General features: G+C 38.0%; 5 protein-coding genes across 6 annotated transcripts in view; 3 read left to right on the top strand and 2 right to left on the bottom strand.

Moving 5' to 3' along the window:
• The window catches only part of LOC306861804 (ras-related protein Rab-21), a 14,096-nt gene extending 1,530 nt beyond the window's left edge, over positions 1-12,566 (bottom strand). The window contains exons 1-6 of the mRNA XM_079404287.1: positions 12,180-12,566; positions 10,222-10,281; positions 9,260-9,367; positions 8,632-8,695; positions 8,003-8,057; positions 1,023-1,111 (exon numbers count right to left, since the gene is read on the bottom strand). Of these exons, the coding sequence (XP_079260413.1) occupies positions 1,023-1,111; positions 8,003-8,057; positions 8,632-8,695; positions 9,260-9,367; positions 10,222-10,281; positions 12,180-12,311 (508 nt within the window). The 5' untranslated portion in view covers positions 12,312-12,566. The remainder of the gene's footprint in view (positions 1-1,022; positions 1,112-8,002; positions 8,058-8,631; positions 8,696-9,259; positions 9,368-10,221; positions 10,282-12,179) is intronic.
• Positions 12,567-32,421: 19,855 nt separating this feature from the next.
• Positions 32,422-58,714, top strand: LOC306861311 (receptor-type tyrosine-protein phosphatase R-like). Its single transcript, XM_079403509.1, has 10 exons — positions 32,422-32,677; positions 35,914-36,263; positions 50,081-50,270; positions 50,456-50,540; positions 52,567-52,646; positions 52,942-53,079; positions 53,160-53,270; positions 53,477-53,634; positions 53,810-53,923; positions 56,817-58,714. The coding sequence occupies exons 1-10, from the start codon at positions 32,675-32,677 to the stop codon at positions 56,908-56,910; spliced, it is 1,323 nt and encodes a 440-aa protein (XP_079259635.1). The 5' UTR covers positions 32,422-32,674; the 3' UTR covers positions 56,911-58,714.
• Positions 58,715-59,467: 753 nt separating this feature from the next.
• LOC306861817 (dual specificity phosphatase 29) lies at positions 59,468-65,408 on the top strand (the record flags this gene model as incomplete). The annotated part of the gene is made up of 5 exons (XM_079404305.1): positions 59,468-59,502; positions 63,272-63,507; positions 63,605-63,832; positions 64,651-64,824; positions 65,185-65,408. 5 exons carry the CDS (start codon positions 59,468-59,470, stop codon positions 65,406-65,408), a joined length of 897 nt encoding a protein of 298 aa, XP_079260431.1.
• A 323-nt stretch (positions 65,409-65,731) lies between these two features.
• Positions 65,732-95,240, bottom strand: LOC306861390 (receptor-type tyrosine-protein phosphatase beta-like). Of its 2 annotated transcripts, none has more exons than XR_013783469.1 (30): positions 94,733-95,240; positions 94,301-94,589; positions 91,980-92,243; positions 90,738-91,001; positions 88,185-88,454; positions 84,903-85,175; positions 84,324-84,590; positions 82,837-83,097; positions 82,177-82,440; positions 79,248-79,511; positions 77,982-78,245; positions 75,381-75,650; positions 74,871-75,134; positions 73,826-74,074; positions 73,322-73,591; positions 72,587-72,865; positions 71,711-71,860; positions 71,337-71,598; positions 70,973-71,079; positions 70,694-70,799; positions 70,540-70,620; positions 69,755-69,836; positions 69,428-69,540; positions 69,161-69,237; positions 68,644-68,778; positions 68,439-68,561; positions 66,804-66,967; positions 66,575-66,710; positions 66,096-66,205; positions 65,732-65,962 (listed from the first exon to the last, which is right to left on the bottom strand). XR_013783469.1 is itself a non-coding variant. In XM_079403615.1 (30 exons), the coding sequence occupies exons 1-29, from the start codon at positions 94,784-94,786 to the stop codon at positions 66,098-66,100; spliced, it is 5,688 nt and encodes a 1,895-aa protein (XP_079259741.1). In that variant the 5' UTR covers positions 94,787-95,240; the 3' UTR covers positions 65,732-65,962; positions 66,096-66,097. The 2 variants fall into 2 exon arrangements, 1 of the variants encoding a protein (XP_079259741.1); XM_079403615.1 differs by having other exon boundaries at positions 69,450-69,540.
• A 7,424-nt stretch (positions 95,241-102,664) lies between these two features.
• On the top strand, positions 102,665-116,802 carry LOC306861251 (uncharacterized protein). The gene is made up of 3 exons (XM_079403427.1): positions 102,665-102,732; positions 103,367-103,490; positions 114,607-116,802. The coding sequence occupies exons 2-3, from the start codon at positions 103,406-103,408 to the stop codon at positions 116,022-116,024; spliced, it is 1,503 nt and encodes a 500-aa protein (XP_079259553.1). The 5' UTR covers positions 102,665-102,732; positions 103,367-103,405; the 3' UTR covers positions 116,025-116,802.
• Positions 116,803-144,179: the final 27,377 nt, after the last annotated feature.

Genomic DNA, 144,179 nt, shown 5'->3' with positions numbered 1-144,179 from the left:
TTTCATTTAAGTCTACAAAGATTTAGCACAAGACAGGCTCACCAGACGGGCAAAGTGATAAAAAAAACTAAAAACACAAAAAAATAAAACATAATTTAAAAAATATATTTATTATTATTATTAGCAGCAGCAAATAAAAACAAAAAAGCCGCAGATTTGCTGTGCTTGTTTGTAGGTCTACACAATTTGGCCAAATATCAATATCAATCATTATCAATATAACTACATAATAATAATAATTTATTATTATTATTATTACTAAAAATAAATAGTTACAATATTTCAGTGTAAAGTATATTTCAGAAAATATAATAATATTTTACAGTACAATTGCACCATTACATTTTCAAACATTAAACCAATGAGCTTATATTTGGGCAGAAAACAGCTGATTTATAAGCACATCTCATTAAAAACTTGGCATGTGCTGAATCCCCAAATGCACGCAATAAGCAACCCAAAGTCAGATGCTGAGGTGACTTTTGTAGAGCAGCATTTACTGCGACCTGAGCCACTCTGAGACACTGAAATCTAGCGCTGTCAAACAATTAATCGCATCCAAAATAAGTTTTTGTTTACTGTTACATAATATATGTGTATTATGTATTTATAAATACACACACACACGTATATAGAAGAAAATTTTTGTTTATATATTAAATATGTTTGTATACAATATAAATTATATGAATATAAATATATACATAATTATTTTTCAAAATAAATACTGTATGTGCGTGTTTATATATAGATAAATATATGTATAAATATGTGTATGTATATATGTAAACAAAAATTTATTTTTGTAAATAAAACTTTTATATTTTTGTTTATAAAACTTTTATTTTGGATGCGGTTAATCGTTTGACAGCTCTACTTAAAACAGAATGAGCCGCTTGTGTGTGAAAGAACACAGTGCCGTGTTATACTCCGAAATATACAATTTTGATTAATCATGAAGCCTGTTGTATGGAGGAAAACAGACAGACCGACTGTATACACAGCATCTAAAAATAACGTACGTTTACACAGGTCCAGAAACAGCTCTTCAATGCCTTTGTTTAATTTGGCTGATGTGTGATAGTGTTTTGCACCCACTGACTCTGCGTATCTGAAAAAAGACAAAAAAAATCATAATTTTGAGGACATAAAAACAATTGATACAGATTTCCCAAAGAGCACTCAAAAATCCTTACCGCACCTTTTTTTTCTAATATCATGAATAAAATGTCCCTGACAGCTAAAAGATTGGTGTCAATTTTTTTTCAAAAATTTTAATTTTGCTTCACCTAAATGGATGTTTGTTTCAGAAATGTTTAGAAAACAGGACATAAATGCTGATTTAAAAAATATTTTTGGAATGAAGGTTTGTCTTAGATTAGATAAGAGTAGTACAACCCGAATTCCAGAAATGTTGGGACGTTTTTTTAAATTTGAATAAAACTTAAAAGGTGCGTTCACATGAAGCGTTAAGTGCGAGTGATTTACATGTTAAGTCAATGAATGAATGAATGAATGAATGATGCATTTATATAGCGCTTTGTGTATTGCTGTACACCCAAAGCGCTTTACAATCATGAGGGGGGGTCTCTCCTCAACCACCACCAATGTGCAGCATCCACTTGGATGATGCGACGGCAGCCACAGTACAACGGCGCCAGTGCGCGCACCACACACCAGCTACAGGTGGACAGAAAGTCTTATGCAAATATCAATGAGATATCAAGTCAATGCAAAGACGCGAATAGACATCCTGTGACGCGAATTGAGCGTTTGACGTGCGTGACGCATGATTCGTGCAAGTTGAAAAATCTGAACTTTGGCCGATATTCACGCCGCGTTAACCAATCAGGAGCTTGCAGTGACGTGATTACAACATAGCAAACGGAGGCAGAAATCCGAAACAACATGGAGAACAAAATAATCGTTGCTGTATGTGGACACCCGGAGCTGTTATATATTATTGCAAATACACTCACAATAGTATAGTAAAATTTTTTATTTGTGATTGGACCAGTGTTGTGGTATAGTGTAATGAGAATGCAGCAATGAGACAGGGATTCCTTTTGGAGGCTGGCTCCATTTTTCATTTGAAAACAAGAAAACTATAACAATCTAAACTTGAAACTTGAAGAGTTAAGGATGAAAAAAGATAGCAATATTTACGAGAGGTTGAAAAGATGTGATTATTTAAAATATATAAAGGGTGTAAATCAAAAGACAAAAGGATGGGAATATTTATATGCCAGCTAGTGCAGTCGCAATTTGTCTATTTTAGTCGACTAGTCGATTTTTAAAAATCGTCGACTTCATTTTGTTCGCGTCGACTAACCGGCAAAATACCGGAAGTGGCGCATTTCACGGACGAGAATCCATAAAACACATTATTAGACTATTTTCCAAGGCTGCATGACATATTAAACCCATTTAAAAATCATAATTATCATAACAGCCATATCACCCTGCAGCCCAAGACCGGTTGCCCACTGCAGGGTTGAGCCTGGTCAGTACCTGGATGGGAGACCTCTGGTGAAAACTAGGTTGCTGTTGGAAGAGCTGTTAGTGAGGCCAGCAGGGTGTGCTCACCCTGTGGTCTGTGTGGGTCCTAACGCCCCAGTGTAGTGACGGGGACACTATACTGTCAAAAAGCACCGTCTTTCGGATGAGACATTTAAACCGAGGTCCTGACTCTCTGTGGCCATTAAAGATCCCATGGCACTTCTCGTAAAGAGTAGGGGTGTAACCCTTTTAATGTCCTGGCCAAATTCCCTCAACTGGCCCTTGTCTATCATGGCCTCCTAATAATTCCCATACACTTGATTGGCTCTATGACTCTCTCCTCTCCACCTGTAGCTGGTGTGTGGTGAGCACACTGGTGACGTTGTAGTGTGGCTGCCGTCGCATCATCCAACTGGTGGTGGTAGAGGAGAGACCCCCGCCACATGATTGTAAAGCGCATTGGGTGTACAGCAATACACAATAAAGCGCTATATAAATGCATCATTCATTCATTCATTCATTCATTCATAATTAAGCATAATTGTGAATTCACAAAAGCTATGATTTAATTAAATAATTATATGCGATGCAGTTCTAACAGTATATGCACTTTAATTATTTATATGCGTGTAGGTTAAGTGCGTGCGTCTCACAGCGGCTCCACAGAAACTGTTATCATTTACATGTATGGAGCGTCTCAAACTCCATCTCTGCATGTTGCTGTGAGTTTGGGTTTATCATAACGTTCATCTGGGAAAGCAACGTGCGCCATTTCATCAGATTTGTAAGGTAAATAATTTATAAATCTACGCAAATACAGGACGCAAACACATCGCGATTTCAAAATAAAAGCTCAAACCCTCACTCTGAGTTTACACGTTTTGATGTCCACATATTTCTTCGATAACAGTGGCTATAGCATTTCTGTCCTAAAGAAATGCAGAATATTAAAGATTAAGTGGACATTTGAATTAAATGGTGCTTGGTCAATATTAAACAAGGATTAGATCACACAGTAATGTGTAAAAACAGGGCGCCCCCTGCAGGTCTTTGTTGCGTAATCTACACTAGCTCTATTGTTTATAATACATTATGTATTTTAACAGTTTTGTTCAATAAAACCATATGATTTTTTGCTTTTGATACTTTATTTTAACTAATTATTATTGCATCATTGCTATTAAATATGTATTTTAAGTCATTTTAAAATCTATTGGTCACTTACATCTATTTTTATTACCACAAAAAAAAATATTATAATTATAGGGCGCTATGAAATCCTTTTTATTTCCAAATTCAGTTTTTTCCATACTCCGTTTTAATGGTTATATAAAATTTTATTAAATCAAAAAGCCTAATTAATTGAGTTTTACAGTTTCATCTGTACCAAATTCTGTTTTCCATTATTTTCTGGATTCCATTTGAATGGTTCCATTAAATTTTAATAATCAAAAGCATCTCTAATTAATTGATTTTATATTTTTTTCTTTCTTTTTATGAAATACTGCACATTCACATTTTTCACTTAAATACATTCTGGTAAATAATATTTCTGGTAAATACTCCTTTAAAAAGTGTTTTTTGATTATAATTGTATTATTATAGACTAGAACACGTGGATATGTTGTCATTCTTACACTATAGTACTGAACTTTGATTTCAGTGATTCGGACTGGGATGGACACTTGCTTCTTGCACTCTGTTGCACATGACTTTTGCTTTAAAAATTATTAATCGATAAATTAGTCGATAGATTAATCAAAATAAATAGTTGTTAGTGGCAGCCCTAATGTCAGCCATTTCGCAACGAGACTGGAGCCTGGCAGAAGCCCCTCCCTGACGCGAATTCGCGTCTGTTGTGAAGTGAATTTCACGCACGAACGAAGCGAGTAAACTAAAATGTTCAAGCGTCCAACTACACGTGAATAGCGCAATTTATTCGCGCAAGTCGCGTCTGGTGTGAACGCACTGAAAGTCTTTAAAATCACATGAGCCATTATTTTATTCACAATAGAACATAGATAACATAAATGTTTAAACTGAGAACTTTTACAATTTTTTGCACAAAATGAGCTCATTTCAAATTTGATGCCTGCTACAGGTCTCAAAATAGTTGGGACAGGGGCATGTTTACCATGGTGTAGCATCTCCTCTTCTTTTCAAAACAGTTTGAAGACATCTGGGCATCGAGGTTATGAGTTTCTGGAGTTTTGGTGTTGGAATTTGGTCCCATTCTTACCTGATATAGGGTTCCAGCTGCTGAAGAGTTCATGGTCATCTTTGACGTATTTTTCGTTTAATGATGCACCAAATGTTCTCCATAGGTGAAAGATCTGGACTGCAGGAAGGCCAATTCAGCACCCGGACTCTTCTACTACGAAGCCATGCTGTTGTAATAGCTGCAATATGTGGTTTTGCATTGTGCTGCTGAAATATGCTCCCCTCCAGATGGCGTATATGTTGCCCTAAAACCTTTATATACCTTTCAGCATCCATAGTGCCTTCCAAAACATGCAAGCTGCCCATACAGTCCATTTTAAATGAGCCTTGGCCCACAGGACACAACAGCACTTCTGGACCATGTTCACATATGGCTTCCTTGTTGCATGACAGAGCTTTAGTTGGCATCTGCAGATGGCACAGCGGATTGTGTTTACCGACAGTGGTTTCTGGAAGTACTCCTGGGCCCTTTTAGTAATGTCAATGACAGAATTATGGTGATGAATGATGCAGTGTCGTCTGAGGGCCCGAAGACCACGGGCATCCAACAAAGGTCTTCGGCCTTGTCCCTTACGCACAGAGATTTCTCCAGTTTCTTTGAAACTTTTGATGATGTTATGCACTGTAGATGATGAGATTTGCAAAGCCTTTGCAATTTGACGTTGAGGAACGTTGTTTTTAAAGTAGTCCACAATCTTTTTATGCACTCTTTCACAAATTGGAGAGTATCTGCCCATCTTTACTTCTGAGAGACTCTCTAAGACATCCCTTTTATGTTACAGACCTGATGTCAATTAACTTAAATAGTTGCTAGCTGTCCTCCCAGCTGAATCTTTTCAAAATGTCTTGCTTTTTCAGCCCTTTGTTGCCCCCGTGCCAACTTTTTTGAAATGAGCTAATTTAGTGGATAAGTGTAAAACTTCTCAGTTTAAACATTTGTTATGTTCTATTGTGAATAAAATATTGGCTCATGTGATTTGAAAGTCTTTGTTTTCATTTTATTGAAATTTAAAAACACGTCCCAACATTTCCGAATTTCGTGTTGTAGTAGACCTCCTTCAGTCGTTGTCGACCATGGAAGATGTGCCCCGAGTAGGTTGATAATGCATTTGAATGTAATGATTGTGGCACTTAATGAAATACATTTTCAAATGCAAGACAGAAAAGATCACCATTTACTGCTCTATTCCTTCCACATACAGTGGTATAAAAAGTCTGAACACCTGTTAAAATGAAAGGTTGTAAAAAAATTTTAAAAAAAAGAAAGAATCCAAGATAAATTATGTCAGAACTTCTTCCACCTTTAATGCAGTATTAAAACCAACAAAATTCAAGTAACAAACAAATAGAAACTTTTAAGGAAAAACAAAGAATGACTTGACCTGATTGCAAAAATGTGGACACCCTTCAACTAAATTCTTGGTTGAAGCACTTTTTGCTTTTAATTGTTTCTTTTGAACAAGAGTCCATCAACATAGCACATCTTGATTTTCCCCCACTTTTCCTTGCAAGAGAGCTCCATATTGATCACATTGCAGGGGGATTTCCTGTGTACAGGATGTTCAAGGCATTCAAGTTTTTTTTTTCCCAAATGGACTTGCTCAGCAATTTGAAAAGATTATTTTTCTTCAGAAGCCATTCGTGTTTGAGGTTACTATCAAGCTGAAAGATGAAATTCAGTTAATATTATGGCCCAAAAGTTTCATTTGGTTTCATCAGACCATAAAACATTTTGCCACATGGTTTTAGCAGTATTTAGGTGGGCTTTTTTGGTGAGCAATGGCTTCCGTCTGGCCCCCCTACCCTATAGCCCAGAAATATGAAAAATAGACTGTTGTAAGAAAGTAATTTTGATTAAATACAATAAGTGTACATTAATAAAAAATAAAAAAAAAGGTGTGTGTATAGATAAATCACTTTTACAACTTTACTTTTCAATGAGAGTTTGCATGTGATTGGCTTATTCCAAACAGAGTTTCATGCCTCCATTAAAAAAGGGTGTGCACACATCTACAACCAAATTTAGTTTTTACATTTCTTTATTTTTTTACATTCATTTTGTTGGTTTCAACATTACTTTAAAGACTTTCTGCACTGTTACATAAAAAAAAAAAAAACACCTACAACTTGAACAGGGGTGCGTTGTGTGGACTGATCTTGTGATTGTTTTAATCATGTGACCAGTCTTTTAGTGCATGCGATCTTCATACATCCTCAGTCAAAGATATAATGTACCATATTTAGTCTGAAAGACATTATAAATTATGAATATATAAAAATGCGTGTTTACATTTACATACACGAGTATGATGTCTATGTCTCAGGTCGCTTTGACCAATACAGCCTTTTACAAGCCAAATCAGATTACTGATTAACCAACACTACTGATAGCTTATAATTGGAGCCTATTTATTTATTTAATGCCATGTCATCAGCAAAGCTGAAATCTTCATGGCGGAAATAGAATAAATAACATAGGTCATACAATTAACAAGAAGCTATATGACATTTAAGATTACTACTACTACACAAAAATCTAAACAAACATTCAGGTGATACATTTTTAAATACATAATATAAACATCTCTTAATAAAATAGTTGTCTATTCACATTAAAACCGTTCAGTCCAATAAAAAAAAAAAAGTTTAACAGTCATTGTAGTTTGACAAGGAAGGCATAATGGTGGTGGGCTCACCTTTTAATAAATAAATAAATGTGTGAGTCTTATATGCCCTAAACAGCACCTAGTAAAAACAACTTGATCATACCTAGATTTGAAATTAATAAAAAATGTTCTTCTTATACTAGGGTTTATTTCATGTAACTTACTTCCATGGCATTCATCCCATTCCATCTGCCACGTTATTCATTAAAGAGTTTATAAATCTTAGGGTCGAATTTGACATTCCTTCTTGAGCCTCCTTTGCGGCAACATCTGCTTTCTCATTACCAGATAAGCTATCAACTTTAGCTAGCATACTTTTAATTATGGGATGGTCAGTCTTTACCGATTTAAGTGCCTAAAGGCAGGTGAAGATTAAGTCATTTTGTTCTTGTCAATTTTCTATATTTTCCAAGGCCAGGAGTAAAGCACGAGCTTCAAGCTGTAAAAACAGAACTTTGTCCTGGGATTTGCATGACATGGATCTCTAATTACTGCCGTGGCAATTTGCGTACAAAATCACACATTAAACAGATAGACAAGGTTTCCTTCATATGGTCTGTTGTCCACAATGCATATTAAAAAATCCTGTAAACATAAAAAAAACATGAAGTACATACCCCTCTGCTTCCTCCACTGAAACATGTCGGTCTTTTTCCAGGTCAATTTTATTGCCTAAAAAAAGATCTTATAGTAAATATTCACAGCAGACAACCATAAATATTAGACCAAAATAGTTCAATGCATATGAACTCAAGTGAGCTGTATTTACTTTATAAAAAACAGATTGTTTCAAAGCTGCTTCAAAGTAAAAAAATAAAATAATCATTTTGCAAACTTTATCAAATCTAAAACAGATCTAAACTCTGCTGTATATATTTTTTAAAAAAGTTTTTACCCTCAATATTTTAAGGATTTCAAATAAATCCTTTTTGAGGTTGTGCAATCAAGTTATAACTGATAAAATATTTTAAAGATAAGATTAAACTTAAACTGTAAATCCATTTCTGTGAGTTTACCAGGCTATTACTATTTTAAAATTCTCTCATATTTTCAACAGCCATATAAACATGTTACAACTCTTTAACATGTTTATATCTATTTGGCATATTTGCCACCAAAACTAGAGGGGAAAATAAAAGACATTTGTAGAATTTAACTTCAAACTGCTAGACCAAATAAATAAGTAACAAATGTGTTAAGACACATAAAACACACCACATGTTAATAAATGATGAATGTTACTCACCTACTATACATAAACAGATCTCATTCCCCAACATTTTCCTTAACTCTTTTACCCAGTTCTTCACCTGTACAGAAAATAAAAGTTAGTCTGATAGTTTACAGCAAGAACAAATAATTATGAATAAGATTTACCGCATTTATCTACAAGCTACAATATGGGGGAAATAGACACTTAAAAATATAGCCTCCAAAAAGGGGTTTTCACAGTGATGCCATAGAAGAACCAATTTTGGTTCCCCAAAAGAACCTTTCAAGTTTTTAAAGTCATTATTTTTGTTTTCTTTGATGTCACATGGATTATTTTAATGATCTCCTTGCTATGTTTCTGAGTCTTGACCATGGCAGTTCCCTTGCTGTCTATGGAGGGTCAGAGAGCTCTCGGAATGCATCAAAAATATCATAATTTGTGTTCCGAAGATGAACGAAGGTCTTACGGGTTTGGAACGACATAAGGGTGAGTAATTGATGACAGAATTTTCATTTTTGGGTGAACTATCCCTTTAAGAGTGTATTGTGTCGTGGAGCACAATAGATAACTTGGCAATTGATTTAACACATTTATCGTTGGTTCTCATATTTATTATTTGATTTTGACCTTTTAATGTATACGTAAGTGAGAAAACATTCACCTTCTGAAACGAGTCCTCATCTGTGACGTCATACACCAATATTGCGCCATTGGAGTCTCTGTAGTAGATGGGTCCAAGGGCATGAAAACGCTCCTGACCAGCAGTGTCCTGTGATACATGAACACATATGTAGTATATAAAGAAACCACAAATAACAGATCAGATAACAGAAACTTGGGACTAAGAAAACACTCTTTATCCCCTTAACTAAAATGTTGCTGCTGCTGGCATGAGCAAAGCTCACTGCTGAAACATACTCCGAAATACAGGGATTAAAAACATGCTACTGCTAGGCAAAGTAGGAAGAAACCCTTTATAGCAGACCTAGACTTGTGGTGCTGGGGTGGAGGAGGGCTAAAAAGTACTGAGCTGTGGTCAGTTGCATAAAAGGCTTAGAAAAGTCTTACAAGTTAGTCATGTAATTTTTCTTTTTTTTTTTTAAAGACTGATTGGCTGTCTTGTCATCTTGGAAGAACCAATCAGCTACTACAACTATGCAGTGAAAATTTTTCTTGCATTCTATAGGCAATGAACAATAAACAGTGAATAAACAGTTTAAACTAAATATGAAAACAAAACCGTCCTGAGTGTCCTCTCTTATTTTTTTTAATACACGTTCTAATCTTTTATTAAAACATAAAATAGTTCAAATGTAATATAATTTAAACGTAATCCAATCACTGGGCTCCATTTTCTGGTAACGCCCAATTTTAACAATCCACTCAAGCTAATATCTTTGAAAACAACTCCAGTCCAACTTTTTCATTAAATAAGTGAAACAGGATGTGAAAGGCACCAGATTTCAGGCTGCTGTACGAAAGCATCCCACCAACTGTTGAGAACGAGCTGTTAATTCTGACAGATCAGCAACATCTATCCAAAACACAGACTTTACTTAATCTTTTATTCAAGATTAACCTCTACACAAATGCTACAATCAGTGTGGAATATGTGTGACTCACCCATATAGCCAGATTCACTCTCTTTCCTGTGATGTTGAGCTTTTTTGTGAGGAACGATGCCTGCAAACAAAGGCATGAATGCATAAATTGGTATTTATTAAAGAAAAAAAGTCTGTTTACACTTCAAACTTCTAAAATCGTATTTGAGGTGTCATTTAACGCCATAGTAAGACCAAAACATAGCCTACTGTAATGTTTAAAAACATATACAAGCATGTGTAATATTAAAAAATGTTATCATAGATTACATGCTACATGCCTTAACACATAACAGGTTTCCCAATGCAACAACGAGGCCATTTGTATGTTTTATAGTCTGTTACACAGTAACATGGATAAACTATTATGAGACAATCCTCATTCTAAATGTAACCACACTGATGAAAACTTTGATGGACTTCCATTGTATTTAATGCTGGATTTATATTACAGACATTTCAGAACAAAAATACATATTAATGTAAAACAGCTCTCTTGCTTGTGTCATACTGTTTATTTAAGGGGATAGTTCATCCAAAAGTGAAAATTATGTCAGAATTGACCATATGCACGGAGCGCTGAACTTCTGGATAAAGATAAGCCAGCTCGTAATGAGGTGAAGCTCATTTTATATGTGCTATATATAGGTAGAGACTCTCACAGAAACCTCTCCTGCCTCATTCTTATCAAAAACTGAGAAACAAAACAACTGCAACACCATAAATAATGATAGCGGAATTAACATACTATTTTATGTTATTAAAGAACATAAATATACATGTAGAGTCCATACTCCTATAACTACATTTAATGCTTGACAAATAAACACTATCGTAACTGTGTACTAGGCAGTTAGGCTAATCTCTTATTATGGTATTCTCCATAATCAACATCTTACCTTCAGCCATGAACACATTTTTAAAATCTTATAAAATTTTAAAGCCTTTATTATTTTTCAACTCTGTGCAGTAAAATTCACTTTATTAAAGGTTCATTTTTCATTCATGTTTTAGGCTTCTCCTTATTTTTATATTTTAGACAAAGCCCCAATTTAACATTCGTGTTTGTCATCCCTGAAACGTTATATGTGGATGTTTGGTCCTCTTAGACAAACAAAACTTTTCTCCAAATTGTGAATGGATTATGTAGAGAAACTGAGCAAAGGTCGCTCCCTAATGGCACAGTACAGTTGACCGGAAATGACTGAGCTGGCTCATCCAAAACCAGGAAGTAACCGTGCATATGGCCATTTAATTTACCCTCATGTTGTACTAAACCTTTAGAACTTTTTTTTCTTCTTCTGCAAAACACAAATGACGATTTTGGAGAATGTTGGTGACCAAACAGTTTTAGTTTGCATTAAAAAAAGAAAGTCACACTGGTATGGAACGATATGAGGGTGAATAAACGATTAAAGAAAATGGGGTGAACTAACCCTGTAAATATATATATTAAAGTTATATACATAAATGCACATCCTTTCCTTGATAACAGATAACACTTGTTTAGTCCATTGATACAAGTTAGCCTATATGAAATGTTTCTTGAGCATAAAAACAGCATATAAGAATGATTTCTGAAAGATCGTGCATAATAATCATGAAAAATTAGACAAATTGAGTTTATAAAAAATGAAAGCATAGCATATTAGCATGTCACCTCTGCTTGACATGTTAAATATTATATGAATTTTATACAGTTACATAATTATATGGGGCAATTACAGTATACAGTATTTAAATATTGTAACGTTAGTTATTATTGTACTATCTATCACCATATAGGCCGAGAATCTATTGCTTTAACGAAAACAAACAGATTTACAAACTTGAGCAAAACAATTTGACAAGCTAATAAATCGTTAAATTAACCGACACAACTCTTAAAATGTAGCCTATTTATTTATATTACAGATGCAACCACAAAAGAGTGAAGACTGGGTCATGCATGCAAGTTAATAATGGCCAGGACTCTCTCACCTGAAGAGTGGTAATGTGTTTGTCGTTGAATTTGTTCTCGCAGTATCGTAACACCAGCGATGTTTTGCCGACGCAGCCCTCCCCCAGCAGCACCACCTTGAACGAGTACGTCTTCCCTCCAGCCGCCGCCATGCCAAACTCTCAGCCTGACACAAAAACAAAGCCTGATTCGAGCCCCTAGCCGATCACAGCAGCCATAGAGATCCACAGATGACCGCAACACACACAAACAGCCACCGATCCGCGCTTCGCGTGAAGTCTTCGCACTGATTCCTGTATTAAACACCGCCTCGCTCTTGATGAAGCTCTGCTATCAAACTAATGGCGTTCCGCTCTGACGTGACGGAGTCAGGTGATCGATCCTCTGACAAACATACGGGATACTCCTGCAGGGGGCGCGCGGTGGCCCACAAGATGATGATTAATCCATTGAGCTGCGTTCAATCCTCAGGACCTTTTATTTGTTACTGTAGACATTTGTGTGCTAAAATTTATGAACGTATTGTTTGAAAGCTTTAAAATATGTAAATATACACGTAAATCCGCTTCACCATTCTCTATAAAATGCTTTACCAAAAGCCAACAGGTAATCAAAATGGACTATAATTGCAGAGAAAATGAACTGAAACCACGTGATAACCTTGAATAATAGCAGGTATGAACTTAAATTGACATTTAAACCTTTACGAAAATTAACAATGGTTTTATTGTAGTAAAAGTGTAGTAACCATGTTTTTTGTTATAACCACAATTTTACTACAAATACTAGTGTAGAAAAATCATGGTTAATTTTCGTAAGGGAATTAAAATTATTATTTAAACACAACATATCTGACTAGGGGCCTATGATTATGACTATGATTATATGATACTACTATGATTACAACATATCTGACTATGATTTGTGGGCTCCCTGAACAGCATATTTACTCGGGCCCCCCTCAGTAAAAATCACATTCCATGGGAGTCCCCTTCAATAGAAATCCCCAACCCCCCCCCCCCCCCCCCCCCCTTACGAGGCTCCTGTATCTGACCAATCAGAGATAACATCCAGGCAATTTAGCCCCTCCCATTACAACATTTTACTTCCATTCTATCAACTGAGCTTTTTGTATATTCAGAAGTGACACTAGCTGCTAGAAAGTCATATGACTTTTAAAAGCAGCAGATACCATATAACTCACCAGTGCTAAAAAGTAAAAATATAATTAAGGTAAGATAAATAAAACAGGAGAAATGCTTATAAATGGCTTATGTTCTTGTTGATCGACTGTCAAACATTAACTCTTAGTAAACTAAGCTGTAGTAAACTAAGTATACAAAAAATAAAATTAATGTTGAATTAGTAATGTGTAAACTATCTATACATATAAGCTGCTTGTTACGATCAGACCATTTCAGATCAAGATGGATTCAGCTGCAGGAGAGCAGTTACCCTCCGACTAATCACATAAAATACATCAGATCTATTTTGGGCCATGCATTTTGGCAGGGATGCTTGTTGCTACATGGTGAATGTCAGATATCAGATCACCATGGCAACAGCAGAGAGCTGCATGTTTGCCACAAGACAACGCAGCTGTGAGACTGACTTGGCAAATCTGGACAGAATAAATAATATCTTATATATCCTCTTAATAGTGCATGAGTAAAAAACTGGAGGATTTGTGGTGCCTCTCATGTTACTAAAACTAAAGCTTGAAATTTACTTGACACAAACATTAAATGAAATAAAATAAAATGTAATAAAATCAGCTAGTTTACCAGGCAACATTTCTCATTTTCATTTAGTTTCATTTGAAATGCTAAAATGATTGAAATTAATAATTAAAAATGAATAAAAACTATAAATATTATATCAAATAACACTGCTGTTTTTTTATTGTATTTTTTTTTTTTTTATCTGGTTCATAAGCCCAACAAGTTTTATAGAGCAGGAGTGCTAGGCTAGAGTTCTGACTTTTTCCTTTTAGTCTTTCTTTGATCAAATCTGATCTAGAAAAGGTTTTGCACAAAGAACCAAGTGATGCTGACAATCCAAGGGCCACATTTCTAGCAAGACTGCTTTAATATCTACACACCTCTTAAGTTTTTTGGTGCCTTGGGATTAGACATCTGATAGAATCAAGTCTTTTGATTTAACTGAGCAAACGTAATTCCACAATGAATAAACTCATCCTTATGAGAATGGGGATATTAACATAACATGCTATATACTATAGTAGGCCAGGGGTGGCGAACTCCGGTCCAGGAGAGCCACAGCCCTGCAGAGTTCAGCTCCAGCCCTAATTAAAACTCACCTGCTTGTAGCTTTCTAGTAACTCTTCAAACCTTAATTAGCTTGATCAGGTGTGTTTGATTAGGATTGAAGCTAAACTCTGCAGGGTTTAGCTCTCCAGGACCGACGTGGTGGTTTCCGCCTTTTCTGTGAAGAATCACTCTCGAGATCTTGGGGTTTTGATACCAGGAGGCTTTATTTTCAGAGTCAATGAAGCCAAGAAAACCCTGCAGAGTAATCTCCTTTTGCATTTTCTTTTATATAGTTTTTTCTCTAGGCATGTTCAATACATTGTATACATGCTTGTCATGGGACCACGGTGCAGGAGGTTTAAATTTTATGTTCCATGAAAATAAGGGCCCCATTATATATTTTGCCTAAAGGAAAAACACGACAAGCAGCTGCACTTCTCTGATTTCTATACACGTAGGCAAACACACATGATTATAATAGTAGGATAAGTTGATACATAAATGACCATATTCACATTGATTATACTCAAATAATTTATATTTTGATTAATAGAACTCTTTGTCAAATTCTATATATGTCAATATAGTATTAAGTCGTATGAAAATGTCACTCGTATTATTATATTGCAGCATTATGGAGCAGAGATGTGGGACAACACAGGCTTGCCTAAAAGTTGCATGGTCTTCATGGTGCGTGTTAAATTCAGACAGCCTGCACAACTGTGAATTGTGGCTGAAATTAAAAGTATGGGATTTTTGATCACACAGTGCAGGAAATCGTATGCAATACTTCTAATACTGCTAATAGCCTATAATAATAAATTATTTAAGATGTGCAGATCTATTAATTTATTAAGGGATTTTTTATAGCTACCTTTAAAAGCACTGTATGTGTGCTCATGTTGGCAAATAAAGCTTATTAATTTTTCAGCTTATGCTTTTCTCCTCCTACTCATTTTCCCTTCTGAGAACTAGTGATTCATGAACAAATCGTTTCTTCGAACCGGTTCTTAAGATTCATTCGCACAGAATCTAGTGTGAATCACTGGACTAAATAAACAACTTTGTTTGTGAGGTGGGTGGATGTTTGAATGTTAAACAACATAGTATTTACAGAAACACAACCAACAGAACTAAATATAAGATGGGAATAACCGTAGGATTAATTCAGAAAAAAAGCACGTGCCTTGTTCTGCGAGCTCTGTATGTATTTGATTCTCATAGTATTTGACACAATAGATTTAAATAATGCTTTAGTTATGTTCTGGTATGGACCGGACAAATCAGATATGGATCGGCGTCTGAATCGGTTCTTTGAAATGAATCAACCAAACGAATCGATTCCCTGAATGGATCCTCTCAGCGCTCGAGACGCATCGGGGTGTGTGATCCTCAGCAGATGCAGAATTATTGTATTAAACAGTGTCTTAACCATAGAGACACAGCAACCTCGACTGATTTTCATAAAGCCATAATGTATTTGTAGTACAACAAGAAGAATCATGTTCGTGAACACGGCATTAGTCGTTATTTCTTCATTGATGGGATTGCACGTCACAGGTGAGGATAAAAACAATATCGTCTGTTTGTATAAATTCCTGCTATAATAATTTCCTTATTTGCTATTGTAATGAGTGAACTGGGCGTTTATTTGGCAATGGTGTGCGTTTAATAACATGGGCAATGGGATCATTTGAAGGGGTAAATGAAATCTGTTTAATATAATTAAAATAAACAGTGCAGGTCATAGAACAAAGTGAAATATACGGACCTTTATTCGACAGGGAAATGTTTATCTTCTTGTCAGTCAGTGCTAAAATGAATAATAATCACCCAAGCACAATCATTTCTGAAGCTTAGATCAGGTACAGTAGAAATAGCTATGCACAAATTTATTTTTACAGTATGTTCATTGTCTTGTGCCTGTGTATGCTCATACAGCATTACTGCAATTGATACTGCATGAGGTTACACTCCATAATTATGGTTATGCTTCTCATAACAGGCTTAAATATATCTTACTTCACTTATCTAGCACTTAACATATTTGATCATTTGCAGTAATTATTTGTTTAGACTGACTTGAGTGCACTAAAAAATTGTTGCAGAAACAGTTTTCCCTCAGAAATTGCTAGTCCATTTCACAGACAATTCTAAAGAAACTGCAAGTAACACAATGAATGAAACGTGGAATTTTGAAGTGTTTTGAATTTGTATAGCATACTCTAATAATAATCAGTGTTTTATTTATAAATTTGAGAAATCATTAAAAAAGAAAGGGGCGAGTTGGTTTAGAAGGGCATGGTGATAAGTAAATCATGACAGACTTTACATTTTGGAGTTAAGTCTATCCATAAACTGCAAGCCGCATTTATTAGTCATCTTTGGGTCCATTGACACTCTTAAAAATAAGGGTCTTTAGGGTTCCCTTAAAGAAGCTTTTAGGGAACAGTTCTTAAAATATTTTTTTCTTACTATTAATAACATTCTAATAATCTGAAAAAAAAATAGAACATTTTGTGCAAAAGAAGGTTTCCACGGATGTTAAAGGTTCTTCATGGAACCATAGATGCCAATAAAGAACCTTTATTTTAAGAGTGAAGGTCATTTATTTCATTTGGGTTCTCAGGTTTCTCATTTTGTTGGCTCCAAGTTTCATATTTGTATTGGACATCAATATCCGTTTCCTTTATGCATGGCCACTAGGTGTTTTACATTCTTACACTCAGATGGTTTGGAGTTCTTAAGAATGGTTGATACTCTTTAGCAAGCGGCCAGCCCGATTTATTCAGATACATATTTACAATACACATAATTACAATAAACCAACTGAAGTCAACTTTAAATAAGCCAACTTTGTTAGCAATGTGCAAAAACAATATAATATAAAATGGACAGTTGTGATCCTCCACTGCACTGGTCAATGGACTGTTCCAGATATTATGAAGTAACAGCTATGATGTCTATATTTCAGGGGGCATCTCTGTGGATGATGAAGTTTATCAGATACCGCATCGGCGCCTAGCTAATGGATTGACTGGCCCTGTATACCAGCACATGGGTGTTCTCAGTCAGGAAAAGGCTTTAGGATTTAATGGGGAATTGCTTCAGGCCCAGTCCCATGCACGGGTGGCTAAGCTGATGCCCGGTGTGTTTCTAGAATCCCATTTCCAGAGAACTCCACAGAGGCAATCAGATGTCAACTTCCTGCGAAACATTGACCATGTGGAGAACAAGCCTGTATCTGCCCACCATACGGTCACAATGGTGAGCGCCTACACAACTTGTGATTTTTTTGGTTGCTTTGAGATTGTAGTGCAAACATGTAAAAAGCCTGGGGTGTTGAATTAATTAAGAAAACGGGATGGATGAGATGACTTACATTTTTGCCAGCACAAATGTTTAAAGACACACACATATGCACATATCCATATATATATATTTTTCAATATTTGATATTTTAAATATTTGTTTAATAAAACATTTTTACTAAGTTTACTAATGTTTCCAACAACGTAACTTTCTGCTTAACTACCATCATATAGGGGAAATTAACTACTCACAACTGTTACTTTGTTGCACATCCGATGTTTGAACAATGCTGGTTCAACATTATAGAATGTGGAGTAATAACGGATTTGCAAAATAATTAAAGTCAGATTATTGCTGTAAATAAAGAACATGCTGTCTGATGGCTACTTCATGCACATTCACACCCTTTCACTCTCTCAACAAACAAATAAGCGTAAATGAGTTTTGCGTATATATGTAATGAAAGATATAGATGCATAATGCTTGCTTATTTTTCTCGAGCATAAAGTCCACATGCCATACAAGAAACTAGCCTACTCTTTTACCACAAGTCGACATTGCAATTCTGTCTATGAATGATGATTTCGGAAAAACACTAAATTGTTGAACTGTATTGCTAATGGCGAAACCTGCATCTATAGTTGCAACAATACCTTTGGGAAATGCATCCCTGGGTTTTTAGTTTGATTATAGCTGTCTTGGCATGAAAGGAGTCCACCCTTGAGTCTCTTGCTTTGGCATTGTGTCTGGCGCTGAACATTTGGCAACTGTCTATACATACTAGATTGAATGATGTGTATGTGTATTTGTGAGTATCACAGTGATGGAAATGTGTTTTATTGTGGAGGGAGATGAACTCTCTCTCCCTCAAAGCCAATTACACTAATGCACCTGATGCGAGACCTCTGGAAGCTTCCCCACTCCCACGAGGTGTCCAAAAAAATCAATCACGGCTCGCATATATCACCACTTCAGTACATAGCACTGCCTGTGAGAGTCACACATTTATATATTTATTTGCTTTAATGCCGGTGAAGCTTAATACGGGATGTGCTAAGTACACAAAAGGTCATTGCAATTTGCCTGTCAAAATGAATGCAGGTTTGAGAGCTACTTCAGTGTGGGTGGTAATTAAAGTCAACATGAAATCAACATCATCCCTGTTTATGTCATGTATGTCCTGCTCTTGTTATGTTGACTTTTACTTTGTTGATGCCTTGTTGTGTCCCTACTTCCCTCATTAGGTCCTCATGGTTTGCACCCGTGTCTTTATAGCCCTTGAGTATCCATCTTATTCCTACATCCCATATAGTGCAGGACACTATAATTTCTATCAAAGTTATCTGACATCATCAACATGAATTTGTTTTGACAGTTTAACTCTTGAGTTCTTGTCATATTTTATTACCATTTTCTAAACTATAGCGAATAAACTGTGATAATGTGAGAAATGTTGAAGGTGTCTGAATAAATTTTGGTTTGACTGTATATAACCCTTGGCTGTGTCTGAAATTGCCCCCTAAACCATTATATAGTGCACTATTTGAGAGGACAGCCATTTGCAGTTGTGTAACCAAAACCATATTGGACATTAGCGAGTGAAATCCCATAATGCACCTTAATAATTAGTCTACAACCGATGTACAATTTCCATGTATTGTGAGTGTCGCATCAAATGAAGTACCTCATCTCGCCAGAAGATGGTGTGTGAAATTTGCTCACTTATGATGTTTTTTTTTATTTTGTCATAAATAGCACCCAGTGCTATTTATGACAAACTCCACTCACTTGCGTTACTTCTGACACAAGTACAAATTGATTGATTCTTTTTGCAGCGGTCACTTTGGCACAATCAGTGTAGACAGTGGTCATGTCATTGGTTGTGATGTAGATAACACAACCTTGAAAGCTTGAAATGATAAGTAGCCTATACGTTATAAATTCAATTTAAGAAGGTGCTGTAAATTGAATAGTTGTTCACCAAACTGTTTAGTTTAATTTTCCTTGTTTTATTGTTAACTGGTAATAGAGACACTTTAAATCATTGAATAAATTCTGATCAATAAATTGAATCACACACTACAATATTTCTCATGTTTTACTTTTTAAATATAAGGTAAAATGGGTTGCAAACCATGTTTTACAACCATTTTATAACATTGCATTTGCATCATCAGTATACATATTCTTATTGTGTGGATTATGTGTACAGTATGTCACAGCAAGTCAATGAAAATGAGGCTCTAAATGCAATATTTTTAATGAGAATGAAAAACAAATATAATCCAGCATGGAAAAAAGACAAGACAAAGAACTGAACAGAATGTGGGACAAATAAACTAGAAACAGGGATGAACTTTACAAGGAACATGGGATGTGTTATTTACTAACCAAAGAAATGGGAACAAATCAAGGAAAGACTAAACACAGGAACAAGGAAGTAAATACAAACTAAAAGTCCAGGAAACAAAACCTAAACTGAAGCTGGCAGTGCCAGAGACCACAGAGGAGCAGGCGGTGGAAAAGGCCACAGGCGAGTTGGTGACGGAAGAGCACAATGGAGGGTGGAGCCAGGTGGAGTCTTCGTAGTAAAGCCAAGAGGAGTCAGGTAATGACTAACTGAGGAGTGGCCGGAAGAAATGGAGAACCAGGGCAACACCACTGGTCTGGAGGGCCCAGGTAGAGCTGAAGGCTAGCCGGAGGATATAGGAATAGCCGGTGGAGCCAAGGGCTCAGCAGACAGAGGCGGCGATGGTGGAAGTGAGGGCGATGGAGGAGCCGGAGAGAAGGAGGAGCACAGCAGATCCAAAGGGGTGAAGAGCTGAGGCATAGCCAAAGGCCTGGAAGTCCATGATGGAATCAGAGTGATGATTGACCAAGGTGGAGCCAGAGGGATGATAGACCATGGTGGCGGGAACTGGCTCGGTGCCGTCCACGTGAATCACCCAGTCCATGCAGTGTAACTCCACTTGTTTTTCCACTGAGACTTGGGACTGCCAGACTTGGGTCAGATTTCGGAGGTTTAGTATCCCCCACCCAACAGTGAAGGAAGACCCACTCTAGGTCCCCTGAAGTGTCCATGATGAACCTGACATCACACAGGCATAGGCTAGAGCTGTGGTGCCAAGGAAGCATTCCTTGTGATTCAAGAGGAGGACCTGGACAGCTGCTGGATCCATTATTTTCGTCTTGTCTTCTGTGATGGGAGATCAGGGAAAATGAGGTGAAAGATCAAAATGCAGCACTTTTAATCAGAGTGAAAACAAAGAAGATCATCCATAATAGAGAAATAACAACGAAAACCACAGGAGAAACTTATATTTTTATAATAATTTTGTGCAATTATACATGATTTTTATTCATTTAAAATCGTATGTCATATATCTATTTATCATTAATCATATTTAAACGTTTCTGTTAATTTTTATCCCCGAAACAATGAGAATTTCTTAACTTTGAATTAATCTATTTATTTTTTCATGTCCATGTTACAAGTAGCCTATCATTTGTTGCAAATTTTTTGCAAATCTTGAAAATCATTCGTTGCTACATGTGAAATGCCATATGATATGTTGCAACATTTACTTTGTTAGTTGTATATATTATAAATAAATGGTATCTGTTTTAGACCTCATTACCTCAATGTGACTGACACCGTGAAGTTTCTCATAATCAAGTGGGCGTTATTGACATTTAAATGTGGTCATGTGTTTATGTTTCTGTCTGACTTCAGGAAGTTAAGAAGGAATCGTTGTCACCCCTTAGTTTCAATAAAAGCTCTTTTTGACTGAGGAGGAAGTTTTGACTTCTGAAAGTTACAGTATTTCATTGTTTTCAATGTTCAATTATCTTTTATCTTAAAAGATCAAGGAAAATGTGATATGAGGCCTTTAAAGTCTTGCAAACGTTTAATCTTTCATTCCATCAAACAGGGTTGTCCCAGTTCTTTTGCCTCTCTCAGTTCCCTTTGTGGTTTGGGAGACACAGTCAATGAAAGATTTGTTTCAAAAGGTTTCTTGTGATCTTTGATGTGAGTGTTCCTCTAACATCTGATGTTGTAGCTTCTGCTTGCACCACCAGAGTGCACCATCCCCAGTCGCTCCTGACCCATATTTAGTCCTGTGTAGACATGCAGTCAATAACATACTTACTGTGAGGTCTTGTTAGTCTAGCTGTAGTCAAATATTATTGGATTTTAAGATTTTTATTTTTTGAATTGTCCAGCAAAGCAATTAATACTATTCTTGTTCATTTTCCTAAACAAAATGTGAGTGGTCTTTGTCTCTACAAAATCTATCCTCACGATGCTAGGGATGTTGCCAGGAAGTTCAGGATTGTTGTTTTTCTGACTTGTCATTTACAGTGAAGCTGTTATATTGTCTTTTTTTTTTTTTTTTACTGATTAGATAGCTAGCTAGATGGACGGACGGACAGATATATAGATAGATACAGTGCCTATAGAAAGTCTTCATACCCCTCCATTTTTTTCACATTTTGTTATGTTGTGTTATGTTAAACTGCTTTAAATAACTTTTTTTTCCCACATGAATCTACACCCCACTCACCATAATGACAAAGCAAAAACCGTATTTATCACAACTTTGCAAATTTATTAAGTCTAGTCACGTTAATATTATTTGTGTAGCGCTTTTAACAATGCAAATTGTGTCAAAGCAGCTTTACATCGGATTGATATAAAGCTGGGTGGCTTTATACAGCTTTACAGTATTTAGACGGGGAAATAGTTTGTCGAAATAGTGTCATTCTCCTCTGGCCGGACAAAATCAGCAGTTTAAATCTAGGATAAAGCAGAATCAGATTGTGAAAAGGACACATCTGGTTCCTGTGGTCTTGTCCCGATGGCCGTCTTGGAGACAGGGTCTTCACTGGGGATTAGTCTCTGGGGCTCATCTAGGTGTAGAGCTGTAGAGGTCATCTCTAGGTGCTGATCCACCATCTGATCTGGATACGGACTGGATCCGGGTGGCTGCAGTGACCATCTGATCTGGATACAGTCTGGATCTGGGTGGCTACGGTGACCTCGGAATAAGAAAGAAACTGACTAATATTAGCGTAGATGCCATTCTTCTAATGATGTAAGTACATCGGGTGTTTTGGGACGTGTCCAGTTGACCTAATTAGTGTAGCCTAACAATCCTTTAACGGATTTGAATTATAGAAATGCGATAGTGTATTATGTGTAAGCCAGGTTAAAGAGATGGGTCTTTAATCTAGATTTAAACTGACAGAGTGTGTCTGCTTCACAAACAGTGTTAGGTAGATTGTTCTAGAGTTTGGGCTCTAAATAGGAAAACGATCTCCCGCCCGCAGTTGATTTTGATATTCTAGGTATTATCAAATGGCCAGAGTTTTGAGAACGCAGCGGACGTGAAGGACTATAATGCGATAAGAGCTCACTCAAATACTGAGGTGCCAACCCATTCAGGGCATTATAGGTAATTAGCAAGATCTTAAAATGTATACAATGTTTAATAGGGAGCCAGTGCAGTGTTGACAGAACCGGGCTAATGTGGTCATACTTCCTGGTTCTAGTAAGAACTCTAGCTGCTGCATTTTGAACCAGCTGGAGTTTGTTTATTAAACGTGCAGAGCAACCACCCAATAAAGCATTACAATAATCTAGCCTCGAGGTCATGAATGCATGAATTAATGTTTCTGCATTTGACATTGAGAGCATAGGTCATAATTTAGATATATTTTTAAGATGGAAAAATGCAGTTTTATAAATGCTAGAAACATATTTTCGAAGGAAAGATTGCTATCAAAAAGTAAGCCTAGGTTCCTAACTGATGACGAAGAATTTACAGAGCAGCCATCAAGTATTAGACAGTGATCTAGGTTACTACATGCAAAAGTTTTTGGTCCTGTTTTTTCAGAATTTAGCAGTAAGAAATTGCTAGTCATCCAGTTTTTGATATCAACTATACATTCTGTTAGTTTTTCAAATTGGTAAGTTTCATCAGGTCGCGAAGAAATATAGAGCTGGGTATCATCAGCATAACAGTGAAAGCTAACACCATGTTTCCTAATGATATCTCCCAAGGGTAACATGTAAAGCGTGAAAAGTACTGCACTTGTGATTGGTATGATGCCTCTTCATTTACTGCCACAAATTGATGGCGGTCAGATAAGTACGATTTGAACCATGCCAGTGGACTTCCTCTAATGCCAACATAATTTTTTAGTCTATTTAAAAGAATGTTGTGGTCGATAGTGTCAAACGCGGCGCTAAGATCCAGTAGCACTAATAGAGAGATACAACCACGATCAGATGATAAAAGCAGGTCGTTTGTAACTCTAATGAGAGCAGTCTCAGTACTATGATATGGTCTAAAACCTGACTGGAAATACTCACATATATCATTTTTCTCTAAGAAGGAACATAGTTGTGATGATACTACCTTTTCTAATATCTTTGACAGAACAGGGAGATTGTAGATCGGTCTGTAATTAATTAATTATTTGGGGTCAAGTTGTGTTTTTTTAATGAGAGGCTTAATAACAACCAGTTTGAAGGTTTTTGGGACATATCCTAATGACAATGATGAGTTAATAATATTCAGAAGAGGACCTATTACTTCTGGAAGCACCTCTTTTAGGAGCTTAGATGAAACAGGGTCTAAAATACAGGTTGTTGGTTTAGATGATTTAACAAGTTTATACAAATCTTAATTTCCAATAGAAGAGAATGAAAGAGAATCTGATGCTATACTGTGGCTGACAGCTGCATGGTTACAATTTTATCTCTAATAGTTTCGATCTTGTAAGTAAAGTAGTTCATAAAGTCATTACTACTGTGCTGCTGGGTAATGTCTGCACCTGCTGATGTTATATTTTTTGTTAATTTAGCCACTGTATTAAATAAATACTTGGGGTTGTGTTTGTTTTCTTCTAAAAGAGACGTAAAGTAAGCAGATCTAGCAGTTTTCAATGCTTTTCTGTAGGATAGGGTACTTTCCCGCCAAGCAATACGAAATACCTCTAATTTTGTTTTTCTCCAGCTGCGCTCCATTTTCCAGGCTACTCTCTTTAGGGCCCGAGTGTGCTCATTATACCACGGTGTTGGACTCTTTTCCTTAATCTTCCTTAAGCGTAAAGGAACCGTATATAAAGTGCTAGAAAAGTGAGAGTCAATAGTTTCTGTTACAGTTTTTCTCAGTTGCTTTGGTGCATTTCTCAGAACAGAAATTAAATTTTCAAAACTACTTGCTCAACCTCCACATCATCTAGTCACTTGTACACATCATAAAAGCAGTTTCTCATTCTTTTGAACAAGTTGCGATTGCTTTGGTACATTCATGCAACTGATTATGTACATTTGTCTGCTGTTTCCTACATTATCAGTTGCTGTTGTCATGTTGCTCAATGTATTATATAGTTCTCTGTGCTATTGTCCTACCCCTCAAAACATCTAGTCATTAGTTCATCGTATAAGTCATTAAATGCAAAATGGTTGATCTCTATTAGACTTTTTGTAAATTTGCCATGAATTGTGCAAGTGAATCTTGACTCTCACTAATGAAGAGTATATAGATCAACTAATTATAAACCAGTTCTCTGAAATAGCTCAAAGGTGCATTTCATGACCCTTCAATTGGAAAGCATATATAGACAGAGGACAACACAAAAGTTACAAATTCTGACGATGGATGAATATTCAAGGATCAGGGTCAACATCTGAGAGGAAGAAGAGGAGTAAGGATGCATGGAAATGTACAGAGGCAAAACAGAGGAAGAGGAAGTAGAGGGCAAGGACAGAGGTGCATATCAGATTAAATAATGTTGTCAATCATGGCCTTACAATGGCTGAAGGGTGCAGATAAAAATTGGGAAATTGACCATATACTCAATAATTCAAACATTTTGAAACAATAACTGTCTGGTCAATAACAATAACAATAATAAACTTTCAATCAATATCCCACATACAGTAATGTGTAAATTTGTACTTTTGAAAGAAAATATGGCATACATAAGAAGTGCAGCCTTCTGCATTTCAGTACAGTATCTGTCATCCAAACTGTTGCCATAGTTTACATCAGGTAATACTACTGTAACATAGTGCACTGTTACACTTCACACTACTTTACATGTAATACATGCATACAAAAATAAATGTACTGTATAAATACAAATGTTCATATACTTTTTTTCTATGTACTATTGACTCTTCTCAACAAATATCAGATTTATTTTTTTATAAAACCTTAATTTCCATGGTTGACTGTCATGGTGAAAAAACAACTAAACATTTTGATCAGTGTGGCTCACACGATGACAATCTATCTATCTTGGCCGAATTACTGACACAATAACTAGGTTTTGAAGCATGAATTAAATGTTTTGGGTGAGTAACACTACATTTTGCAGACATGCAATAAAGTTCTGAAGTTCCAACAAAACAGTTGTGACATTTGCACTCACAGTTTAGAGAATGTTAAGACTGTTTCGAAAAATGTGCCAAAGCAATTGAGAAAAACTGTAAAAAGGAAACACTGAAAAAAGGACATTGCACAAGTCTTCATACCCTTAACTCAAAACTTAGTTAAAGCACTTTGGCAACAATTAAAGCCTCAGGTCTTTTTTGGGTATGATGTAACAAGCTTTGCACATCTGCATTTGTTCTGTTTTGCCTGTCTTCTCTTTAGATCATCTCAAGCCCAGTCTGAAGTTCTGAGCACTCTGAACCAGGTTTTCATTAAGGATATCTCTGTATTTAGCTGCATTCAGCTTTCCGTCTTCTCTGATCACTTCCCCAGTCCCTGCCGCTGAAAAACACCCCCACGGCATAATGCTGCCGACACCATGCTTCACCATTGGGATGGTATTATGCAGGTGATAAACGGTGCTTGGTTTCCTTCAGACATAAATAAGGAATTGAGGTTCATCAGACCAGAGAATATTTTTTTCATACTCAGAGTTATTTGGGTGTATTTTTGTAAATTCCAATCAGAGTTTCATGTATCTTTACTGAGGAGAAGCTTGAGTTTGGTCACTTTGCCATCATGCCCAGATTGGTGGAGTGTCACAGTGATGTTTGTCCTTCTGTAAGTTTATCCCATCTGCATATAAGATCATGGAGCTCAACCAGAGTGACCATCAGTGTCTTGATCACCTCTCTAACCAAGACCCTTCTCCTCCGATTGTTCAGTTTGGCCATTAGGCTAGATCTAGGAAGAGTCCTGATTGTTTCAAACTTCATCCATTAAGGATTATGGAGGCCAAATGCTCCTGTGAACCTTTTTTTTTTTGTAGTCTTCCCCAGATCTGTCTCAACACAATCCCGTCTCTCAGCTCTGCAGGCCATTCCTTTGACCTCAGGGCTTAGTTTTTGCTCTGACATCCATTTCAGCTGTTAAACTTTGTAGACAGGTGTGTGTGCCTTTCCAGATCATGCCCAATCAACTGAATTTGCCACAGGTTAACTCCAGTCAGAGTATAGAAAAGACTCAAAAAGACAATCCAGTGAATCTGGAATGCTCCTGATCTAAATTTCAAGTGTCAAAGCAAAGGGTATGAAGACTTGTGCAATGTCATTTTTTCAGTGTTTCCTTTTTAATAAATTTGCAAAGTTATGATAAATCCGGTTTTTGCTTTGTCATTATGGCGAGTAGATTTATGTGGGAAAAAAGTAATTTAAAGCAGTTTACTGTAACATAAGAACGCAACATAACAAAATGTGAAAAAAATGAAGGGATATGAAGACTTTCTATAGGCACTGTAGATAGATAGATAGATAGATAGATAGATTAATGGATGGATGGATAGATAGATAAATGGATGGATGGATGGATGGACAGAATGAGATAGATAGATAGATAGATAGATAGATAGATAGATAGATAGATAGATAGATAGATGGATAGATGGATAGATGGATGGATGGATGGATGGATGGATGGATGGACAGAATGATATGGATGGATGGATGGATGGATGGATGGACAGAATGATAGATAGCTAGATAGATAGATAGATAGATAAATGGATGGATGGACAGAATGATGGATGGATGGATGGACAGAATGATGGATGGATGGATGGATAGATAGACAGAATGATAGATAAATGGATGGATGGACAGAATGATGGATGGATGGATGGATAGATAGCTAGATAGATGGACAGAATGATATGGATGGATGGATGGACAGAATGATAGCTAGCTAGATAGATAGATAGATAAATGGATGGATGGACAGAATGATGGATGGATGGATGGATGGATGGATGGACAGAATGATGGATGGATGGATGGATGGATGGACAGAATGATGGATGGATGGATGGACAGAATGATAGATAGACAGACAGGTTGATGGATGGATGGATGGATGGACGGACAGACGGAGGACGGACAGACTGACAGATAGATAGATAGATCGATAATGATAGATGGATGGATGGATTGACAGCATGATAGATAGACAGATAGACAGACAGACAGACAGACAGACAGACAGACAGACAGACGGACAGACAAATAGATGGATATAAAGTTATTAAATGTTATAACATATTTGAAACATTAAATACTTTTTGTTATTGTTCGAGCAAATCCAGAAATTCCTTGAAGTTCTTACAACAGTTAAAATATTTAAATGAAAACTGTTCATTTGACATCAGTTGTCTAATTGTAAATTATATCCTTCATGTACCATTCTTCATGGTTTTAGGAGGAGAATGATGACATTGAGCTGTATGTGTCGTCTGTTGGAGCATCAGAACCTGTGGCTCATGAGGAAATGATCCGATTGCTCAAAATTAACACCCTTCGCCACAGCTCTGGGCCGCTTGCCACCACTGAAGCATCCACTGAGGTTTGTGTCTCAACAGCTCCAGAATGAAGTTACAGTCAGCTGTAAAACTGCGTAACACACAGTTGTTGCATTGAATAGCATTAGGTGACTAAAAATGGTAGCAGAGTAACAGTCCTGCCTCCTACGTGTTGACCTTTTCTGGCAAACCTGTCCGATTTGCATCAGTGGGCCGTAATGAGAGCCATCATAAGCTTGCACCATTTGTGCTGTATTTTCAGCTTTTCAGCTTACTTTGGCTGTCTTGAGTCCAAGAGTCCAATATTTTTTATCATCAGAACCCCTTTAACATTATTAGTTATTTGAAGATTTAAAAAAAATAAAGAAACTTATATTAAATAAAAAATTAAAGAAGGTTATAAAAATATAATGTCTTTTAAGGGGCTAAATAGTTATAGTTTCTATATGTAAATATAAAATGTTCAGTTTCAAAAATGTAAACTGAAATAAAATATTTACTTATTTCAGCTAGTTTTCAAGGCAGCATATTGCATTTTAACTGATGTGCTGCTGATGTTTTGTAATGAATTATTTTCTTTATATTATAATATAATTGTCAGCAGATAGACACGGGACACAGAGGTAAGTGCAATACAATCAACAGGTTTATTGAGTAGCAGCAGAGGGGAATGAGATGAGCAGAATGTCCAGGTAAACAGGCGGGGAATGGAAATGTCTCTAGAGGCTTATCTGAGTGTGAATGTCCCTTTTCCTTTTCCAGGGGATCCTGAGGTAACAGCGGAGCGTGGAGACGGTGGAGTACTGGAGCGGTGGAGAACAGGGATAGGAATACTGGAGCAACTGGTAAGTAGACAAAAGGTAAGTGGGTCAGGTTAGTCAACATGGAATGTTTGAGACCAGACAGTGGGTGAACGGGAGGAGTGCAGGGATATAGTGCTGTTGATGAGTGCTGACAGGTGGCGGTGATTAGAAATCAGGGGATTGGGATCTGGTGAGTGTCGTTAGTGGAGACTGCTGTGACTGTGGTGATTCTCTGACAGTATCCCCTCCTCCAGGGGCGGCTCCTGACACCCTATTACGGCGACGGGGTCGGTCACGGCCTCTGGGAGCAGGACGGTCAGGGTGGTTCTGGTGAAACTCGGCCAGGAGAGAGGGATCCAGCACATCGTCCTGGGCCACCCAGGATCTTTCCTCCGGCCCGTATCCCTCCCAGTCAATAAGATATTCCAGGCGACCACCCCGTCGCTGAGAGTCTAAGATGTCCTGCACCCTGTAGACTAGGGGCTCATCGTATCCATCCAATGCTGGATGGATACGATACCGTGCAGGGAGTTGGAGACGGAGGGGGACCTCATTTATCTGCCTCTCGATGGTAAAGGGACCGATATAGCGGGCACTCAGCTTCCGGCAGGGCAGGCGGAGACGCAGATCCCGGGTGGAGAGCCAGACCTTATCTCCAGGACGATAGACGGGGGTGGCAGACCGATGGGCATCTGCATAGGTCTTGTGTCTCAGCACTGCCTGCTGGAGTTGAACATGAGCTGAGTCCCAAACTCTCTCGCTCGCTTGGAACCAGTGGTCAACAGCTGGAACGTCGAATGGCTCTTCTGTCCCAGGAAACAGAGGGGGTTGGTAGCCGAGTATGCACTGGAAAGGGGTGAGGCTTGAGGGAATTTTGTACATATTCGGCCCACGGGAGGAAACAGTTCCAGCTGTGCTGGTTGTCATAACAGTAGGCCCGGCGATATATCCCAATCTCCTGAATCGTCCTCTCAGTCTGGCCGTTAGTCTGGGGGTGATACCCTGAGGAGAGACTGATGGTGACATCGAAGAGTTTGAAGAAAGCCTTCCAGACACGGGAGACAAACTGTGGCCCACGGTCGGAGACGACATCTTCCGGGATGCCGGTGCGGAAGAGATTATGGAAGAGGGCCTCTGCTGTTTCGAGGGCTGTGGGTAAACCCCGGAGGGGAATTAACTTGCAGGCTTTGGAGAATCTGTCAACCGCAACAAGTATGCAGGTATAACCTTCTTACTTGGGAAGATCTGTGACGAAGTTGACTCCGACGTGGGACCAGGGGCGATGTGGAATGGGTAATGGGACTAATTTTCCGGCGGGTAAGTGATGTGGAGTCTTGGAGATGACACAGACTGAGCATCCATGAATGTACTGGGAGACATCCCGGGCCATACTGGGCCACCAGTACCGAGCTTGGAGGAGCGAGAGAGTACGCTGGCTGCCTGTGTGTCCAGAGCCCGGGGAAGCTTGCAGGGAGCCCAGAAGGGAAGTCCTCAAGGAAGTGGGCACATAGGTTTTTGGGGATTGGGATCTGGTGAGTGTCGCTATTGGAGACTCTACTGTGGTGACTTTCTGACAATAATATAATACAGTGCAATGCAAATTATTCATTAATTATTGTAAAGAAAAAAAAATTAAGTTTATAAAAAATATTATGACTGTTAAGGAGTTAAATAATAGACTATACATTTATATTTTCTCATTTTAAAAAATTAAACTAAAATAAAATAAATTATTTACTTATTTCACCTAGTTTCTAAGGCAGCATTTCTCATTTTGTTTAGTTTAACTTGAAGTACAAGTAACTAAAATTAAATAAACTAAAGCTAATAAATACAAATGAATAAAAACTATGTTGGCATTTAAAAATAATACTAATAAAATGACAAAACACAACAAAATTCAACTTTAACTGAAACTTTAAGTGAAAACAAAACAAAAATATAAAATATTCTAAAAATAATAATGAAACTACAATAATATATCAACTATACAAAACAACACTTCTCAGTTGGACTAGCAGTTTTTTTTAGCTAGCAGTGCATTAAAGGTTTTTAATGCATGACGTGGAGGCAAAGAACCGCCCGACGCGAAGCCTTTAATGCACGGCTAGCTGTTGATTATCCCGCTTATTCCATGGTCATTTGCCAAGTTATAGACAAGTTAAAACTTGTATTGCTCTTTGCAGCTCAATATTTGACCAGAAGGGTAAAAATTACGGTTACTTTAGTCAGTTACTGTTCATTAGCGCTAGCATTCGGCCAGCTTCAAATCAGAGACAGAGATGAAATAGTGCGGTAGGACCACATTTATTTGAATGAATTATAGCATGTATTTCAATTAATTGTCGATTGAGAGAAAGAGAGAGAGAGAGGACAGTTGTATGTACCTGCTTGCTGCGTCTGCGCGTGTCTCTCGACAAACAATTACTTCAAAAGCAGCGATTTTATCACCTCGTTGCTGGGGAATATAATGTAGCGATCTAGTATCTATCTTTTATTTTAGTAATAAAAATCGACAACAAGTTTGACAACAAGTTTGTGTGTGTGTGCAGCACAATATGCGATCTCTGACCTCTCTCTCTCTCTCTTTCTCTCTCTCTGTGTGTGCGCGAGCGAGTGATGTGTGTTGGTTGTGCATCAATGAAAGCAGCGCATTAATATGGAACGGTGATTAAACTGACCTGGTACTACCTGTGCAGTTAAACGAATTTAATCCACGCCTGATAGCCAATCAGAATCGAGTATTCAGACAGACCATGGAATAATATGATATAATATAATATAAAATAATGCAATGTAAATTTTTCATTATATAATTATTGTAATGTTTTTTAAGCTTTTTCACAGTATGACAAAGTACAATTATTTATGTAACCTCTCCATTAACAATTAATTAATAATTAATGATAATGTTTAAAACGTTTTTAAACTGAATATAGCACGTTACCTCACAGGACCCTGCTGTCAACTACCCAAGTACAGGTGCATATTTGTGTTGCAGGACGTGTCATCCAGTGTGTGTGTGTGGGTGGGCAGATTTAGGGGTGGAGTCAGCTTCTGTCTAGCCCAATGTCAATGTCTTCCTTAAGATTGCACTTGTTGATCCTTGTATCACTTTTACTCAAGCACAGTATAAATGTATATGCCTGATGTAGCACTACAGATCTGCTTGACATTGTTGGATTTTAAGACTGTTAATGTTCTTTTCTGTCTGGCTTTGAGCAGAAGACTGTTTTCAAAGACCACCATGAGAAGAACAGCATTTGGGGTAAAGACGGCTTCTATGTGCTGGTTATCTGCCTCACAGTATTCATCATCGTCTTCACCTGTTTAATGGTATGTATCTCTCAGAGTCTTCTACCATATGCTTGATTTTCATAGTATGTGATGCTATGTGGGAAGATACAACCTGGTGTTGAGTTTGCGTTAATGAAATTCTCTGTGTGAGTTCTCACTTGTGTTTTATTGATTTATCAACTTTGCTTCAGAAGTTTCTCCTAAAATTCCTTCATAGAAATACCAATAGATTCAAATGAGTAGACAGTTGTTAACACTTCAAAAAGTCTTGAGGAGAAATATTTGAGTTCGTATTGAGATGCCTGACTTCTAATGTGGGAAAACTGGGGTCTTTCTTAGGAAAAAAAACGTGAGAAGTAAGAAACTTTGGTCAAAGTCATACACTTCATACAATGCAAAAAGTTGCTTCACACTAACAAAAATAAAAGAATCGATGATTCAAACTTCTTCAAATATGAGAGAAATTCAAATTCTGCTGTAATTCAACTCTAAATGGACAACAGTGTCATTATTCAATCCAAGTCACTTCAGTGTTTGGTTCACAATTTACTCTACATTTCATCTCAGTGTGGTCTTATAGAAATAAATGAGATATTAAAGAGATCTTATTTTGGTGTCCTGTGGGTTGAAATATTGAAGACTCGTTCACTTGTACAAGTTCCAATACTTTCTGTTTAATGCTTGTCTCAGCAGAAACCCTTGTGAAGTAAACGGCAACGGTTTTTAAGATTAAAACTCAAGTCTGTACACACTGAAGGCACTTGGGTTATATTATACCGTGAGTAATTGTGAGAAAGACCCGAACAGAAGCAGAGACACAGGATATGATACAGAAAGAGTCATTGCAAAACGGATGTATTGTGGCAGAGGAAGTCGCATGGTTTCCTCTAGTGGTTCAGCGCTTTAAAGGGATCAGCGCTGCCATCTTGATCGCACCTGACTCTGCCCTCTGATTGGGCGACGTTTGCTCTTAACGTTTAAGTCTGTCTTAAGTCCGGTAATGACATCATTGAGTGTCCTCAGAGCACCCACACTCTCTGGCGCTGATGGACTGAAGAGCTTAAGGAATAATTACCATGTTAAGCTGTGAGCCGCTCACAATGACAGGGACCGTTGAAGCATTTTTAGCATTGTGAATCTGTAAATACAAGGACAGGATTTTCCAATTTTTATTTTATTTTTTTTTTACTTAAAAAAAAGATTTTTTTACAGACACTCTGTGGCCTCCTGAGATTGAAAACCCCTGTACAAAATGTAATTTTTATGTGACGGGGTATAGTGTTTCTAATTGTTGAGTAACATTTTATAAAAACGCTCACTAGAATACTTGATACCAATTTATCAAAAATGATATATTCTTAAACAAATAAATAGTTTGTAAGAATGTATAATTTCATGACATTTCTAACTTTATACATTAACAAAGAATCTGCATTACATGGTAAGTGTTTAGGTGTCAATCATGAATCGCTGTGAGAGTGTGAATTGTGAAAACTGCTTTTTGTCCTTGTAGAGCTGCCATATGCACTTGCAAGTGTAATTACATAATCCCAAACCATCTTAAGGGCCAATGATGAAATAAAGGGAAAGGGAAAGGGAAGCGGCGTGTGGCCAAGTATGGTGACCCATACTCGGAATTTGTGCTCTGCATTTAACCCATCCAAGTGTACACCCGGAGCAGTGGGCAGCCATTGCTGCGGCTCCCGGGGAGCAGTTGGGGGTTCAGTGCCTTGCTCAAGGGTCTCACCTCAGTCGTGGTATTGAGGGTGGAGAGAGTGTTGGTTATTCACTCCCCCACCTACAATCCCTGCCGGACCTGAGACTCGAACCCACAACCTTCAGGTTACAAGTCCAACTCTCTACCCATTAGGCCACAACTGCCCTAAAGTGTTTATTCGTTTGAAGTCAGGCCTAAATATACACCGAAACCATACAACATCTCATTGTGATGTTAAAGAGACCTCTTGTGGGAAACTGAATTCCTGGATGCACATTTATTTTCAGGCGCGAAAACATGCTCATTTGAATAGCTACCGAACTAGCTGTATTGTTAAAATAGATTTAAAGGGCTTTTACTAAACCCTGGCTTTTGGGGGGGGGGGGGGGGGGGGGGGGGGGGGGCTAATGGTTAGAGAGGCGGACTCATAACCCAAAGGTTGAGAGTTCAAGTCTCAGGCCGGCAGGAATTGTAGGTGGGGGGAGTGAATGTACAGTGCTCTTTGGATGGGTTAAATGCAGAGCACGAATTCTGAGTATGGGTCAGCATACTAGGCCGTATGTCACATCACTTTTACTTTTACATGGCCTGGTTTCTTTGTAGACTACCTACTTTTGGAAGAAGATGACTTTGAATTGTGTAAAATTTGAAAATTCTATGACCCTTCTTTGAAATTATGAAATTAAGAGTTTTCTGTCGCATGAATTGCTCTGAGACTTATAATTTACAGATTCAAGCGCAGCTTTTATTGAAACAGGGCAAAATCCAAGTAAACAGTCCAAGAACAGTCCAACAAAGATAATAATTCCAGAGGGCAAGGCAAAAAGAACTCAATAAGCAGTGTAACAATACAAAACCTCGATGACATTGATAGAGACAAACACAGCTTATATAGGACCCAAATGATTCAAATGGAAGCAGCTGTAACCAATCATCTCAAATGGGACAGAGCAATGTAGTCTGGGAAATGGAGTTCATAACAGAATGAGAAGAGTGTCTTCTAGTGGCTAAAGAGTGCACACCAGCTGGACACCAAGACAGTTTTCCCTCAATAAACTGTCTCAGCTCCTAATTTGCTTCTTATTAATAGTATTAGTATTGGGTCGGGTTAAGGGATCTAAAATATGGTCATGCAGAATAAGCCATTAATATGTGCTTTATAAGCACTAATAAACAGCCAATGCAAACCATGATGCATTTTTCCCAGGATTCTTTGATGAATAAAAATTTAAAAGACAACACTTATTTGAAACCGATCGTTTGTAACATTATAAATGTCTTTACTGTCACTTTTGATCAATTTAATGTGTCCTTAGTGAATAAAAGTTTCACAATGTAGCAGTGAAGACTGGATTAATAAATAAATAGTAGGTATTTACAAACCTAAAAAAAAACGAATTAAATAGGAACATTATTGTAGTAATGACAATCGTCATTCATGACAGTTATAAAAAAAATATATGAGCATTTTCTATTTATTTTCAGATTTAGGGTGACCTGGAAAAGTTATGAGATTTAAACTAGCTTAATGTTAAAAAGTAATATTTCCTTTCCTCAGGTGCTTTACCGAATAAAGGAGAAGGAATTCTTGGATCATCAGCTTAAAGACCCATCCCCACCCAGCCGGGACGTACAGCTGGCACCCATCCCTGTTCATGGTGCTCAGCCCCCTCTGACACTCAAGAACAGTATGGTCCAGGCCAACCAGACATCCAAACCCAGTGCCATCCATTCTCCCAGCAGCACAAGCGCCCAGTCCTGTAACATCAGCATCCATCAGACCCATTCCAGCGTGACAACGTCAGAGCCCCAGTGCCAACCCAGCCACTCTGTGGCTGAGTTCAAACCCACTGTGTCCTCCACACATTCACCCTTTAGGATGAAGCCGGTTGCAGGCCTACAGGAGCGGTAAGACTTCATTTGTGCATGAAAGACTTTTGATTTATAGGGGTCCTATTATGCCCCCCCCCCTTTTTTTTTACAAGATATAATTTAAGTTGAGGCGTTTTAGGGAGTTCAGAAACAGTGCTGACTGATACATAGAGAATAACTCACTTGGGAGTGGACTTTGTGGTTTGTAGCTTTGCAGATCTGTTTCATGCTCAAACAGCAACGTTATGCACAAAAGGAAGTTGAAAGTGTAAAAGCATAATAGTACCCCTTAAAGGAAGAGTTAATTCAAAAAGGAATAATGTCATTATTTACTTACTCTCATAGTGTTTCAAATTCACATGCTGTTATTTTTATGTAAACTCCTTTTATAAAGGAGAGTTTTAGAAGAATCTGCTTTTTTCAAGGTGACATTGTGAGAGAATTGATTCTGTTTTTGCCAAACATCATTGATTCTTGTGTGGCATAACTAAATGCAAATGTGCAGAATGGAATATGAGACTTCAGAGACCTTAGCTTGTCAAGCAAATACATTTTAATGACATAACCAAGCCAAATACACTCTATGACAGGGATTCTCAGCTCTGGCCCTCGAAATTCACTTTCACCTGCCTGTACTAAGGCCTGCATCCAAAGTAGGGTCCAAAGTAGGAAGGCATCAAGGCACGTCCGAATCCAATGTCAGCTTCACTTCCTGTCTCCTGAGATGCCTTCATCGGATCAATTTTTGAAGGCAGCATAGATCTTTTGCCGCCTTGGATATCCCACAATCCTATGGATTACATTCTGTGACAGTTCAGCTAAAAAAATAATGATTGGTTGTGTGTAAATGTATGCTTCTGACCAACTTTTTCCACTTTTGATGTTACTTTAGTGAGAAATCAGTATCATAGTAATTAAATATTCACTTAGTTATCACCAAATATCACTCTATTTTGTTGTAGATCGTCAAAACGTTACGCTGCCGCTGAAGCAATTCCGAAATCAGTTTTGTGAGATGTCTTTGTACGCAAATGCTGCCCACAAAGTCATTGGCAGCGAGGCAACAAGTCAAGAACCTAAGCTTTCAAATGCAGCCAATTAATCCTGAAGACCTTGATTTGCTTGTTCAGGTGTGTTTGATCAGTGTTGCAGCTGAACTCTGCATGAAAATGGATCTTGAGGGCCAGGGTTGAGAACCTCAGCTCCATGACTTAATTTTCCGTCATAAAATGTTTCTGTTCAGCCAATTTATCTTCAGACCATCCTGACAAAAATGTGTGAAATTCAACTTGATTAGTCAAACCGTTCTCAAATATTGCAGGATTGAATTTGACGATCAGTGCTCCAAAATCTCCATACTGCTGTACTGAACCCCCCCCCCCCCCCCCCCCCCCCAAAAAAAAAAAAACTGGTACATGTCATGATAAACATAACCTGAGGGTACTTGCATAGTTTTAGGACAGTGGCACCTTTCGGCAATATGAAAAATGACCTTTTTTGCTTATAACTTCAACTCCTATTTTTACCAATTTTTTTTCATGGAAGCCCTGCTGAAACAAACAATAGAAACAAACCATCACAGAATTTATAATGGTTTTAACTGGTTATAATGGGAATTATATTGTTTTTAATGGAAAATAATTGGAGTCACGTGATGTACTCATGAACCTAGTCGCACTCGAGTAGAGCTTTTTTTGTTTTGTTTTAAGTTTTATTCATTGGTGGTGCTTTACCTGATGGCATGCAGTTGTAAACAGTAGGATTTGTCTCCATCGGCTTCTTCGATTAAGAAGAAATCCAAGCCACTGACCGTGAGCTATATGATGGACAAGATGGCGAACACACTTTGAGGACATTCTAAGTACCGAGTTGACGGCGATGCGGAACGAGTTCACTTCTCACATGTCGCTATGCTCTAAACTGGATCTTCTTACAGGGGACATTAGAGAACAAAAGAAAGTTGTCGCAGATCACGATAGGCGTGTTGCCGCATTCGAGCAACAGGTTGTGGACTTACAGGATCACAATAGGCGCAGCACTCTGCATCTGGTCAGATTGCCTGAAGGTTCCGAAAAGGACGACCCTATGGGATTTTTGAAAAGATCGCTACCGACGTGGCTCCCGTCTCTGGCAGGCAAAGAGATTGAAGTGGAGCGAGTGCATCGTGTGTACACAAGGCTCCCCTCAGATCACGCTAAACCACGGGTTTTCATCTTTAAACTGATGTGGTACATGGACAGGGAGCTCATTCTGCGGGTCGCCAGACTTCATGCCCCGGTGAAAACTTCAGACGTAGCAACGCTGTCTTTCTTCCCAGATTTTTCTCAGGCCACCGCAAAAAGAAGAAGTGCATTTGCGCTAATTAGGAAGGAGATGAGAGACGCTGGCATGAAGAATTTTCTCCTTTATTTTGCAATGCTAAAGGTTATTCTCAATCAAGGTGAACCTAAAATGCTATACTCCACAGAAGAAGCAAGAGATTTTCTCAGATCCCATTCATGCACCAACTCTCAGTGAACTCCAGCTGGACATTTGCTGTCTAATCGGAGAAGAGATGCTCTAAATGGTTAAGTGACTGTCTTGCACTGTTCACTTTAATGTTCACTTCTTAATTCATAGTTCATTGTGCATACAGTATCACTTACTGATTATGATATTTTATTTGTTTTAGTTGTATTCTTTATCTCTCTTCTCTTTTTTTTTTTATATAAATACTACCTAGTCAATATGTGACTATGGGGCCAAATGTTGGTGCTACAGTAATGTGCAGGTTTTTGTTGACGTCACGGACCATATTAAGGGGTGCTGGCAGATCAAGGTTTGTTCTTGGTTTGATCTGCCATAGTTCATGGGAATGTGTTTATGTTTTTTTGAATGGTAACTGGGAGGGTGGGGGGTGGTTTAATGGTAGACTCAACTGGTTTAACTGGTTCAACTGGTTTATTTTCAAACTTGTATTTTGTCTTATTATGCAGTAATTATGTTTGATACCTATGACTGACCTTAATATTCTGAGTTGTAATATTAATGGGCTAAATGGCCCTCACAAACGTACAGGTTTTCTGGATTTTTTGTGAAGAAGAAAGATTGATATAGTGTTAGTTCAAGAATCCCATTTGAAAGAAGAGGATATACGCAGGTGTAATAATACGTTTTATGAAGTGGTATCTCACTCATCTTCGGATACTAAAACCAAGTGTGTCCTAATATTGGTGCAGAGGACTTTAAATATTACTATTTTAGAGAAAGGTTGTGATACAAATGGTAGAATAACACATATAAAAACAATAGTGGAGAATAGGAATATTGTATTTCTCTCAGTTTATGCCCCTTGTACTCCTGACCCTACCTACCTTTTTCTCTTTTTTGTCAACCTATCTCTTGAAGTTTTCAGATTTTGAAATTGTATTGGGTGCAGATACAAATTTTGTAATGTCACATATCCTAGATAGATCTGGACCAAAGGAATCACACTCTCAAGCTTTGTGTTCTGACAAACTTCGGCAATGTGTAACTTCATCCTCGTTGCTGGACAGTTGGCGTTTATTAAACCCCTCTGCTAAGTCTTTCACTTTCTTTTCTGCTACTCATAAATCCTATTCGCGAATTTACTATATTTTCATTTCTACTTCTTTATCTTCAGCTGTTCGTGATGCCGATATCTGTTCCTTATCTCTGTCAGATCATGATGGAAATTTGTGCAGATTATCTTTGATCCCTCAGCCATCTTGTGCCACTAGATGGCTATTTAACCCTAAATTGTTACGAATGAAAACTTTTGCAGTCAATTCAGAAATAAATTTGCTGAGTTTATTGAAATTAACCAAGGTTCAGTGGATGATTCTCAAACACTTTGGTATGCAGTTAAAGGATTTATAAGGAATAACTCAATTTCATATGCCTCTTTCCTTCAGAACAACCGACACAAAAAGATAGTTGAACTGGAATCACAGCTCCAAAATCTGACTAGAGATAATCAGCGTTGTTTCTCATATAATACACTCATGGCGGTTAGGTCCGAACTTAATTCATTACTGAGAACCAGGGCAGAATTCCTGATTCAAAGATCCAGGCAGAATTACTATTATCAAGGGAGTACACCAAGCCACCTTTTAGCCCTAAGATTACGCAACAGTGAAAAGTTTGCTAATATTTCAGCTGTGAAATCCCAATCTGGGTTCATTATGACAGACCCAAAAGACATTAATATCGCCTTTCACTCTTTTTACTCTAACCTCTATACTTCTTCCGCTGATGGTGACCCTGACTCTTTTGCATCTTTTCTGTCCAACCTTGATTTACCTAGGCTGTCAGATTCGAATTCGGAATACCTGACTGAACCGATCTCTCTTTAGGAGCTGGAGTCAGCAATTCGATCTATGAACAAGGGGAAATCCCCAGGCATAGATGGCATTCCAATCGAATTGTATACTACTTTTTGGTTGGATTTAGGCCCCCTCATGTTAGATATGATACATTTTTCAGTTACTCAAGGCTCATTTCACCATCCATTAATATAGCTGTTATTTCTCTCTTGTTAAAAAAAGATAAAGATCCGACTTCCTGTGCTAGTTACCGGCCACTTTCTTTGATAGGGACTGAAGTTAAATTATATGCTAAAGTACTATCTCGTCGTCTAGAGAAATTTATGAATAGGCTAGTTCATCATGAGCAAACAGGATTTATTAAATCTCGCTCAGCTTCAGAATAACTTACGCAGGTTATATCATATTATTAATTCAAAGAATAGTTTGTCCTCTCCTTGCGCAGTATTATCTCTAGATGCGATGAAAGCTTTTGACCAGCTAGAATGGAACTATTTATGGGCGGTTCTACAGCGTCTGGGTCTAGGATCGAGTTTCATAAATATGATAAAAGTTTTGTATGACAATCCAGCAGCCACTGTTCTCACAGGTGCTGTTAGCTCTAACCCATTCTTTATACATCAAGGTAATCGTCAGGGTTGCCCGCTGTCTCCTCTGTTATTTGCCCTATCCTTGGAACCCTTAGCTTAAAGTGGTCCGACAATCTGAAACTATTTCTCCGTAAATATGCAGAATACTCATCATCATATTTCTTTGTTTGCTGATGGTATCTTATTGTTTTTGGAGAAGCCGTCACATTCTATTCCTCATGTGCTGAATTTATTTGACCATTTTGGATCTCTCTCAAGTTTTAAAATTAATTGGAGTAAGTCATGTTTACTTCCCCTCAATTCTAAAATTGATACCATGTCCCTTTCTATATGTATTCCATTTGTTCAAAACTTTAAGTACTTAGGGATAGATGTTTTTCCTTCCCTGCAGGAAATCGTCTCAAAAAACTATAAAGGTATTCTAGCCAAAGTATCCTCAGATTTGGAAAATTGGTCTTGTCTTCCGACTTCTTTTCAGGCCCGTATATCGGTGATTAAAATGAATGTTCTCCCACGTATCAATTTATTTTCTTCCATGATTCCTCTCGCTCCATCGGTTGGACTCATAGTAAAGTAAACACTCTGGGAGATATCTATGATGATAGTGGTTTATAATCCTTCCAGAATCTTACAACTCAATCTGTTTGTTGTTTATCTGCCAGGCACCTCCTTTTTTATGTATTAGCGCATTAGATCGGCACTATGGGCATATGGGGTGCCTTGAATGAAACTCTCAACTGCCTGTTCACCCTTTGCGCAATCGAATCCTTCCTTCTGAGGACTCTCCCTCCTCTGCTTCACTCATCTATCTCTTTCTTCTTGAGCATTCATACATTTATCTATTACAACTGTTTGGGCTAAGGATCTTAATGAGGATGTGCATGTTTTATTTTCTGATCAGCTATAGGGTATGTTTAAATTGTCTTCTAAAAACCCTAATCACCAAATTATTCATTCGAAATTGCTGCATAGGGTTTACTTGACTCCAATGAAACGTTTTTATATGAATTTGTCGTATTCTCCTAAGTGTAATCTCTGTTCCCAAGGAGTTTTAGGCAAGTTTTTGCTTTTTTTTTTGGGAGTGCCCCTCTCTCTCACCTTTTTGGACTCAGCTTTCACTGGACCTATCATATTTGTTGGGTACTGAGATATGTTTGACTCCGCACCATTTTTCATTAATGACTTTTGGGACTTCACCTTGTCCGTCCAACAAAGATCCTTACTGGTAGCTGCTCTCACAGCAGCAAAACAATTGCTGGTCAACCGTTGGAATCCTCCTCACACAATGGACAGACAAACCTGGACTGTGTATTTGTTGGACATTATCTCGATGGAACTCTCTACTTCTCGTATACATGAATCTAACGTGAAAACTGTTAATTCATGGCATTCAGCTTTTAATGTTGTGTCTTCTTTTCTCAAATCTTTGTAAAAATTATTTTATTGTTATTTGTTTATCTATTAATATTAATTAATATATTATTATTATTATTATATATTTTATTTTATTCATTTATTTATTTCGTTTATTCCACAGAATAAAATTCAATACACAGTTGTTAACAAAAAAATAAATAATTGTCCCTGTTGGTCTCTACTGGTAATTTGTCGCCTTCTATGGGTGGCTTGTTAAAACGACTAAATTCTAATGGAATATGTCCCAAAAACACACTACAGGAAACTCTTTTTTCATGGTTAAAAGTTGATGGTTTGTAATGTTTGTAATGGTATTTGTAATAGAAACCATTAGATTTTTTGTGATGGTTTCTATTGTTTTTATTTCAGCAGGGAGCCATTTTGTTCTCTAGCCATTTTACCTTAAAATACTGTATTTTACAGACACATTATAAACAGTATTATTACAGTATTGTTATAAAACCTGGTATGTGTCATTGGCACCCTGGGAATAACTTAGAAGTTTGTAGTGAAAATTACAATGAAATTGAACATTTTTACCTGTTGTTATGAGATTCCTTGGGTCATTCTGAGATCACTGATACCAATTGGCTCCAAAGACCATTGGCTCTAATTTATGAATTTAAAAGTTATGGATTTTATTTAGCCAGACCAAACTTCATTTAACAAATCAGTGAGTTGGATGACATGTTGGAAAAACTGAATCTGAGGCTGTATCTCTGCAATGCTTGTTGAAACCAAACTTTGTGTGAGTAATTGTCACCCCACACTGACACTTTGGTCACCTGTGACCCACACTGAAACATCAGAAGTGCCACCTATTACAGTTTTTTTCAACTGCTTACACAAAATCTTTACCTGTCACACAATTTCTGAAACCTGACACTCAAACACCAGAACCACACACCAAATCTGCAAACCATACACTAAAACACAACACACAATTGTGTGTAAAGCTTTGAAAAAAGAGGCAAAGTTGTGTGTAAATGTGTGTAAGCAGTTGAAAAAAAAAACTAGTTAAAAGTAATAAGCAATTAGGTCACATTACAAGTGTTTGTATTTATAGGTTCCTTTTCATGGTAACACAATGCTGCATCAGGAGCTATGGGGAGTCTATGGGGAACACCTTTAACGTGACCTGAAGTACGTGTACAATCATGCCAATTTTACTGGCAGATGAAGAGGCCATAAATGGGCAACTGCATCATTGTTTCCTCAGATTCTTTGTTTTCAAGAATACACGTTTGTTTGTGTGTGTGTGAAAAGAGTAGGAGACTGGTTTGTCAAGATAGACATAAAGATGCCTATTTTCAAATACAAATTTTACCCGGTCACAGGTAGTTTTTCATGTTCACTTTTGGGGGTTAAACGTTCTTTCCTTTGACCTGGCCTTGTCACCTTGCACACTCACAAAGCACAGTGATGCAGCCCTGGCTGTCTTGCTTAAGCCCGGTACACACTAAGCCGACGCCGACGAACTAGTGGTGACGAAAGCAGCGTCTGGGTCCAAAGTTGCCCTGACACACCAAGCCGACGCTCGACACCCGACGGCCAAGTAGCACGTTCGTTCTGCGCTTTTCTCGTGCAGTGCTTCGCCAGCTGAACAGCCAATCAGAATGATCAGATGGCCCGACTGACCGACGATGATTCAACATGTCGAATCGGACGAAAAATAGCCAACAAGGACCAACTTCAGCCGACGGCGTGGAACACACTGATAAAACTTAGTTGGCTGACGAAAAAAAATTGCCCGACGGCCGACCGAGCTTAACAGGCTGGGGTGCAGTTCTCAAAGTTCTCAGTTCCCCCTGGATCCTGGAAATGTTCTCATCTCACTTGGCACATAATTACCAGGGGATGAGGGCTGTACCGTAAGTTTGAAGTGCTTACTTTCAGAAGTACTTTCTTCCTACCATGTGTCAGAACAGGACAGATAACAAAACGGTAGAGTCATATACAGTCCCCTCCATGAGTATTGAAACAGTAAAGACAAAATTGCTCTGTTGGCTGTGGAGTCAAGACATTTGCAAATATGAATAAAAGATTAATATGAGACAAAACTACAGAATGTCACATTTTATTATTAGCCGTTTCAACACATATATGTTTTACCAAATAAAAAGAACAGCACTTTTAGAGTTCATCCCACTCATTGATGTGAGCATAAGTATTGGGACAGTTGAACATAGGGCAGATATAACAGATTAAAAGCTATTATTTAGTAGCAGATTATTGTCGCGGTTTACATTCCCCCGTGTGCAGCAAGGATGCGCTTCGTGAACTGTACAGCGCCATCAGCGAACAACAAACAAATAACCCTGACGGCTTTTTCATCATAGCCGGTGACTTCAACCATGCAAACCTAAAGACAGTTTTACCAAAGTTCTACCAACATGTGAACTTTGCAACAAGGGGAAACAACACACTGGACTTTGTTTATACAACAGAGAAAAATGCATACAAAGCTGAACCCCGCCCCCACCTCGGGTACTCGGACCACATCTCTGTTATGCTAATACCAACATACAGACCACTTCTCAAACTCGCCAAACCGGTTCAAAAGCAGATCACAGTATGGCCAGACAATGCCACCTCAGCACTGCAGGACTGCTTCCAGGACACAGACTGGAACATGTTTAAAGAGGCAGCCACCTACAACAACCACACAGACCTGCAGGAGTACACTGAAACTGTGACTGCTTACATCAAAAAGTGCATAGATAATGTGACAGTCACCAAGACCATTACCACACGTGCCAACCAGAAGCCATGGATGACAGCAAAGGTTCGTGGGCTGCTAAAGAACAGAGATGAAGCATTCAGATCAGGAGACAAAGCAGCCCTCAAAACAGCAAGAGCCAATCTGTCTCATGGCATCAAGAAGGCAAAACAACAATATGCTAAAAAAAAATCAACAACAACTTCACAGATGGTAAAGACACTCAGTCCCTGTGGCAAGCCATTCAGACCATCACTGACTACAGGCCCCCACCACAGGCCAGTGACAATGACACATCCTTACCAGATGCACTCAACCACTTCTACTCACGATTTGAGATACAGAACGAATGACACACCTGCACAGAAACTACTCACATTTGTCTCCCAAACACACCCATTCCAGTTTGCATACCGTCCAAACCGTTCCACGGACGATGCAATATCCACCACTCTCCACCTAGCTCTTACTCACCTGGAACAGGAAGACTCTTATGTAAGAATGCTGTTCATTGACTTCAGCTCAGCATTCAACACTATAATCCCACAACAACTCATCCACAAACTAAACTTGCTGGGCCTTAACACCTCCCTCTGTAATTGGATCCTGGACTTTTTAACTGCAAGACCTCAGTCAGTCCGTGTCGGCCGCAACTCCTCCAGCACTACCACACTGAGCACAGGTGCCCCACAAGGCTGTGTGCTCAGCCTGCTGCTCTTCACGCTGCTGACTTACGACTGCACTGCCAAGTCCAGCTCCAACCACATTATCATGTTTGCTGATGACACAACTGTGGTAGGCCTCATCAGCAACAACGATGAAACGCTCTACAGAGAGGAAGTGGCACAGCTAGCGAAATGACCTGTCCCTCAATGTAAGACAAACAAGGTTGTTATGAACTTCAGGAGAAACTCTGCTGACCATCCCCCACTGACCATCGACGGCTCAACCGTGGAGAGAGTCGGCAGTACTAAATTCCTGGGGGTGCACATCTCAGAGGATCTCACCTGGACCACCAACGTCACATCACTCAACAAGAAGGGACAACTGCGCCTCCAGTTTCTCCGCTGGCTGAAAAGGGCAAGTCTCCCGCCCATCCATCCTCACCACTTTCTACAGGGGCACCATTGAGAGTGTGCTGACCACCTCCATCACTGTCTGGTATGGGAACTGCAGTGCTGCTGACCGCAAGACCCTACAACGGACAGTGAACACTGCCGCAAAGATCATCGGTGCCCCTCTCCCCTCCATCCTGGACATTTCCCTTGCATGATGCTCCAGCAAGGCCTCCAGCATCATGAAAGACCCCACCCACCCCTCCCACAACCTCTTCCAGCTCCTACCATCAGGTAGAAGGTACCGGAGTATCAAAGCTCACTCTGTCAGATTGCTCAACAGCTTTTTTCCCCAGGCTGTGAGAGCTCTTAACTCCAATCTCACTGTCCCCCTCTGACCCCCCACCCACCCAACTCATTAATACAGTTGACATCTTTTCCTAAGTGCAGTTCTGAGTGTGCTACACACAGGTGAGTGGGCTATACAAACCACCTGGAGTAACGCACTCATCCCACTATATGCACACTAGACAGTTTTTATGAACACTCCCTGCTACAAAGACTCAATAAGAATATGTTTACTTGAGCATTGCACTACAAAATAATGTTTACTTGAGCATTGCACTACAAATCTTTCTATACGAAAATATATATATATACAATTTTTTTAATTGTTTTTGCACAATTTCATGTACAGTATATATGTAAAGTTCTTGTACAGTCTCAGTTTGTGTACGTCTAGGCAACTAGGTATAGTAGTTATAGTATTTACAGTATATGTATAGTCAGATGGTCTATTTTTGTCTATAGTCAGATGCTCTATTGTTTTTTTTTTCTTATACTTGCATTCCTTGCCTTGTGGGGTTCCCCAGGGTTCCATTATGGCTCCTTTGCTTTTTTCTCTTTATATGCTCCCTCTTGGCTCGATTTTTAGAAAACATGGATTATCATTTCACTGCTATGCGGATGACACTCAGGTCTATCTGCCTGTTAAACGGAACTCAGTGGGGTTTGAGTCTCTTATGGCATGTTTGGCGGATGTGAAGGCTTGGCTTTCATTAAATTTTTAATGAAAAGAAAACTGAAATAATTGTTTTTAGCCCCTCTGAATCTTCAAACATCCCAAAATTGGATCTGGGTGAGATGTCTCCATGTCTGAAATCATGGGTAAAAAACCTGGGATTCATTTTTGATGATGGCTTAAAGTTTGACCGTCAAATAAATTCAGTAGTCAAAGCGTGCTTTTTTCAGCTGCGCTTACTTTCTAAAGTAAAGTCTTTTCTTTCTTTTAAAGATTTTGAAAAAGTAATTTACGCTTTTATTTTATCTAGGCTGGACTACTGTAACTCACTTTATTTTGGAATTAGCCAGACAGCTATATCCCACCTGCAGCTTGTTCAAAACGCTGCGGCTCGACTCTTGGGTGGGGTCAAGAAGAGGGAGCATATTACTCCTATTTTACGTTCATTACATTGGTTGCCGGTTTGTTTTAGAGTGGATTTTAAAGTTTTGCTCCTTGTTTATAAATCTCGAAATGGTTTGGCTCCTACCTATCTCTGTGAGTTATTGACTGAATATCAACCCATTAGATCCCTTCGGTCTTCCAACCAGGATCAATTGTTTACACCTAGATCGAGGCTTAAGTGCAGGGGAGATCGTGCTTTTTGTATTGCTGCCCCCAGGCTTTGGAACGCCTTGCCACTCTCCATTAGACAAGCTTCTTCTGTTAATATTTTCAAGTCCAGGCTAAAGACATATTTATTTTCTAAAGCGTATGGCTGATGGCATAGTTAAATGATATCATAATTTTACTGTTTGTTCATTGATTTATATGTTTTTAAAGTCTTACTGGAAAGCACATTGGTCGACAGAAGTCTAAATTAATTGTGCTATATAAATAAATGGTCATTGTCGTTGTATGTTTATCTTATGTTTAACTAGTATGTAGCACCGTGGTCCTGTGAGACACGACATTTCATTCCACACATGAAATGTCCACACATGTAGCAGAATGACAATAAAGCTCAACTTGACTTGACTTGACTTGAGATCCCTTACACACAATCACCGCAGTGAGTCTGTGACCCATAGGCATCACCAGACTCTTGGTCTCTCATCCTTTGAAATTATTTTTCCAGCCTTCAATGCAGCCAATTCCAATTGTTGCTTGTTTTGGGGAGTTTCTGCCTTTACTCTCCTCGCCAGCTGGTGAAATTCATGATCAATCAGATTTAAATCTGGAGATTGACTTGGGACTTTCCATTTCTTTGCCCTTATAAATTCCTTGACTGAACTGGCAGGGTGTTTTGGGTCATTGTCCTGATGCAATATGAAGCACTTCCCAATTAATCTGGTGGCATTTTCTTGAATATTGGTAGGCAATATGGTTCTGTACCCTTCCAAATTCATTCTGCTACTGTCATACATTAAGTCATCAGTAAAGTTGAGAGGGCCTGTTCCAGAGGCAGCCATGCATGCCCCTGCCATGGCAACACCTCCACCATGCTTTACAGATGAGGGGTCATTGCAGTTCCCTTTTTTTCTCAGCATTTTTGCTTTCCCATCACTTTTATAAAGGTTCATCTTTGTCTCATTGGTCCATAAACACAGTTCCAAAACTTTTCTGGCTCACCTTTGTGCTTTTTTGCAAACTCTAATTTTGCCTTTCTATTTTTGGTGCTGGTCAGAGGTTTGCATCTTGCTGTGTAGCATCTGTAATTCTGTGTCAAAGTCTCTTGAGGACAGTAAATTGTCAGAGCATCACCCAAGCTTTCTGGAAGTTGTTGGTGATTTTACAGACACGTCTTTTAGGGTTCATTTTCACAGCTTTTATGATTTTTCTGTCATCAACTATTGTTATTTTCTCAGCCGATCAGGTCGTTGTTGGTTGCTGGTGTCACTTGTGGTTTCCAAACTCTTGATTTCTCCATGCCCTTTGTTTTTTCTAGAGCTCTAACTGACTTCCTCTTTTCCAAATTGCTTGCTTGCTTGAGAGATGATTTAAACTATATTCATCGCGGGGTATTTAATGAAAATGCAATTGAAACGTCATATATGTAAATGTCAATGCATTTAAGAAAAAATAAAAGACATTTAAATCACCATTTTGCTACCCTTTTGGCTCAGAATGCATTTTGAAACTCTCATTGAATTTTGCTACAATTATCACGCAGTCTCACAATGAAAATACAATCCCAAGTGTCCTACCCCTAAATCTAAATGCATTTAGGAAAAACAGCATTAAAATGATAATTTTGCTACAGTTTTTGCTTGGACATGTTAAACATATTTAATCAATTTGGGTAATACATTTTCATTTTATTTTGCAACTTATAAAGCTTTAAAATATGTTTTGAATTTGCATATTAAAACTAGTGTAGAAAATGGCAAACTTAAATTATATAATTGAATTTTCATTTTCATTTTGCACTAAATATTGCACATATGTATGGGAAAATGTAAATTTAAATACAGAAATACATTGCCATTTTACATATTGCATTGCCATTTTGCATATTACATTGCAAATTGAATTTTGCTACACATATGCTTCCATAAATATTTGCGTAATTTTTCTATTTGCAGTGTGTTTCTTTATTTGGTTGTGTTGTGAGCATTTGCAGCATATGTGTTGTCAAACTGATGAAGTATGTCTTAGTAAAAGTAGATTTGTTCTACCACACTTATCTTACTGTGTTTTGTTCATTTTTTTCCACGTATTTTTGATTTGTCTCTGTCTCTCATGCAGACGTGGATCTAATGTCTCGCTGGTGCTGGACATGAGTGCTTTGGGTTCAGTGGAGCCTTTGAGTAGTGGGGTTGTGACCCCACGTGAGCGTGCAACTCAGGAATACCTGCAGTCAGCCGGTCGGGTCCTCTCACGGCAACAGCTTCGTGACATCACATTGAACACACAGATGCTGCATGCAGAGTTTGCCGTAAGTAACACACCAGTGCACCACTAATAAGTAAGTTCAGCAATAATGTAGTTCAGGTTGGCTTTACTTAATCATGGGAATTACAGAGAGTTGGGGTTCAGTTAGGCATCTTTTAGTGCTTATGTTATGACAGTTTGACAATTTCCATTGTACTTAGTTCAGAGTGTGTAATTTTTTATCCACAGGAAATTCCAATGAACTTTGTGGATCAGAAAGAACTGGATGTCCCAAATCATGGATCAAAGAATAGATACAAGACCATTTTGCCAAGTTAGTATCAGAATTTCCAATGAATAGCATTTAACTTCACTTTGAGCTGAGTGTTTATCTGGGGACAGCCATGGCCTAATGGTTAGAGAGTCAGACACCCGAAGGTTGTGGGTTTGAGTCTCAGTACCGACAGGGATTGCAGGTGGGGGGAGTGAATGACCAGTGCACTCTTCCACCTTCAATAACACAATTGAGGTGAGACCCTCGAGACAGAGTGAAATTTTGGTACATTATTGTGCCAACACTATTACAATACTGCTACATTTACGTGCTACCAATAATCAGTTAATATTCGGATTGATGCCTCAATAGGACTAAAAAGCCTTAATGTTAACCCCCTGATCAGTCCAACCAAAATCGATCAGAATGACATTTCTGTCCAATTGAAGGTGGTGTTGTAGATCTTAAATATTCTGTTTAATAGGAAAATATTAGCCATGTGTGTATGTTTATTTAAATTTTATGAACTAGCCAGTAGAAGTTTTTACAACATTTTTGAGACATCAGTCTGCACTTCCGCTTCTCATATGATTTTCTGTCCAATCAGAGTCTCTAGAATCTGAAACGCTAAAGCTACAACTGAAATTGTTCAATTGTGCATTAAAGTTAACATAAGTGCTTCATACTAGGGATGAGCATCAGTGATCGAGTACTCGATTACTCGGCCGTGACAGTGATGATCGATCATGAAAACGATAATCGTGGGGAAGAAAAAAAAATAAATTCTGATTGGTTATAGCAGCACTTTGGGCGGCACCCTGAGCTCTGATTGTTTAGCTTGCAACAGCATGCAATTCAAGAGAAGAGAGAGAAGCTTGGCTTCGAAGTCAAGTAGTGATGTCTGGGTTAGCTACGTACACATCTGATTAATCTAATAGGATTGCGTTGGGATGTTAACATGTATTTACATGCAGCTGAATGAGCTGCATATTACCAGTATTTAATTTCATGCTCAAATGCAATGCCCGATGTTGACAAAGTTATTTGAGATGGTCATATTGCTTTTAGATGTTTCTTTTTAAAAAAATACTGATCCTATAATAATGCAACAGTGATGTTTTTACTTCGTATGGCTTCGAAAACATGCAGGCAATTTTAGGAATAACTTGATAATGTTGATGAAAATATAGCACAAATCTGCCATAAACATTAATGACACAAGTATTATAATGAGAACTTTATAGAATGTGAAATCTAATAACTCCTGTCCTTGTCCGTGTTTCAGCTCTAAAATAAATGAAAAGATAAGTGAAGTGAAGTGACATACTGCCAAGTATGGTGACCCATACTCGGAATTCGTGCTCTGCATTTAACCCATCCAACATGCACACACACAGCAGTGAACACACACACACAGCAGTGAACACACACAGACCGTGAACACACACCCGGAGCAGTGGGCAGCCATTTATGCTGCAGCGCCCGGGGAGCAGTTGGGGGTTCGGTGCCTTGCTCAAGGGCACCTCAGTCGTGGTATTGAGGGTGGAGAGAGCGCTGTACATTCACTCCCCCCACCTACAATCCCCGCCGGCCCGAGACTCGAACCCGCAACCTTTGGATTACGAGTCCGACTCTCTAACCATTAGGCCACGACTGCCCTGGCCTAATGTAAAGTAAGCATAACCATAAATGAAAAGATAAAGTTTAACATCTAACATTATAACATCTTTCTCTCTCTCTAGCTATAGCACGTAACTTAAAGTTCACTGGCATATGCATCCTTTTGTGTAGATACAAGTTGTAATGTTACGTTTATGTTATGTATCTATAATTACTGTAGTTCAGAGGGATGTCATTGTATTTGTTTTGTTTTGGCTTGAGCCCTTTGTGTTGTGACTTGGTTTTGTTGTCTTATGGCTAGTTTATGCTATGTTATGGCTTGATTTAGTTTGCGTTGTGACTTGTTTACACTGTGTTAAAAAGGTTTGTTTGCTTTTTACATTTTATCGTGTTGTGCCCTACTGGGCTCCTGGTGAATACAATAGAATACTACAAAAATGTTCACAAAATTCACATTTGATTTCAGATCCACATTCCAGAGTTATTCTGAAGACTAAGAACTCAAACGACCTGCTCAGCAGTTACATTAATGCCAACTACATAAGAGTAAGTCAATTTTCAATGACACACTCACAAATTCTTCAATAGCCCATGACATAGAGCCACTTAATATCCTCTTAACTTAAATAAAAACTTAACTTAAATCTACTGCCATCTCTACTACCATCAGAGATTGTAAAGTGAAACATTGTAAGAGGAGAGTTTAGTTTGATCTCAAAATTAACCAAGTATCCAAGAGAGAGTCTTGCTGGTCTAACTTGGCTCTGATGGTTCTTTATACTTACAGTTCAGCTCCATTATGATATTAAATCTGTTTAAGTTCAGCACTTCTTCTATCCAGGGCTATCTTAGAGATGAGAGAGCCTTCATTGCCACTCAGGGTCCAATGATCAACACAGTGAATGACTTCTGGCAAATGGTCTGGCAAGAGGACTGCCCTGTCATCATCATGATTACTAAACTGAAAGAGAGAAATGAAGTAATTTTCAATAAAAATATTAGTTTTTAGTATAACTAAATAGACTGTGGATATGCAAAACTTTGTTTTACTTTTTTCAGAAATGTGTTCTGTACTGGCCTGAGAAGAGGGGGATCTATGGAAGGGTAGAGGTTTTCGTTAATAATGTGAAGGAATGTGACCACTATATAATCCGCTCCCTTATACTAAAGGTATTTGCATTACAAGATAAACACTCTTTAGAAAAATGATTGAAAAATAACAATTATGTCTTGAAAATGAGTTCTTTTAGCATACATTTTATTTATTCATTTTGGCAGACACTTCTATCCAAAGGGACTAACACAAGTGGAATCAGTTAATCCAAGAGAAATACAATTCAGATACTGTAATGGAGCAAATGTTTTTGTATCCCCAGCAAGGAGGCCAGAGTCGTAAAGTGCAGCACTACTGGTATACCTCATGGCCAGACCATAAAACCCCAGAGAGCGTTGGACCCCTGCTGCAGTTAGTGAATGATGTTGAGGAGGATAGGAGAGGCTTTACATCCTGTGGGCCGATTATTGTACATTGCAGGTACAGGAGCTTACCAGCAAAACATTACGAGTTGTCTACTGGTTAACACTTTTCTACCATTGCACGATATGCACAGCATTCTCCATTTAATATAGTAAAAAACAGTCATAATTCAGTTACAATACAAACATAAAAGCAATCATTAACCATTTAAATTATTTTTGAACTTTTGTAGTGCTGGAATTGGTCGGACGGGGTGTTTCATAGCCACAACAATCGGCTGTCGTCAGTTGGAGCTGGAGGGAGTGGTGGATGTGCTGGGAATTGTGTGCCAACTCCGGACAGACAGGTACAACTGGTTCAGTGTTTTGAAACACCCAAAAACAAAAATTCTTTCATCATTTGCTCACCCTAATGTTGTTCCAAACCTGTATGAATTTCTTTCTTCTGCTGAACACAAAAGAAGATATTCTGAAGAATGTGTAATAATTTTAGAACTATTATTTTAATTTTAGTTTTTGGAAATCGAGTCGTATGGATTCGATATTCATATGATTAATTGATATTAATCAAAACTTCCAACTTATACCTTATTAACGATACCTCATTAACGACTTGTCCAGCAAGCATTAAAATCAGTATCTCTTAACAATTCAGTTTATTCCCGTGGCCGCAGTAATACAGAATTGATTAGGTAATTTTGAGCATAGGTAACGCGATAATTTTGAGCATAGGTAACGCGATCTTTGGCAAATAGTTTTAAACCCTGAAAATCACATAGCACCAAACAAAAGATTTCTTTATAAGTCAAAGTTTATTTGCTACTCTACAATACTACTAAGCTAAATAACACAAAACAGAATACGTACACACACAAACACACATACACGCTGCAGGCAATGAATTGTTTTGATTTGAAGAAAGTTTAAGGTTCTAATGATCGTTTTCAAGAATGCTCTAACTTCAACCTGAGGGAGTCACAAGCAAGGAACTTTATTATCTTTACTCTTAAAGATGAATGCAACCCAGGTTCAGTAAGATATGAAGGTAGTTGTTTGATTACTTGCTTTTCGAGTTGAGTCGATCGCTGGGATGTTGTTTTCGTGTGTTCCCGCGTGGTCCAAGCTTTTGTTAGCAGCAAAAATTATTATTTGTCCTTTTGGAACACTTATAAAGGTCTGATTTTCTGCCAATAAGAAGAAAAGGCGCGTTTCTCTGCTGGTGAGAAACGGGAGGTCATGGAAATGTCACTTTTGTGGAGATCTGGTAATTTTCTTTGCTCTGACGTCTGTTGTAAAAACGTCTCTCCTGGTTGATAAAATAATTGAATTACATGTTAAGCAGTCAGGAGGTCGTGTCCAGATACCGAGGTCTTTGTCCTGTTTCTGTTTGAATTATGCTTAAGTGATAAGAAACAACTGTGAAATCCTGTTTTAAATACATTCCAGATTTTCCTTGTTTTAGGGGTCTCGTGAGATGTTAAAGAGAGCAGAGCAGGATATTTGAGCGCGGTGCTGGTCATTTATTAATTTTACGACCACAGATAATGAAAAGAGGGGAGTTCCTCAGGAATGTGCTGTTCTGTTATAGCTGTGTGTGTGTGTTCTTGGTTCGACAAGGTTCTACAAATGTGAGTAACCAAACATTTTATGGTCCCCACTCATTTCCACTGTATATTTTTTCATACTATGGAAGTCAACTGGACACAACAACTATTTGGTTACCCACATTCAAAATATCTAGTAACAGAAAACACCTGACATATAATATGACACCTGACATTACACCTCCCTCCTGGGGTCTCGGCAGACCAAGTCCAAGCTAATGGGAGTGAGGAGGAAGGATGAGCCTGGTGGAGCCAAAGAGAGTGGAAGGCTAAGGAGTAGGCGGAGGTCTGGAAGTCTGGTAAAATCAAAGTGACAATGGACCAAGGTGAAGCCAAAGTAACAAGGGACCCTGAGGGATGATGGACCACAGTAGAGCAGAGGGCGCGATGAGCCTATGTGTTGACAGGGTGAGCGGAGTCATGGGCTCAGAAGCCGGAGGTGGAGCCAGCACTGAGCGCTGAGAACCGGGAAGCCGGGAAGTGTGCTAGATGGATCCAGCAGAGAAGGAGGAGTCGAGGAGCTGGACAGAAACAGTGGAGAAAAGGAGCCAAGAAGCTGGGTGTAACCGGCGAAGACAAAGAAACCAGGGAGCCGGGCCGAACCTGCAGAGATAAAGGAGCTTGGAAGCTGGACAGAACCACCAGCATAAGAAGGTCCAAGAAAGTGCTTGGAAGGAGAGTGTGTGTGTGTGTTTTGTTCGGCGCATGGTTCGGTTTCGGCTTTTTCTCGTTTTGTTTTGCTCTGTGTTGCATGCAGCTGGTGTTTTTTCACTGGCTGCGTACTTTCATGTTTGTTTTTTGTGAACACGCGGCTTATGAGTCTCCTCATTAGCTGCGTGTTTGTGTCCTGTTTTGCACATGGCTAGTGAGTTGTTTTGCTGGCCATGTGCTCTCATGTCAAATGTCTAGACCCCACCCACCTTGTTTCCTGATTATTGGTTAATTTGCCCCACCTGTGTTTTTCTCGTTCCCCTTCTCATTTGCTCCCTTTATAATCTCCTTGTGTTTGCAGTCCTGTGCCGGTTCGTTGTCGATGTTACCCTATGTGAAGTCCTGCCTTGCCTTGCCTTGTCCAGCCTTATCCTGCCTTGCCAGTCTGTTTTCCCCTACGGGGTAGTTTTTGTTTGTTTATTTTATTTTATAATTAATAAAGCCCTATTTCCTCCTGCAATTGAGTCCTCGCTCTATCCCTTCACCCACACCTGACATACAGGGCTTAAGCCATGCAGCTCAGCCAATCATTTTAGTCGTGGACTAGGGTTAAGCCTTGTCTGTGAAACCGGGGGTTAATGTCATCAAAAAAAGCCTTGAACGGGCCAACGGGAATATTCAAACAGCAACACAAAAGCTTTCATAGACTATGGACCTGAATAAGAAAATTATGTGCTTGCAAACTCGATCATGATGTGTGATTTCCATGAAGACAGAATATTTGCAACAGTAATATAGTAAAATGATATTTGACACTATTTCTAGATTCACTGTTTGGAAGAAAATCCCATAAAACACCTTTTCTTTCAGTAGCTAAAACAACTACAAACAAGCAAAAAATATTACAAGACTTTGATAAAATGTAATTTTTATTATGATTGTTGTTGCAAGGCTTGACTGTAATCATCAGCTTTTTTTCCCACAGGGGTGGTATGATCCAAACAGAGGAACAATATGAATTTGTGCATCATGCCTTGAGTCTCTATGAAAGCCGCCTTCCTGTGGAGCCTGGACAGTGAACAGCTAGAGGAGCTTCAATTTTCATACCAACAGATCTGCTATTGCCACGAGCTTTCAGATTCAGGAGAGAAGGCAGCAGATAATGTTTGGAAAGATACAGCTTTGTGGAATTTTGTTATGTGCGTGTCAAGGCAAGGGTTGCACACATCACAACTCTGACGTTTTCTGGAAGTCGTTATTGCCAGTAAATGTATTTCTTGTCATAACTTCTCAATAGCCTTTGCCATGCTTTTCAAGGCCTCTAGTGTTAAGTGTCACTGTGCAAGGTCTAGTTCCACAAAATAATGCTTTTTTAAAACAGTATACACAGCAAAAATACTTTTATATTGTTTTCCTTCATTTTATCTGAATATAGAATATATAAAACACCAACTGGGCATTTAAAAAATTCTGAATTGTCTTCATGATGCAGTATAAATGAGGTATTACAATTCTGTGTATCATAATATGATCATCAGATGTTTTATTGGAACACATTTTTTTGTTCACTTTTTTACTGATTGGTTAAGAGTTTGTGGCTTATTTTTTCTGCTGATGCAGAACACAATTTTAAAATATTCAGACAGTGTTTCTTGTGTTGCTGCTACTGAATCTACAGTGCCGCAAAAGAAATGTTTTGTTTGAGCTGCAGTTCGCAGTCTGAATTGAATGTTATGAGAGAGAAGGACTGGATGCCTCAGAATTTCTATTGCGTTGCTGAATGCACATAATGACAAACCAACAGCAAACCCAGAACAAATGACTTTTGTGAGTGGATTCCTATAAATAACTAACACATATGGAATTCATGATCATTTTAATTGTTCTAGAGACTCCCTAAACCTGTCACAGTGAATCAGAGAAAAAACAAACAAATATGAATAAATATTCAGCCATGAATGATTCATGACAGCTATGAAACCAAAAGAAATAACATCACAACACATGGAAAAATATGTAATTATATAAAATATCTCAAATTTAGAAGGTTTTACTTGTGTATAGAGGTCAAATAATTATGAAATATTATTAATAATGCATACACAGTTTTAGTGTGAAGGTTCATGTATCCTGGGACCACAAGGGTTTTGCTGCTAATACTGCAATTGTTTATGGCTTTAGAAATTAAATATATTGTACGAAAGTGAATATTTCTAATAATTTTTTTTCTATTGTATTTATTATTATAAAAATTATTGTTACTGTTACCTGATACTTTTATAAACTATGGTTATTGTCAGTGTGCACAGTTATGCTATATATTTTCCACTGTGTGGGCTTAATGTTAGGCAGTCAGTGACTTTCCTATTTATGCTTAATGATGATTCATGTGAACTGAATTCTGTAAATTATAACAATCTATCGTAACCACAATAACAATATTATAAACTGCACATATGGTTGCCTCAGACAGTGAGGGTAGCAGTATAAGCAACCCAAACTGATCTGAGCTGTTTTTATACGATGCTTTGGTTGTGGTAGAATTGATTAGATATGTGTATTGGTACAGTATGTATATTAGAAATGCATAACTTGGTCCTGATAAAACTTTAGAAGTTATTGGTTAATGTTATACAGACAGTTCTTTCCATTTACATTGTGTGTTTGGTCCTATAACAATGTTAAACCATCACCTAAAGCCATAATATCTCATGTTTACATTTTTGGCACTGCAAGTACATCCAATATGCTTATTCTATTCAACTCTGTCATGTGAAAATGTGTTTTTGTAAAGTGAAACTTTGCCTAGTCAGAAAGCAAAGTACAGGAATTATGATTCTGACTTTATGGTCATTACTGCCAATAAATGAACCCTGGGTTGTCATGTCTGGTTTAATTATTTCTGTTCTAACACTCTTATTTTGATGTTCTTTTTATATATCATACATTAGAGTCGTGTGGGGGTGGGGATAAATTAAGTGTGATCTGCTGTGACATCACAATTTTGTTGCACTGTGGTATATGAATAAGGTTATGAATTAAAGCTACAAAAGTCATTCAGTTAAGAGCAGTATTTTATTATTTTTTGATTAACAAAGACAGCAGGAGATATATTAGGTATGCTGTCCTAATGCACCAATCCCATATACTGACACCATTTGTCCCTAACTGTTTAGCTTCAGTTAAGACATAACCGTGTTGGGTATTTTAAAATAACTTTGTCAATCTTTGACCATTTAAACCCTCAAATGACATTTGCTGAAATAAAAATTTAAAAAGCTCCCTTTATCTAAATGGCATGAGACTTTGTATGGTTGAAAAAGCATTATTTTCACATTTTGTTGTCTGGGGTCTCTGGAGACCCCAAACAGCACAAGCTTGTACTGCAAACAAACAATGCATAAGGGTTAAGCACAATAAACTGCAAAAAAATAAATAGTTCAGCATTGGCATGGTTTTGTCTTAAAAAGTGGCGGCAGGTATACAAACAAGAAGGAGACTTTGGGCAATTATACAGAAACGGAATCTATAACAGGTCAGAAGACTTCAAGGAACAGTGGACTATGTTATGTCTTGGAACTCCAGGCGTGACCAACAAGTAGGGAAGCCCCAAGAAACTGTTAGAGACAGGGGGTCATGGCAGATCCGGCAGAGGTCAAGGCCAAAGAGAAGTCAGTGTAACAACTGCCCCATAGTAAGTAGCTAAGAAGGGCCCCTGTAGCATTGTAGGAACTGGGAGCCTCAGATGAGCCAGAGAAGTGGGCTGAACAGGAGGTCTTTGAGAAACCTAAGTGTTGATGTCCTGGGCCGAATTGGAGCAGGCATCATGGGACAAACTAGGATCATGATCATATTTACATATTCAACAAGCATGCATATTCGTGTTTGCGCTCTGGAGAGCATCAAAGGTTTCTATTTTCAACATGTTTTCTGCAGCGTTGAGCATGGTGGCCAATCACAGACATGTCTGTTGATCTCTTGAACGCAATGACCAATCAGAGGTATTTAAGTTAGAATTTATAGAAGACATTTGGTTAGGGTTAGGATTTGGGGTAAGTTTGGATGTTCATTAAGCCTCAAACTACATTTCACCACTTGAATGTTATGATGGTAGCACAATCTGAAATGCCTGAAAAAGTAGAATAAATCAACAGAGCATCGGGCCTGTGGGAGAATTTCGAGTAAGAATAGTGTCTCAACTGTCATTTATGAGCACTATTCATTTATAGCACATATTTAAACTTAAAAAAGTCACAGTATACACAACAGACTTTGAGCTCATGGTATCCTGGACACTCATATTTTAATGATTTATAAAATATGAATCGCTGTCTGGCCAACTGAAACTTTGATATAGAGACTAAATTTAGGATCATGATTTTACAACACACATATTGGAGCTGTAAATAGTTTTCTTTTGGGATCTGATAGAAATGGTTTTAGCATTGCAAAAAATTAAATGCACCAACCATGTTTTTCAATAAAAAGAACACCGAAAGAAACAAACATAAAAAAAACATTTTGTAACAGCAGCAACACACAAACTTCACTTTTTTGCTGAATTTGATTTAGATTTTTTTTTATACTTTATTTCAAACGTTTAAATAAATACAATAAAACAATACAAAACTATTTTAAATTATACAATATTGTAATTCTATAAAGAATTGCTCTGTTACATTTGCGCCTGATGGCCGTTCACACATCAGATGTACTTGTGTGTGGAAAGTCCGCAAGAACAGCATTTGTTAAAGTTAAGATAAGTGCAAGTGGAAATATAACACAAAAGACCTTTTTTTGTAATCCATATTAAGAAAGCCTACTATAATTGGAACTTTCAAGACCCACGTCGTATTCTTGTGAAGTATAATGACTCTGAATCAAAAGCAAACTGAAATTTAATATGTTATTCATTCTGCCAATACGGTCTGAATCAAAAATGGTGGCACACTACATTACATCACAGATCCTTGGATATCGTGATGTCTTTCATGTGGTGTGAAAGAACCAGTATGTCTGGGCTGTGTATGCATGAGCTAATCAATGATTTAAATTTCAGCCTACTGCTTCAGAAGACCCATTTGTGGTGCTACATTTGCAAGAATAGCAATTCATCCAAAAATGAAGAAATATACTTAAAAAAAAAACTTTCCGAAAATGATGGTTGGCACTAAAACCCATCAATTAAATCAATGTGAATTCTACTTACTTCACTTTAGGCCCGTAGTATTGCAGCCATCTTGACTTTGACATCCCAGCACTCCAAGCTGCCTTTGCTCTGAAAAGATTGATTTCAAAAACATATGCAAGTATGAGTTTATTAAATTAAAAACGTGAGGAGCAAATATCAGTCTGAAATGGTAAACTGACGAAGCGGATCATAAATTTTGAACACAAAGTTAAAAAACTATTGTAATATAGTGAATGGGTGGGTTTGTCTTACCTGTTGCTTTAGTTTCGGTGGCGCGAGTGTCGGTTAGCGTCTTCCTGGTTTAAAAGACAAAAGAAAAATCACCGGACTTGTTTGTCTGTGTCTGACTGAGAAGAAAGTCACAAAAAAACATTTTAATTTTTTTATTTTCCCACTGACAAACTGTGGTGTAAAACACTGCATATTTAACACTTGCCGTTGATAACTTTAATGTAATGGCGTGTTAGTTCCTCTTTGCATTAGCGTTGCTGAGCTGGTTAAAATAATAAGATACGAAAATAAATCATAAACGTTCAAAAGTGTTTTAAATAGAAAATATAGCTGCAAGCAGCAATGACGGGGCCAAGCACATCAGCGGCATAATGAGGCGCTAAGCATAGCATGGAGCATCAGACCAACTGCAGCAATGAGTAATTGAAGCCATTTAAAGATTATTGTAGTCCAAATGGCTGAAAAATCATTTAAAACTACTAGTAATAAGATTGAATGACTTTTCACTTTTGACCAACAGGTGGCACCGTTATCAAGTCGATGTGGTGTGTTCTGTGTGAGGTGACAATGGCACACACAAAGTTTGGTGTCAATATGCCAAAGCATTGCAGAGATACGGCCTCAAGTGTCATTTTGGCATCATGTTTCAAATTCGTTGTTGTGGTATGTGAAAACTGTTTTGTCTATCAACACAAAATCCATAGCTTTTTGTCAGCATGGTCTGAAGATGCTGAAGTCGTGGCCTAATGGTTAGAGAGTCGGGACTCATAATCCAAAGGTTGCGGGTTCGAGTCTCGGGCCAGCAGGGATTGTAGGTGGGGGGGGTGAATGTCCAGCGCTCTCTCCATCCTCAATACCACGACTGAGGTGCCCTTGAGCAAGGCACCGAACCCCCAACTGCTCCCCGGGCGCTGCAGCATAAAATGGCTGCCCACTGCTCCGGGGGTGTGTGTGTGTTCACTGCTGTATGTGTGCACGTTGGATGGGTTAAATGCAGAGCACAAATTCCAAGTATGGGTCACTATACTTGGCAGTATGTCACTTCACTTCATATAAATATTGAACCTTTTGATGAAGTAATATGTAATGCAGCAGTATGAACAAGAATCAAACACAAAGCAGTTATATTTCTCTCACCATCAGAGGTGTTTTATCATTTTCCATTGCACATCTGGTTACACTTTAGTTTGATATTAGACATTAGACATTCTACTAACTATAAGTAACTTTGCAACTACATGTCAACTAATTCTCATTAATTTGCAACTACATGTTTACTAACTCCCAGAGTAGACTGTTAGGTTATGTTTAGGGTTAGTAGAATAAGTTGACATATACTTGCAAAGTTTCTCATAGCCAACAAGCCAACTTAATAAACATCATTATAAAAAAAATAATATATATATATATATATATATATATATATATATATATATATATATATATAAATTGTCAACAATAACACATTGCAAAGCAGGTAACAAACAAAATCTTCCAAAAAAAATAGGCTAAAATGTTGTGGAGATATGTAACAAAACAGATAAATATTTGTTCATAACATACTTTAAAAAGCATTTAAGACAGTGTTAACATGTTGTTGATAAATACATGTGGTGACGTTTTACAGCACAAGCGCATTGTCATGTCACTGAAATCAGTGTCCCAATGGGCAGTGGGCTAGAATGCTTTACTAGTGCCTAAATTCATGGACACGATAAACTGATAAACTTCAAGTCAAGTCAAGTCACCTTTATTTATATAGCGCTTTTAACAATGTAAATTGTGTCAAAGCAACTGCACAATATCAAAAAAGGAAAATAGTGTGTCAATAATGTAAAAGGAAAAGATTTTCCGTTAAAGGCATTTCATTATTGAATTCAGTGATGTCATCATCCAGCTCAGTTCAGTTTAAATAGCGTCTTTGCAATCAGGTCGACGATATCGCTGGAAATGAGATTCACAAGCTAGGGAGATGATTGAGATTTTACCCTAATCTAGGCTGTTGTGTTTTTGTGCAGGGAGACAGCAATGGACCGAGCAAAACTGAAGGACATGGGTGTTACCCACATCCTGAACACTACAGCAAATGAGGGAGATCTTAATGGAAAGATCAGCATTCCAAGGGAGAAATATTACCAAGACATGAGCATCACTTACTACAATGTCCCTGCAGTGGACGAAGATTGGTTTGACATCAGCAAGTACTTCTTCCCAGCTGCACAATTCATCCACAAGGCCATGAGTAACCCAGAGAGTAAGAGCTGACACACACACAAACACACACAACATTAATCTTCTATTATTTATTGTGATAAACTGTCTGGGACTGGGTTTGTTTTGTATTTTCTCAGATAAGGTGTTGGTGCACTGCATACATGGTGTCAGCCGCTCCTCCACTCTTGTTCTGGCATACCTGATGATCCAACATAACATGATGGTGGAGGATGCCATTGACCACGTCACAGATGTGAGATGGATTGGACCCAACATGGGCTTTTTGAATCAGCTGACATGCCTCAATTCAGACCTTGTAAGGCAGCGAAAACTACAACTAAGAAAGGAGTTAGAAGGACATACAGGTGCATCTCAGAAAATTTGAATATTGTGAAAAAGTTATTTTTTTCTTGTAACTTATTTCAAAAAGTGAAACTTTCATATAATTTAGATTCATTATATGTAAAGTAAAACACTTCAAATGTTTTTTTGTTTTAATTTTGATGATTAGACTCATGAAAGTCAAAAATCAGTATCTCTAAATATTAGAATATTTACATTTGAGTTTCAATAAATGACCATCCATACAATATAAATTCTGGGTATCTCTTGTTCTTTGAAACCACAATAATGGGGAAGACTGCTGACTTGGCAATGGTCCAGAAGACGATAATTGACACCCTCCACAAAGAGGGTAAATCACAGAGGGTCATTACTTAAAGGGGTGCTGTTCAAGGAGTGCTGTATCAAAGCATATTAAATGCAAAGTTGACTGGAAGGAAGAGAATACTGTCAAGCAAAGCCGATTCAAACACTTGGGAGAGCTTCACAAGGAGTGGACTGAAGCTGGAGTCAGTGCATCAAGAGTCACCAGCTCAGATGTCTTCAGGAAAAGGGCTACCAAGCCACTTCTGAAACAGAAACATCGTCAGAAGCATCTTACCTGGGCTACGGAGAAGAAGAAATGGACTGTTGCTCAGTGGTCCAAAGTCCTCTTTTCAGATAAAAGTAAATTTTGCTTTTCATTTGGAAATCAAGGTCTGGAGTCTGGAGGAAGACTGGAGAGGCACAGAATCCAAGCTGCTTGAAGTCCAGTGTGAAGTTTCCGAAGTCAGTGATGATTTGGGGTGCCGTGACGTCTGCTGGTGTTGGTCCATTGTGAAAAACCTTAGGGTCTTGTTAGGAATAGCAAGAAAGGAAGACCTATTAGGAAAGACCAATATAGGGGTGAAATATTACAAAGGCATGAACATCAGGTACTATGGTGTGCCTGTAACGGATAACCACTTGTTTGACATCAGCAAGTACTTCTACCGAGCTGCAAAATTCATCCACAAGGCCCTGAGTAACACAGAGAGTAAGAGCCGATACACACACACACACACACACACACGTTTGTTTTTGTGAAAAGTGGGGATATCCCATAGGCGTAATGGTTTTTATACTGTACAAACTGTATGTGCTATTGCCCTACACCAACCCTACACCTAAACCTCGTTTTGAAAAGTGGGACATGGGGCAATGTCCTCATAAGTCATCTTCACCTTGTAATACCTATGTCATACTTGTGTCATTATACAAATTTATGTCCTCATTTGTCACAAAAACGTGCACACACACACACACACACACTATTTATTTTCATTTATTATCTATCGTTTGTCCTGTAGTGTAAAACTGTCGAGCACTGAGTTTGTTTTGTCTTTCTTTTTCTTAGGGAAGGTGTTGGTGCACTGCTTAGATGGTGTCAGAAGATCTCCCACACTTGTTCTGGCATATCTGATGATTCACCATGACATGATGATGGAGGATGCCATTGACCACGTCATAAAGTTGAGACACATCAGGCCCAACATGGGCGTCTTGAAGCAGCTTTTAATCCTCAATTCAAAGCTTTTGAGTCAGAGAAAGCTAATTTTTTTTGGTTTCAAAGAGCTCTAAAGCTTGTACATATGCAAACATCTCTGCTGCTAGTCCAATTAAACATATAGAGAAAAAGGGATTGTAAATCTACCTCTTCATGTCTATAAGCAGTAATTTCTTTAAAAAAAAACAGCAGCTACCGTACACGCAGAAAAGCTTAAATTAGACATTTGGGGGCTTTATAATATTTCTTTTATTTAACGCTTTTGTTCGTTAACTTAGGGAGTCCATTAGAGAACAATTGTGGTTCTTATATCTCAGCTACTTAAGGATTTAACTTCACACTTTGTATGTCATGCATTAAGCATTTATGAAAATTAATAGTAAAGTCCAGTAAGTGCCAGTAATCTAAATACAATTTATTAAAATTAGCATAGCACATAAATAATTACAAACAGAGGTACATAAGCATGAACTGAAGTACATAAGTATATCATGAAAAAAGTTGTATAAAAATAAAGCATATATCTTTGGTATGCACTGCTATTAAAACTATAGGTGAAAACAAAAAACATCTTCTCTGTTCTTGTTCAATAAGGAGAAAAATCTTCATGATCCTGTATACACACACTCTGTGAAAACAATACGTAAAATTACATAAGATCACATAAGTTCAGGACATCTATCCTCAAAATTAAAGTCAGCATGAAACAGAATCATATATATGTATCCATAAAGTGTCTAAGTGAAACATGCAATACTTACCTTTATAATAGGTTATTGTAGACGGGGAAAAGAGGGTTATTTCGCTCACAGTGAAGTTTACGAGCTCTCAAAACATCCCGCACACACTGATGGATGTAAGCATACTGAGACTGTAGAAGAGAAGTCCATCATATTAGGGTGCTTATAAATCAATTCACACATTTCATTAAACCTACAGAGGTAAAATAGAGTAACTACACATTTAGGAAATTGATTTCTAACTTAAATTGGGCATCTTAAGGCCCATTCATGCCAAAGACGATAACTCTAATTCTATGAGAATAGGGAAGTCCACACTACAACTGACACAGAAAATTGATCAAATCAATCAAAAAGCCATTTTCAGTTACTGTGTTTTGTCTGTGTAGGGCAGCTGCACTTTAGATGAACTTTTGTTCAACTGGAATTATTTCATTAAGCAATGCCAGTCTGACACCAATATAAATGTTGCTGATGTCACTATACAGACAGACTCATACCTCCGTTTGTACCATGTATGAACGATGCAGGCGTAGATCAAAAACACATCCATAAATGTCCACTGTGCAGTTCCTGTCGAGTTGCTGTAAAACACGATCCAGCACAATGAAAGTGCCAGTTCGGCCAACACCAGCACTGAGATAGAGAAAAACATATCCAGTGTAAATATATTTTGCATGTGAACACCCTGAAATGTTCTTCAAAGATGTTTAGATGATACTCAGATACCTGCAGTGTACTACAGTGACTCCTGGACTAGTTGTCCTGTCAATGTAATCTCTGACTGTTCGCGCAAACTGAACTAGTGATTGGGTTGTTTCCGGTACACCGTGATCTGGCCAAATGGTGTAATGGAACTGACGCACCGTTCTGGGGTATCTCAGCTGACCCTCCTGAAAAAAGACTTTGCATCAATTCATCTCATCTTATAAAAAAAACTATTAGTTGCTATTTTATTCATTCATTCAGTCATAAACTTTATTTCTTCATATGACCCTGGACCACTAAACCAGTCATAAGTAGCACGGGTATATTTGTAGCAATAGTTAACAAGACATTGTATGGGTCAAAATGATTGATTTTTCTTTTATGCCAAAAATCATTAGGATATTAAGTAAAGCTCATGTTCCATGAAGATATTTTGAAATTACCTACCGTAAATATTTCAGAACTTAATTTTTGATTACTAATATGCATTAAAAAGAACTTAAAAGGGGCAGTCGTGGCCTAATGGATAGAGAGTTGGACTTGTAACCGGAAGGTCGTGGGTTTGAGTTTCAGGTCCAGCAAGGATTGTCCGTGGGGGGAGTGAATAACCAACACTCTCTCCACCCTCAATACCACAACTGAGGTGAGACCCTTGAGCAAGGCACCGATCCCCCAACTGCTCCCTGGGCGCCGCAGCATTGGCTGCCCACTTCTCCGGGTGTATGTTCACTACTGTGTGTACACTTGGATGGGACACTTGGATTAACCCATCCGAGTGTTGGTTATTCACTCCCCCCACGGACAATCCTTGCTGGACCTGAAACTCAAACCCACGACCTTCCGGTTACAAGTTCCTAGTGGATAGAGAGTTGGACTTGTAACCCGAAAGTCGTGGGTTCAAGTCTCAGGTCTGGCAGGGATTGTAGGTGGGGGAGTGAATAACCAACACTCTCAATACCACGACTGAGGTGAGACCCTTGAGCAAGGCACCGAACCCCCAACTGCTCCCCGGCGCCGCAACATTGGCTGCCCACTGCTCCGGGTGTATGTTCACTACTGTGTGTACACTTGGATGGGTTAAATGCAGAGCACAAATTCCGAGTATGGGTCACCATACTTGACCACACACCCCTTCCCCCCTTAAATTGGACAACTTTAAAGGTGATTTATCAATATTTAGATTTTTTTGCACCCTCTGATTCCAGATATTCAAATAGTTTTATCTCAGCCAAGCATTGTCTTATTCTAACAAATCAATACAAATCGATGGAAATTTCAGATGATTTATAAATATGACCCTTATGACTAGTTTTGTGGTCCAGGGTCACATATGCTGTTTCTGTACCACTAAATTACAAAAATATGTTTCAAAACAGGTTTCCCAAACTGCTGAATCTTGCAAAGAAATGTCCAGGTCATATTTGACCTCAAAAAGAGAAGAAAAGAAACGAAAAATACTAATTATGCATGAAAATGAAGCCAACAGTAATTATGGAGTAAAATATGACCCAACATGTTTTTACAATTTACCATTAAAAATAGATACCTTTAAGAAATAAATAATTTAGCTTATAGTAATAAATACCTTTAAAGTTCACCTTTGAAGTATTACATATTTGCATTTCTGTTCAATATATCTATTTATTTGACACTTACACATGATATCTTGAAGTCCCGAATGGTCCACTCTGGGAGGATCTTCTCAGAAAGCAGTTGCACCACAACATCTCCATAATACAAAGGCTCACTGTCAATTGGCCAGTATCGATCACACTTCACCTGAATCATACACATATCCACAAAAGTGTAACATGAGACCAGCACACATCACCAGAACAGCACTAGAAGCCTCTACACTCACCATGCCCCTCTCCACACACTGGGTCACCATTACAAGGCTGTGCACGTTTTGTTCCCACACCATGCGCCAGAAATCATCCTTGGTACCTGGGAGAGGGCCTTGTGTGGCAATATACTCCCATCTGAAATTGTTTCCCTGTTACACAGACACAGAAACACTTTTGAATCTATCTAGCTTGCAGTATTTGTTACACTGTAGAATGAAGTATTCAGCAGCCTCCCACAGGTCCTAGTTCTGAAGTTTAAGATATGATGGATTGGTCTATGAAAAAATGACAGATAAATTATATTGACTACTATATAATTTATTTGAATATTTTAGGTGGGTTAACTGACTAGTGACATCCCTGTCATGGAATACTACATTTCTATGATCAGCAACCAAGACACTTGTATTTGTATGAAGCTGCGTTCAGGTGTCAGTATAAAATCCACAACCTCCATACACCACACAACCCACAATTCCACCCAGTTTTTAGCCAATGAACAATTAAATGAAGAACATATGTTCAACTTACAGGTATGTAGTTAGCATTGATGTACTCTGAATAGGGGTCGTCCTCCAAGCAAGACAGTCTTACCCGCGTTGAGTCGTCTGCAGTTAAAACAGTTTAGAATCAAGCTGATTTGCATTATGGGCAATTACAGAGTGAAAATGACCCCATAGCAACTATACTGGAATAATCAGTTTGAATGCTGATACCATATTGGTGTGAAAATTATTATATCATGGCACGTAAATATACTTTGTGATGTAAATGTATAAATACTTGTATTTTACTTACAATATCATTTGTCTCAACTTACAGGGCAGTATATTGTTGTATCGATTTTTGCTTCGGTTCCCAAGTAGACGTGCAACATTTTGAGTTTGGGTTCGTCCCACGTCCTTTAGGCCCTTTTCAGCATTGGGTAAAGGTTGAGGCAATAATCAGTAATGCATTCAAATGATAAAGTTCAGCTTGCTTGCTGATACATAGTTTGTTTAGACCAGAGCAAAGTGGAATGATGGAATGTAAAGTGGAACATTCCATGGAATGACTATTTTTCAGTTGCTGTTTTGATAGACTTAGATATTTAGTGTTACATTTTCGTTATATGCAGTGCATTACCTCAAACTCTTCAGACAGAAGGTAACTGCAATCAGCTTGAAGTTTAGCCAGATGAGACTCGAAGTGGGCTGCTTGGACTGGGCTAGTACATAACAGAAATTCTAAATCAATAACATCAATGCTTACATTAATAAATATTTAAAATAAACGCTACATTAAATCATTTATGAACAAGCATGTTTTTTAGGACTTTAGCCTCAGTCTTTTGTCTTAGCACAAATATCAGTCGTACCTGACAAAATATGGTTTATAAATATTAAAGGGATAGTTCACCCAAAAATAATGAATTACTCACCTTCATGTCGTTCCAAACCTGTAAGATCTTCGTTCATCTTCAGAACACAAATTAAGATATTTTTGATGAATTCCGAGAGCTCCCTGACCCTCCCATAGACAGCAAAGATCCTAACAAAAACCAGGGTGACGAATTGTTCAATAAAGTCGTTATTTTAGTTTTCTTTGCGCACAAAAAGTACTCTCGTAGCTTCATAAAATTAGGGTTGAACCACTGATGTCACATGGATTATTTTACCGATGTCCTTGCTACGTTTCTGAGCCTTGATTGTGTTAGGATCCTTGCTGTCTATGGGAGGGACAGACAGCTCTCAGAATTCATCAATAATATCTTAATTTGTGTTCCAAAGATGAATGAAGGTCTTACAGGTTTGGAACGACATGCGGGTGAATAATTAATGACAGAATTTAAATTTTTGGGTGAAATATCCCTTTAATATTTTTTATTTTCCTCTGTCATCAGTATAAGGAGAAATTAAGTGTTGTGGTACCTCCGTATGCCTGAGCTCATCTGTGAGGTAGGCAGTGCCTTCCACATGCACATTTTCATTACTGGACTTTCCTTCACAGCTCTTGAAGAACACATACAAATAAAGATCAGCAAAGAAACAAACATTGCGTGTTAACAAATGTGTATGTACTCACATTTTGTGAGCCCTCTTTCTGTAAATGAGTAAGGCGGTCACAGAGAGAACCATGGCAACTAGAAATGTAGCAGCTGTGATTCCTCCCGTGAGTCCATTTCGTGGCGCTGAATGACAAAAACAGTAAGAGAAATTACACTATTTAATAAAAAAAAAAAAGGTTTGAGTCATGGCACAGTGGTAGTACACATGGGGAACTGGATCTGGCCTGTGTCATGTTCTCATCCCAACAACCGTAAACTCAATTGATTCTTCACACTAAAAAACAACAGTGTTTTACCTGATTGAGTCGTTAATGGAAGGGAAAGGTATGTGTCGGTGTAAAGGGGATGCACACATTCTCTGTTCTCTTCATCAAACAGCTGAGTGAAGGCACGAACACTTAATCTGAGACAGTAAAGCATGAATATTCACAATTACACATCTTAAACCTGAGTTGAAACAATTATTTTAGTTAAAAATTACAATTCTATCATTTTCTCATATTCATATCATATATACTAATATTTTAATGTAATCACATTTTGGTCATTTTTAGAGCTTGAGAGGTCCCATCAACATTCTTTTTCACTGGATGAACACTACAAACTTTCATGTAAGGTAAGATACTACAACAAATATTACATAAAGCTATTTAATAGTACCGATATGATGTTCTGGGTCTGAGCGGCCCGTCACAGAAATGCGTTCCATGCTGGATAGATTCTGGATCCCATTTACAAGCTCCCCCCAAATGTTTCATTCCTCCTCCGAGGTTTATCTCAAAAACACGGATCTTGCTGTCAGATCCCTCGGCACACAGGCTGTGAAAGTAGCCGGTCTGGTATGCTTTGACGGAGCTGTTTTGTCTGTAGTCCAGATAAGATGGCAAAGGATGTCTTTGCTCTGGTAGGACATTATCAACATCTGTAAATAAAATGAAACGAGACTGGATTCAGTTCTTAGAGTAGCATAATAAGAGACAAATGGCCATAAATTCTAACTCAGGTAAAGAAACTGAAATTAAAATGACTGGTACCATTTGACTCAGTGACGATTACTGTGAAGAAACGAATAGCCCCATTAGCATCACTGAACCAGCTGCAGTTGAACTTAAACAGGATGGTGAAATGAGTGATCACTGTGGACTGCTCACTGACCCGTACTGTCACCGGTGGGACAGGGGGCCCTGAAAAACAAGTATCTCTTCAGATTAGGTATATCTAAATGATATATTAGAAGCATTCTTTATATGATTAGTCAGTTAAAAGCTGGAATACAGTTGACAACTTTCAAATATGGAACAGATTTTAAAACACTTGGCATCATACACCTGCTGACTTTGTAAATGGTGTAAAAAGAGAAAAACTAGGCATCATACACTAAATGACTGAAGATCACACAGTACTAGACTTGTTTTTAGATTTAGCCTTCAATCGACAGAAAAATCTGTTCAAAAGTTGTATAGCATATTTACATGTAATTATAATTTTATAATTCTCAAAAAGTTTGTAATCTAGAAAAAGCTAGGTCACGCTTGCTATTAACAAACCATTAACTATGACTTATGCTGCTTATTAATAGTTAGTAAGGCAGTTGGTAAATTTAGGTATTTGGTAGGATTAGGGATGTAGAATATGGTCATGCAGAATATGTGCTTTATAAGTTCTAATATATATTAATAATAGGCATGCTAATAAGTAATAGAGAGAATTGGTCCATAAACTAAAGTGTTACCAAAAGTTAGTATTTTTATTTTTATTTTACATGGAGTGGGTCCCCCTCATAATGGCTGTCATGTTGAGATCACATTATGCAGTTATGTAGAGCAACAAAGTGACCAGAAGTCATTAATTTTCAGTGAGAGTTGGTGAGAGTTTCAAGGAGAAAGAGCAAGCTTGTCACTGTCACTTACTGTCGATCATAGTGATAATGCTGGTTTTTGTGGTTGAACTCTGCTTGTCTCCAGACATCACTGTGATGTAGATGGTGTAGTTTCTAAAGGGTTCCAGCCTGTCAAAATGCTGCGAGAGAGCATCGTGTCCAAGTGTGTATGTGTACACCAGCATCCTGGAACCTTGCTTGCGGCATTCCACAACATAAGAGTCGAAATCGGATTCTGGGGGTGTCCAGGAGCAGGAGACAGAGGTGGAGCTCAGGGGGAAACAGTGGATGCTTTGAGTTGAATGTGGAGCTATAGAGAAAAGGATTCTGTTATGAACACTTTTGTGAGCAAATATTCCCAATTCCTTGAACCCTCTCTGCTCCTCCCTGGTGGAATGAGATTACAACCTTGATCTGAACTGCTGAGAACATCACATCTTTCGAAAAGCACCTAAAGACACTCTTACGCAAGCCTTTAACCGCCCCACACGCATAAACCAATGCTCTTTGACAAATTGCTTGTAAGCCGCTTTGGTAAAAGTTATTTGCTTGTATCTAAAAGCACAATCCAGAGCTCACATACACTTTTACGTCATTTTCACTAGTGTTCTTCAAAACCCAAGATAGAATGCTTTCAATTCATGCAAAAATGTAGCTAAAATTGGTCCCAATTGTATACCTATCAACACTCAAACCATTCTTCAATACTTTATTATTATTTTTAATTCATGTAAATACTGCAGGATGTGAAAGTAACTGTACTCACGGGTTCTGATGATGTGGTAAACAGGACTACTGTAGGTCACAGGGCTGTATGTCATCCCACTGACAGTCCGAAGGCTGATATTATAGAGCCGCCCTGGATAAAGTCCTTCCAGTATACGCCGAGTAGGATGAAGTCCAGAAACATTAAGTGTGTCCTGAGGAAACCATGTCACTTCAAAATCATCATAGTCTCCTGTATCTGGAACATGCCACTTTATCTCCACTGAGCCAGAAGAGCTGTTGACAGACACTGATGATGGCGGTGCAGGAACTGTGGTGATATAACGAGTGATTTAGCTTTAAGAACTGTAGTGCATTGGTTGCGCTGGTTTTAGTAAAATGTCCAAGCTGCTCTTTTCCATTTGATGGACGGTAAAAAGGTACTTTTGCATACTGCATAATTTTTCAAATATAGAAATATTCTAAATCTAAATGAAACTGGCCCATCACTATGACATTAGATCAGTTATAATGTAAATCATATCTTCAGGGCTTCAGCACTGACCTGTACGCCCTATTGCAGTCGTTGTGTTGGTCAGATCTTCACTCCAGGTCTGAAGCATAGCAGAATAAAGCCTTCCAGCCACCAGCCCGTGAAAGATGACCTGTGTGCTCTCTGGACCCAACCGCTGCTCAAAGCCATCCACAGTGACGGAATATCCAGTAAGTCCTCCAGGACCACGCTTCCAGCTCAGAAGAAGACTGTCCATTTGACCCTGATTCTCAACATGGGGATTTATAACAGAGGCAGGAGCTGTAAAAACAAACAAACAAGACTTTTTAAACATCCAAACAAAAAATATACATAGAATGTTTTTAATTAGAGAAATTAGAGTAAAGGTCGGAAATAACCTGAAATTAGGAGGTCAAGGCTAAATTTTAAATGAATTGTGAAAAATGTCACAGAACTGTACTGTTTATATATATTTTATTTATATTTTGTGTGTGTGTGTGTGTGTGTATATTGTAGCTTTAGAAATGTATGTTATTGTATATTTTGAATGTAGTTTTAATTAGTTTGGATTGTTCATAGATAGTTTTTAGTTTGTTTGTACCTTTGGAAAATGAGAACCTGTGAGTGGCTGGATATTTTATATGTCAATCAGACAGCTATATATTGTTTAATTGTACTGAGTAATTAATTAATTAATTAGCTCAGACCACCCAGCACTGATTGAAAATACGAAAACTAGGCCATTTCTCATACATATTTTAGCACACGTTTACAGTTTATTTTTTTGTGAACTTCCATTAGTATTACGTTTTACTGCAGTTAAATATGTTTTACTTCTAATTTTAGTTTTTGTTTTACAGTAATATCTTTGATATGTACTTACATGGTTTTAACTAAAGGGAAACTTAAAAAAAAAAAAAAAAAGGTAATCATAAAAGTCCAAATGCTCCTAAAAAATTAAATCCAGGGGCAAGTATTGATTCTTTATAAATAAAATTTCTGATGAGTGATGCAATATTTTTGGGGAGAGCAGGTAATTGTTGTAAAGCATTTTAACTAGGAAATATTACATACTGAATAGAGCTTCAGTATTCACCTGTACGCGCCCATATAGACGACTGACTACTCAGTTTCCCACTCCTGCTGGTGATCATCATCTTATAAAGTGTCCCTGGCAGCAGGTGCGTGAAGGACCAGCCCAGAGCATCTTCTCCCAGTGTCTTGTGGGACTGTTTTGTCTCAATCTGATTATACAGATACAGATCAAAACCGTCCACCTGACCCTCCGGTGCAGTCCAGCAGAATGAAAGTTCAGTGCTGGTGTTGGAGCATATGTGTAGCCCGGTCACTGGTGCTGGACCTGAGGAGATTAGGAGAACAAGTCTTGTAAATTGTCTTGCCATTAAGTGATTCTGGGAAAGACTTGAAATCTTTGTTTTTCCTTGATAACTTGGCTGGAAAATCTGTGGAATTCTGCAGAATTGATCTATTTGAAGTAAAATGTGTAAAAGCTCGAAGTACTCTTAACACCATAAGTGTTCTTTTGCTCAATATTTTTTTTACCGTGTGAGATTTCAAACTCAATTGTGTGGTGAATGTGTCTTACTTGTTTGTCCCTCAGCAGTGATGTCCTTGCTTTTGGCAGTGCCGCTAACTGTCTGAACATGTGCTTTGTACCACCTTCCTGGAGTTAAATTTTTAAACAGGTGGTGGTTGTTAGTAGCGGGCACAGATGCGCTGGCGATAACTCTTTCGCTCTCATCTAGTAACTGTAGACTGTAACCATCATAAACTCCCACAGCTGCCGTCCAGCTCACTAACAGATTGTGTGTGCTGAGTTCATTATCTACCCGTAGGTTGCTGACTGTGGAGGGGTCTGAAACACACACAAGCACACATTAGACTGTGGTCTCTTTTTTCAAGCTCTTCTTGTCTTCCTGAGACAATATTATTGTATTTCTATCATGACAACCCTTAGAAGATTTTAGCATGGTAATTGATTTGAAAATGTTAATGTATTTGGTCTTGGCAGAATAGATCTGCTACGCTGCTTCTGTTGGTTATTGCTGTAGTTGTAGATTATTGCTGCTGCTGCTGTTGCAAAGCAAGTACAGGAACTTGCTATTGCTAATGCAGAGCACGAATTCCAAGTATGGGTCACCATACTTGGCCGTATGTCACGTCACTTTCACTTTTATTGCCGATGCATACGGCGATACAGTGCTGTGAATATTTAAGACATACTGCTGCTGCATAAATAGCATATAAAATAAGCCGTAGCAGATCTACACAGGTGGAGCTGGGGAAGATGAAGGGTTTCAGACATAGGCGGAGCGTGTGTAAGGCTGGGTAAAGCTTAGCCTTCCCCTGGCCATGGGGACTTGGGGCAAAAATGCCCATGCACAAACAAATTAAATCTATTATGTCTGTTGCTAAGTGAAAATGAATAAACAGTGTCGATTGTGGCATTAAATTAATATATGTTCATGTTCAAGTCAAGTCTGCTTTATTGTCAATTCTTCCACATGTAAATACTTACAGAGAATTGAAATTGCGTTACACTCAGAACCTTGGTGCATTTAAAACACTGACAGTAGACATTCAAATACAGATAAATACAGTTTAAACATATGTACATACAACTATACAGATATACAAATGAGAACATTGTAGAAAAATAAAGAAAGAGATAAAGTGGCATAAGGCACATTGCAAATAGAGTGCAAACCAGTTAATTAAAACAAAACTGTGCAGATATATGTGTATATGTATAGAGTGTATATATATATATAGTGCAAGAGGAGCTTATCAGTCTGAGGACATTGTAGAAAAATAAAAAAAGAGATAAATACTTTAGATATATGTGTAGTGCAAGAAGAGCTTATCAGTCAAGTGACAAGAGAACAGTCTTTTTTATCAGACTATCCGAAGAGGTAGTTTGCAGTTAATGCTGGATGAGGTAGTGATCAGTCCAATTCTGCACAAGTGACAGGTGCTGGTCACAGTTTTTAAGGTGGGGGTCCAGGGGATGTGGGGAGCCGGGGGGGGGGGGGGGGGGGGGAGTTCAGTGTTCAGTGTTTCATGGGGTAAAAGAGGGGAGGGGGGGACGGGAGGGAGTTCAGCTTCCTGACAGCCTGATGTATGAAGCTATCTTTCAGTCTGCTGGTCCTCGCCTGGAGACTCCGCAGTCTCCTCCCTGATGGCAGCAGACTGAAGAAGCTGTGTGTCGGGTGGGTGGGATCACCTGCAATGCGGAGGGCTGTAAATGTCCTGGAGGGAGGGGAGAGAGACACCAACGATCTTCTCAGCTGCTCTCCCTATGCGTTGAAGTGACTTGCGGCAGGATGCGTTGCAAGCGCCATACCACACAGTGATGCAGCTAGTTAGGATGCTCTCGATGGTGCCTCTGTAGAAGGTGCACATGATGGGGGCCGGGGCTCTGGCTCTTCTATGTTGCACCGTAATTCAATTTAGGCGTTTTTACAGTGTTGCGCATTTTAACCAATCGCACACAATTCTGTTGAGTTTAGGAATGCAATGGCCAATCAGAGGCATTCAGATGAGCCATCACTAAAACTCATCAGTTCTGTTGAGTGCACGAGCGTTCTCTGACAGAATTCCGGACTCTTGCGAATTCTCTCATCATAAACAGCAAGCGCAGATGTACGTACAATGTAAGCAAGAGATTCATTTCACAGTCAGCTTCAGTGATTATAACAATAGTTTTTTTTTAGAGTGCTTAAACTCGCAATAGATCAAAGTTAGTGATAATATCACTTTCTATATATAATTTATTCACTGTTTGAATAACCATGGAAAGGAAACGTTATATAATTATCAATTTCTAATGTTTTTATTATACTGTAATCACGTTAAATACAAATTCAGTTCTTGCCTAAAAAGACAGGTTTATGATGTTTAATACAATTGGCTGCTTTTAGCCTTACCCTAGAGTTGGTTCACCCTCCGCCTATGGTTTCAGAGGAACTCTGAAAGCTCATTGGCTGTGTATGCAAAATTAACCAATCAACTTGTGCCAAGTCATTTAACGCTGTGAATATCATCAGTTACGTTAAGAACCCATCAGCTTGTGCCATCTAGTGTTTCATGAAAGAACCTTGCATTAATCAAATTCATGAAGTATCATATTTCCATTAGAAAATCTAGTTCTGACTTGTAAATTACAGTTAATATGTGTATTTCATACCTGTTCTGCCACTAGTTGTACTGTTGTTTGTCTGCGTTCCACTGACCGACTGCACAGTAACTGAGTACAGTTGTCCAGGTACCAGGTTGTGAAATTCTGTCTGTGTGATGTGCTTAGGAACTTGTCTGATGTCCTGGACATGCGTCCCATGAAACAGATACACTGAGTAAAAGTCCAAATCTCCATCACCAGGGGACCAAGAGCTACTAAGACTGCTGTCTGCAGTGCCAGCGCCAAGACAGAGATCCTGAACCTGACTGGGTACTGGGTGGTAAAATGAGAAAAAAGACACAGCTGTTACACAAAAGATATCATCAAACTGTGATGATGATAACAATACATTTGGATTCAAATCCTGTCAAGTTTCACATCTAATTTATCACATTAAATCAGTTAAAATTTAGCACAAGTGATTAAAAAAAGTAAAATAAAAAATAATATTGTACCTCATAAACCACTACTTGATGCAGTGATAAAATAATTAGCTTCATTGTAAAAATTTTATTTAAAGAGGAATTTCACAAAAATATACCCAGGTTGTTTTTTGTTCTACGTTTTGCTCCAAAGTCAAAAGAAAAGTATTTCTTTGAAAACTGTATATATTTAATGGTATATATTGTCTTTAAAAAGATAATGTGTCATTACTCAGCTCAAGTCAGTTCATTGTTGGTTCTGTTGAGATAGGTTTGCACAGTTAATGGTGATAATGATTTCTGCTTCTCTCAGTTTATTAAGAATAATAGTCTGCAACATTTGCAACACTATTATAGTTATTTCTTACTCAAGAAGCCATTTCACTTGGATATACCTCACAATAGGGGAGAAAAGACAATTGCAGTTTTCATTTATTTTCAACTTTTTCATAAAAATCACACACATTTCCCCTATATTCTCCTTACTGTAATGCATAATAATGCATAAGACCATTATTATAATACTGTATAATATCATCATTACTAAACAAATTACTGCATTGTGATTATTTCAACATACATTTATTGCAATACAACAATATTAATATAATGTGTGGGAATATATATATATATATACTTGAATCCATGAAAATTATGTCTGAATGCCAATGCAAAACTAATTTTGTTCATTTTTTATGGGAAATGTAATTTCTTATTCTTTTCTTTTGATTTTGGAGCAAAATAATTATTGACAAATTTACTAATTCACAAGGTTATTATCAAGTACTTTTCCTCAGCAACACAATTATTATTATACATGAACAATAAAAATATTTCCACTGTAAAATCTTACCTGTGCGGCCCTCGAGGATCTCTGCACGCTGGTATGACCCGCTGTGAGTAGACAGAACAATCTTGTAGAGCCGACCAGGTGTGAGCGCGGAGAACAGGTGTTCCCTAACTGTGCTGCTCAGTTTTACAGCTGGTGACACCTGTGTGTCATTGAAGAGAATCTGAACCTCATAGTTATCAACATCTCCTGGAGCAGATGTCCAGTTCACCCTCAGAAAACTGGTTCCATACGCTGTTAGGGACAAATTACCCACAGCACCTGGGACTGAAACACACAAGGGTGAAATATGATTTTTATTGTAGTCCACAGATTTTTACTCATACTAGAAAAAAAAAAATCATGAAATGTAAAATCAAAATGTCTTTGATATTTACACATATTGTCAAGAATCTGGTCCATGCTCTCCCGGTCAACCACCACTAGAGGTCACCCGTTCACCACATTGACTTCACTCACAACACACTGGACTCCATTTCCCACAATCCTTTGCACTGACGACACGCACACCTGTTCACTATCTCGCCCACACCTGATCACAATTTCACAATCACCATCACTCATTATTTAAGTCTGGGACTTGCTCTTGCTCATGGCCGAGTATTGTTAGCCTGTCTACTCTACGAAGCGTTTTCCGGTCATAGTTTTCCTGGTTCTGATTCCTGCCTGGTTTCCTGGTTTATTCTCTCTGCCTTGCCCCCTGGATATTGTACGCTATCGTCGACCCACGCTTGCTCCACGGATTGCTCTGTCTTGCCTCTGCCATACCTGTTTGCTGTCTCTCGACCCTGCCTGTATGACCACGTCTTTTAATAAAGCTTCGCAAATGGATCCGCACGTCTCACGTCTCGTCACTCCCGTAACACATATACAGTATATTTTCCTTAATTTTATTTAAATGCAAAAGCGTATACCCACGTTATCATAGAGAACTTAAAATAATAATAAAAAAATTTACAATGACTTTTTACTTTTCATTCATTCATTCAGAGAACACCAATTGGACCCAGTTAAGTGCCTGATTGGTTTGGTGTTAGAGTTCATTCAAGATCGCTTTTCTGCTGGGATATCCCCTCCACTTGAAAGGTTTACATGACAGGCATCTTTAGGTGGTGATTCATTGGGGAGATACCCTCTATTATCTTGTTTCCTTGTAGAAAGATGTGGCTAAGGCCTGCAATTCATTCAAGAGTTCTGGGGTTGGATTTGGCCATTGTTTTGGTGGGTTTGTTTATGGCACCCTTCAAGCCTACTGAGTCAGCTTCAGAGAAATTTCTGACTTCCTTGCAATCACCTCTCTAAAAAGGGTAGGAGATCTGCAGGCCCTGTCTGATGCCTCTTCCTGCCTAGAGTTTGCTCCTGGGATGGTGAAAGCTCTTCTTCACCCTAAACAAGGTAATGTGCCTAAGGTGCCTACCAATGTAGCACGCTCTATTGTTTTATCTCCTCCCTTTCAGACAGATCAGGAGGAGCTCAATTTGATTTGCCCCTTTACAGCAATTGATTCTTACGTCCACCACTCTTTCTAGTGGTGTAAATTGGACCAGTTGTTGGTCTGCTTTAGTTCACCCAGATGGGGATTCTCAGTCTCTAAGCAAAGAAAAACATAGTGGATTGTAAAGGCTTGTAAGAGCCCACTGTACGAAGAGTATGGCTGCATCTAAGGCATTGTTATTGGGGGTTTCCCTTCACAATGTTTGTGATATGGCCTCTCCACACACCTTTAGATTTTATTGCCGCAATATAGAGTCCATGCCATCATCTCAAGTGCTTGCTGCTTAAACTTTGTGCTCAATATGACTCTGGATGCTGTGTCAACTTGTCATACTTTCGGCATGCCTGAGATTGTCACCCATTATGGGATGACGCTTCACCAATGACACTGACCAAAGACAAGACTAATTCATCACTATATGTATGGGGCACAGTAAAGGGCAAATTAATTGACCCTTAATTTGACATTGATTTCAAAGTTAAGTGTTGTTCACACTGACAGTGTTTTGCAGTGCCTTAAAAGGTGATTTAAAGCTCCTGATTAAAGCTTTAATACAGCATGGCAACTGCATACACGTCCATTTTTAACGCTTCTCATAGACTAATTCATCACTATATGTATGGGGCACAGTAAAGGGCAAATTAATTGACCCTTAATTTGACATTGATTTCAAAGTTAAGTGTTGTTCACACTGACAGTGTTTTGCAGTGCCTTAAAAGGTGATTTAAAGCTCCTGATTAAAGCTTTAATACAGCATGGCAACTGCATACACGTCCATTTTTAACGCTTCTCATAGCTATGTGAAAAATATCTGTCTGTCTACACATAAAGTGTATAATTGGAACAGTTCATTGTTGAAGCTGAGCTGATGATCTGAATGAGAGAGAGAGAGAGAAAGAGAGAGAGAGAGAGAGATGTAGAGCACGTGCAGAGCAGGGGATGCAAGGAACAGGATTAAGAACCGCTGCTTTAGAACATTGATTCTGAAACTTGTGAATCCATTAGAATCATTAGAAGACAGGATCGCGATTCATATGTGAATAGATTTTTATGCACCCCTAGTTTTGGCGGCAAGGCAACAACACTTCCTCTTCTCTAAAGCAGCGTAGCATGGCCCCGCCCCCTTTGTTGCATGTACCCAGGGGCGGGGTTTATCAGGGGTTATGACGTCACAAACCCGGGAAGTAGCTTGTTGTAGGCATTTTTGTAGGCATTAAACTGCCATAATTTTGCAAATATCTCTGTTTGCTTTGAACTTTCAGCATTGCAACTTTGCAGATATTATGCTCAAACAGCAACACTACACACTAACGTTAAAATTTTTTAATTGCAATCAACCACCCCTTTAATACTTATTTTTAATGAGAGATTGTGACAATATCAGTGTATTCCCCTTGATAATGGGAAAAACAGATGCTAAAGCATGATGTCACTCACATGTTCGGCCATGTATAGAGACAGTATAGTTGTACTGGCCACTCCAGGTGCTGATGGTCACAGTGTAGAGACGTCCTGGAACCAGGTCATTGAACTCACATTCCCTTTGTGTCCTCTTGAGCTTCTGATTTTGAAGACGTGTGCCGTTATACTCGATCGCCACTTCGTAATAGTCATAATCCCCAGATGCATGATTCCAGTAAACCTTTAGAAAGTCATCTCTGGCTGAGTGGATGGCAGTGGGGTTTTGGACTGTGGACGGCTCTGAAAGAGGAAATTGGGGTTTTATTATTCTCAAATTATCATGAATATAATGTAACATTAAATAACAACACATTATACTTTAATCATTGGGAAAAAAAGACTGATAAATATGGAAACCTCCCAAAAGCTATAAACTTATCAAGTGCCCTAAAATAAAATACTTGTAATAAGACAATTAATGCCCCTTCAGTTCTTAGTAGCCTAGTGTAAAGGTAATATTAAAATGTAGAAGAAAAATATATTAGTTGAATTATAAAAGAACAAAATCATTTTATTGATTTATTTAATTACTGTAATGATCTAATGGAAAACAGTGATATGAAAAAAATTTCAGAATCTTTCGATTTTGCTATGAAATTTCCGATATATACAGATGATGCTATTATTATTGCTTACGTGTTCTCTCCTGTACAAGCGTTTGGTTTCTGTAACTGCCGCTGTGTGTGGTAATTGAGATGGTGTACAGTCGGCCAGAAACCAGACTCTTGAACACACACTCTGTAGTTGCTTTAGATGCAGTGAGAGTGTATACGATCTTCTCCTGGTCCTTTAGCATCACTATGTAATTGTCTACATCTCCTTCTGCTGCCTTCCATGACACATTCAGAAAATCTGGACCACTGTTAGTTACGGTAATGTCAGAAACAGCAGCGGGCACTAAAAACAAAAGAGAGAAGGATACAGTATGTCAAGAATAGTAATAATCATTAGGTTAGTCAAATAAAGGTGCTCGATGCTGTTTGAAATGCTTAAACTTCTCAGAATTTCTTTTCTTTTTCAAACAGAAAGTTCAATGTCAGGACAATGATCCCAAACACACCAGCCTCTGAATGGCTCAAGAAAAACAAAATTAAGGTTTTGGAGCGGCCAAGTCAAAGTCCAGGCTTAAATCCGACTGAGATGCTGTGGCATGACCTTTCATGCTTGAAAACCCTCCAATGTGGCTGAATTAAAACAATTTTGCAAAGAAGAGTGGGCCAAAATTCCTCCACAGCGCTGTTACAGACTCATTGCCTGGTATCGCAAACGCTTGATTGCAGTTGTTGCTGCCAAGGGTGGCACAACCAGTTATTAGATTTAGGGGGCAATTACTTTTTCACGTAGGGACAGGCAGGTTTGGACAGCTTTTTTCCTTTAATAAATGAAATCATTATTTCAAAACTGCATTTTGTATTTACTCGTGTTATCTTTGTGTAATATTAAAATTTGTTTGATGATCTGAATCATTAAAGTGTGACAAATATGCAAAAAATTTAAAAAAAGGAAGGGAGCAAAAAAAAAATTCACACCACTGTAGAGTGTTACACTTTTAGAGAAATCAACTTATTATTGGCTTACTTATAGCTGACTCTGTGTGTTAAATCGGAAAATGAGAAAATATTGTAACATTAAAAATTATGCATTATATGCTTAATCAATTAAAAGGCTTTGGCTTTTATGCAGAGCTTCCTGAAATTCCATAAATCCCCTTTGTATGTTAATTGTTTGCATTTCTGTTGTGAATTTAATCTGTGGGAAAATAGTTACGGGGAAATATAAGATCTATATTAGTTTATTAATAGAATCTTTTACATAATCTGAACTATATATATATATACATACATACATATACATGTTTTTGTCACGTGGGTCAATATATTTAGGTCTTCAAAGTTTAGGATTATAATATAACATCGAAACAATTATGATAACATGCAACAAATTATATATTATATTTTTATGAATGCATTGGAATCTCTATATAAAACAGTATAGGCTTAAAAGAACATGTCAATAGCTAGGAAGACATGAAGTCCTGCATAGCAAGAGAGTAAGAGTGCATAACAATGGAAAGTGCATATCATGATTTTGTTAAACACTTATTTCATCGGGGTTAATGTTACCTGTACGGCATTCGGCCTCAGCGAGTTTGGAAGTCTGTGATCCGCTGACAGTGGTAACTAATAATTTGTGTAAAGCACCGGGTCTGAGGAAGGGAAGCAGGGTGGAGGTTGTGTTTGCTGAAACAGAAACGTTGTGCACCGTCTGTCCGATCCATAACAGAACTAAGTTGTAGAAATCCAGATCTCCAGATGGTTTCTCCCAGCTTGCATTCAGACTATCTAATTTTCCCTTGTTACTTAGTTTCAGGTGATTCACCTTTAAAGGCACTGAGAACACATCATTTGATTACAATCAGATTCTTTAAACATGTAATTTCATATAATAATTTAACATACTTCTCTGTTAATATTAGTTAATGCATTGATTTTTTTTAAGTTCAAATGACAAATGTTGCTGTTAATTGTTTAACTGATGTTAGTTCGTAATGTATTAATTTGCTGAACAGCTAAAATGTAAAAGTGTAAACAAATAGAATGTAGAAATGAATATGAACCAACATCACATAATTCTGAAGTGCTGTTCATTGTTGTTTTTCAATTAGATAGTTCACTAATTAGAAAATGGCACTATAAGCTTACATGTTCTTCCCTTTACTGTAGCAGAACTACGCAGGTGCTTTGTGATAGTGGTTACAGTAATGTCGTACAGGCGACCAGGCGTGAGGACGTTAAACGTGCACTCTCTCATGTCACGACTCAAGGTTCGTGTCTGAATAGCTGTAGATGTGTTGCTTTGAAAAAGCTGTACGATGTAGCCATCGCGGGATGATGAACCAGAGGGGTGAGTCCACAGAGCACTTAGGGAGGTCTCGTCTGAATGACGGATGTGCAGTTGAGATACTGGCAGAAGACCTGAAAAGAAATAGACCAGTACCAAAAGAAATATGTTACAAAACCCCAACTACAGTTGGAAATAATGTTGTGTTAGGAACAAAATACAACAGTATTATAAAAAAAAAGAAAAAGAGGTTAGAGGGCATTTTTTGGGATTTAAAGTAAAAAATAGTGAAGGTTATGTTATAAACCACTTAATTTTAAGGTTAACTTATGTTGTCATGGAGACAAAATTGTATAATTGAATATAACTTTACCCAGAGTGTTGTTTTCACAGAAAAATCATGTTAACATGCATACTGTTTGTGTTTTGTGGCTACACTAAGGAAGAAGAACGATTCAACATTCTGCTAACATTACTAGTACTGAACCTAGAATATTAACTACATATTAATTTTATGTGTTGGAGTCACAGGACAATAAAGCATAGCATACTACATTTACTGTTGTTTAAAATAGCAGATTGCTTAGTCTACACATTATACAGTGTACTATGGTTCCACTTCAAACATAGCTCAAAATCCTATTCAACCAAATGTTTGGCATGAAAATCCTTGACAACGTTTTTGTTTTGTTTTTAAATGGAGAAGGGTTGTGGCCAATCATTCCACTCTTAAAAATCTGAGACAATTATTGGCTGTTGTGGTTCCATAAAGAACATTTAACATGCTTGGGACCTTTCCATTGGGCAGTAGGTTCTTTAGATTATTAAAATAGTGCTTTCAAGAACTGCTAACTGAGAGGTGTCTTGTAGAAACCAAAATTATGCCATATGCACGATTACTTCCTGGTTTTAGATAAGCCAGCTCAGTCATTTCCAGTCAATTGTACTGTGCTGTACGAGGCACACTCTTTGCTTAGTTTCTGTACAAAATCCATTCACAATTTGAAGAAAATTTTTATTTATCTAAGAGGACCAAACATCCACGCATACCATTTCAGGAATGACAAACGTGGCTGTTAAATATTACGCAGGTAAATCTGCTAAATTGTTACTATTACTATGATTGACACTGATAATGGAAGACAAGCCAACGTCAAAATATAGCTCTGCATTAAGTGATTCAGACTAAATGTCTCGACAAGAACAAGGCAGGAGAGGTTTCTGTAGGGGTCCCTACCTATATAAACCACAACATTAAATCAGCTTTACCGGAAGTTTAAGAGCTGGATTATTTTTATGCGGAAGTTCTAAAGAGCACTGCGTACATAAGGTCAATTGTGCATATGGCATCGCTGCGAAAACCTCTCTTTGGTCCCTTTTTTTCAAGACCGTACTATAGTAATAACTGTCTATATTATGGAATATATGTGCATGTAGTGTTAATCAAAACAATTCTGTCATTAACTGCAACAAATGCTTTTCGTCATTTTGACGGTAAACAAATATTTTATTTCCATGCTTTAGAAACATTCCTGTAAAAACTGCTAGGGACTACATGTGAAAAAAGGGGGAAATGTGAAAACAATCTAGGAAAGAAAGACAAGTGAGTATTTGGGAAGAAATATGAAAGATTCTCATTGCATTTCAGTGAACTATTCATAATACATAGCAGTGGTTCCCAACCACATTCTTGGAGTACCAATAACACTCCTTAATTAAACACACCTGATTCAACTCATCAGCTAATTAGTGGAGACCCCAACTCTTGAAATGGGTGTCAGACTAAGCTTAAACTGGAGAACAGATCACAAGAATGCAGTGGCTGTTGTCTTTTTCATATTTGAAATGCGAAAAAGAAAATAATCAGAACAAACAGAACACAGCAGACTGAAAAGAGCTCTTGCCGCAAATATTCTTGTGATACCCAGTGTCAAATAAAAATTTGTTACATTATTTTCCTGATTAGAAAAATGTGGTCCTGAAATTCAGGCACAGGCACTTTTAAAAGCTTGTGCACAAGTATAGCCATTTTAAAATGAATTATAATGAATAGAGAACTATTTCAAAAACAGGTCAAATGTAGTGATGCAAAGTCCGATTAATTTCCGCAAACCGGTTCTTTTCAGACAGTTCGGCTCATTGAGCAATTCAAAAAGCCGATTGTCGGCTCTTAACGTTATCAAACAATGACGTCACTATGCATTTATTTTTTAACAACTATGTTGCATGTTGCATCAAGGAAACATTCGAATAAAGTCATTTGTGTCAACACATATTGAAACATTCAAATAAAAAGTTATTTTTGTAAACGCATATTGCTGATTATTGCTAATAATGTTTGTGGTCACAGTTTCATTCGCGGATCCTTTATGGCAGATACGACTGAATAATATTGATTAGCCTACTATAGGATTCCTAAAGGTTTCGCACCTTCAGCACACATTACAGACACTGATGCACAAACACAGATATGTTCTATATATCCTAAGTATAAAGAAAGAATAAACCAGTCTGATAAACTCATTGATTTACGTTAAACCACTTAAATATAATCTGCATGCACAATAAACCATACCAAATCTCAGGTGTTTCCATGTTTAAATAAAAACTCAGCTTTTTAATAAAACAAAGCATATCTCCGGTATCCTTCGTTTTGTTTGTTACAAAGAAACTTTGCGCATCAGGCTCGTTCAAGTCCGCGGTGATACACACGTAGTGTCAGCAACTCACTCATCAGAATCTTTGGTAATCCTCGACAAACTTCGACAGTTGGTTGAACCGGTTCTTATTGAGTTGGACGTGCTACTTTGGCTGTGCGTATTGCGTCATCAACCCGGAACTAAAATTTGATTCAGTTCAATTTGTGAACTGGCTCAAAAGAACAGAACATCACTAGTAAAATGTGTCTTCAATTAATTTGAGATTATTTATAATTATTTAGAGCAGCAATTCACAACTACATTCCTGAGGAACCACTGCTCTGCACATCTGCTTATCTGACAGATGTAGTTCAGTCCATGGAGTTCTCTTAATAAGCCGATGATATGAATCAGCTGCGTTAAATAAGGAAGACATACAAAATGTGATGGCACTCCAAGACTGGAGTTGAGAACGACAAATTCAGAGTATTAACACATGGTTACCTATTTCCTCCTCGTAATAGACTGTATTAGCCAGGCCTCCATTCTCTACACTGACCGCCATGCTGTACACTCTGCCAGGCTGTAGATTTAACGATGACAAGAGTATTTCCTTTGCCATTCTGTCCACAGTTTGGTTAGCAAGGATTTCACTTCCATTTGAAAGCACCACACGGATGTGCTCCCATTCTCCAGAAGGAGGCGTCCAAGTAATCTTTAGTGCGCCACGATCAGACAGGTTCTCCATCATCAGATCTGACACCTTTCCTGGTTCTAATAGGGAAAACACAATGGGCCTCAATCATGAAACATGAGCAGAACAAATTTTTTTGTAAACAAACAAAGTTTTGTGTAAATCATTTGTAAAGCCGCTCTGACGTAAACTTTCGAATTCATGAAAATGTTCGTATTTTCAAAATGTTAGTTGGTACAAACAAAATGTACACGTGTAAAACATTCTGTGTTCTTTTTGGCAAACTGATGAGACTGAATTTTGATGCACTGCCATTATAATATTTCACAAGTTAATTTTACACTTATAAATAGTTGATAAGTGTAAAACTCAGTGCTCGTCACTGTTACTATTTACCCATTTACCCCAAATACAGGAGGAGCAGGACAAATACCAACCAACCATCCTTCTGCCTACAACAATGGAAGTCAATATTACTGGTTACTGCTTTTTTATATTTAGTCAGATTCTTAAAAATGAGATACAAGTAATATGTTGCCGCCATGGATATTCCACATAATAAGCAACTAAAGCGTCTCAGCTGGAAAAACGCTGTGCCGCCAAAGCATTCTCAAGCGCCACCAGCTGGTCGTTTTAAGAAGAGCGTCTGACATTTTTTCAGCTGGCTAAAAACTCTTTGGTTGACACACGTTATTGAACATTTATTGTTAGGCATATGGCCTATTAGTCTTTATTGCATTTATGCAGTATACTGGAGCCAAACCTGAGAAAGTAGACCAGAATATTCCACTGTGTTCCTGGACACGCTGTAATTCATAGGCGGGGATTATGCTAATTGTGAATGAGCATGTACGAGTGCCCTATTTATGAATCATTGTAATTCATTAACCTACACATGCTTAACTATAAAATCGGACGTTTACAAAGCATTTGTGAATTCGGAGGAGAGTTTTCGGGAAGGTCCGTTTTACGCGATTCAAGTTTCATGAATGAGGCCCAATGTTAATGCCCAATTCAAATAGTAAAAACTATCAATTAAAAGTATTAAGTACAAAATAATGAATTCAATTTAACAGCAGCATTCTAGAAATTGATTCTTATTCAAACTTCTAAAGTTATTCAGTCGAAAGCACTGATTGATTTTCCCTTTTTTTAATTAATATTAAATAGACAGCAACAGGTACCATATTAGGCTCCTGTAAATATAATACACAGATGTTACACATGCGACTACTTTATAACCTGCGGTGTTAATTGAACCTTGTGTGTTTTTGGCAGTGTTTTGCTCTGAGTGCTCTGAGAAAACCGTATTTTGTATATTTACCATATGTTTTTGCATGGAATAATGAATTATCTTTTGGGTATTTTGAGCTGAAACTTCACAGATACATTCTAGGGACACCTGAGAATTATATTACATCTTGTAAAAGGTCACAGAGGCCAGTGTTTAAGGCTACGTCCACATGAAGCCAGATTTCTCCGTATCCAATCTTTTTTTTTGCCTCAAATTCCGTAAACACGGAGTCGTCTCAGGAAATATCTGCGTCCACACGGAATCACTGAAACCGACTGAAAACGATGTAGTACACATGCCAGACCAATATGTGGCGCTGTAATTCTGCCACAGAGATACACAAAAAAACAGAGAAGAAGACTTGGACCATGTGCGTAAACCTTGCGCGCTGAATACAAACTAACACACAAAGCAGACGATTTTGCTTTAATAAAAGTTAATGAGCTCAGTGGGTTCTGCAGCACGAACACAGGCACGTAGTCTGACATTGTTGTTGTTGTTGTTGTCGCTGTTATGTGACGTAGCGGTGTCTGATTAGGGGCGAGACGTGGGCTGATGACGTCATCGTTTCAGAAAATATACGGATTCGCCGTCCACACGAAAACGTGAAAACGGCGTTTTCAAATTTATCCACCCTGGGACCCGGTTTCAAAAATGATCGGTTTCACTCTTCGAAAACGGCGGATTCGTGTGGACGAAACGCCTATACGGTAAAAAATGTATGCGTATACAGCGAAAAGTGTCTTCGTGTGGACGGGGCCTAATAGTCTTCTAAGGCCCCGTCCACACGAAGACGCGTTTTGCTGTATACGCATACATTTTTTACCGTATAGGCGTTTCGTTTCCTGAGACGACTCCGTGTTTACGGAATTTGAAGCAAAAAAAAAGATCGGATAGGGAGAAATCTGGGACCACATGAGAATCAACATTAAGAAAGCAATCTGACCGAATGCATTTTCCCCAAAATGAACTTATATTTATGAATAAGTCACTATTGAAAAAAAGTGTCTTAGAGCACTTACAGCATAAAACTGCACTCCTAATAAGTTGTTAAGTAACTTGTACTTACCAGTTTTTACTGTGATCCATGTCTGATTAGAAAGGGTTCCACTCCTGGTGCTGACTGACACCTGGTAAGTCTTTCCAGGACTCAGACTGTCAAACACTACATCTGTATTATTAGGGGACATGGCTTTCTCAATAGAGTTTGAACCAGGTAATGTCATATTAACAAGGTAACTGTCCACATCACCAGAGGCTTTATCCCACAGAACTCTGAGGGTTTTCTGGTCGCCATTGTTCTCCACTCTGAGGTTAGAGACAGCAGCTGGTACTGTAAAGGTAGAGGGAGAGGTCAGTTACATTTCTTGCTAAAGGTATTATAATGTCTATGTAAGTCTGAGAGAGAGAGGTTTTATCTTCATAATGTTTCGTCAAAATGTAATAACTTTTTAAAATATATAATTCAGTTAAATTCATGTTTACTTGTATAGCATTTTCCACAAAAGAGACAATAATGGGATTGTTTTCAAAAGCGTGCACTTTGAAACCTGTTTTTGAAAGATTTAATTTTCTGGCCCCCAAAACACGATTGATGTGTAAATAAATGGCCAAAATGTTTTCCGTTTTTTGTTGAAAACGGTGTTGTGTATATGCTCCCTGAGATGTGTTGTGTGGTGTACGATTTTACTTTTGTGTAGAAGTGTGTAAAATATTACTTTTGTTAACTAATGCTTCTTGTGTGAAGTTGTACGTTATTCATGGTATCAGTCACTGGTTGTGTTGACTGAGCAATTGAGTGACATTAACAGGCATTTATTTGGTTTTATTCAACTCAAAAATATGTTGAATAGCTGAACCTGACCGCATTAGATCTATAGCACGGTATAGAAACAGATTGTGTCAAAGTGGCTTTGATAAGCCAAATAAATGGAATCAAGTTAAGTATATTTGAGAATTTGCTGTCAAGATCTCAAAGAGTGATAATGAACATAGCCGATCAAACAAAACGGCACAAAAATTCAATGAATGTAGGAATTTATAATCAATGCAGAGTTTTATGATTGATGACGTAACTTGACATAACACAAGGAAACAAAGGTGACCTTTCAGCGCTCAAAACAGGAAAGGGTGTTAACATGTCTGCCTAAAATATAGCAGAGTAAATCATACAGGCACAGATATATGATCACAGCCACAAACACACACACACATTTATAAAAGAGTGCTGAAAGAAGCAACATTTTAGTGTCTGTATTGTCAAATCTGTTCATTTATTTCAATTATCACTTGACGATCCAATGCAAAATACCTGTTTGTGCTTGTCTAGACACTGAATTCTGTAGCTCTCCAACCTCTGTAATGACAGTGATATTGTAGAGTCGTCCAGGAACCAGCCCTTTTATTGTGTACGAGATGGTCATGCTAACAACTGTTGCATTCCAGATCGAACCCATACCACTGCTGTCTATAAGCATGATCCGATATCGCTCTGTTTTGCCTGGACCAGGCTGCCATGAAACTTCCAAGCTGTTTGTATCTCCAGCAACCCAAAGATTTTCCACTGCTGAAGGCCCTAATCAAAAGACATATAGAAATCCTATCAATAGTGTGGAATATTAAAAAAAATAATATATATATATAAAAAATATAATAAAGTTTATATATATAATGTGTGTTTGTATGTGTGTTTTAGATGTGCGTGTGTGTATATAAGATGCATTTAAATTTAAGCAGTGATCGCTTCGGTTTTGTAGCTTCTGACAGACGTATCATAACAATCCTTATGGTATGTGGTCTGTGAGAACTCTTACACAGAAACAAAAAGGTGTGGACACAATGTGTCCTGCTGTGAATTATTCTTATAGAAGGGAGCAGAATGTCTAACAACCTATGTGCAAACATGATAACGCTGATCTTTGCTTTTTAAAGAAAGCTCTTCCTAATGAGGCTTTGTTGAAAGGGTATTGTGAGGAAACAGGATAAGGCCGATAAGGCTGAAGGTCAAATTCAGGCAACCTCTTCTAATGACTTTTTTCTCTCTTTTTCTCCTTGAGACCCCGGTCATTGTTTATTTAACATTTTTTGATCATGTTAATTATCCAAGCTAACTAATAAAATGCAATATTCAATAACTAAAATACAAAATAAAAATAACTGGCCCTACATTATCTTTTGTTTTAATCACAGAAATCTGTACAGAAGGAGCCTCTAATATGCCTCTCAAATGCAATCATAAGTAACCTAAATATCCAAATACCTTTGAGGTCCACTGTACATGTTATATAAGCATACTGTAATCAGATCTCTGAGAGCTAACGAGTCTTTGTATATATTAGAACAAAAGAACAATGAGCCGGATGGGAGGGGGAGAACGAACTGAAAGAAATGACCCACAGTCAAACTCCTGTTTTGGAGTTTAGCCCAGTTGCATATACACAACACATTATCAGTACAAGCCAAGCTTTCCTCATATTTAGAGAAGCGTTTGACACTTGGCCATTTGGATTTGCACATAGAACTCTAGATTTACATAATCTGTGTTTTTCAAGTTCTTTCATATAGTTATTCCCATAAAGAGGATTTGAAGCACAAAAGTGTGTTCATATTATGAATATTCTGAATTTCCCAAATGGCTCAATGCAGACAGATGTGCCAAGTCATTTTTGTAATCTTCATGTAATCTTGTAGATGAACAAAATGTCATAAATGTTTTTTTTTTCTTTTTTTGGGTTTTTATTATTATTATTTTTTTTCTGCAATACTTGCAAAAGCCAATAAATCCTACCTTTTTTTTGTTTGTTTGTTTTTTGAGGGAAACGGTGATGTAAACTTCCAAAATATTATCACTGCAGCTTTTATTACGCATTTTATAAGGCTCCTGTGTCTTATATTCTATAGTTAAACAATTATTTTAAGTAAAAATGTTATAAAATGTATCAATTAAATAAAAATATTACAACAAATATGGACGCAAAATGACTTTAAAATCATACAGCCATATTATCTTTGCAAGCACAGAATGTTTTAGTTAAATTTATCTTTTTTATTTATATATTTATCATCAAACAAACAATGAATGAATGAAAAAATAAATATTGCATAACCACTTGTTTAAAACTGGGTGGGATTTTTTGGAATGGCTAACTGTGAGTAAATAATATGAGGTCACATTTTTGTGCCAGCCAAATAGCGCATTAGAAAAATGTTGAAGAGATAGCTTGTGTTTAGCTTTATTATTGCTGCTGTTGTTGTTGTTTAAAGTCATTTTAATGTAATCACTTTCTGACAGCATAGATTATGTTGGGTCAGTGTTTAAATTTAATGGCAGCTGACAAAAAAAGTGCAATAATAATGATGTTAGAAATCTAAACTACAATGAAGAAGGCTTCAAAAAAAGTTAAAACAGCAATTTACAGTCGACATTGCTGTGTATTTGTTTCACCGCATCTCGGTAACCACTTTAAAGTATTATCACTAAGTAAAATAGCAGCTAACATCTATTTGAGGAATCATTAATGTCTGGAGAATAAACGCTGTGAGTTACACATGCTCAAGTTTAGAGATTTATCCAGCGAGACTGAACACAATACAAATAATACAAAGTTCAATATTAAAAAGCAGAATGCTTACTAGTAGGCAGGGAGACAGTATGTTGAGTCTGTTGTTTTTCATCCACTTTTGATATTATATCCAGGTGATGCCACGTTCCAGGATCTAAATTCTCAGTTTTGCACTCAAAATGTGTCAAATGTTTCTGGTCTTGATGACAGTCTTTTGAGTCATTGTGTCTGTCCCTGACAGAAACTGTGTATTGGCATTTCACATCTTCATTATTCAGTGTGATGCATATTGAGTCTGTGGTAGAAATGGCCTTCACAACTTTAATGCTACATTCCTGTGTGTCTACTACCATGGTACTCTAAAAAAAAAAGAGTTAGAAACACCTTTACTGGACTGATAAAACAGCATACAGAAGTGCACATACAGAAAAGTATTTTTGTAAGTTGAAATCAAGTTTTTACAAGAAGTATTATTAGTTTTTTTATGTTTATTAAAACTTACCAATATCCCACATGCTACCCAAACAGCTACATAAATGGCTTTTCTTCTCAGCATTGTTATTTTTTTCTTTTCTTTTTTAGATGTTTTTAGTCAATGCACAGAAATCCAGTTGAAAAAGGCACATCGTTCCTTAGTATATATTCCAGAGAGTTCTTTTCTTCAAATCCAGTCTGGAGGACCTTTTGTGGGAACTGCTCACTTTCACTCATTAGCCCAAAACAATCAGGAAAGTGTGAAGGAAAACAATCCCGTCTCTAAAGGATATCCTCAATCAAACGTCTAGTGAAGCATTGCTTTTGGTAGTCCAGTGGAGACACGTTCCATAGTCTCTCTTTTGCCTGAAATACTCAAACTCTACTAGACTATCACAAAAATGAGCCAAAAATGTGTTTCTTCAGCATGCATGCTCCATCAAAAGCTTTAAGGTCATAAATGCCGGTGAACTGAAACTTTTGCTGAAACAATAGATGTCAATGACTTTCTGCTCCATGAACATTCAATACAGCCCAACCCCACTTCCTTCCTGTGTCCTTTTGCTCCTGCAGAAGGATGTGTTGAACAGAGAGATCTTCTACTAGTAATTGGCTTGTAAATGTTCTTGCATCACGAAAATTCCATAAAACAAAATGATTTCATTTTTAATATAACATTTGTATATTATAGATGTTTGAATGTAAAAGTAAAACACATGGAAACTGTTTTAGGAGACATGGGTCTAACATCAAGAACAATGCAGCAATGGCATATAAATGTTAATCCAGTGTATACATTTATAACGGATCCTTTGAAGGTTCAGTGCAGAGCTGCATATGAATTTACATCATCACTTGAGTGGACAAGCACCGATAAATCATCAACAACATGTGTCTGCCTGGTTCCACAAAGAAACTCCAAAGAGGAGAACGGAGGTGTCAATAAAATAGTAGGATCTAATTTGTAGCAACCTTTGTGTGTGCTTCAATATTTGTGTTGTGCTTTTCTTTTTCATTTTTTTTGTTCATTTATTATATACATCTGTCGTTTAATTAGATTCATCATACTACCCTCTGTCCCTCCAGTGGCACACCATCTTTTAGAAATCATTCTAATATGTTGATTTGCTGCTGAGGAAACATTTCTTATAGTTTTCAATGTTGAAAACAGTTGTGCCATGAGATACTACTATTCAAATGTTTGGTGTGTGTGTGTGTGTGTGTGTGTGTGTGTGCGTTTATGTGGTTTATGAGGACACAAATTTGTATAATGACATGGGTATGACAGAGGTATTACAATATGAAGGTGGTTTATGAGGACACTGCCTATGTCCCCGTAATTCAAAAGGCTTAAAAAACATACTAAATGGTGTTTTTTTGAAAATCTAAAAATGCACAAAGTCTCCTGTGAGGGCTAAGTTTAGGTGTAGGGTTGGTGTAGGGCAATAGCACACACAGTTTGTTCAGTATAAAAACCATTACGCCTATGGAGAGTCCACATAAACCACAAAAACCAACATATGTGTGTGTGTGTATAATATAATTGGAATTAAAACGATAAAAAGTGACAGTCAAATCATTTATAATGTTATAAAAGATTTTTACAAAGAATTCTGAAAAAAAAGTTTCCACAAAATATTAAGCAGCAAAAACTGTTTTTAGCATTGATAATAATCAGAGCCATCATTAATAACTAAGAACCAATAATAATTGAGCAGCAAATATTATAATTAAACATTAATAAATAATAAAGAACTGTAATGAATAATAATATGTTAAAGTTAAATAATGTTTATAAACAATAAAACATGAAATAAGTGAAATAATATTCAACAAGAATTACCTGGTGAACTCTATTTAAACAACTTTTTACACTATATATGTTACAGAACGGAGGACACAAAACGGTTAGCAGGTTCAGGTGAGTTTATTGAATGACTGAATGGCTGAGAGGTAAGCAGTGGTGATGAACCCGGGGTTGATATCCAGGAATTGACAGCGGTTCTCTTGATCTGTTACTTGCAGGTTCTCACAGGGAATCCAGGAGTGAACGTTGGCCACACACCCACACCGCAGCCGTTGAGACAGGAACACGGAGATCTTGGAGCAGACTTGGAACAGGATCCTGGGAACAGGTAATATTCACAATGACAGGTAAGTAGTATCACAGCAATAGTGCAAAGGCTTGTGAGCGCTCTGGAAGTCCTCTTCTCATGAACGAGTTCAGACATCTAGTGCTGGGTGGTGTGTGGCTTTATGCTAGGCGGTAATGAGGGACGTGATGCGGGACAGGTGAGTGTGATTAGAACTCAGGTGAATGTGATCGTTGTGATTGGGAGGTGGCAGAGCCTGGCATGTCTGTAACAATATACAATATACATTAAAATATATAATTTTTTTGGAAATGGTTCGCCGCATTTCCTCTAACCACTGTTCTTTTGTAACAGTCTCAGTCTGTGGGCAGTACACCCGGCCCCTGTACTGGCTATGTCCCGTTGCACTTGTTTTGAACTGCCCGCATTTCTTACAAGTGATTGCCTCTACAGTTTTCCTATATGGTCTCTTGGGCATGGTTTTGGGATTAGCAGTGCATCAGGCTGTGAGTTTACACAACTGTAGGTTGTAACAGTGCCATATTATTGGCATTCCCTGAACAATTTGCACTCCCTGGAACACTGGCAGATCCTGAAATGTTGTTACACCCTGAAACATCAGCACATCCTGGAAATCTGGTGCTGCTGGTATAAGTATGTTGGGTACCATCTGCACTGATGCTCCAGGTGCTGATAGCATAACCAACATAGGACTCTGTGCTGGTGCCTTGGGTCTTAGAGGGGGTCGTCCAGTAGAAGTCTGCCTCTGCTTTGCCTGACCTGCTGTACTCTCTGGTAGCTTGTACTGTGTCTGCTACCCTGGTTGTCCTGGCTCAGTCCGTTGGCGCTTGGCAGCCTGGAGAGGTTCCTGAGCTTCAGGGAGGGTCTGAGGCAACTGAATGCCCTGAAGCAGCACAGACAGCTCCTGCTTTTTCTGTCTGTCGTTGCACCACTGAATCAGGGTGTTCTGCACTGTAAAAAAATTGAAAAAGTACTGGCAACTCATTACCCGGACTCGTGAATAAAACATTGTGCTGTAACGGCCACCAGAAGTAGTCGGAGCAGAGATCAAGATATCGCATTATGCAAAGCGAAAATGTAAATAGACGGAAAAACACATGTGAATCACGGCTTACGGACAATTTCTGCTAAAATTACGGTCATACAACTGTTAATACATGGATATTTTTTACAGTGTGGTTAACCTCCACCAGCTGCATTGATGTACAAGTTGCTTTAGTTTTGATTAATCTGGAAGGATAAGATAACAATCTTGACAAGGTTTCCTTGTTTTAAGACCTGGGTGAAGAGTAAAAAAAGCCTGATGAAGATGGTCTCTACCAGATGGCAACAGTCAGGCCACTTATCAGGTGCACTGCTTCCACCCAGCACACATATGGTGGTGCTTTCAACTCCAGAAGTGCGAGTAGGCCTCTTTGGTTTTTTGAAGTGTCACTTCTGGTGTAAGATGCATACAGAAACTCAACTGAATTGACAGTGAACTGACTTTAACTGAAAAACTGACTGTTTAATGTTTACTATTGTCTTAGTTTTTCCCCCTGGTCATCCAGTTTCCACCAAAGAGCAACTATGGCGTTGGCTTCCTGGTTGGTTAGGCTGAGGGCTGTGTGACCCCGGAGATCTACCAGATATTAATAATCTGGGACATTTTGGTAGTCAACAGCCTTTTAAAAAAGGATGGTAGTCTCCTACCTCTATGTGTTCTCCTTCCACGTGGAGAGCCATCTCCTCCTTGGTAAGATGCTTGTTGACAACTTCATCTGTCAGAGCAGCCAGCACCTGGGATATCAACAGTTCTCTCTTTGCTTTGTAAAGCATAGAAACATCAGCTGCGTCCAAAAACTGCATAACAGCCATGACATGAAGATGGGATAAAGCTGACGGGCATTAGTTGAACTCCCCAAGGCAATCCTGTGTATAAAATGCCAGATGTCCAAGCATATCATAAGATCTGGGCAACATCTGAACCAGGTTTTTAGCTTGGTCTCGCCCACCTCGATGCAGCACCTATAGTCCAGCAGTGTTGGGAAGGTTACTTTGGAAATGTAATAGGTTACAGATTACAAGTTACCCTACTTAAAATGTAATAAGTAGTGTAACTTTTCAATTGCTTTATTAAAGTAATGTAACTGATTACTTTTTGATTACTTTTCTAAATTCCTAATGTTTTCAACTGTTAATCACTTTCAAACATGTAAAGCAGACAGGGTTAACTTTACAGTAACACTGATTACTGTCAGACTTTCGAAATCCTTCATCACTTGAATTAAGAGTATAATATTTTAAAGGAAACATTGGATGCCAAATATCTTCATTTGCATATAAATGTGTCTTGGTAGTGTGTGGATACAACCACCCTACAATGATAAAAATTTTAAAATGACCAAAAGCCCTTTTTTATCTCAATTATCAAGCCATTTTGATTTTGGAGTGAATAACCAGTGCTCTCTGCCACCTTCAGTACCATGACTGAGGTGAGACCCTTGAGCAAGAACCGAACCCCCAACTGCTCCCCAGGTGCCGCAGCAATATGGCTGCCCACTGCTTTGGGTGTGTGTTCACAGTGTGTGTGCACTTGGATGGGTTAAATGCAGAGCACAAATTCCGAGTATGGGTCACCATACTTGGCCACACATCACTTCACTTTCACAAAATTTGTTTATGTCTGGCTGCACAAATCAATTTGCTCCAGACTGTTTTCTGAATGAGGGACAATTCAAGGCAGATTTTGTTAAAAAGTTAAAACTCAAGGATAGAGCAGTACCCATTGTTCATGATCCAGCTGCACCTCCAGAAGAAGTAAGTTTCACATTTTATATATTTTATGATTATTTGCGAATTGCCTTTGCTCTTCCACAGAAGAGAGGGGCGGGGTGAGCAGAGCTCATTAGCATGTAAAGAGATATGCAGCGAAACAAGTTGCTGTGAACAGAGCTGTTTTTGACAAGGTGAAAGGGTGTTGTTTTTCACGAACACTGAGACCATTTCGAGAAGACCCTAAAGAATCATACCAACTTGTGGAGAATGGGTATCTGATGTCCCCTTTGAAGCACAGCCACCACAAAATCAGACTTACTAATAATTCTGGTGTTAAATACAGATTTAAAATCATAAGATATAGTTTAATAGCTATGATACTGTTTTTGACAACAAATCTTTGTATAGCTATGACGGGAAACACTGGAATCTAACATTGCCTTAGAAAACAAACTGTTAATCTTAAAAAAAAATAAAGCATATACATAAACCCATATAGGAAATATAAGAGTTATTGGATAAGCATGTTACAGTATAAACTTCTGAAACAATGGTGTTTCATATTTTACAGCAGTCACTGCAGAAATCAATTAAATCTGTATGTGGGAGTGTGTGTGAAGAAAAAATCAAATGTAACCCCCTTTGTAATATTTAACATTTTCATAAGTAACTGTAATTTAATTACACATTTTGTCTTAGTAACTATAACTAATTACAGTTACTTTTATTTTGTAATTAAATTACGTAATTCCATTACATGTAACTAGTTACTCCCCAACACTGTAGTCCAGATACAACACAGCAGTTTGATCCACACCAGCCTGCTGGTACCTTTTCACCAGACCATCTATGATCACATCCAGTGCTGCTCCTTCCTGGACTGTCAGTACACTTTTTGGATCACATATCACTTAATGTGCGGTTATGAGTATATCAGATGAGCACTTCCCTCCTCACTTAGTTCAGGGCACCAGTCAAGGACTTTACCTTGGCTATATGAGAACACTTCCGAAAGGGGGCTGGATCAACATTTTAGTCACTCAATCAAAACTCACTTTCGGACGTGCATGACAGATACTCCAACTTCAAATGAGCCAAAATACCAGTGGGGATGATCCTGTGATTCTGGTTTTGTATACTCATTCAGCGCTCTAGTTCCTCAAACAGTACACTGAACTGAGGAAACAGTTCCTACTCAGACTGAAGAGAGATGAGACGGTGACATTTGCATGTTGAAGAATTAAAGGGCAAAATTTACTTTTTTATGGTTTCTCATTGTTTATGTAAAAGGTGAGCTGATGAAGACAAGTTTATTCACTTTGTATGCTTTAGACATGTAAAACATCCACGTTTCACATCATTAGTGGGTGCTTTGATAATATGATTGAGTATATATTACATTATTGTGTGATAGCGTAAACGAACTAGTGAACTGAACCAGTTCATTGAAACGAACTGTCCAAAAGAACCAGTTCGCAGAAAAGAATCTTATTTCCCCATTGCCTGAGACTATGGATTACAGGTAGCTAATAATGCTGTAAATAATGTTAATTTTCTTGCATAGACTGATTGTTTTGCTTCATCACTCCTCAATATATCATCAAGAGCCATGGGTATTAATTTTTTGTTCCTTGATATCCTTTTTTATTCTCAAAAACATGCAGTCACTGACTTACATTAAATGAATCACAAAGGACCACAGTTTCAGATCTTGAGTTTCAAATCTTCTTTACTGTTCTACTCATGATAAACAGCCACCTACAACTTGGATGGGTTGAGGGTAAGTAAATTACAAGCAAATTTTCATTTTAGGGTGAACTATTAATATCTCATTCCCTGTTTATTTGGGAAACACAGAACAAAGGTGTGTCCTCTCAGAACTGTGTTCAATAAAGGTTGTTCACATTCACTCTCCTAACTTTTCAGTGTGTATCTATCTTGACAGAAGGACTGACCGATGCAAGTATGAATCCAATAAACCCAGATCCACTCTGAGAACCAACCAATTCTCTTCACCGTGAGCTTGCATTCATACCTGTTGGTGATTCCTTCATTTGTGACCATCTTCATTTGTGACCATCTCTAACCATTAGACCACGGGGAAGTCGTGGCCTAATGGTTAGAGAGTCGGACTTGTAATCCGAAGGTTGCGGGTTCGAGTCTCCGGCCGGCAGGGATTGTAGGTGGGGGGAGTGAATGTCCAGCGCTCTCTCCACCCTCAATACCACGACTGAGGTGCCCTTGAGCAAGGCACCGAACCCCCAACTGCTCCCCGGGCGCCGCAGCATAAATGGCTGCCCACTGCTCCGGGTGTGTGTTCACTGCTGTGTGTGTGTACGTTGGATGGGTTAAATGCAGAGCACAAATTCCGAGTATGGGTCTCCATACTTGGCTGAATGTCACAATAACCACAATATAATTAATTAATTAATTCAAAGTAATTATTTCAGCACTAATAAATCTTTCAATGAGTAACACTTGCTGTTTCTATAGTATTATATACTACATAACATTATTATATTATTTTCAAATTATTTTTTTAATTATTATTATTTTAAATTATTGTCCCTGGATCAGTAGGGTACTCTTGAAATAAAGTAGCGGTCGCTGGGGCAGATATTAAGTATCAATTCAATTCTACTTAAAAAGATGCAATCTAATCCTGTTTACATGAAATATGCCTGCTCCTGAGCAGGTTTAAGCTTAAAGACCTGTTGCTATGACAGCAAGTCCAGGATGAGCTTTGAAGAACCAAATGATGAAGTGTGATCTGCAACAATCAAATCCATCTGAGTTAGCGAAGAACAGGCCCCTGTTCTAGATTCAGTGTTTAACACTACACTTTGGCAGTAGCCTACATTGTAACAATTGTCATGCCAATAAAGCACATATTGAATTGAACTGAATTGAATTGAGAGAGAGACAGAGAGAATGACAAGAGGCATATGGTACTTGTTATTTTCAGCACATCTTTGGACAACATATATTTAACTAAATATTTCATAAAAACAACAACTTTTTTAAAAAAATCGATGTAAATCTTTGTGCATTTTGAGATTGTAGCCACAGGTTATGACTTTTATTTTGGTATGGTTGCATGACGTCATAAAGACGCGCCGCGCTCCTGCATCTGCTCTGATTCTGGTTTAAAGGAAAGGTTTGTGCTTTTCAACGTCTTTGGTTTTGGGATTAAAATGCGTTTGGATGGGAACAGATTGTTCAATTATCTTTTATATTTTATAAATTATTTATGTAGTTTTTAATAATTATTAAATACAACGTCGAGACATTTATATAACATTTAGGCACGTTATTGTTTTGTTAATCAATACACGAGTCTTAGTGCGTCTCATTTCTCTCCCTGACTATATATCGTGAATCAGTATATTATAAACACGAATTTGGGCACTTAAAAAGTAATGACGGGAGAAACTTAGCGTTTAGAAATTCTTATTATTTGAACAAAATGTTTTGTAAAATGATTCAAAGTTTGCACGTTGGCGACACTAGCTGGTCAAAACGTTGTAAATGCAAAGAGAACACAATACGTGTTACGATTATAACTTTTTTTCAAACTAACTGCAAATGCTTCATAAAGCCTAATCTACTAAATATAATGCACAAGTGCCAAATATATAAGTAAACATCAAGTGCCTGTGTATACATTGTTATATTATTATTTTGTGGCCCGGTTTCACAAACGGGGTTTAGCTTAAGCCAGGACTATCTTAGTTTAAGCCTTGTCTGTGAAACTAGGGATATAATTTATTCATTTTGATCTAAACACACAGGAAACTTCCAGAGATCTGACGTGACATACTATTATAAAGATGGCGTTTATTAAAGAGGAGAGAGAAGACATGAAGATTGAAGAAACATTCAGAGTGAAACAAGAAGATACTGAAGAACAAACAGGTTGGTTTCCCTTCTCAAATTAAATCGGGAAGTCGTGGTGGCCTAATGGTTAGAGAGTCGTACTCATAATCTAAAGGTTGCGAGTTCGAGTCTCAGGTCCGGCAGGAATTGGTGGTGGGAGTGAATTGGGGGAAAAAGTATGGTCACCACCATGCCTAACATTAATGCCAACTGCAAATAATAAGGCAAAGATGAAACCGTGTCAGAGTAACCAAAGATGACCAATTCCACTTCAGGCAAGAGAGCCTGATTATATGCCGCAGAGTACCAAGAACATATATCCTGCCAATACCTATGAAGTTTAGGGCAGAACCAAAAAGAATGTGCTAACGTTCCCTCTGCGCCCTGACATCGATCACAAACTGGAGACACTGCAGGGTAAATCTTATGGAGTTTAACTTTAGAATAGTGCAGCCTGTGTACAATTTTAAACTGAATTAAAGTCTTGCATTGATAGAGCCGCTATGAATTCTCTGCAGTATTTCCGACCAGAGGTCGTCAGATAGGGTAATGCCAGCATCCTTTTCCCAAGCTACCTTAAGATAAACAGAAGAAATGCTTAACTGCGAAGAGAAAAGGGAAACAAATTGCAAAACCATATGCCTAGTATCAGGTGATGCTTGTCGCACTAGATTATAGAACCGGTGTTCTTCCTGCTGGATCCTGTAATCGGAAAAAGCTTGCTGAACATAATGCCGAGTCTGTAAGTAGCGATAGAAATGAGAGTGAGAAAGACCATATTTAGTAAGAAGGTGATTAAAAGAGGCAAAGTGAATAGTTCACTAGCATCAGTGTATAGTTCATTAAATGTAGAAAGACCCGTATTATTCCACAATTGAAAGATTCTATCGCTCAAAGCAGGTGTAAAATTGTGATTTTTACAAATGGGAGAATGTAGAGAAGGCGGTGTGACACCAAGACATTTCTTAATTTGTTTCAATATTCTTAAAGAGCTATGTACTACAACATTTTTTAGCAACATTTAAACTGGCAAGTAATAACGCAGGGAGAGAGCTCTTGTTTACAGAATGAGATTCCATGTGAATCCATGTAGGAAAATCTGCATTCTCATTAAAACTGGGCGAATCAATACTCCAATACGTCAAAGCCCTTACGTTTACGGCCCAATAGTAATGTTGAAAAACTGGCATTGCCAGCCCCCCCATAACTTTAGATTTTTCTAAGTGTGCCTTAGAGATACGATGAGTCTTAAAACTCCAAATAAAAGGGAAAATGATAGAATCTAGATTTTTAAAAAACGATTTAGTAAGATAAATGGGTAGATTCTGAAACAAATATAAAAACCTTGGAAGAACCACCATCTTTATAGCATTAACACGGCCGATTAATGATAAAGGCAAAAGCCTCCATTTTTCAATGGTGGATTTAAGGCTCTTTATTGCACTAAAAATTAAGTTTAAATATATCTTTTGGATCTAAGGGAATAACCAATCCTAAGTAAGTGAAATGGTCACAAACAATTTTTAAAAGGAGGAAAAATTGATAAATTATTGCCAAGGGGGAAAAAAATATACTTTTATTCCAATTAATTGAATACCCAGAAAAAGAACCAAATTTTTTTATCAGATCCCTCTGGGGTCTGAGGTAATTTTGGGGCCCTTGAGATGTGTTGACATGCCCTGATATTTGTGCTTATTTCAGCTACTTATAATATACTATTGACTAACATGTATTTTTTTTGTATTCAGCACAAACTATGCTACAATAATATGTGACCAAGGTGGATGTACATGTTTGCATTTGTTAGAAAAAAAATATTATGCGTGGTTAGTAAGTTTTGGGGAAAAAAATGTAGCTGAAATAAGGCATAAAAGCCACACTAACTAGTCCTGAATAAGACTTTTGTGTAATCAGTCTTCTAGGCTAGAATATTTACTTCACAATTATGTGAAAATCATTCAGCTTACTCATTCACAGAAAACAATATATTGATTTAAATTTTTAAAGACGTGTTTTGTGATAGAAAGCGTATATGCGAGGGAGTGGTAATAGCCTTGAATATTAAGTGATTCTCACCTGAGAGACAAAGGGCCCTCCCCTAAAGCTGCTAATGGCCCATCAGTGTGACTGTGACTGAGGCAGGTAAGACAGAGAGTGAGGAGACTGAAAAAATGGGGGTTTTAAATTATTTGTATTTTATTTACAACACAGTATAATCAAAACATACATAATGAGGGTCAAAGACACATTATTGTGCACTGATCTAACCACAGAGATGTGAACAGACTTTGAGTCATTCCTGCAACAGATTCTGTTCAACAACATTTACTTATTTCCATGGATTCAAGAAGAAAAAAAACATAATCAGTAGTCAAGGATCTTGTTTTACCATATAATATCAGTGTAGTTGACCATCTGATGTTGGTACAGCGCTCTCAGAGGAAAACAGATTGAAGAAAGTCATCAGGATTCATCTGTGGTTCAGGTACCTGATTCAATAAAATACAAACAACCAAAAACATTTGTGAGCATAGACTCATGCATGCTTTGTACTATCGTACACAAATAAATACATTTTATATCTGAGAAACTAATTATTATTGTTTAGTACGTTATTAAAATCTATTTTTGAACAGAGTAGGCTATTAATCATAAACATATTGTAAACATACTTAGACTCGTAGCATTCATCATGTTACAATGTACTCTCATATTACTTTTATTGTTTTATATAGAGCATGAAAACAACAGTTTGGGGGAAAAAAAACAAACAAAAAAACCAACTATGATTTTGTAGTCATATAGTCTAGTATGCATGATTTTATAGCAGCTGTTATGATTCTGCAGCCATAGACTCATGTATGCTGTGAACCACAAAAGGATGTACTTTGTACTATAAAAAATATTTTATATCTGAGAAACTATTTATTATTGTTTAGCACGTTATTTAAATCTATTTTTGAACAGAGAAGACTATTAATAATAAACATGTTGTAAACATACTTAGACTCGTAGCATTCATCATGTTATAATATACTCTCATATTATTGTTTTATATAGAGCATGAAAACATCATCGTGCCGTAAGAAATTTAAATACAATGAATTGTCCATCATATTCAAACACTGTAGTCTGGAATTACAGTTTGGGAGAAAAACAACTATGATTTTGCAGTCATATAGTCTAGTATGCATGATTTTATAGACGCTGTTATGATTCTGTAGCAATAGACTCACGTATGCTGTGAACTACAAAAGGATGTACTTTGCACCATAAAAAAGGATATTTTATATCTGAGAAACTAATTGTTATTGTTTAGCACGATATTAAATCTATTTGTGAACATGAAACATTCCTGGATGCGTAGCATCATCATGTTGTCGTTTGGGGAAAACCCAACTAAACGCGTTCAGGTTTGGCACAATAACACGCTAACTAATGCAAAAAATAAGCATTTACTTACTTGTCAGATCGATCGATGTATTCTGGAAGAACTCTTGGCTCTTATTCTGAGGTAAATCCAGCCTTTACTCAGCGCGTCTTCTTCCAGAAACTAACAGCAGCAGAGATGAACGGAGTGACTGTTTGTTTGTTGTTGGGCGCCTCCAAGCGCGCGCGCGTCACGTGGTTATTTACATGTGAACACGAGGGGGCGGGATCACATTAGAAATAATGAGTTAGACTGGACAGACTGAACATCGTGTCGGTTTCATACGGATTACTTTATCACAGAACATTTGTTTTCGGCAACACTTACTTCAGTTGAAAGCAGACACTTTCTATAGATATAGGCTTTCTATAGATATAACTCTCATGTTTCTGTGTTGAGTATTTGCTGAGTTACACTTCATTTTAGTGACGCGTTACTATAAACATATCGCGGAGAAGACAGAGAGCGCACCCTGTTTGTTTTCTTTTTTCTCCAAAACCACAAAGTTTTGTTGTAATCGTGAGTGTACTCAAAAAAAAGTAGACACTTAACAGTTTCGATTGATGTATAACACTTATTTGTGTGACCAAAATCAACACAGTACTTTTAGTGTCTTTTGCACTTATCTTAAAAAAACCGAGTTCGTATCGCCGGCGATACAGCCGACCCCAAAGGGTTAAAGGAGGTAAAGAATCGACAGCATCTTTTAAGAATATAAGCAAATCATATGCATATAGAGAGAGCCTAGTCTCTACCAACCCAATTGTAATGCCACTAATAGAGGCATGGTGCCGAATACTTATAGCCAGTGGCTTCAGAGCCAAATTAAATGGCAAGGGACTAAGGCAACATCCCTGCCTAGTCCCACGATAAAGTGGAACATAGTCAGATTTGTCCAAATTAGTGAGTACTGCAGATTTTGGGTTTGCATAAAGCATCTCAATGTATGTACAATTTTTTTTTTCCAAACCCAAACTTATTTAACACTGAGTATAGATATTGCCACTCAATCTGGTCGAAGGCCTTCTCGGCATCTAGAGAGATAACAGCTGCCTTAGACCACTTAGAATCTACATTATACATAACATTTAACAAGCGACGAGCATTTGAAAAAGAAAATCTACCCAAAATAAAACCAGTCTGATCATGATGAATTAATGAAGCCATGTGTTTGCTCAAATGAGTGGCCAACACTTTAGCAACAATCTTCTGATCACAGTTAAGCAAGCTTAATGGTCTACAGTATAACTAGAAGGATCAGTGTCATCCTTGTCTTTTTTTCAATAAGCAGATGTTCGCTTCATAGAGAGAACGGGGAAGTTGTTTATTTTCAAAAGAATGATTTATCATTCTCAGCAGCAGTGGAGCAATAATATCTGCATGAGCTTTATAGAGTTCAGTACAAAACCCATCAGGCCCTGAGGCCTTGCCATTTGGAAAAGACTTGATAGCCTTCAGAATTTCATCCAAAGTGAACTCTTTATCCAGATCGCTTCTGGCAGCCTCACTAAGCTTCGGCGTGTCAATTGTATCAAGAAAATCAGTAATTTCTGAAATGGGCACGTTACATTTTGAAGTATAAAGATGTTTATAATATTCCAAAAAACGAGCATTAATATCCTTTGGATTGGTTAATAACACACCTGAGTCTGATTTAATTTGGAAAATAGCTCTATTGGCCTGTATGCCTCTTAACTGCCGGGAAAGTAGTCTTTCAGGTTTGTCACCCATCTCAAACTGCTTACGTTTTATTTTAAGCATCATGTTACTGACTTGTTCACTCAAGATATTATTATACTCGTACTTAAGTTTTAGCATAACATTAAGATCTGCCTGAGATTTAGATAATCTATAGGTATTCTCCAAGGTTGGAAGCAAGGTTTCAATTTCGGCAAGCCCTCTACGTTTCTCCTTCCTGTTCGATTCATAAGCAATTATATTCCCCTGCAGCACTGCCATGATGCAGCTTCGCAATAATCGGACGTGGCCTCTCGTAGGGCTGGGCGATATGGCTGAAAACTGTATCACGATATCAGTGTTTCATATCGGTCGATATCGATAATTATTGATATTGCTTTTAAGGTGGTACATCAAGTTTGTGGTATTACCAGTCTTGGCGGGGACGACGGTCTTGCATAATTTGCACATTTGGTCTGACTACGGTCAGACTTATAATATCCAAAAAACTGCCATACTGGCAAGTAGGGCTGGGTATCGTTCAAAAATTTTCGATATCGATACCGATACCTTGAGTTCGATACCGGTTCCTGAACGGTACTTTTTTCAATACCAGTTTTATAAAATCAGTTTTAATAAGATTACATTATCTGAAAAAACTATTTTTTTTAGCTTGTTGATATTTATACAGACTCAAAGCCTCATCTCCTGAGCCACTGCACAAAGGAAAAAAATATATCCAACACAATAAATAAATGATTTTAATAAAGTTCAAATTGTTTTCAGTTTGCACATCTGTTAGGCTACGTTTACATTAGTGCGTGTTCATTTTAAAACACATAGCTCAGACAGAATCATCATTTCTAGGTTGTTACAGACTTCAAGAAATTTAAAATCTTCATCCACTTTCATAAGTGGGTGTTTTATTTTCTTTCACCATATGTTTTATTTTTATTAAATTCTGGTGTAGTATGTCTAATTATTTGAATGCATAAAAACAACTTAGTTTATTTTTCCTCAGAAATTCTGTGTTCTGTATCTGGTTTTCAAATGAAGACATAAAACATTAATTTAATTTCTTTAAATTATTGAAAATCAAAGTTTATTTATTTTGGCAAACAAAGGGGGGTTACTATTAAAATTAAAACATGGAATAACTGTTGTGTGATCATTACTAAAAAAAAAAAGTTTTAATAATTTTAATAGTAGCCTAGTAGTAGCAGTATGTACTGTCTGCTGAACAATATTAATACCGTTAATATTAAAACCGAACTTTTATTTTGACGGGTTGCCTGGAATACCTTTACAGTTCTGTGTGTATATGATATGAGTTAGTTTTACTCGAATCAAAAGGTAAAATGCTCATGAAGTGACTTTCAGAGCAGGTCTGGAGATGTTGTTTATGTCCTCATTTAGTTAGGCGGCAGACGCTGAAATGACCGCGAGCGTCACGTGCGCTTCAGTCTGTATAATAAACAAACCGCGCGATATAGAGAGCAGACTGCTCCGTGCGCTTTTTAATTGCTCTCGCGGAGGTCAAACACTGATCAATCAGCACGTCGCCGTTTCTAGTCAAACACACCTAGTTTCTGCAGGATTATTGGCTCACTGACGGTGATGAGATTAACCCCTTAGGTATCGAAATTTGGTACCGAACGTCAAGACGTTTTTCGATACTCTGTGGTATCGGGGCAATTCGGTCGGTGCCTAAAAAGTATCGAACTCAATACCCAGCCCTACTGGCAAGCTGACTTTCTCTTTTATTTACAATTTCCTCGCTCGCTGCGGCACTCATTTTCTGCTTATGAAGAGGAATCCAGCAGACCAGCCAGGTCTGGCTGCAGACGTGCACTCTCAGCCGCGCGTGCGCACTTAGACACGAGACAACGATATGGCGCAACCAAACTTGATACTGTTACATGATTGGCTGTTAGCGTGTCACTCACTACGTTGCAAGGTTACCAGGGAGCGAGTGCCTTTGTTAATGCAACCAGACTTGCTTCGCAACCTTTGTTTTCTTCCGACGAAGAATAAAAAATATCGAACGTTTTATCGAACATATTTTTTATTGATATCGTTCACGTGTCTATCGCGATACATATCGTTATCGTTTTATCGCCCAGCCCTAGCCTCTCGTCATCTGTAGGCTTCGGTTGTAGCAACCTGTGGACGCGATCCACTTTGACAGGTTTCGGGAACTTGTCTTGGCCGAATAGCGCAGAAATCAGCCCGGCAACAAACTCCGTGGGATGACCTTGCTCCGCTCCTTCTTTTATCCCCACAAATTTCAAATTAAGCCGACGTGAACGGCCCTCCAGGTCATTTACTTTAGCACGAAGAAATCTGTTATCCGAACGCAATTCCTCACAGATTCTCTCTACTTCATCCAGGCGCGAATCACAACCGGTCATGGCTGATTCCAAATCCTCAACCTTTTTCTTAACACCCGACTGTTCGGACTGTAGATTGGCCAGCACGGCATCCACCACATCAAGGCGAGTGTTGATTGACAATTTAGTGTCCTCTATGAGCCGCTTTAAATCGTTGCCTTGTGCCTCGATGGCTGAAAGTATGGTACTGGCAGAGGCTGAGGAGAGGGAATCAGCGTCGCCATCTTTGCCCTGCTGCGCAGCCTTCGAGAACTTCTTGGAAGTCATTATTACGTTAAATGTATAGAAAGTAAGGGCTTTGCAATCGGCAACAATTAAGCAAAAAGCAGTGACATCAAACTTTGGGCGAACTGGTATAATGACGGATATTTTAAACAAAAACAGGAGTCAACTTCGAGGAGACTTAAAAAGTGCGTCTACTCCATTCGCCGCGTGCTAGCGCCCCCCCGGTTGCTTGTAAACTTGCAGAGGGGTCAGGGGATGTATTCCAGAAAGTAGGATTAACTCTCTGTCATATGAACCACAAACTCTTGGTTAATTAACCAGAATCTTTCTGATTTCATCTTCGAAAAACATCTTCAGTCAACCCATAATTATTTATCAAAAACACATAGTTATTTATGAAAAAAGTATTTTGAAAACACAAAGACTTTCTCAACAGAGCATTGAATCCATTAGTCACACTGGGTCTCATTCAAGAAACTTACATAAATGTATCAGCAAATTCTTTGAGCAATTTGCACATGAAATTCACCTTCCCGAATACTGTTCTCCGGATTCACAAATACATGATAAACCTCAGATTTGATAGTTAGATGTGTGTATGTTAATTAATTAAATTCATTCGTAAATAGGGTGCACATGCATGCTCATTCACAATTAGGGGGGTAGTAATGATTAATGAATAATAAAGATAATGAATTTCAAACGAAAGTGACTGAACCAATCATGTTTTTATTAATATAAGTAGCCTACATATACATATAATTTTATATAATATAGAAGTAACGTTAGGCTATTTTTATACTTCAAACTGAAGTTAATGAACCAATCATATTTTTATTAACAAGTACATATGCCCACCCACTCCTCCCGGTACCTGCAGAGACGTTTTAGCTTTTTTGCAGCATGTTGGGGTTCCGGTACACCAGCCATGTCAATTTCATGAATGAAAATTTGCTTATCAGTGCATATCTTAATGCGCGCCTACGGTATATCTAAAAAAACAAAAAAAACAAGATGCTGCAGCCAATGAGCAGCCGGCGGGGGCTGGTTGCCAGGCTGCAGGATGACTCAACCTCGCTCCACGGACAGTTTTTTATGTTTTATCAGACAATAACTATTTAAGATTTTGCTTCAGTATAATTTTCGGGACAATTAGAGCGGGATTCGGGAGAGCAGCTTAGATTTCGGGACTGTCCCGAATTTTTCGGGACGTCTGGTCACCCTATGTGTACAGGTATGTTCTGGCATCTTTGGACTCCCTTCTCAGGGTTGGCTGCGGTATATTGCATAAATCAGGGGTGTCAAACTCTGCTCTTGGAGGGCCACAAGTAATCTTGAAGTCCTTGGTTAGCTCATTCAGGTGTGTTTATTTAGAATTGGAGCAAAACTTTGAAGGGGTATGGCCCTCCAGAAACTTTTGACACCCTTGACATAAATACAAAAGAGACTAATTGGCTATATGAATACAATTAGATTATTCAGTGAAAGTGTTAAGCTTGTACACACTGCTGGTGCTCATAATAGACTAATAGCAATCTATAAACAAATGGAAAATGGACTACATGGCTGTCCATTTTTGTTTAACAATGAAATTTTCCACCTTTAACTAACTGTTAATGAATTATTTTGTTGTTATATGAAATTCCTAAACGCAGTTTCTGGAGGAGTGAAACCATAATCTTTCAGTTAACTGCTGGAGCACATAAGTAGTGCTCACCTTGCTCCAGCATCAGCTTTTTCAGCATTCCTCCATCTCCTCAACTCCACCAACTAGGGCTAAGCAGTATGACATTTATTTTTTGATGGCATGAAAATCGTTATAGATTTTGCATTATCATCAACCAAGATTATGTCTTAAGTGAACATAAATAGTTGTATATCAATATATTGGATCAGTACATTCAGTCATAAACTGACAGCAGCCTAATAAACCTGCTGCTGTCTGTGTCATTAATGTTAATCAAACTGTAAAGAAAAAATCATTCACTGCTCTTAACAGAGTCATTTTTGTATCTTTAATCAGAATCAGTTCATATCTGATGCATACAGCGAAGTCTATGCAGTGTTTTAAACTTGTAAATAGACCCTTCCGAAAGAAATTTGCACTGCATGAATCTGTCTGGAAACTCCCTTTGGCGCCAAGGAAACGGTGCATTTACTGTGCATGTCTTTAATTCACATAGCTTTGTTCTAAATCCATGTAATTTGCATACATCTAATTAATATGTCTTTATTAAAATCAAATAAAATTATTTAAATGAGCAAAATGTAATTGTTTAATTTAATTGGGGGCCATAATTATTTTTATTCAGTGTATGAGTATCTGTTTTATACAAATCTCTCAGATTAAGCTTTCTGTTCACTGTATATGATGATGTATTTAAGGTGAATTGTCAATGTATAAAATTTAACACAATTATAAGGACACCTTTAGTGTGTGATTTTTGCACTTTCAGTTGTTCCTGAATTTTTTTTTTTTTATACATTTTTTGTTGAGAAATAGTTAAAGAAATAGTTCACCCAAATATGAAGATATGCTGAAAATTTACTCTCGGTCCATCCAAGATGTAGATGACATTTTCTTCATTGAAAAACAGAGAAATTTAGCTTTACATTACTTACTTGCCTATAGATCCTCTGCAGTGAATGGGTGCCATCAGAATGAATCCAAACAGCTGAGGGGGAAAAAAATCACAACATGACTGTAAACTGAAAAGCTCTGTGTTTGTAATAGACAAATCGTCATTAAAACATTTTTGACTTCAGACATTTGCTTTTGGCTAAAATACAAATCCTCTATCCATAATATTGCTTTCTCCAGTGGGGGGGAAAAAGTCTTGTCTGAAACAAGAGAGAAATATGCGCAGATAAAGCACAGTTTACAACAAATACGGCAGTCGATTTTGAAGTGACAAGAGGGGATGGACTTTTTCAAGGAGGAGGCATCATTATGGATTATTTATTCTAGATTACGATATTTTGGCTAAAACCAATGGTTTAAAGAAAAATGTCTGCATTTGTTTCTCACAAACACACAGCTTTTTACTTCACAAGATGTTAATTGATGGACTGGAGTTTTGTTGTGATGTTATAATCAGCTGTTGGAACTCTCATACTGATGGCACTCATTTACTGCAGACGATCCATTGGTGGGTGAGTGATTTAATGGTAAATTTCTCCAAATCTGTTCTGATTAAGAAACCCTCATCTATGGCCTGAGGGTGGTTAAATTTTCAACATTTTCATATTTGTGTGAACTGTTTCTTTTATAATAATAAATGGCAGTTATGAGATTAAAAGAAACTCCTCTTTCATGTGCTTAGTCAATTTAGGAGCTAGCATACATGTTCGTTTTGATATTTTGAATGTTTTGATGTCTGTTGTATTGTGCCGTTAAACTGAAGTTAACTTGTACTTTTCTTTTTTGACCTAGACCTGTTAGTGCTGAAAGAGGAGAGTCAAGAACTGAATGAAATAGAAAAGAAAGATGAGAATCTTGATTTTATGATTGGAGAAAAATCCCCACATACTAAAAATACTTCAAGAAAAAGAGCTCAAAAGAAAGCAACTAGGAGTTATATCACCTGCCAACAGTGTGGAAAGAGTTTTACTCAAAAAGGATCTCTTAAAATCCATATGAGAATTCACACCGGAGAGAAGCCTTTCACTTGTGGACTGTGTGGAAAGAGTTTCACACGTAAAAGAGGTCTTAATAGCCACATGAGAATTCATTCAAGAAAAAACAGTTTTAAATGTAATCAGTGTGGAATGAGTTTCCCAGACATGGATCGTCTTAACAGGCATGTAATAATTCACTCTGGAGAGAAGCCTTTCGTATGCCAGCAGTGTGGAAGGGGTTTTAAATTCAATAAAAATCTTAAGACGCACATGAGAGTTCACACCGGAGAGAAGCCTTTCACGTGCCATCATTGTGGAAAGTGTTTTGGTCATAAAGTAAGCCTTAAGATTCACCTAAGACTTCACACGGGAGAGAAGCCTTACACATGCTCTTTATGCAGTAAGAGTTTCACATATAAATCAACCCTTAATGCCCACATGAGAAGTCACACTGGAGAGAGCCCTCACACCTGCAAACTGTGCGGGAAGAGCTTCTCACAAAAGGGAAATCTAGAGGCTCACGTGAGAATTCATACTGGGGAGAAGCCGTTCTTATGTGGTCAGTGTGGAAAGAATTTCAGATGTAAAGTAACCCTTTTTTTCCATATGAGGACTCATTCAAGAGAGAACTGTTTTATATGTCAACAGTGTGGAACAAAGTTCACAGACAGTAAACATCTTGAAAATCATGTAATAACTCACATCGGAGAGAAGCCATTCATGTGCCATCACTGTGGGAAGGGTTTCTCACTTAAAGGAAATCTCAAGACTCACATGAGACTTCACACAGGAGAAAAGCCTTTCACATGCAAACAGTGTGAAAAGAAATTCAGACATAATGTAAGCCTCCAGACTCACATGAGACTTCACACTGGAGAGAAGCCTTTCTCATGTCTTGAGTGTGAGAAGAGTTTCACATACCAAAGAGATCTGAAACGCCATTTGCAAACTCATTCTGTAGAGAAACTGCAGTCTGACAAGAAGTTAATAAAAAGGGGCCATTTAAAAAATCCCCTGCCCATTCACTCTGGTAGAAGGCGACTTAATTGTGATCAGTGTAATAAAACATTTATTTTGCCATCACGCTTGAAGATACACCTGAAAAGTCATGCAGATGTAAGACCCTATTTGTGTTCCTTGTGTGGAAAGAGTTTTAAATGGCTTAGAAATTTAAAATGGCACCAGAAAGTACGTGTCTGTGTGAAATCAAGGCTATGTTCACATCGCAGCTGAATGTGTCCAAAATCTAAATTTTCTGCTCAAATATGATTCCTTTCCTGTAATTTCAAATATTGATCAATTGTGGTAGGCATCCTCTTTCCACTGTATCGCAGCATCTCTCCAAACATTTGTTTTAATAATTCTTGCCACTGGCCATTTTCGTTGTCTTTTTTTTTTTTAGATTGAAAAAGCGCAAACATTTGCATGCTCTCTTTTAATCTTTCTCAATTTATTTTCCATGTTCGTTCTTATTATATTACTCATTTTCTTTGCTCTTACAGTTTTTTTGTTTTGTTATTTAGTCTTAAGATTGTGTTAAATAAGATAAGAAGGCATGTGTCCATTTCCAGTGTTTTAAGCTGTTGGGTGTAACACTGACAGTCTGACTGAACATTGAGAATTGAGAGACACAATTAAGATTATTCAATAGACTTCTTCCTGCCTCTGTCTGCCTGTACGACTGGATTCCTAATGACTGAGGCTGAATAACTTTTATCATCTTATTAACATGCTGGACGCTTCTCATTCCTTATTTGTGCAGCCATGTTTCTTTTCCTTGCTTCCTTTTGTTGCGTCTTAGCTTCACCCCCCTCAGGATGCAAGGATGAGAAGGATGCAGGAAAGAAAACGAGGATGGAGGAATCAAAGGAAAGCTAATTTGTACATTGGAATATTCTTGATCAATCAAGTGACACTTGAAAGCGTCATCAGCTGCACTCAAGGGATCTGTCGTTATGTTGTTAAAGTTTGGTTAAGACAATCATAATATTAATAAAGCAAGATGAAAGCAAGATGTTGAAATATGAGATGTATGGTTTGTTTAACCTGCAAGGGTAAAACATAAAATCAAATTATGACAGATGTGAAGGGGTAGGATAATTTGCCTCAGGTTTTCAGGTTTTTTTTTTAAGGCAAGACAAGTTTATTTAGATGGCATATTTCATACACAATAGTAATTCAATAATCACAACAATAAAACAAGGATTTTAAAAACTTTTTAAATAATTAAAAAATTGGTTTAAAATGAATTAAAACGGTTAAGAATACAACCCGAACACTGGAAATGTTGGGATGTTTTTTTAAACTTAAAATTTCTTAAAATGAAAACTAAAAGACTTTCAAATCACATGAGCCAATATTTTATTCACAATAGAACATGGAGAACATAAATGTTTAAACGGAGAAAAGTTACACTTTTATCTACTAAATGAGCTCATTTTAAATTTGATGCCTGCTACAGGTCTCAAAGTTGGCACGGGGGCAACAAAGGGCTAAAAAAGCAATACATTTTGAAAAGATTCAGCTGGGAGAACATCTAGCAACTAATTAAGTTATTTGACATCAGGACTGTAACATGATTAGCTATAAAAGGGATGTCTTAGAGAGGCAGAGTCTCAGAAGTAAAGGTGGGCAGAGGCTCTCCAATCTGTAAAAAAGTGTAAAAAGACTGGAATACTTTAAAAACAATGTTCCTCAATGTCAAATTGCAAAGGCTTTACAAATCTCATTGTCTATAGTGCATAACATCAACAAAAGTTTCAGAGAAATTGGAGAAATGTTTGTGTGTAAGGGACAAGACCGAAGACCTTTGTTGGATGCCCGTCCCAGCGGGCACCTTGATGTCAATTTGACGTCAAATATTAGTCAAGATTTGACCAAGATGCTTTATAGCATAATTTTAATTTCAGCTTGGATGCCAATTTCTTCTGATGGTTAATTATGGAAAAATAGGAGGTTATCCTGCACTGAAATTGGTTTAATATATATGTAGGCCAATATATTTGACGTTCAATGTACGTCAAATCAACGTTTGACCAAAAACATTTAATTGATGTCATATCGACGTCGTATTGACATCAATGATTAGTATGTTTAATCAGGATTTATGTAAAGTTATGGTGTACTATGAATTTTTCATTAGCTTGATTAAGTTTAAATAGCATTTTTTTCTTAAATGAGGTTTTGAAACACATCCTTGTCATCTTTTGAACCATGATGTGTTGGATTTGTGCATGGAACACAAACTGCTGTATGTGGACTTGTAACTTCTACTCGAAATTTATTGTTATTATAATTTTTTTACTCATGCTGAAATTGAAGGTAAACAGTCGAGTGATTATTAAATTTACCAAAAATACTTATTTATTTATTTTTATTTATAGTGCTATCATAATACTGTATACTGGCAAATACAGCATTATGGATGTGACATTTTGTGTTAAGGATGTGACATAAATTCTTGAAAATGTATGTGTTACCAATATACTAAATCATCTGCTTATATTTTAATAAACCCTCGTTGATAGAGTCTAAACATCAGAAAAATATCAGTCTATATAGTTTTCTATGTTAAAAAAGAGAAATAATCATGTGTTATGGATGTGACAAAAAAGGACACTGTTTTTGAGAGAATAGGTCTATACTTTGTAGGATTTCTTCAAATTAAAATGCACAAACCAGATGCAATAATACCCAACAAATAGAGAAGCGATGGCTCTTCAAAGAATAATGTTATTTTAATTTTGATAAATATGTACTGTTATGGATGTGACAAGCCTGAAAATAGCACTTACCAGACTATGGAAAATCATGCACTTAAAAAAAAAAAAAAAAAAATTGCTTTAAAAACCTTAAGAGAGACCTGGGTCATGGGTATTTGAACCACCAAATGTTGACATCTGTGCTGTCAGTATAGAAAAAACTTTGGTAAAAACGTTATTTTTTCATGGTAAGGTTGACTTTTGCATGGAATTGCCATTTGCTGTTATTACGATATAATTGTAAAACCAGCATTTACAGTAACAATTATTAATTATTGTAAAATTTACATTAGGCCTAATTTTTCACAGTGAAATTTTTCACTTTGACATTTCATGTCTGGTGAACAAAAACAGGCTCCCCTTCAGATTTTACAATTATTCAGATTTCCTTAATTGACCAAGATGTAATGTATGACCCTATAAAATAAATTTTATTTTTTCCATTTTTTTTCTTTTTAATTTTTCTTGACTCCAACAGACAAATAAAAAATATATATTAATAATAAAAAGTATGTCTAATTAATTGAAATCATGAAAAAAGTAATTTAACAGTAATTTATTAAAAACGTTATTAAAAGTTTAACAAAAAAATAAATTTTTTGGGCTCTATGAAACGTGCATTTTATTTTCTCAAATTCAGTTTGTGTTTTCCAATAATTTTCTGGAATTATGAAAAATGTAGGGCCATAATGGCCATTTATTGAGAAAGCATTCCACATCTGTAGATGGTGCTGTTTTACTCATTTCCGGGTTTCCGTTGAAACGCCTCATCACTGCCTTGATTGGTCCATTCTGAAGTCGAAGCTTCCAGAAAGCGGTTCTCTGACACGTTTTATCAGGTGAGTAAATGTGTTATCTTATAAAATATAAATCAAGTTATATTGTGTAACTATTAACACTTAGGAGGTTGTGTTAGAATGAACTATGACTTGCAATGGAACTGCAACGTGCAATGATTTTTTTGTGTGTATTCGAATTTCCCGCCAGTATGTGGCCTAACGTTACCAGTGTGGTTGAAGCTTTGGCTGTGTGAACATATAAAATATGACTATAAGCATTGTATTGTAAGTCTAACATTAATGATTTTGAAATGTCAAGGGGATGATGCGTTAACCGTTTGTGTTCGGACTAGAGCTCCGCGACGAACATCTCCCTGCTTTCACGGGGGTCCGTGTATTTTTGAGTCCATTAATTTTTTCGTTATTTATCCCAGAAATTAAATACGGAAAATGCGGTTTCTTCTCGTTCAAACTGTGATTAATAAGCAGAAACATACCTTTTCACTATTATTTCATTAAGAGATTTTTTTCATTAAAATCAAAATAATGATATAAAAATAGTTTCATAGAGACGCTAAATTTAATTTTTAGCGTCTCTATGCAGACTGTAAAAACAGTGGACTGGCCATCGGGAGCACCTTCACGGTGAGCCGCTGTAAAATGTGGGCCGACCCATTGCGTAATTATAAATAATGAATTATAGTTAGCTGATGGGCTGAGCTGATCCTGTATGCACAATTATAGCACCCGACAGACAATTGCAAGTCTTATATTCAGTAAATAAACAGTGTAGCCTATAATAAAATGAAATGTATAAGTTAAACTACTTCAAATTAATTAAAAGTTAATTGAAAATAATAAATTTGTAATAAAAAATAATTAAAAAGTAGATTATTAATAAAACTACGCAATTAAAATATAAAAGAAATACTAACAGTTAAGTAATTGGTTATGACTGAGGTTGAACCATGTTTCAGTTTAGATTTTTGTTTGTCTGTTAATTGATGATAGTGTTAGTACTCCTGACTGCTGAAAATACATGAGATTTTTTTTAAATGTTTAATAAGACAAAAAGACCCATGCTTGTCATTCTCCCATAACATCTTTGTAAATATATGTAAATATCTCATACATTGCTCAAAAAAGTCGCCTGGCAAATTTGCTCAAAGTTGCCCCATGTATCATCAGCCTAACAGCTTTTCCAGAAATTATCCTTGTGAGGGTGTGGAGGTTGTATATGATGCTTTTTCTGAGTGTGGAGTAAAGAATGCTCCTCTTATGTAGATTGCATGCAACACATTCAGAGAATGATTAAGTTATCTTAAGTAAGTTGTTGCAGTTGCCAGAGTCCTAAACTGAAATAACACTTCTCTAAAAGTACTGATTTGTTCTGATTCTTTTATAGGTCTTATTATGTGGATCAGGGCAGTTTGGACAGAGCCACATGGAGAAGAGGAGGGAGTCATCCCAGAGGTTTGGGTGAAGGACAGCATGGTTCACTGGCCACCAGGGGCTAATATAACCAAAGTAGCTAAAGAGATGCGACAGCCAGCAAGCAGCTGGAAAAAGTTTCCACTGTTGAAAATTAAAATCAAGTCAAGTAAGTTTACATCCCTTTCTAAAAGTTAAATCAGTTTTTTTTTTTTTTTCTAGTTAGGGGTGTGTGATATGACGATTTTTGATTGTGGAAGATTACAATGTCTCTACGATCTGCTTTTGAATAAACATTTTAACACAAATTAAGTTAGTTATTAAAAGTTTGTTTTGTTGTCCACTTACTTTAGAGAAGCGGGAGGTGTGTGAGGCATTCGACCAAACAACAACTGCAGAGCTGAGTGAGGAAGAATGCAGTCCTGTCAAGAGGGTATCGAAGAAGAAAAAATACCCAGGATTTATGTTAGGTATAGAATAATTGGCCACTGTGGCAGGTCCCTGGTTTCTGGTGCTGAAGGATATTATATCTTGTGATAGTATGCATTGTGGTTATATTGTTGTTTTCCTTCTTACACAGATGTGGATGAATGCACCCAAGATGGTTCTGGAAAAGGATGCAATGTACGAAAGCCATGTGTGGAAGCACAATCACAACACAGTAAGCAAACTGGTAAGCATCATAACTTTTATTATATATTTCAGCCAATTCATCATCTAACTTGGTTGTCTTTCATCCATCAGGTCTGTCCTTTCCAAAACCACCAAGTGTTCGACAAATGTCCAGCCAGGCTTCAGGATCAGGAGAAATGACTCCTAGATCTAGGTCCCGCAGTCCACTCCATGTCTGTCCAAGCCAGCGGTCCCATACTCCACGCCAGCGGTTCCATACTCCACGCCAGCGGTCCCATACTCCACGCCAGCGGTCCCATACCCCACGCCAGCGGTCCCATACCCCACGCCAGCGGTCCCATACCCCACGCCAGCGGTCCCATACCCCACGCCAGCGGTCCCATACTCCACGCCAGCGGTCCCATACCCCACGCCAGCGGTCCCATACTCCACGCCAGCGGTCCCATACTCCACGCCAGCGGTCCCATACCCCACGCCAGCGGTCCCATACCCCACGCCAGCAGTCCTACTCTCTGCATCACAGCACTCCACACCAGCGCTCCCACTCTTCTCATCATTGGTCCCACAGTCCATGTAGGGTGAACCAGCACAGAGAGGGCAGTGATCTATTCCCTTTAGATAATGGAAGTAAGTATACCTCCTTATTTTCTAACTGACAGTGGTGTTTTTGCAAATGGGACAAATGTGTATATACTTTTTTGACTTTCAGAGTTCCAAAGACGAGTCCTCTATCTGCTGTCTGATATAAGAGCAAAGCTGTCCCAAGTGGGTCAAAACTTTGTGCCCCCAGAATCTCAGTTCCACCTGGATAAGATAAACAGCAGGCATGAGCTCAAGAATCTAGAAGGGCAACTAACTGATGAAGGACAGAAGAATCAGATGGTCAGTATAACTTTGTCATGCCAATAGTAAAACTGTTCTCTCTGTGTTCCTGAGTTGGAAAATGTCAAATTTTAAAAAATGTTTTCAGATGTCTCGGTTAGCCAAGATTGGGGGTGCAAACCTTGAGGACTGTGTGAGAAATGTGATGAAAAGGTAAATGAAACTCCATAATACAGTTTTTCTCTGTTGCTTTGGTGCATTTCTCAGATCAGAATTGAAATTCTTAACTTCTAGATCAACTTTCACATCACCTAGTCACTTCTTCACATCATAAAAGCAATTTCTCATTTCTTGAAACAAACAGAAAATGCAGTCTAGCAGGAAAAATAGGTTCCCATTAGGGGTATAACGATTATTTAACGATTTTTGATTGTTGACAATAAAAAATGTCTCCACTATCTGCTTTCGAAGAAATAACGTAGTGCGTTCTACAGCATACATTCTATCAGTTGTAGTTCTGACACCTCTGTCTTAATATACTGTACAATGCCACATACATTCACATCAGTGTTAACTCAGCAAGACTGCACTTATTCACAATCACAAAAGTGCAATATTTGCATGTGCTTTAAAGCTTTGCCACTTAAAAGTTTTATTCACGTGCTGTTCTGACACAGGCTTTTTCATGTACACCTGAAGTACACACACTAAAAACAGGGTTTGTACGGTCATTAAAAACCTGGAAATGTCATGGTATTTTCAAACAGCAATTTCCAGGCCTGGGTAAGTTTTGGAAAAAGTAAGAAATAATAAGAAATAATGCTCGACCAAAGCGATGGAGAAAAACTCTGGTCAGCTGTTCTGGTCACTTACATTGTTCATTCAGCTAAACAAATATTGGTTACTGATTTCACTTGGTTGTCTTTTTTCTGTTGGCAGAGTTCTTACAAATCGATTGATGGCCATGATGAACATGGACGGCACAGGACCAAAGAAAGCCTTTGGCAAAACACAGCTCTGCCAAGTTATGATAGGTACTGGATCACTTTTCTAGTATGATTAGAGGATGTAGTGTCCAGCTAGGTCAGTGTTACTCATTGTAGAGGGTTCGTACAAGATGCTTAAAGTGCTTGAAGTTGACTTTTTAAAAATTTAGGTCCTGGAAAACCCTTTAAAACAGGCATAGTTATGTATACAGTTATCTGATTGGCTTGAGTAAATGGTGGGTGGAGTGTACACATTTGTGGATCATCAGCTTCTTGAGGCTAGAAATGTTTCTAAATCCACAAATGCACAGTGACCGATCTACAAATGCACAGGATGCGATTCACAAAAGAATACCTGGCAAAGTTGTGTTTGTAACATAAAAATATATTTGTGAATGTTTTTTTATTTGCAAATCTTATTTTATTTTATTTTTTGTGTGTGAATTTAATTCTTGATTGTGAAACTATAACATTTATTTGTGGATCTCATTCTGTTTATCAATACGTTAAATTTTTGTTAATGTCTTTACATTTATTTGCGGCTCATCAAGTTCAAGTAGTCATAGTCTACTTTTTTGGAATTTTGCAACGATTCTACCCCCATATGTGAAAGCCTTGGAATTTTATTTTGCAGTATCTGTACAAACCCTGTTTTTAGCCACCACAGATGACAATAATGTATATAAAAATAGCCTACTCAACCCTGCTACACTATTCATTCCAAAAGCTGTTGTGTACTCATGAAGCCTATAGTAGCCTAGCATTGGTTAGAATTTGTTTTGTAGATTGTAATGTCTTGAGTGCAAAATGGCTCAGGGATCCTAACGATTTCCATGTCAATAAGCAGTGACAAACTGTACTGTCTCCCTCAGTATCACATCATATCACTTTTTCAGTCTTTTTCTTCTCCTAGTAAATGTAACAGTATATGAGAATTTGGATATTCTGTATACTACACTCATGTAATCAAGGCTTTTGAGTATGGATGAGATGTACTTAAGCAAGTGTTCATACTGGAATTATCAGAGAATATAAAAAAGTAAAGTCGTGACGTATTGTCAAGTATGGTGACCCATACTCGAAATTGGTGCTCTGCGTTTAACCCATCCAAGTGCACACACACAGCAGTGAGTAGTGAACAAATACACACACACACACACACACACCGTGAACACACACCCGGAGCAGTGGGCAGCATTTATGCTGCGGTGCCCGGGGAGCAGTTGGGGGTTCGGTGCCTTGCTCAAGGGCACCTCAGTCGTGGTATTGAGGGTGGAGAGAGCGCTGGACACTCACTCCCCCCACCTACAATCCCTGCCGGCCCGAGACTCGAACCCGCAACCTTTCGATTACGAGTCCAATTCTCTAACCATTTGGCCACGACTTCCCAAGGTGTGTGATATAAAACACACACCTTGTAAAATATGTGAATTCTATTTTGTGTAGCGCCAATTTTAGTCGAATCGGGTCCATGTAACACTTGTCAGTTCAATTTTGCATCTGAAAAATAGGACATTTTAAAATTGGACTATGTTGACTTTGTCCTGCTGGTGCAGTTTACTTGGAAATAATAGTGAGGATCACTGAGCCACTAGTTGGTTATCCATGCTTATTTAAAGAGTTTAAATTACTTTGTGGATTAGTACGAGTGATGGTTAGTTGAAAATGTATACTGCATTTTAAAATGAGTGATACAAGTGTCTCTATCTTCATTCAGGTGCTGTACAGCAGTCAAAACCATCAGCGTCAGAGGCTGACATTAAAAAATTCATGCGGAATTATCTCCGGTCTGCTCCCGACAGATGTGGGGGTATGGGACGCCGAATGGGCCAGACAGCGATTGATCTGTGTTCTGATTCTGAATAGGTACATAGGTACATTTACACTACCAGTCAAAAGTTTTTTTTTAAGAATTTCTACTATTTAGGAATTTTACTATTTTAAAATGTCATTTATTCCTGTGATTAAAGCTGCATTTTCAGCATTATTACTCCTGTCTTCAGTGTCGCATGATCTTTCAGAAATCATTCTGAAAATACTGATTTTCTGTTCAAGAAACATTTATTATTACTATTATCAATATTAAAAACCGTTGAGTACTTTTTTTCTGGATTTTCTGTTGAATAGAAAGATCCAAAGATCTGAAATATAATTTATGTAAAATAAAAAGCTTTTGTAACATTAGACACCATTCAAAAGCTTGGAGTCATATATAAATAAATATATATATATATATATATATATATATATATATATATATATATATATATATTATATTATATTATAGAAAATAATACTTTTATTTAGCAAGGATGCATTAAATTGATCCAAAGTGATGACAAAGACATAATGTTACAAAAGATTATTTCTATTTCAGATAAATGCTTTTCTTCTGAACTTTCTATTCATCAAAGAAACCTGAAAAAAATTCTACTTTGCTGTTTTCAGCATAATATAACAATAATAATATGTTTTTGAGCAGCAAATAATAAAATTAGAATGATTTCTGAAGGATAATGTGACACTTAAGACTGGAGTAATGATGCTAAAAATTCAGCTTTGAAATCACAGAAATAAATTACATTTTAAAATATATTCAAAGAGAAAACAGCTATTTTAAATAGTACAAATATTTCAAAATTTTATTTTTTTTGCTGTACTTGGATCAAATAAATGCAGGCTTAATGAGCAGAAGAGAATTATTTAAAAAAAACATTAAACATCTTACTATTCAAAACCATTTGACTGGTAGTGTATCTACATCGTCTATCTACAGTATGTTGTTAATTGGCCTTTTTTATGCTTTTGATTTACATTGTTAAATTTACATACTGTAGTCCCTTGACGAGATAAAATCCAGTTCACATTTGTATTTTGGAATTGTATCATGATAAATAAAATAGTTCTTACATTTATTAGTTGTGTCATTATTTTGGTTGTCTAGAATAGGACATAAATGTGTGGAAGTCATTGACCTTAATTTTTGATGTCAAGTTTTTGACGTCAATTTGATTTGACCTGTTTTTTTACCTGTTTTTTTATGTCAATTTGACATTAAGTTTTGATGTCAATTTGGCGTCATGTTTTGATGTCAATTTGGCGTCATGTTTTGATGTCAATTTGGCGTCAAGTTTTTGACGTCAATTTGATTTACGTTTTTGACATGTTTTTTGACGTCAATGTTTGATGTCAATTTGACGTCAGTTTGATATCAATTGCCCACTGGGGTGGTCTTCGGGCCCTCAGATGACACTACATTACCCAGATAGCAAGCACACTCGGGCCGATTCTGGCTGAAATGCAGCACTGTCAGTTCAGTCTCGGCATTGGTGAGAAGATAATGGGCCAGAGCCGCGCCAACTCTACAAAACACTTCTGGCTGACAGACGGCTTTTTCTATCTGGGCCAATCTCGGCTGAAAGCTGTTGTACGTGCGGCAGGTCCACACTCGGTGTAGTTTTGTGTATCTACCTTCGGCCCGAGTTTGGTTTTAGCCGCTGCTAGAATGAAGGAGATCAGCCGCCTGAGAGAAAGATTTAAATCCTGAGGAGCGTTGGGCGGGCACAGTTCTCAAGAGGAATACTTAAGCTGCAAAAAGGTAAGTTATTTAATTTATTTAATGTTCAATCTCGTGTTATTTGATGTTTTAAAATTGTTATAAACAGTTTCCAGTGCACGACAATGTTAGCTAATTAAATTTTAATGAGTTAAATTCCAGAATTCATTCGATTCGTCTTTTTCAACGAGTGGTTGAATCATAGGAGTTGGACTGCACTGGTGGCGCCATAAACATCTATACGGGTGGCTCTCTTATTTGATTCACTTAACCATTCAAATGAGTCATTTGTTTGTGAATCAAACTGAGCACGCATTACACCTGCTAAAACAATTCAATATGTGCAATCTGAATTTAATAACTATTGATTTTGTGGGAAGCGTATAATAAAACTGCCGCGTGGGATGCTCTGATAGAGAAAAACACTAGATACTTAAAAAGCCGTAAAATGTAATTACATTATATTTTGTCACCTCTGGCTTGCTCAGTTGGGGACACTTAATTTCTAGTGATTATCGTCAATTTGATTTTTTTTTTTTTTTTTTAAACCTTTATTTTTACAGGCAAGTCATTAAGAACAAGTTCTTATTTACAATGGCGCCCTGACAAGTGGAACCACTTAGGGAAAGGGAAAGGGAAAGAGGGCTAAAATAAATACATACAAGATACAGTTTAAAACACAACACAGTACACAACAGACACTTATAACCAGCTAAGTGTACAGGTACATAGAAGTGATAGTGGGTGATAAAAAATAATAACTATGTAGAGAAGCAACTGCATATATCCATGAACAAGGATGATACAATAGTTTTGAAGGATGCAATTGAAATAAATGTCTCCAGTTTGAGAATATTTTGCAAAGCGTTCCAACCGCGAGCGGCAGCAGATTGAAAAGATGCAAGACCAAAGGCAGAGTTGGTTTTGGGAACGCTTAATTGAAGATGAAGTGAGGACCGAGTATTATATGTAACAGGCTTTGGCTGCAGCAGGTGACCTAAGTAAGGAGGTGAACGGCCGAGAAGAATCTTGTAAATGAAGGTGAACCAATGAATTTTTCGACGATTGTGAAGGGAGGGCCAGTTAACAGAAGAATATAGTGCGCAGTGGTGTGTATTGAAAGGAGCATTTGTAGCAAACCTGATAACGGAATGGTAAAGAGTGTCAAGTTTTGATAAAGTGGACTTGCAAGCAACCCTATATATAGTGTCTCCATAGTCTAACATGGGTAGAATGGTCATTTGAATAAGAGTAAGTTTGGCAGAAGTAGTGAAAGAAGAGCGGTTTCTGTAAAGGAAACCAAGCTTGGCCTTAACCTTAGAATGCAGCTTTAATATGTGGATGGAGAAAGAAAGTGAAGTTTCCAACCAGATGCCCAAGTACTTATATGCAGTGACTTGTTCTAGAATAGTCCCATTGCAGGTGGTGATGTTAAGGGCAGGAGGTGGCGTAGTACCCTTACGGTAAAACCACATGACTTTTGTTTTGGAGGTATTGAGAGTGAGTTTGAGTTGTTTAAACGACTGCTGTAGTTGGAAAAAGCTATCTTGCAAGGTAGCTTGAACAACATCTGGGGAGGAACCTGTTGCATAAAGGATTGTATCATCAGCATATAAGTGAATGAGGGAATTACCAACTCCCTGGGGAATGTTATTAATATAAATTGAGAAAAGTGTAGGGCCAAGAATGGAACCTTGGGGGACACCCCTGGTAACCGGGAGGGAGTGGGAGAAAAGGTTTTCAAATTTTACACGTTGAACCCGGTGAGAGAGATAATTTGAAAACCAAACCAGTGAGTGATCAGTGACACCAATGCTGCTAAGTCTGTGGATGAGTGCGTTATGGTCCATGGAGTCAAAAGCCTTTGCAAGATCAATAAATATAGAAGCGCAGTGTTGTTTGGTATCTAACGCGGATGTAATGTCATTAAGCACTTTAGTGGTAGCTGTAACACAACCATACCCTGATCGGAAGCCAGACTGTGCCCCAGAGATGATACCGTTCACATTAAGTCTATCAATATTGATTTTAGTTTAGATTTTGCAAATCCAATCAACGTTGAAATAGCAACGTCATTCCAACATCACGTTTCTCAACATAGGTGAATTTGCCAACATTGAATCAATATTGATTTTAGTTTAGATTTTGTAAATCCAATCAACGTTAAGATTTCAACGTCACTAAAGTCCTGCTTTTCAACAGTTTATTTTGTTAAACTGTTTTCACTAAAGTATTGATGTTTTCAACAGCAAGAACAAACACCTTGAAATGGATACATAAACACTAAGTTTGTGGACACGCAGAGTCAGGTAGGACGAAGCCAATTGGTAAAAGCAAGACCAGGAAGAAGATTAATAAAGACATTTCACTGATGAAAGAAACATGCTTTATTACGGCAAGTGTGCCAACATTTCACTCAAACACGTGTCGAACTAGAAGAGCGGCCCAAACATTGGGCCACATTGAACACGGCTGGTTATCTTTCATTTCTTTCTGCCACCGCCACCCATCCTCTCTGGTGCATATTTTAAATATTTGGCCATGTGTTCATTTATTTTTGTTGTTGTTGTATCAAATGAGCTGAACACCACGTCTGATGAGAAAAAAAGAAAGAAAAAAAAGATCAGTATTAGCATATGCTAACCTCTCAAATATTTTGCAAATATCAACTTGTGGCATTGCCAATGTTTCAACTATATAAATTAGTATTTATCAACATGCAAGGTCATTGATAATCATGTGCTTGGGTGAGCAACAAAAGGCAGTTGGTAGTAACCAGTACTGCCGGTAGAGAAGTTAGTCTAGAGCCCAGAATGGAGTATTATATATAATATTACAGTATGCTCTGTAGAGTCCTCCAACTAAAATGATTTCTTATGAATTATTATTCTGCTTACTATATTCTATATTATTTAAAACATTGTTACAAAACTACTATGTTAAAGCAAACTCACCACAGATGATCTTGTAAAGACGGGTATTCATAAAGGACACCTTCCCACTCCTTCCTCTGAGGCTCATTATAGCCAACATTTTATTTCTCATAGTTCTGCCATGGTAAAACATTTATATTAGAGTATTATATTGCAATCAAGTTCATTATGAAAATGTAGCGCATGACAGTATATGACAGGGACCATCACTATGGGGTGTAACGGTTTACAAAATTCACGGTTCGGTTCAAAACGATACACTTGTCACAGTTCGGTACGTTTTCAATCCAGCAAAAAGAAATGCCAGAGAAAATGTCCTTGATTTTTTTTTAATTCTTTTTTTATTAAAACTAACATCATTACATTTACATTTATCTGACGCTTTTATCCAAAGCGACTTACAATTGCTATACATGTCAGAGGACGCCTAAAGCAAGCGTAAAGCACGCCTCTGGAGCAACTAGGGGTTAAGTGTCTTGCTCAGGGACACACTGGTGTCTCACAGTGGATTCGAACCCGGGTCTCTCACACCAAAGGCATGCGTCTTATCCACTGCGCCATCACCAGCCACTACATCATAAAGTATGATATTTTTTACTTTGAGCAATGATGGAGCTATAATTGACTTAGGAGCATGTAAAACAAAACAGCTCCTTGTAAAAAATTAAATGTAATACAGGTCCTTCTCAAAAAATTTGCATATTGTGATAAAGTTCATTATTTTCTGTAATGTACTGATAAACATTAGACTTTCATATATTTTAGATTCATTACAACACAACTGAAGTAGTTCAAGCCTTTTATTGTTTTAATATTGATGATTTTGGCATACAGCTCATGAAAACCCAAAATTCCTATCTCAAAAAATTAGCATATCATGAAAAGGTTCTCTAAACGAGCTATTAACCTAATCATCTGAATCAACTAATTAACTCTAAACACCTGCAAAAGATTCCTGAGGCTTTTAAAAACTCCCAGCCTGGTTCATTACTCAAAACCGCAATCATGGGTAAGACTGCCGACCTGACTGCTGTCCAGAAGGCCATCATTGACACCCTCAAGCAAGAGGGTAAGACACAGAAAGAAATTTCTGAACGAATAGGCTGTTCCCAGAGTGCTGTATCAAGGCACCTCAGTGGGAAGTCTGTGGGAAGGAAAAAGTGTGGCAGAAAACGCAGCACAACGAGAAGAGGTGACCGGACCCTGAGGAAGATTGTGGAGAAGGACCGATTCCAGACCTTGGGGGACCTGCGGAAGCAGTGGACTGAGTCTGGAGTAGAAACATCCAGAGCCACCGTGTACAGGCGTGTGCAGGAAATGGGCTACAGGTGCCACATTCCCCAGGTCAAGCCACTTTTGAACCAGAAACAGCGGCAGAAGCGCCTGACCTGGGCTACAGAGAAGCAGCACTGGACTGTTGCTCAGTGGTCCAAAGTACTTTTTTCGGATGAAAGCAAATTTTGCATGTCATTCGGAAATCAAGGTGCCAGAGTCTGGAGGAAGACTGGGGAGAGGGAAATGCCAAAATGCCTGAAGTCCAGTGTCAAGTACCCACAGTCAGTGATGCTGGTGTTGGTCCACTGTGTTTTATCAAGGGCAGGGTCAATGCAGCTAGCTATCAGGAGATTTTGGAGCACTTCATGCTTCCATCTGCTGAAAAGCTTTATGGAGATGAAGATTTCATTTTTCAGCACGACCTGGCACCTGCTCACAGTGCCAAAACCACTGGTAAATGGTTTACTGACCATGGTATTACTGTGTTCAATTGGCCTGCCAACTCTCCTGACCTGAACCCCATAGAGAATCTGTGGGATATTGTGAAGAGAAAGTTGAGAGACGCAAGACCCAACACTCTGGATGAGCTTAAGGCCGCTATCGAAGCATCCTGGGCCTCCATAACACCTCAGCAGTGCCACAGGCTGATTGCCTCCATGACACGCCGCATTGAAGCAGTCATTTCTGCAAAAGGATTCCCGACCAAGTATTGAGTGCATAACTGAACATAATTATTTGAAGGTTGACTTTTTTTGTATTAAAAACACTTTTCTTTTATTGGTCAGATGAAATATGCAAATTTTTGGAGATTATTAAAACAATAAAAGGCTTGAACTACTTCAGTTGTGTTGTAATGAATCTAAAATATATGAAAGTCTAATGTTTATCAGTACATTACAGAAAATAATGAACTTTATCACAATATGCTAATTTTTTGAGAAGAACCTGTATTTTCTACTTATAAACAAATGTTTATTTTAGTTCAGATTAGCATTTGAGGGCAGCAATGTTATTCATAATGTAGAAATAAAACCGACGTAACGTTACTTGAAAGCATTGTAGCCTACTATTCCTGCCAAACTTCCAAAGTTACTGTTAGTTTTACTACAGTAAATCCATGGCACAATGTTTCTTCCTGGTTTCCACGTCAGCGCTGTTTGATCCGTTAATAACGAAGCAATGTGACTTTTTCTCACTAGATCTCGCAACGATGTTATTACTTCAGTGGCGAATTCAAATGAGAGTGGTTTCTTTACCTCTTAGCGCTGTGTAGTACAAGATCGGATCGCGCTGCTTTGGTCCAAACTGATAAACGGTCCGTCACGAGTAGCCCCAACTATAAACTAATGCAAAAACGGAACAAAGATACTTACGCAGCCATTGACTTCTTCACATGGTCTGCAGCATCAACCCCTCCTAACCTCTTCAGATGTTTACTCTGAAAAGGAACAACAAGAAATTAAAAACAGAAAAAGTGGTCAGTAGAGTCCAGACTTAAACAAAGCAGGTACATGAGGACAAGGTCACCAAGGTGAAAGGTATAGTTCACTTTGAAATAAAATTTGTATTATGTTTTAGCTTACCTCAAGGGCATCCCAGATGTAGGTGTCTTTGTTTCTGCAGTAGTTTAAATTTTTATATTTTTAGGTCCCATAGACCTGCATTATATGACTGACAGAGAAGAACGGTTTGACATAAAAATTGAAACCACTGCGGAAACAAAGACACCTACATCTTGGATGCCCTTGAGGTAAGCTAAAACATAACAAAATTTTATTTCAAAGTGAACTACAAGCCAATTCTCATAATGGAACTGCCAGCACTTTACGGTCAAAGTAGTCTGCCTGTAACTCTTTTATTGGGTTTTTTTTTTATAGCACTTGTTCTGCTACATTACTACTACAGTGGTACATTAGCTGCTACTAGCATAACACACACACCTCAGAAGTGCATGAAGCCAGAGGCACTTCCTGCTGTAAAAACATTACCCGGATCAAAACATACTGTGCTAATGCCCCATGAAGCTATACTTATTAGATCAGTTTGAGTGTTTGTCTTGCACCCAATCAGGGAGAGGCATAATAATATCTCTGCGAATCTTTCCATGTACATTAGAGGTGTGAAACCATGTTTCACTAGCCTGATACTCAGACCCCAATACCACCTGAGGGTTAAAACTTACCAGTTCTGCTCCCTCATTAACGTCCTCCAGGCGATTCGCTAAAGCTTTGAGCTCTTCTAAAGTGTTTGCAGGATTTAATTCATATGCTGTTCCAGCAGAGGTGGCAATGTGAATTCTATCATTGATATCAACAAGGAGCTGAAGAACTCTCTTCTGAAATTCTAGCCAAAAAGAAGCGACCAATTATTATTTTTATAATGTAGTGAGTACGCTCTACACCACAAAATCAGTTTTCATTTGCCCAAAAAAAAAAAATGCACTGCAAAAACGAAATTTTACCAAGAATATTTGTGATATTTCTAGTCAAATGTCTAATTTCTATTCAAAATAAATCTATACACTTAAAATAAGACACCTTAAAAGTAACTTGTATTTAATAGACAATTTTCACTTGAAAATCATTCAATTAAAAAAAACAAAAAAATGTAATAACACATTAAATCAAGCTGTGCTCATCATTTTTTAAATAATATCTTCCACATCAACCTGTATTCAAATTTGACAAAAATGTAAATGATTTTAGTTTTATAACAGTTACTTTCAGATTCAGATTGATGGTTGGGTTAGGTATGGGACAACTCACCTTTGAAGGAGACTTTCAGGTCGTGTTCTTCATAAAATATCTGTAAAGAGGAAGAAGAATGAAATCTCAACATTATTTTTAAAGTTTGTGTATGAAAAGTGTGTCAATGTGCCACGTTCAACTAACAGAGACATCCCTAACACCCTAGCACACACACACACTCACTCACACACACACTCCCTAGCACATAGAACAAACCGCCGGTTAAACTAGTCTGCCCGTACACACACACACCGATGGTTGGTTAACGTTAAGCTAGCACACAACGGCGGTTCGCGGTTAAACGTTAACGTTAGTCTGCCCGTACAACGGCGGTTCGCGGTCAAAGTAGTCTGCCTGCTCCGTAAACACACACGCACCGCGTTAAGCTAGCACACAACGGCGGTTCGCTTTAAACGTTAACGTTAGTCTGCCTGTACACAGAACGGCGGTTCGCAGTCAAACTAGTCTACCCGCATACACACACACAACGGCGCTTCGCGGTTAAATGAACTACTGCCCACATGCACGTGCACACACACACACACACAGAATGGCGGTTAAACGTCTGCCCATACACCAGGGCCGGAGTGGGATCCATTTTCAGCCCAGGAGTGTAATGCTCAAGACCAGCCCACCACCTATCCCCATCCAACCCCCTCCCACCATGGCATCAGCAACCTGTGGGAGGAAACAATGAATTGGAAGACGAAAACCTACCTGTAGTTCAGCATCAGCAACCTGTGGGAGGAAACAATGAATTGGAAAATGAAAACCTACCTGTAGTCCAGTATCAGAAACCTGTGGTGAGAAATGAAAGACTAGAGGCAACAAACTTACCAAAAAAAGAACTTACCAAGGAAAGAAATGAGCGAGAAGGTTTGAGGGTGGAGGAACAACCTGCAACCGATGTCGTAGCAAATGGACATGTAGCCCCGAGTGAAGTTAATGATGAAGGAGAACAGGGGTGCAGATTTCCTAGGAGAGAGAGTAGACCACCAAAGACGTTCACCTATGATTACCTTGGTACTACAGCATGCTATGGGGTAGAGCATTTAAACCCAGGAACATTTCTGCCCACTCAATATGGGATGCAGAACTTGACTCAGTGGGCTCCCCCAGTACCACCATATCAACCAGTATATATATATACACATTTAAAGATTTATATGCATACTGAAGAGAAGGAATTAAAAGGTGAAAAGGAAGTGTCCATAAGGAAGACAAGAGACTATGCACTTTCCATATAGACCTTTATTGGTGAACTGTAGAGACAGTAACACACAGTACATACACAATTTAGAACATGTGGATAATACCTCAAATGTGAAGAAAAAAAAAGGGTGTAATGTCGAGGCGACATTTATTTTGAAGGGGAGAGTGTGGTGATTAAAAAAATAAAAATAAAATGGAAAATAATCATTAATAAATAAATGTGTAGAACGAAGGAAAAAAATGTAAATAAATTATGTTAAAGGTCTCTGCACACTGAGTCCGAAATTTCCGCATGCGTTTTTTCGCATTCGCAATCTTAAAAATTCGTCACGCACAGAGACCTTGCACACTGAGTCCGATGCGTTTTAATTAATCGGATGTGAAAAAATTTGCAAAACTATACAAAATGTCTTCAAGCAGTGAGGATGATTTTGTTGTCCTCTCTCTTTTTAAAAAAAGAAAAAGGAAATATTGGGTCCATCCAATCCTTAGATTGCGCAGAAAAAATTTGCAAAACTATACAAAATGTCTTCAAGCAGTGAGGATGATTTTGTTGTCCTCTCTCTTTTTAAAAAAAGAAAAAGGAAATATTGGGTCCATCCAATCCTTAGATTAGAGTAGATTAGATTAGAGTTACACCTCCTTATCAAAGAGCTGCGGGATTATCCCGAGAGATTCAGTTTATTTCAGGATGTCAGTGCCTCAGTTTGATACTTTGCTAGCGATACTGAATCCACATATTAAAAAGAAGACCACCAATTTCCATGAACCAATTTATCCTGAACAGAGACTGTCTGAGGTATGGATACACCCACAGACACACACACACACCGAACTGCGGCATCGGAAAGGTGCGCGCCAGGCATAAAAAAATAGGCTACAGCAGTTCTTTATATTCTGTATCTTTGTATTCCGCAATTTGTTTGTCATAAAGTGCTCTGTGCTGCAAGACGAAGTGTATTAATTTGTCTGACACTATTTTGGATTTTGGCTTTCGCTTGTACGGTGGCTCTGAATTGTCAAAACATCTTCTCAAAGCATCTCAAAATGCTTTATACGGATCCGAAAAACGCAAAAAATCGAACCCGATCCGAATTTTTTTTTGATGGACGAAAATTTCGGAGGCAGTGTGCAAACATGATTGACAAAACGTAAGGTCGTATTTATTTTTCAACGTGCGAAAATTTCGGACTCAATGTGCAATGGCCTTAACACTGAACTTAATACAAGTGAATGCATTTTTTGAATGCACTTTATAGGGTCTTATCTGTGACGATTAATGTTCCCTGCTCAGCCTTGAATGTTTCATTGATTGCTTGATTGTTCTTCCCTGGGAAGTGTTCACCTGTTTTGGGGAGGGGGCGCGCTGCTCAGAAAATACAGAGACTCTGATGGTGAAGCAGCAGCTCCGTGTCCTGTGTTTTATTAACTATTCACATCTCCCCTCATCAGGTATAAAAGTCTTGAAAATGTCAAAAGAATGCCTTCTTGATGTGTAGACAAAAACGGTATCAGTTACAAATGTGTCCTAAAAGTTAAATACTTGATTAAGTTTCATATACTTTCCTGTATTTAAAAAATGCAGATGGCATTCCGAAGAGCTTATCAGTTAAAATGTGTTCATTGAATCGATTGTAACAGTTCATTAAGTCATGTTTGTATGTTCTCATTATGTGAGTATATAAAATGCATCTATAAAATTATTATTTGTCTAAATTCAACTGTTATGAGTTCTCTGAATCCTAAAAGAAACTCTGAGAATATTCTAAATGGGTAAAAAGGATGTATAAAGTGTTTGAATACCTGTACTGTTCATATGTTTGAAAGAACATTTTAAAGGAAAGTACCATGAACATGTTGCCAGTTAAAAATGTATTTCATGTAGTTTAAACACTCTCATGTCACTCATGTTTCAGCTATGTTGAGATGGAAAAAAACTTGATAAAATGTGTTGCAATGCTTTATATGTTTATCAAAGAAAATGATAAACAGCAGCTCCGTGTCCTGTGTTTTATTAACTATTCACATCTCCCCTCATCAGGCGGTGAGGGCGCTACAGATGCACGCTGATAGCCGTGACATGAAGATGGGGTACAGCTGATGGGCATCAGTTGTACACCCCAAGGCAATCCTGTGCATAAAATGCCAGATGTCCAAGCGTATCACGAGATCTGGCCAGCCTCTGAATCTGGTTTTCAGCTTGGTCTCGCCCACCTCATTGCAGCACCCACAGTCCACGTACAATACAGCAGGTGGATCCACACCAGCCTGCTGGTATCTTGTCCAGTCTTGCTCCTTCCTGGGCAGTCAGCACACTTATGAGCACCTGACCAAACTCGTTGCCAACAGAGGTAAGCCAGAGACCCGTTCCCCTCGCTGTCCCAGCCAGCTTCTTGGTGATCTGTAGTAAGACATGATATGAAGTATGCTGTAAATATAATCAAACATCACACCATGTCAAATACAGATACAGTGTCATGCTGGTATTTAAAAAAACAGCATTAATAAACAAAAATCCACAACTAACCTTTTTAGAGGAATCCATCTTCAAGACAGAGCCATAGGTGGATGTTATGCTTGCATGGATTTCATCCAGCCTTGTCAGGATGTCTTGGCTGTAAACGGTGAGCAGCCACTTGCAGCTTGGCACCAATGTAGGCTCTGGGGACTCCTGGAATTTTACTGGCATCACCCCGGGTTGATTGAGGAAGTCAACACATTTGATGGTGTACCGGGCCAGACGATGGAGCCACTGCTCGCTGTGGTTTTCACGCAGTTGCTTGATCACCTGCATGAGGCTGTTGCCTAAACCACGCTCACGCAGGAGCCAGATTACATTTACATTTAGTCATTTAGCAGAAGCTTTTATTCAAAGCGACTTACAAATGAAGACATTAGAAGCAATCAAAACCAACAAAAGAGCAACAACATGCAAGTGCTATTACAAGTCATGGTTAGCCTGACGCAGTACACAGAACATTTTTTTACATTTTTTTATTTTAAAGAAAACGAGTAGATGGAATGTAGAAAAAAGAAACCTAGTGTTTTTATATTATTATTTTTTTATAAGAAATAAGTAGATAGAATATAAAAAAGAAAGCTAGTGTTAGTTTTATGAGAAAAGCTAGCAGTTAGAGAATAAATATGCAATTGATAGAGGGTCAAATGTATGTGTGATAGATCAAATAAAATTAGAATAGAGAGTGCTAGAGTTAGAGGGCCAAATAAAGATGGAAGAGATGTGTTTTTAGCCATTTCTTGAAGATGGGTAAGGGTTCAGCTGCTTGGATTGAGTTGGGCAGGTCATTTCACCAGATGGGAACAGTTAATGAAAATGTCTGTGAAAGTGATTTTGTGCCTCTTTGGGATGGCACAATAATGTGTCGTTCACTTGCAGAACGCAAGCTTCTAGAGGGCACATAAGTCTGAAGTAATGAATTTAGGTAAAGGGGTGCAGAGCCAGTAGTGGTTCTGTAGGCAAACTTTAATGCCTTGAATTTAATGCGAGCAGCTATTGGTAGCCAGTGCAAATTGATGAACAGAGGTGTGACGTGCGTTCTTTTCGGCTCATTAAAGATTAATCTTGCAGCGGCATTTTGGATTAATTGTAGAGGTTTTATGGAATTGGCTGGAAGACCTGCCAGGAGAGGATTGCAATAGCCTGCAATAGTCAAGTCTGGACAGAAGAAGAGCCTGAACAAGGAGTTGTGTTGCATGTTTCCGAGAGAAAGGGCCTGATCTTCTTAATATTGTATAATAGAAATCTGCAGGACCGGGCAGTTTTAGCAATGTGGTCTGAGAAATTCAACTTATCATCAATCACAACTCCACGTTTCTGGCTATTTTTGAAGGAGTTATGGTTGATGAGCCTAACTGGAAGGTTAAATTTGTGATAAAGGGATGGATTAGCTGAAACTACAAGCAGTTCTGTCTTAGCTAGGCTGAGTTGAAGGTGATGGTCCTTCATCCAGCAAGAAATGTCTGTTAGACATGCTGAGATGCGAGCAGCTATCGTTGGATCATCAGGATGGAATGAGAGGTAGAGTTGAGTGTCATCAGCATAACAGTGATATGAAAAGCCATGTTTCTGAATGACAGAACCTAGTGATGCCATGTAGACAGAAAAGAGAAGTGGTCCAATAACTGAGCCCTGAGGCACCCTAGTAGCTAGATGTTGCGACTTGGATACCTCACCTCTCCAAGATACCTAGAAGGACCTATCTGAGAAGTAAGACTCAAAACACTGGAGTGCAGTTCCTGAGATGCCCTTTCTCAATAGGGTTGACAGGAGGATCTGGTGGTTGACCGTATCAAAAGCAGCAGACAGATCCAGCAAGATAAGTAATGAAGACTTGGAAGCCGCTCTTGCAAGTTTAAGGGCTTCAACAACTGAGAGCAAGGCAGTTTCGGTCAAATGTCCACTTCTGCTGCCCAGGAGGTTGTTCTGTGTGAGAAAGGCAGAGACTTGGTTGAACAAAACTCGTTCAAGTGTTTTTGCAATGAAAGGTAGAAGCGAAACCGGTCTATAGTTCCCTAAAAGAGTTGGGTTAAGAGTGTTTATTTTAAGAAGTGGGGTTATACGAGCTTGTTTAAATGCTGAGGGGAAAATACCAGTGTAAAGGGATGTGTTAACGATGTGAGTGAGTGCAGGTACAACTGCAGGAGAAATGGCTTGAAGGAGATGAGATGGAACAGGATCAAGTGGAAAAGTAGTAGGATGACTGGAAAGGATGAGTTTAGAGACTTCTGCCTCAGAGAGTGGAGAGAAGGATGTGAACAAGTGTATGTTTGCTGGTAAGATGTGTTTGATAGATTGTGGTGTGGAAAATTATGCAGTGAGGTTTGTAATTTTATTAACCTGTTAACGTTCACCAGAGCGACGTCGCACTGAACGCTCTTTGTTTGCATGTGTCATTGTTTTCTAATAGAATAAATGAAACGGGACAAAGTTAATCTTGATAAACTATATATCATTCTGAAGGTCTAAGCCTCAAGCATCGACGACAGATCGCTGTTTTTCGATGGAAAGCTTATAAGGAATGTATTTGCTACATTTGTGTAAGCAGTACACATCCAAACACGCAGAGTAAAAAAGCAGTACGTACCTTTATCATTGTAATAACGAGCCACAAACGCGTCCACTGCTGAAATCCCAGTTTAGTTAGAGAGGTAAGGGTCCACAGAACAACATCCAGCGAGCACTTTTAGTCCAGCGAAACAATAACGTTGTAATAAGGATGAATATTCCTTTGTTTACGTTTCATTTCTTCGGGAGAGTTATTGTTCGCGTCCATTATGGAATAAATTACACTCAAAAACAGCATCTTGGTAGTAAAAAAACAACACGGTGTTGTAGCATACAGTTTTACAAACAGAATGAGACCGTCCACGGAAAAAAAAGTCTCAGAAAAGCGGAATATAGATTATTTGAATTTGGCGCTCCCTCCTGCCAGCCATGACGCGGGCTATGACGCTGTCATCTGAGCGGGGCGTAACTTAGCGATCTGCTTTATCCATAAAAAACTTTTTTTTTTTTTCTTCTACATTTTTTATATGTGTCTGTGTGTATTGTGTGGGGAATGTGGCCTTATCTGCATGATTATAATCTGTATGGACGGACATCAGCGTGTTTATTACCGACTCTATGACGGCTATCATTGTGATTCATTGATCAGCTATTATTGATTATATGGCCCATCTGTATGATTATCATCTGAATGGAAGCACATCAGCGTGTGATTACTGACTGTATGACCATGTCTGGCAATATCACTTCATGTCTGGCAATCAGAATACTTCAGTATACATACTATATACAAAGCATTCTTTTTCTATTTTTTTTCCTTTTTTATTACTCAAATAATTATTTTTGTATTTTTTAGTGCTCAAATAAATCTGTCTATTATTTTATAATTTAAAAACTATGCAGGAACATGTATAATGACTAAAATAGCTTGTATAATTCTGCAATCCATTTGGTGGTTATTTTTCCTCAAACAGGGGGGTGGGGGGACTATAAATAGTTTCAGAAAAAATATTGCAGGAATCTCATTTTTCATGATATCTTCTTCAAATTTGAAATATAAACTCATGAGACACATGGCTTTCAACCCATTACTTTTCTGGATTGCTCCAGGACTTATTTCATGTATTTGTATAGGAAATAAAAAAACATTCAGTGTGGAAAAATATTTTTCAAGGCACGTCAGTGTGTATAACTTTTTATCTTTTTGAGCATTATCAACTCTGGATGATGGATAGTAAAGCCGAGAGTGTCTTCTTTCCAAAGATACCTAATTTGTTTGTGTAAGCACACTTTGTCACAAACTGTTACCATTTTAATTTAGGTAGGTTGTTTTCACCTATGAGGCCCACAATGGGGGCGAAGGTTAACAGGTTAATGAAGAATGTGGCAAAGTCGTCAGCTGTTAAAGTTGATGAAGGAGAGGGAGAAGGAGGACAAAGGAGAGAGGAAAATGTTTTAAAGAGCATGCGAAAGTTAGGCAAATCGTTAATTTTGTCATGATAGTATGTCCTTTTAGCAGTGGAGACATTAGCAGAGAGGTCAGAGAGGAGTGATCGATATAAATTAAGGTCAGTAGGATTTTGTGATTTGCGCCATACTCTTTCTGCAGCCCTGAGTTTAGAACAATGTTTGTGGAGAACATCAGATAGCCAAGGGGCAGAAGGGGTGGTACGGGCTGGCCTGGAAGATAAGGGGCAGAAAGTACCTAAACAAGACGTCAGCGTGGAACAGAAAGTATCAGTAGCACTGTTAGCATCAAGAGATGATAATTGTTAAGGGGGAGGAAGCGAAGATGAAACCATAGCAGATAGCCAGGAGGGTGAGAGTGAGCGCAAGTTATGTCGAAAAGTGACATGTGGAGGGGTATGTGATGTGTCAGGAATCATGTTGAGGTTAAGAGTGAGGAGGAAGTGATCCGAGGTGTGCAGTGGAGTAACTAGCACATGATCAGTGGAGCAGTGTCGTGTGTAAATAAGGTCCAGTTGGTTACATGATTTGTGAGTAGTTGTAGTTAACACTCTTTTGAGATCATAAGAGGCAAGTAGAGTGTGGAAGTCTGCAGCCTGAGGTTTATAGGTGGATGTTGAAGTCTCCAAGTATAACTAAGGGAGTACCATCCTCAGGAAAGGTTAAGAGCAACAAATCTAATTCTTCCACAAAGTTACCTAGTGGTCCTGGAGGACGATAAACAACTACAAAATGGATTTTTAGAGGGTAGGTAATATTAACCGAATGTGATTCAAAGTAGCAGTTGATACTCAGAGATGGTAAAGGAGTAAATTTCCAATTATTAGAGATGAGCAGACCAGTACCCTCACCTCTTCCAGTCAAATGGGGGGTGCGGGAAAAGGAGAAATTATTGGAGAGTGCTGCAGGTGTAGTATTGTCCTCTGGTTTGATCCAGGTCTCTGTTAGGGCCATGAGGTTTAGCCTTGAATGACTAATAATGGAAGTAATGAAATCAGCTTTGTTGATAGCAGACTGACAATTCCAGAGACCAATAGAAAAAGAAAGTAATGTATTAAAACCCCACATGTAAAAACCTAGAACACTAACTAACACTTGACGGCTGCTCTGTCAATTCTTCTTCATCAGTTAGGAACCTAGGTGTGCTGTTTGATAGCAATCTTTAATTTGAAAGCCATGTTTCTAGCATCTGTAAAACTGCGTTTTTCCATTTCAAAAACATATCTAAATTGCGACCTATGCGTCTATGACCATAGCGTCAAATGCAGAAATATTAATTCATGCGTTTATTACCTCAAGGTTAGACTATTGTAATGCTTTATTGGGTGGTTGTTCTGCACGCTTGATCAACAAATTACAGTTGGTCCAAAATGCAGCAGATAGAGTCCTTACTAGAACCAAGAAGTACGACCATATTAGCTCGGTTCTGTCAACACTGCATTGGCTCACCATCAAACATCATATAGATTTTAAAATCTTGTAAATTACTTATAAAGCCCTGAATGGTTTAGCTCCTCAGTACTTGAGCGAGCTCAATTATAGTCCTCCACGTCTGCTGCGTTCTCAAAACTCTGGCCATTTGATAATACCTAGAATATCAAAATCCACTGCGGGCGGCAGATCCTTTTCCTATTTAGCACCCAAACTCTGGAACAATCTACCAAATACTGTTCAGGAGGCAGACACACTCTGTCAGTTTAAATCTAGATTAAATACACATTTCTTTAACCTGGCTTACACATAACACACTAATACACTTCTATTATTCAAATCCGTTAAAGGATTGTTCGGCTGCATTAATTAGATCAACCGGAACCGGTAACACTCCCCATAACACATGATGTACTCGTTCCATCATAAGAAGAATAGCATCTACGCTAATATTTGTCTGTTTCTATTCTGTTTCCCAGTCCGTGTCCAGATCACATGGTGGATCGGCGCCGGGAGATGATGTATGTGGCCCTGATCGTCGGCGGAGGCCGGACACCTGGATGAGCCCCGGGGACATATCCCCAGTCACCATAGCCACCCGATCCGGTCCGTATCCAGCCCAGATGGTCACTGCAGTCACCAGATCCAGTCCGTATCCAGATCAGATGGTGGCTCAGCACCCAGAGATGACCTCTACAGCCCTGAACGTCAGCGGAGACCAGGACACCGAGATGAGCGCCAGAGAGAGATCCCCAGTGAGGACCCCACCACTTAGACAGCCATCGGGAAAGACCACTGGAACCAGTTGAGCCCTTACAATCTGACTTTGCTGCAGTTGGAATTGAACTGCTGGTTCGTTTGGCCAGAGGAGAAATGGCCCCCCGACTGAGCCTGGTTTCTCCCAAGGTTTTTTTCTCCATTCTGTCACCGATGGAGTTTTGGACACTTAATTTCCAGCGATATCGTCGACCTGATTGCAAAGACACTATTTAAACTGAACTGAGCTGAATGATGACATCACTGAATTCAATAATGAAATGCCTTTAACTTAATTTTTTTTTTAATATTTTCATTTTACATTATTGACACACTATTTTCCTTTTTTGATATTGTGCAGTTGCTTTGACACAATTTACATTGTTAAAAGCGCTATATATAAATAAAGGTGACTTGACTTGACTATTAGCAGACATAGGCAAAGTGCGCAGGTTGTTAGGATTGCGCTGTCTACAGTGTGTGATGCGTGGTTTGCGAGTGGTAGTGATAGTATTGATCTGAAAACACATAGCAAGAATTGGTTATAAAAATTAAAACAGAAGTGAAACAAGT

This window comes from Barbus barbus (assembly GCF_936440315.1).
Source record: "Barbus barbus genome assembly, chromosome: 42".
Taxonomy (NCBI): domain Eukaryota; kingdom Metazoa; phylum Chordata; class Actinopteri; order Cypriniformes; family Cyprinidae; genus Barbus; species Barbus barbus.
Note: the sequence above shows the minus strand (reverse complement) of the source record. Positions and strands in the feature narration are given on the sequence as shown.

What these genes read in the sequence shown, in the direction of transcription:
- LOC306861311 (XM_079403509.1), top strand. An exon ending in TGCTGCATGCAGAGTTTGCC is followed by an intron (nt 50,271 to 50,455) that starts GTAAGTAACACA and finishes TTTTATCCACAG; the next exon opens with GAAATTCCAATGAACTTTGT. An exon ending in ATACAAGACCATTTTGCCAA is followed by an intron (nt 50,541 to 52,566) that starts GTTAGTATCAGA and finishes ATTTGATTTCAG; the next exon opens with ATCCACATTCCAGAGTTATT.
- LOC306861390 (XM_079403615.1), bottom strand. Translation starts at nt 94,786, where the DNA reads ATGCTGAGAAGAAAAGCCATTTATGTAGCTGTTTGGGTAGCATGTGGG. An exon ending in AATCGTCACTGAGTCAAATG is followed by an intron (nt 71,599 to 71,710) that starts GTACCAGTCATT and finishes TTTTATTTACAG; the next exon opens with ATGTTGATAATGTCCTACCA. An exon ending in AGAAAGAGGGCTCACAAAAT is followed by an intron (nt 70,621 to 70,693) that starts GTGAGTACATAC and finishes GTGTTCTTCAAG; the next exon opens with AGCTGTGAAGGAAAGTCCAG.
- LOC306861251 (XM_079403427.1), top strand. Translation starts at nt 103,406, where the DNA reads ATGGCGTTTATTAAAGAGGAGAGAGAAGACATGAAGATTGAAGAAACA. An exon ending in AGATACTGAAGAACAAACAG is followed by an intron (nt 103,491 to 114,606) that starts GTTGGTTTCCCT and finishes TTTTTGACCTAG; the next exon opens with ACCTGTTAGTGCTGAAAGAG.